This window comes from Sus scrofa, chromosome 8, assembly GCF_000003025.6.
Source record: "Sus scrofa isolate TJ Tabasco breed Duroc chromosome 8, Sscrofa11.1, whole genome shotgun sequence".
Lineage (NCBI taxonomy): Eukaryota > Metazoa > Chordata > Mammalia > Artiodactyla > Suidae > Sus > Sus scrofa.
The window spans coordinates 2,255,451-2,394,032 of record NC_010450.4 but is presented as its reverse complement, the minus strand read 5'-3'; the positions used below and the strand labels follow the sequence as shown (position 1 = coordinate 2,394,032).

The 138,582-nt window shown below is 60.7% G+C and overlaps 2 protein-coding genes and 3 long non-coding RNA genes across 10 annotated transcripts; 2 read left to right on the top strand and 3 right to left on the bottom strand.

Annotated features, from left to right (window-relative positions):
- ADRA2C (adrenoceptor alpha 2C) lies at positions 71,871–73,908 on the bottom strand. The gene has a single exon (XM_005666516.3). The coding sequence runs from the start codon at positions 73,805–73,807 to the stop codon at positions 72,425–72,427; it is 1,383 nt and encodes a 460-aa protein (XP_005666573.2). The 5' UTR covers positions 73,808–73,908; the 3' UTR covers positions 71,871–72,424.
- LOC106504574 lies at positions 74,601–81,760 on the top strand. 4 transcript variants are annotated; one of them, XR_002346544.1, is made up of 3 exons: positions 74,601–75,587; positions 76,126–78,960; positions 80,968–81,760. XR_002346544.1 is itself a non-coding variant. In XM_013978509.2 (2 exons), exon 2 carries the CDS (start codon positions 77,452–77,454, stop codon positions 78,382–78,384), a length of 933 nt encoding a protein of 310 aa, XP_013833963.1. In that variant the 5' UTR covers positions 74,601–75,587; positions 76,126–77,451; the 3' UTR covers positions 78,385–81,760. The 4 variants fall into 4 exon arrangements, 1 of the variants encoding a protein (XP_013833963.1); XR_002346542.1 differs by having other exon boundaries at positions 79,661–81,760; XR_002346543.1 differs by having other exon boundaries at positions 76,126–79,802.
- On the top strand, positions 97,541–111,655 carry LOC110262046. Of its 2 annotated transcripts, XR_002346540.1 has the most exons (4): positions 97,565–98,011; positions 101,437–101,502; positions 103,926–104,121; positions 105,585–111,655. It is a non-coding gene; the product is annotated as an uncharacterized LOC110262046 (long non-coding RNA). The 2 variants fall into 2 exon arrangements; XR_002346541.1 differs by lacking the exon at positions 103,926–104,121 and having other exon boundaries at positions 97,541–98,011.
- Positions 112,522–120,729, bottom strand: LOC110262045. Of its 2 annotated transcripts, none has more exons than XR_002346539.1 (2): positions 117,595–120,729; positions 112,522–115,370 (listed from the first exon to the last, which is right to left on the bottom strand). It is a non-coding gene; the product is annotated as an uncharacterized LOC110262045 (long non-coding RNA). The 2 variants fall into 2 exon arrangements; XR_002346538.1 differs by having other exon boundaries at positions 112,522–115,322.
- Positions 121,671–126,794, bottom strand: LOC110262044. Its single transcript, XR_002346537.1, has 5 exons — positions 126,716–126,794; positions 126,428–126,563; positions 125,600–125,716; positions 123,778–125,014; positions 121,671–123,575 (listed from the first exon to the last, which is right to left on the bottom strand). It is a non-coding gene; the product is annotated as an uncharacterized LOC110262044 (long non-coding RNA).

Sequence of the window (138,582 nt, the reverse complement as noted above, 5' to 3'; positions counted from 1 at the left end):
GGCACTGGGGAGCAGAACCTGACAGAGACGGACTGGGGGTCACAGGTGGATTTGGCTCCATCCCTGTGGAAGTGGGGACAGAGCCCGAGCTGCAACCTGGGACCAAGTCCCACAGACCCCACGGGAGACAAGCTGGTGGTCAGAACAGAACCAGCCAAGCAGGGCCAGCCTCTGGCTCTGGGGCGGGGAGTGACCAGGCACGGCAGTGTCCTTGGACCGCAGAGAAGGTGGACAGCGGAGGCTGTGCGGATGCAGAATGAGTCTCTCATCCGAGGTGTCCCCATTGTCCACGTCCATGGGGACAGAGGGCCGGGAGGCATCCCAGGGATGCATGGGGAAGCGTCCTGGGGGTGGAGGGAGCCCCGGGAGCCCGTGTAGGGGGATGGGGACCCTCCCACCTGAGCCTGGCCTGGGGGTGAAGACAGTGGCCCGGTTCCAACTGTTCTCTGGATGCCCCGTGGCAGGTCGTCATGGGTCTCTAGGTCTCCGCTTGATGACATCTGTTGTTTCAAAACATTTGGTGCCCCTGCCCCCCGTTTTGCCATTTGGGTTTGTTTGTTTGTTTGTTTTTTGGTCTCTTTAGGGCCGCATCTGCAGCATATGGAGGTTCCCAGGCTAGGGGTTGAATCGGAGTTGCATCTGTGACCTCCACCACAGCCACAGCAACCCCGGATCCTTAACCCATTGAGTGAGGCCAGGGGTTGAACCCACATCCTCATGCATACTAGTCAGGTTGGTTACTGCTGAGCCACAACGGGAACTCCGGCATTTGGGTTTTGAAATGTACCTTTTCTTGGCCATATCCACAGCATGTGGAAGTTCCTGAGCCCAGGACCGAACCCGTGCCACAGCAGTGCCAACACCGGATCATTAACCGGCTGAGCCAGCAGGGAGCTCCTGGAAGGTACCTTTGTCTCTTTCCAGTGTGGCTGCCTGATGACTCCACAGAGAGGTGCCGGGCCTCGGTCACATGCCAGGCACTGCAGTCTGAGCCGGGAGCTGGCTGGGATGCCCCAGCCCACCAGGAACTCAGGGGACATACCGGCGTCCAGGGACAGACAGACAGGTGAGCGGTGACCCAGCCCCCAGAACAGGAAGGGGCTGCAGCACCCTGGGTGCCAGTCCCCTTATCTGGAGCTTCTGGAGATGCTGGCCCAGCTGGGGTCCCACTTCCCAGCACCTGAATTCTGCCTGGGGCCACACAGAAGGGGCAGGTCCTGGCTGGGCCCCTGGGGCTCCTCCCCCTCCTCAGCTGCAGGACAGGGTGGACGATGCCACCGCGTGCCACCCCCCACCCTGCCCTTGGAGGGGGGTTCCCCCAGGCAGGGTGGGGCGGCCACACCCTCCCCCCACCACTGGGTTCTCTCAATCACGCTGTCCCCTCCCTGCTGGCGCCTGGGCACTGCTGCCTCCTCACTACACGGACCCCTGGTCCCCTGGCCCCTGAAGTTGAGCTGAGGAAGGCCAGGCAATTGAACAAAACCCTCAAGGACTCAGAAGTAACCCTGAGGGAAGAGAGCCCAGGTGGGGGACCTGGCCAGCAGAGCGGGCTCCCCCCTCGTGGCACCCCTGGCCCATATCCCCCAACAAGCAGGTCCCTGCTCATCTCGGCTGTGTCCTCGGACCCGCCTTTGCCGGGGGCTTCCAGGGCCTTATCCCCCACCCCCCCAGCACGGTTAGGGTGACCCCAGCCTCCTGGGGTAACACAGGGCTTGGGGCAGCATCCCCGCCCTCCCCCATGAAGCCAGCAAAGGACAAAGCGCAGAGACTGTAAACCCGGGCTGGTGATGGGCATCTATGTTGGCCTTGAGCTGGTGAAGGCCAGGGTCAGTGTCTAGGGCCGACCTAGCAAGTCGCACAGACCGGGGGCTGAAAACACAAGGCGGGCAGGACCGCCTCCCTCCGGAGGCTCCAGGGCGGTCCTGCCTGCCTCTCCCAGCGCCCGGCGCCCCGGTGCTCCCGGGCTGTGGCCACCTCACCCACTGTCTCCCCCATGCTCTCATGGCCACCTGTTTATCTGTGTCTCCTCTTCCCGTGAGGACCCCGGTCACTGGATTTAGGGCCGGGTGACCCAGGAGCGTCTCCTCATCTCGGATCCTTAAGCCACACCCGCAGAGATTGCTTCCAAGGGAGGCCACAGTCCCCTGGGGTCAGGATGCGGATGCCCATGTCCCTAACGCACCTGCCTGCTCCTTTCTGCTCTGCCCCTCCCCCCCTCCTTCTCAGGCGTCCTCTGCCACCCCTCCCTCCTCCACTAAAGCGTATTGTGTACCTACTGCGTGCTGAGCCCCAGGCCAGGGGCTGGTCCCAGAAGAAAGAAAACACCCCACCAGCCCCCTCGGGCAACAGCCGCCAGCATGGGATTGGACATCATTTCCTGGGCAGCCCCTGGGGAGGGCAGTCCTACCCTCCTTGGGGGGCACAGGGAGGGGGATGGCAGTAGAGGCTCCGACTCCAGCTCCGGGCCAGGGGGATGGATGGTGGGGTCCTTGAACCCAATGGCAGCCGGAGGAGTCCCGCCCCAAAGGTCCTGCAGGGCAGGGGCTCCAGGTTGCAGCCTCGGGTCCTGCCCTCCCAGCCCTGTGCAGGCTCTCAGCAGGCATCGTGATACTCGAGTTCCTGCCATACAGGAAATGAGGCCCAGAGATGCTGAGTAATCTGCCTGAGGACACACAGCTGGAATCTAAGCCTGGGTCCGTCTGAGTCGTGATCAGCTCTTTCCTTCAAGACCTGCTTCCCGGCCTTCCCTGCCTCCCTCCCTTCCCCGCTCCCTCCCCCCGCCTCTCCCCCTCCCCCTCCTCCCCTCCCCTCAGATGAACGTGGGTCCCACCTCTTTGGCGAATGGCCAGCAGGTGGCAGCAGACCTTTCCTTCCTGGGAGGAGCCACCCCACTTAGAAAAGGGTGCTAACGGCGGGGGCGGGGGGGCCTGGAGCTGCAGATCTGGGGAGGCACCACCTGTGGGTCCTCGGGTCGGGGTCCGGGCAGGGCGGGGGTGCCGTGGGGGCTGGGATGGGGGACTCCTGCAGGCATGTGGTCCACATGCTGAGGCCTGGGTGGGGTGGGGGGCAGCCCGGTCCCTGGGGAACCTCAGCTCCACCTGTCCCTTCCCGTCACAGGGTCCGAGGTTCTGGATCCGTGAAGAGTCCATTCAGTACTGTATCTTTCCTGAGGTTTTGCAGAGGCCTGCCCCAATGCTCGGGGGAGCTTCTGGGGACCCGGCCCTCCCCCCAGGCTCCTGGGCCTTTCCATCTGCCCACTCCCCACAGCCCCGCAGCTGTCCTCGTCCAGTGTGGAGCCGGCCCTGGCCCCTCCTCTACTGCCAGACCCCCGACGACACCTTCCTGCCCTTTTAACAAGGTCAGAACAAAGTTCCTTTAACCCCGTGGCCCCGAGGCCCCGTCCCCATCACCCATGCCTGCATTTTCACCGCTCCGAGTTTCAGTCCCGCCAACAGTTAAGACAAACTACTCCAAGTAAAACAGACAAGCTACAGCGACCCACTCTAACACAGGGAGCTAGAGTCGATATCTCAACCTATAATGGAAAAGAATCTGAAAAATGTATATAAATATATATTATAAATATATTTATGCATTATTATATATTATATAACATATACATATATTTCCATGTTATGTATTATAAATTATAAAGATATATTTATATAAATGTACTATATACCAGTTTATATAATATAATATATAACATATAAATATAATATTATATATATATATAAAAATGAATCACTTTACTGTGTACCTGAAACTAACACAACATTGCAAATAAATTCTACTTCTTATTTATTTATTTTTCTTTGGTCTTTTTGGGGCCGCACCCGTGGCATATGGAGGTTCCCAGGCTAGGGGTCGAATCGGAGCTGTAGCCACCGGCCTACAACACAGCCACAGCAATGCAAGATCTGAGCTGTGTCTGTGACCTACACCACAGCTCACGACAGGCCGGATCCTTAACCCACTGAGCGAGGCCAGCGATTGAACCCACGTCCTCATGGATACTAGTCGGGTTCGTTAACGGCTAAGCCATGATGGGACCTCCTCAACTCTGCTTCTCTGAAACCCTAAAGAGCCAGGAAAGCGTGCCCATGGCCGAGCTGGGCCGGGGGCTCCAAGGCTGCTCAGCCCTCGCTTAACCCCCCCTCCACGCGGGTTCCCCTCGGACACGGGGTTCCTTGGCGATGCGCTGCCTTGGGTTGTCAGTGGCCAATTTTTACGCTCCCCCCCGGGTGGGAGGGAGGAGGAGTCCGGGGGCAGCGGTCAGGCTCCGTCCGGGTCTTGATTCGGGTCTGGTTCCAGGGAAGCGCTCGCTTTGTCACCCTCACCGAGTGGGACCCTCAGGCGGGCCGTCTGTCCAGTTCTGCTGTCCCGCCTAAGAGCCCCTTTCTGCCCCCAGGGCTTCACCAGGTCTGAGCCACCTGCCCAAGGTCGCCCAGCAGGACTTCTCCCAGCGCTCAGCCCAGCGCCCAGTCCGCTGTGGGTCTGGTCTCCACTGAGTGTCTGGTTGTTCGGAAATTTTTTCTTCTCCGTTTTCGACTGCTTGGCCTTCCTGTCTCATCTTCTAAAAATCCCCTCACATTTTCCTTCCAGCTTTTCCACTGACTTAAATTTGCTCATCATAGAGACTTGAACGTTTTCAACAGCTCATGTGTTCCTCTGGCTGTTCCTTTTTTCAGAGCAGCTGTTCTTATTTTATGGAAGCAACACCTTCTCTCTTTCTGAAGCTGTCTTTCCTCCCTGTTTATTCGTCCCTCAAACCCCAACAGTCCCATGGCCGAGAAGCCCTCAGGTGATGTTCCATGGGCCCCCCGAGAGCCCAGGGTCGGCCCCCACAGCCCTGAGCCTCTGCCTGCGCGTCGGGGACCTTCTGAATCTGCACGGCTCCGAGCTGCGGCTCAAGTCTCCTGTCGGTCACCCTTTCTCTGGTTCTCTGCTGGTTCTCTGCCCTCGGGAGACCCGGAGGGCAGCCAGCACGGCTTCACTGCCACTGGGTTGGCACAAGGAAGGCGCCCCGGCCCCAGGTCCTGGCAGGATGCCCTGGGACACATGCGTGCAGAGGTTTTCTGCTCACGCCCGGCAATTCCTGCAGCCGCCTTTGCACTGTAAGCTTGTTTCAGGGCTCCGTCTGCCCTCCCTCTGCATCCACCCCGGCATGGTCTGGGGCCGCCCTCCACCTGTGTGCCCCCTCTCTGCGTCCCTGTCCCCCTCTCTGCCCCTCTCCTGGGCCGTCTTTCCACCTCTGCTTCTCCATCCTCTCCCGCCCACCCCCTGGCCCTCTCTCATCCCATGCTTGGCCCCTCCACCCCCGACCACCCCCAGAGCTGCTTCCTGCCCTGGCCGGGCACTGGGAGAAGCCACTGCTCCTCCTGCCTCACCACCGAGGGTCCCCTGGAACGGGCCCTTCCTCCTCTGGCAGTCAGCAGGGGCAGCAGCCGCCCCCGCCCCCCAGGGCACACAGTTACACAGGGGGCAGGATCGGGGTGGGAGGTGGCTCGTTCTGCTCCGGCCTGGCCTGGCACAGAGCAGGAAGGGGTCTTGGGGAGGGAGGGAGGGAGAGCAGAGGCTCAGGGCCACCCCACGCAGCTCTTACAAGGGGCGACCACCTGTCATCTATAGAAAATGGGTGGAGCCTGGGCTGACTGGGGGCTGTGCCGGAGTGGACCGTCCCCACACTGCCCAGCAGGGCGGCTCTGAGCCCCGGCGCAGCAGCTGGACCGTGAACAGGGCGACGTGAGGCCTCCTCCCCCATCCACTGCCCTGCGGACCCCCTCTTACCCTTGGATTCAGGGTTTGGGCCGCCTCCCCTGGGGGGCGCTCTCGGACAGCCCCGAGCTGGGTCACCGCCTCTTTGGACCTTCTACAAGCTTTGGGGCCATTGTGCAAATTAGGGAACGGTGGCTTTTCCTCCAATCATTCCGGCGCTGTCTGCCGGGGACCCCGCTGTCCCATGGGGGAGGACTGCCCAGGCTCCGAAGCCCACTGCCCGGCACGCTCCACGCTCAGGGTCCCCGCGCAGAGGCCTGGGCCCCTGGGTCTCCTGCCTGCGGTTTACGGGCGTCATTTCTTCACCGCTGCCTCTTGTCCAGCCGGGCAGGCCCTCTTGTCCAGCCGGGCAGGAGCGGGCTTCCTTCCCCGGGACCAAGGGAGAGCCCCCAGCCCCCAGGGCAGGGAAGTCCATCCTCATCCTCCTCGGCGGGGGTGGGTGGGGCTGGGGCACAGTAGGTGCTTACTGAGTAAGCCTGCGGCTGTGCCAGCTGGTTCCAGGGCAGGGAGGGGGGGGACATGTCCCCCTCCCCCATGCCGTCCCCCTGCTCCAGTGGGGAAGGGCAGCTGGCACCCCTGGCTCCGCCTGTGAGGACAGGTGAGGGGCTGCCTGCAGGCGGGCGGGGTGGGGGCCGGGAAGACCCCACCACAGCCCTCAGAAGAGTGTTCAGTGTCAAGGGCAAGGAGGACCCCTCCCCTCAGTGCTGACCCTCCCCCACCCTCTGCAGGCTCATCTGCCTCCCGACGGATGGGACCCCCACTCTCCCCACCCCACCCCAGTTCCAGGAAGCCTGCTTGGCCAGGATTCCCAGGGGCACACCCGCTGTTTTAAGAAGCCAAACTGGTTCCATTGGAAAGTCTTGAGCAGTCAATTTTAATTAAAAAGTTAATGTCGTCAAAACAGGCCAAGAAACCTGCGGTATTTTCCCTCCGTCAATTGTGCTAATGTTTCGCACGCAACCTTTCAGTGCACCGAGGCCGTTCGTCGGGCCACTGTCCAGGCCCACCTCGTCTCCGCACACCCAGAACTCGGCTGTCAAGGCAGACTTTCCCCCGGATGTACTGACTTCCCTGGGGAAGCCCTGGCCTCAAGCCCCGGCCGAAGCCTGGGCCCTTCCTCTCCTCCCTCCACCTCCCGGAGGGAGAGCCCAGCCCTGACGTGCACCGCCCGCCCGCGCAGCCGCAGGGTGAAGTGAAGTCCCCAAGGCCCCACTGCCAGGGCATCTGTGAGCCGTGTCTGTCAGAGTGACACCTTGGCCACCCGGTGGCACAGGCACCGAGGACCCCACGGGCTCAGAGACTGTGCACTGGCTGTTCCCTCTGCCTGGATGGAAGGCTCCTCCCCAGAGGTCCCGGAGCCCCCCTCGATCATGTGGGATCTTGTCCCCTCCCCTTACACCCCATGAGGTAACCCCCAATCTTCCAGGGTTGACAACGTGCCCTCGTGGCTCCTCTGCTTCCCTCCCTCCCCTCCCCCTCCCCATACCAAGGACCCCCTGGAGACAAGGCCCGTCCACTTCACTGTGCTGGACCTGCTGGGGAGCGGGCAGCGAGGTGAGAGAGGCTGTGGACCCCTTGTCTGGCATGTTATTGTCCCAGGGCCCGGCCCAGGTCCTGCAGGGGACGACTTGCAGGGAGCCCCTGGCCAGTCCATGCTGGACACGGCAGTCTAGGGCCCCAGCTCGAGGCTGCTCTGTCCCTGCCCCTCTGGGCTGGGCGTCTGCTCAGGTGGGATGTAGACACCTCAGGGTCCTTTGGGCGCATCTGGGACCCTCAGGAAGCAGCAGGCAGGGCTGTGGGGCCTTGGTCTCATCTGGGGCTGGGACCCTGGCTGGGCAGGGTGGGCAGGACTGAGCCAAGCTCTCTGGGAGGTGCTCAGTGGACATCCGAGCACAATGGCCCTGCCGGGAGCAGACTGGGGCTGAGCCGCCGTCCTTCCCCAAACACAGCTTCCTGGTCCCTGATGCCAACAGCTGTCACCGTCATGGGCGAGAGCAGAGTTGTTATCAATCATATCAAGCAGCAACTAACCCAAGTCAGCTCCATACTTCACCAAAGACAGCTGAATCCCTTCTTTCTTCTTTCTTTCTTTCTTTCTTTCTTTCTTTCTTTCTTTCTTTCTTTCTTTCTTTCTTTCTTTCTTTCTTTCTTTCTTTCTTTCTTTCTCTTTCCTTCTCTCTCTCTCTCTCTCTTTCTTTCCTTCTTTTGTTTTCAACAGAAAACTTCACTTCACTGGGGTCGCAGTAGGGGCACAAATGTGGGGACACTGGAAATGAGAGACAAGTGGGGGGGCACTCCTGGAAGGCGCATCAGCCCCATCATCCCTGCCTGGCACTGGGTGCAGGGCCCTCCGAGCGACATGGGCGGACCCAGGCTGTGTCTCAGCTCACCTGCTGCTGGCTGTGAGACTTGGTTCAGTTTTCTAATGCAGCTTAGCTGAGGTCTCATCAGTATACAGATGACACATACTTAATGTGTACAGTTTGACGAGAGTGGCCGTATACATCCCCTTAACCCATGGAATACGCATATCCAGCACCCCCAGAGCTTTCTCCTGTCCCTCTGTGGCTTTTTAATGGTTTTTGGGGTTTGTCTTGGGTTGGTGTGTGTGTGTGTGTGTGTGTGTGTGTGTGTGTGTGGTAAGATCACCTGACATGAGACCGACCTGATTAAGGAGTTTTGAAGTGCACACGCCATGCTGTTAACACAGCTTTATGTTGTAAGCAGGTCTCCGGAACTTACTCATCTAGCACAACTGAAACTTCATTTTGTTTTGTTTTTTGTCTTTTTTTTTTTTTTTTTTTTTTTTTTTTGCTTTCTTAGGGCCGCTCCCACAGCATATGGAGGTTCCCAGGCTAGGGGTCGAATCGGAGCTGCAGCCCCTGGCCTACGCCAGAGCCACAGCAACATGGGATCCGAGCCCCATCTGCGACCTACACCACAGCTCACAGCAACACAGGATCCTTAACCCACTAAGCAAGGCCAAGGATCGAACCCGCAACCTCGTGGTTCCTAGTCGGATTTGTTAACCACTGAGCCATGACTGGAACTCCCACAACTGAAACTTTAAAAAAAATTAAAGTAAAAGCTCCAGTTTATCAAGCTGTAATTGTCTCAAGTGTGTGTTTATTTAAGTTGCACAACCTGAGATTTGATACCCATCTCCACTGCACAGCAAACACCACAGCAAGAGAGGTAACAAGGTAACAGTCACAACCTTACATAATCACCATGTTTTTTTCTTTTCTTTTTTGGGTGAGAACAGTTAAAATCCACCTCTAGCAAATTTCAAATGCCCAGCATAGGATGGCCAGCTAGAGTTACACTGTGGTACCTTAGGTCCCCAAAATGCATTCATCTTGCAAAACTGAAAACTTGGCTTCCTTTGGTTACTGAGTCCAAGCTCGTACGGCTCACCTCTCAGCAGGCCAATAAACCAAGACTGGAGTTGCTGGGACAAGGAAGAGTGACTTTATTCAGAAAGCCGGCAGACCCAGAAGAAGGTGGACTCGTGTCCTAAAGACCCATCTTGCCTTAGAACTCAGGCTTCTTTTATACTAAAAGGGGCGGGTGGGGGGCAGGAAAGTCAAACATTTCCTGATTCCCATCAGCCCCGGAAGGGGTGTGTTAATGTCTTCCTTCCCGCAGTCACTCACGGTGGGCCCGGTCAGGTGTTTTCTGTCAGCAAAACAAAGGAGTCTCAGCTCAGAGGTCATTGCCGGGAGGCAGGGTTCCCAGAGATGAGGATTATGCATAAGTAAGTTGTAGGCAATATCTTTTTAGTGATTAACTTATAGAGGTCAAAGCTTCTTCCCTATTAAACTCTGGTTACTAATGCGGAGCATCTTTTCATGTACCCGTTGGCCATCTCTATGTCGTCTTTGGAGAAATGTCTGCTCAAGTCCTTTGCACTTTAGTTGGCTTATTTGCTTTGTTGGTGGTGGTGTGTTTGGCTATTGAGTTGTAGGCATTCCCTGTATATTCTGAATACTGACTCCTTATCAGTCGTGTGGTTTGCAAGTGTTTACTTCCCTTCTACAGGCTGCGTTTTGATTCTGTTCGTGGTTTCTTTGCTGTGCAGAAGATTTTTAGTCTGCTATAGTCCTGTTTGTCTCTTTTCGCTTTTATTGTCCATGCTTTTGGTGTAATATCCAAGAAATCATTGCCAAGTCAATTCCTTTCTTTTATGGGTCTCAAGTTCCTCTTTTGTACATTGAACTTGAAACGACTGATCTGTTAAAGTAGGTTTGATGATGACAGAAAGACCCCAAAGCACATAATGGATAGATAGGATAGATGTTTATTCTTGCTCAAAAAACCTTCCTGGGAATGTGGTAGGCGGGCAACGTCCTCCCTGCATTGACTCGTGGACTTCACTCTGTCCCCTCTGACTCTGATTTCCCTGGGTCCCATCATCACCTGCACGCAGCTGGGGGGAGGGGAAAGAGGAGTGCAGGGCAGGTGCACCTGCTCCTTCAAAGCCTTGTCCTGGAAATGGCACCCTTCACGTCCCCTTGCCTGCTTTCGGTCAGAATCCAGTCACGCGGCTAACTGCAAGGGAGGCAGGGAAATGTCACAGAGCTATGTCCCAGGAGGGAAGAGAACGCCGACTCTGACAGGCAGCTCACCAGCCCTGCCACATGCTTGGGATTGCAGAGAGGATCAAGTAAAATAAATGAACTACGTTAGGCAGACACATTTTGTAGTGGGATGCATTGATTTGTATGACTACATGGGTCTCTAATAAACACTTATTTTAAAATGAATGATGAGGCATTCCCGTCATGGCTCAGTGGAAACAAATCTGACTAGGAACCATGAGGTCGCAAGTTCAGTCCCTGGCCTTGCTCAGTGGGTTAAGGATCCGGCGTTGCCGTGAGCTGTGGTGTAGGTTGCAGACGCGGCTCGGATCCTGCGTTGCGGTGGCTGTGGTGTAGGCCGGAGACTACAGCTCTGATTAGACCCCTAGCCTGGGAACCTCCATATGCCACAGGTGTGGCCCTAAAAAGACAAAAATATTTTTAAAAAAATGAATGATGATATATATAAACTGACAAACAAGTATCTACTGTATAGCACAGAGAACTATAGTCAGTATTTTGTAATGACCTATAATGGAAAAGAATCTGAATATATATATATATGAATCACCTTGCTGTACACATGAAATAACAAAATATCTAAATCGACTACATTTCAATTTAAAAAATGAATACTGAATAAAAGAAGCATTTTTATTGGATGGGTGAATACATGAATGATGGAAGGGTGGATGGGTGGATGGGTGGATGGATGGGTGACTGGATGGATGGGTGGGTGGATAAGTGAGTGACTGGTGGGTGGGTGAGTGGGTGGATAAATGGAGAGATGGGGGGAGGAATGGATGAAGGATGACTCAACATCCAGAGAGGGCGACACAGTTTGGCTCCTGAAGAAATGGCTAGACCTGGACAGTCAGAGGACTGCAGAGTCCCAGAGAGAGGAGGGGACGTTGTGAGGGTGAAATATCACCTTTCCCTTCTGGATGGCCAGAAGATGGAAGTCTGGTGTGCAGAGGGAGGCACCTCTGCCTACACCCTGACCTGGATTCCTGGCCCCTGAACTGGAGAGAATGAATTTCTATTGTTTTAAGCCCCTGCCCCCAACCTGTGTGATACCTGTTACGGTGGCCCCAGGCCACTGACACAGCCCCTGTTGGTTGAAGTGACTTTATCTGCACAGACCCCGAGGCCCCTCCACCGCCTTGGCTCATTCCCATGCTCATCCGCCCGTTTCTGCCTCCCTCCTCCGCCCTCTCCTCACACGGGCCTGGCCAGGCTGGACCACTCCACACCCTCCTCCTCCACGTTGGCAGTGATGGAGCCGTGTCCGCGGGCATCAGGCCTTCTGCGCGGGGCCCAAGACTGACCTGCCTCCACAGGCCACCTGCATGCCCTCGGTCAGCTCAGGGCCGTGGTGAGGGGATTTTTCTCTCAGGGTCTCAACCAGCCCTGCAGGCTGCAGTCACCTGCTGCTTCAGGAAAAGGCCCCACGCACCGCTGGTGGCTCTCGGGCAGTGATGGTGGCCTGTCGGGTTAGGGGTATAACAGTCGGTGCTCTGGGGGATGGTGGGCAGGGCTGTCAGCACCCACCAGGGCCAGGGGTCCTTTAGGAGAGGGCAGCCAGGCAGGCCGCCACCTCTGGAACACAGTGCTGGCTCAGGACCGCTCGGAGTGGACACTGGGGACAGTGTCCAAGATGGGGACCCGAAAACTCCAGCCTTGGGGAGAGGGAGGCTCAGGGGACCTTCCCCTCCCTTTTTGGCTGGGGTTGGCCTTGCACGGTGGGCACTCTGGGTGGGGGACTTCCAGAGCTGGGACAGACTTCAGGGAGGGAGGGGGCTGGGTGCAAGCCGAGTCTGTCCCTGCCAGCGGGCAGCTCAGGGCTGTCGGGGGAGCTGAGCGCCTTGAGGGTCCTTCGAGCAGCTGCCTGCTGATGGCAGAGGGGTCCTGACCCATGGCCCAGCCAGCTTCTGTGGTGCTGTGGCTGCCTGGACGGCCAGCCAGGGGAAAGGGCCGGTGGGGGCAAGCCCAGCCCACAGGGCTTCCTGCTGCCCAGCAGACCCACTGGTGGGAGGCCAGGGGGCCTGACACCAGGCTCATCCCCACCCCTGGCGGTGTGGGGGCAAATGAACCCTAAGCGTGGCCCCAAGGAGTGGGGACTAGGACCCCTGTCACCCCCAGGTCCTCTGCACACCGGCCCCTGCCAGGCCTCAGGCAGTAGTCGGGCTGTAAAAGTCCGGCTGCTCCCATTCTGCAGATGGGCAGGCAGAGGCCTCTGGTCTGTTCCCATTTTAGAGACTCAGGGAGGTGGAGTAGTTGGGCAAACGCCTCTGGGAGCGAGGAGAATGGGGACCCCAGCTGGCTGACTCGGGTCAGGAACAAGGTGAAGGGGACCTTCCGGCCACGTGGCTGTCATCCCAGAGGCTTGTCACCCGCTCTGGGAGGTGGGGCAGGTTTTAGCTTCTTTCTGGGGAAGCCACGGGGGCCCAGGGGTACTGAGGGGCCTGCCCAGGGACCCACAGCAAGGGGGGTGGGTGGGACCCGCTGTTCTCCTTCTCAGGTTGGACCCCAGCTTCTGCCTCCTCGGGAGGGTCCCTTCTGCCCCTGCAGGCCAAGTGTGAAGCACCCCATAGCTTGCAGGGCCGATGTGGACGCTGCAGGAGGGGCCGACCCTCTGGGGAGCCAGGAACCGGTCGTTCCAAGGCTGTGGATTAATCACAGAAACGAGAAATCGATCCCAACCCGCTCCGGCCTCATGACTCACGTTGGGCCAGCGAGGGGAAGGCTTCCGGCCCCCTGGACTGCAATCGCCTCGGTCAGGATGGGGCCCGCCCAGAGCCACCCACGCCCAGGGAGGGGTCCCGCGAGTTCACACCAGGAAGGCTGTGGGCCAGGGGTTGAGGGACCCGGGGGCACGGCAGTGTGACTGTCCCCCGCGGAGGAGGTCTGTGCCGTTAAGACTCTGCTTTCCCACCCGGCCCTGGACGGAGCCCCTGCACGTGGCTCTGCTCGGCGGATGTGCTTCCAGAAGACTGTCCGAGTGACAGGGCCCGGGAAGAGGGGGGAGGCTGGAGCTGGGGGATGGGCTACTGCACTGGTCACCGGAAAGCCACGGGGCCCAGCCAGGTGGTGGCCACAGGGACGGCGGGAAGCAGGTGGGCTTCTGACATCCAATGAGGTGGGATCAGGAGCCCGGGAAGATGGGCGGGGTGGTGGGGCGAGGGTGTCCCCCGGGGTGGGGTGTCCCTAGGCAGCAATCTCTCCCTCCTCGGTGCCCCTCCCGCAAGAGCACACACTGAGCCCCCTCTGCAGCCTCTGCGGCTCCTGCAGCCTCCGTCCGCCGGGGTCCCTGCAGGCGATGGTCACATGGGGCTCGGGACTTTGGATGAAGCCACAGCAACCGATGCGTTCCCCTGTGAACTGAGGAAGCTGCCTCTGTCTGCCATGCCAGGGATGCCCTGGGCAAGGCAGGCGGCGGCAGGGAGGCAGGTGGAGGCAGGGAGCCTGGGTGGTGGAGGCTCCCCCAGCCTCTCCCCCAGCCTAGCACACTGAGGGCCCAGCAAGCTCCTGCTGGCGCAGCCTCTCCCCACGGGGCCTCTGATTCCTGCTAATCCCATTAACTACCTCTCTCGGGGCTCGGAGGCGGGGTCATCCGATTACTGGCCTTTTGAAAAGGTCGGCCGGCCTGACAAGTCCTCTGTCTCGTCCAACTGAGGGCCGATCGATGCAGCCTCCTCCCTGGGCAGGGCGTGGCTGCCCTCCGCGGCCTGTGGTCAGAGGGGCATCACCGGGGGTGGGTGGCCAGAGGGCAAGGCTGACCCACCTTGACCCTGGAGAGGGGAGCTGGACACAGGCACAGCCCTGGGAAGCTGTAGGGCTCATCTGATGCCCGGCCCTGCCCCTTCGGGATCCGCCCACGAGAGGAGCAGCATCTGCGCGAAGACTCCGATGCGAGCTTGAATCATGTCCAGAGAGCTGACGGCCTGAGCAAGGAGCGGCCTGTCCTCAGGGGTGACTCAGGGCAAAGCAGGGGCTGCCCCAGGCCTCCTGCCCCCACCCTGCCCCACCCCGGCCTCCACAGTCATGGCCAGCCACGCCCTGACACCTGCCCAGCCGCTAACTTCCAGCAAAGCCCCCACCACCACCAAGGCAGCTACCTGTAGCTCACGGCTTGCCTGGTGCCATCGCAAAGTGCAAACGCTCCCTGGGGCATTTTCATTCTGGAAGATTGGCTGGAAGACCCCAAACTTTCCCGATGTCAAGAGACGGAGCTGCGAAGAGGGATGAAGAGGCGGGCAATCGGGGGCGTGACCCCTACAGTGTCTGCCTGGACCCCTTCAGGGCAGACGGCGCCTACCCCTGCACTCCAGCCCAATTCGGATACTCAGGGGCCTCCAGGCCAGCAGCCGAGAGGTCCCCCTGCACAATTTCCTCCTGGATCAACGTCCTGGGATTGCCTGGCCTGGTACCGCAGCCAGGGGATTCACCTGGCAGGACCCATTCTCTGAGATTCTGGAGGCGGGCCATCCAAAGTCAAGGTGAGGGCTGGGCCCTGCCCCGGAGGGGGCTCCTTCCTGCCCTGCCAGCCGCTGGTGGCTCCAGGCGCTCCTGGGCTTGTGGCCACATGGCTGGGCTTCCTGCCTCCGCCTCCATGGGGCCTCTTCTCTGTGACTTCTCTTCGCTCTTCCAAGGAAGTTGTCGCCGAATTGGGGGCCCACCTGGCTAGCCCAGCGTGAGGGCCTCATCCCCAGATCCTTAATCACGTCTGCAAGGTCCTGTCTCCACTGTAGCGCACGTGCACAGGCTCTGGGTTTAGGAGGCAGATACATCACAGAAGGGCCCTCACTCAGCTGCACTGCCCTCTAGTCTAGACCCCAAGCTCATCCCCTAATGAACGTTCTGCCCCCCCAAACTCGACCTTAGACCAGCAACAACCTGGGACCCCAGAGTTCAGAACCCTGGCCACCACTGGTTGAGGCCAGCGTGACTCAGATCCTCTGGCAGAGCCAAGCCGACTGCCATGCATTTGAAGTGGGTGACCCAGGGGGGTCCTCCCAGCCCCTCCCTGAAAACAGTCTCCCCGCCAATGTCCCAGGAATGGGGGGCTCTGGGTGCTGCTGCTTGGGACCCGGACTGAGGCCGGGAGCCCAGCTAAAAACACAGGGTGCAGAGGGGGCAAGGCAGCAAGCAGGGAGGGGATGGCCAGGGGTGACTGAGTGACACAGGTAGAGAGAGGGCACACGGATGCACAGCTGGTATTTGGATGGTAGGTGGATAGACAGATAGACAGACAGACAGACAGATCATTGATAGGTAATAGATAGTAGATGATAGGTAGATGGATAGACAGACAGATGGATAGATATGCACAGATTCATGGAAGATGGATTGATGATAGACAGACAGCGGGCCTCCTGCCTCTGCCAACCTGGGAAGTTCTGGGTTATTTTATTTAATAAGGGACATTAAAGCAGATTATTGTCCCTTTTTACAGATGAGGATCCTGCAAACATCAGAATACTTTTGGCTACAAATAGAAGAAAATCCCTCTTGAAAGGGTAAATAAGGACTCTTAACTCACTGAGCAGGAAGTTCCGGTGGCGGGGGCTGGCTCCAGAGCTGGAGAATTCAGAGGCACAGAAAGAGCACAAAAGCCCAGGTTCTTCCCATCTCTCTGCTCTGACCTCAGCTGCGTCCTCCTCACGCCTACAGGGTGGCTGCTGCTGCTCCAGAAGTCACAGCAGGTGTGGCCATGCTTAGTGGAAGAAGAGAATGTCTTTTCCTGGGCCTTTTTGAGAAAAAGAAAACGTTTTCCTGGGGTCCCGCAGTAGCTTCCACCCCCGTCTCCGTGGCCAGTACTCGGTGCTCAGGATAGCAGCCACCGTGCGTGTTTCCACCATGTGGGAGTCACCCCTGCAGCTGGGAAGGGGTCATGCATCCGTCCCAAAGTCCCTGGCTGGGAGATGGGAACACCCAACAAACAAGCAGGTGTGGAAGGCTGCAGGGACGCTGACGCTGAGGGGGTTCTGTCCTGTGCCCGGAACTTCCCAGCATCAGAGGCAAAGCCCACTTTCAGACCCAGCAGGCCGACGGCTCTGTGTGTGGGCTGGGGTGCACCCGAGCCTGGCTCGCCCGCTGAGTGGTGTCAAGCGGGGGGCGAGGGGAGGCTGTGCTGCCCCAGGCCTGGGAGGGCTGCTCCCCCACCCTGCGCCCATCCCCTGGGGCTCCACATGGGGTCGAGGTCTGGGCTGCTCTGACGCTGGCTCATTAAAGGAAATGTGCTCATCGGTGTATTTCCAGCCTGGATGGTGGCAGGTTTAACATCCCGAACGACGGCGCGGGGGACGGGGAGGCCCATTCCTGCGGGCCGGCCAAGGGCGTTCGTCCTCCTACAATGGAGAGGAAATGAAACACGAAGATGTGTTCCTCTCCCGAACAATGCTCATCAGCCGTCAGATCAGGGCAGGGGCACAACGGGGCCACGACTCGGCGGGGTGGGGAGCAGGGGCGGACGGCTGGGACGGCAGAGCGCTGCGGGCCGGCTGCCCCAGCCTCGGGTTCCTATTCCGTGGAATGGGGACAATAGCAGCAGCTGCCCGTCGGTGTCCCGTCGTGAACACACCCGTAAGGGGCTCACGGCTCCTGGGATGACTCGCTTCTCTTGGAACACAGCCCGGTCTCTGCCACCCGCCCTTGCGCCCATGGGTGCAGGATAGGTGTGGTCGGGGTGGGTCCCTGTCCTTGCCCAGGTGCGGTTTTGAGCTTAGAGTGGGGGTGGGAGCTGGATGTGTTTTTTTCTGTGGTTTCTGCCTAAAGGACGCAAATGACCATCAGGCTAGTGGCCTGGCTCTGGCCAAGATCCAGGCAGGAGCGGGCAGGGCCAGCCGTCCAGCTGGTCTGTTCTGAGCCATGGGCTCCCATCAACCTGGTCAGAAATAAGGCTTCGGGCCTTGCACCTGTGTCTGATTTCTCCATTGGTCCCCACCCCCGAGGGAGGGAGGGGGTGTTTATGCTCCCTCCGTTCAACAGCCCAGGCCCTGCCCTTCCAGCTGCAGTGACCTGGGCCGGTCCAGCACCCCGTCCAGTTCCCCCGAGCCCAGCAGAGAGGGACTGGCCTGCGCATGGGCCGTCCTGTTCCTGTTGTCGTGTAGTGCCTGTGGATGGCGGATCAGACGGGACGGGCTCACTTGGGCGGGACAGGAGTTAAAGGACCTGCGTGAGCAGGGCCCGAAGTGCAGCCCCGTCTGAGCCCCCCTGGCTGCTCCCGTCCCGGCCCCTCGTCCGGCCTGGACCATCCCTCCGACTGCCCCAGGTCCTCTCTGTTTTCCAAACTTTCCGTCCCACAAGGACCTTCTACAGGACAGCACCGCTCCGCCGGGCCATTCTGTCACCACGAATGCCACCAGCTGGTCTTTGAGAGCAAACCAGCGGAGCTCCTCCTGGCTCCCCTCCCCACGGCCACCCCGCACCTCGCTGCTCCTCTGGGCTGCACATCTCACGGAGAGCACCCTCTGCGTTTGCTCCCATCTTAGACCACGTGGGGCACGCGTGCCCCACCCCTTCACCAAAACCACCTGGCCAAGCTCAGCGGGCAGCTCTGCGGGCACCGGCTCCCACTGCGTCCTGTGGGTGAGTCTCTAGCCCTGGCGCTCTCCTCCTTTGCCTTCCAGGTCCTGGGTCTCTTGCTGCCCCCCGGCCACTCCCTCGCATTCTCCTTTCATTCCCTGACCTCTTACCTTTGACCTTTGGAGGCCGAAGGGATGACCCCCTTTGCGAGTCTCACCCCGCCCTCCCAGCAGCCCTATCACGAGGCTGGTTCTCAGTGGGGCTCAGGCTGTCGCTGGAGGGACGTGCTGGCCTTCGGTGGAGTTTAAGCAGCAGGAAGGCTGGGTTCCGGTGCCCCGCAGGCTGCAGGGTGGCACCCTGCTTCAGCAGAGCCAACACTCACACTGAAGGCCACTTCGGATCAGGGCCAGGCTGGCAGGGCCTGCCCCGGGGGTGGGGGATCAAGACATGCAGTTCCGTGACCCCCAAGGAGCGGAGGGCAGGCCTGGGGGGACTCAGCACCTGGACTTGGAGAGGCCGCTCAAGGTCACACGGCCCAAGGTCACATGGCTCAAGGTCGCACAGTGGGGGACAGGCTGATTCCCACACTGCTCTTCCCACCCGTCCGCTGTCCAGGGAAGAGGCCGTTGGCGCCAGGGCCCCAGTTTCCACATCGGTGTTGGGGGCTGCACCACGTACCCCCTGGCGCTCTTTCTCTCTGACGGCAAGAGCAGGGAAGCTGTAGTCGGAGGGAAGGAATAAAAGCTGGGTGTTCGGTTCCCCGACCACCAGCATGGGGGTGCAGCCAGCCCCCCTGTAATCACACGTGGTTAACCTGAGGTACAGTTCTGAGCCCCAGGAGGCCTGCGCGGGGAGCTCCCGGCCCCAGGGGAAGTCTGTTCCCCTGTTTTCCCGCTGCGCACACGTTTCCTTCCTGGTGTTTATTTTCCTTAGTTTGCGAACTCAGCTCCAACACAGCGTTCGCGGTGACATCGCGTCTCCATGGTGCGTGCGGGCCCCTCTGTCCAGCCCAGCGAGGCGAACCCCAGCACCGGAGATCAGCTTCACTCCCGCACTTGGGCGCCGCAGGTGTGGCGGGACGGTCACACTCCCCACGGACGTGCCTGGACCCCCGGGTCAAAGGGGCGGAGCCGGATCGAGCTCTCCCGGAGCGAAGTCCCACTTCCAGCACCTCTGCGGGTCGCGGCTGCCCCTGGGGTGCAGGGTCGGGTTGCCCTTTGTAGCCAGGACATCCGAGGCCGAAGGTGAGCAGGAACCTGCCCGGGGTCACCCGTCTCAGCTGGATGGGGCCGGGACGACTGAGCGCCCCACCCTCCGCCCTCTTCAAAGCTTTTCCTCTCCCTAAGCTTGGGTGCTGGGTCCAGACACCTGCCTCAAGGGCAGGCCGGCCTGTGCTGACCCCAGCCCCACCCTGCTCAGCAAAGCCAGGTGTTTGTTTCTGACTTTTCAAGCAGCATATTTTAGAGAATATCAGCCCCAGGCAGACACACGGGGAAGAAAATAAAAATCCCCCCCTGCCTTCTGCTGCCAGTTTAGCTCTTACTTTCCGATCCTTGCAGAGGCTCCGCTGCATGAGAGGGTCCACGCACGTGGAAGCAGAGCAGACGAGGGGCGTGAGGGCGGGGATGCTTCGTGCCCAGGGCCTCCACAGGATGGTGCAGAGTGACCTTGAGGGGAAGCTCCCCGAGCTCGGCCCCCCCCGCCACCCCTGTTACACCTGACGCCTCAGCACCTGCTGGGCAGGGGTGGCTCCAAAACCCAGACCAGGGAGAAAGGGAGAACGCCGCCCTGACCCCCAGTTCGCGGCCACCCTGGCTACTGTCACGACGTGACCACCCTGGTCGGGAGGAAGGACGACATTCTGGCCGTGACCTCTGTTTGTGCACCTGTGTCACCTGGAGGGTAAGCCCTCCCGCCCACGACCGCAGCTCCCAGAGCAGGTCGTGCGGAGAAAAGCGCGGGAAACACAGGACCTGTCGAGCGGGCGGGGCTGACGGTGGTGCCTGCCCCTGGGGGGGGCGGGGGAAGGCGTGGCTCGGCCACTGTCCACCTCCAAGGTGGCAGAGGGGACCCTGCCCCAGTTAGCAATGGACGCAAGAATGCTGCCACCAATGGCCCTTCAGGGCACAAGTAGGCGTTGGTGGGCGTCCCCGTGCCTGCAGGGCCCGGCTGCCCCGGGTTGGCGGAGGTTCCGGGGGCACTCACTGCCTCTGTGTCCCTGAGCCAGGCCCCACCCAGCCCAGGTGCACCCCCAGCCCGGGCCGAGCCCCTGCATATCCCTCTCCTGGCACCCACACTCTTCAAGGGAGCTCCCCACACAGGTCCTGGCCGGAGAGAAGGATCAACCAATTCAAAATCTGCGCCCTGTTTCTTTTCATCCAACTTTTTATTTTGCGAACGTGCAAATAACGGGAAGAATAATGTAATAAACACCCACTGTACGCCTTCCCTGCGGTTCACCGGACTAGCAGTCCGTCACATTCTCACCTTCTCTCTGTCTCTCTGTGTCTCTGTCTGTGTCTCTGTCTGTGTCTATGTTTACACACACATATATATTCAGACATATTTGTATATATGTGTTTATATATAATACATTTTTGTTTGCTTTGTGACATTTTTACTGAAGTATAGTTAATTTACAATGTTGTGTTGGTTTCAAGTATACAGCAAATGATTCATGATACACATGCATGTATACCTGTTCTTTTTCAGAGGCTTTTCCTCTATAGGTTATCACACGATATTGGGCTCTGCAATAGGTTTTTGTTGTTTATCGGTTTGATATACCGTAGCGTGTGTCTGCTAACCTCAAATTCCTAATTAACCCCCATCCACTTTGGTAGCCGTAAGGTTTTCTTCTATGTCTGCGAGTCTTTTTCTGTTTGGTAAATACGTTCAGCGTGTCACCTTTTTCGATACCACATGTAAGTGTTATGATATTTGTCTTGTCTGATCCCCCTCACCTGACCTGATCTGTGTGGAAATGCATTTTGAGTTAGTTACCGGTGAACACAGCATCACGGGCCCCCTCAAACCCAGCGCACTCCCCCCCGAAAAATCCCACATCTGAAAACTCCGTGCTGCTACTCTGCAGTGACTGTGAACTGCATGTCCCCCAAATTCATGGTCAAAGCCTGAACCCCCAGGGGATGGTGCTAGGAGGCGGGGCTTCCGGAAGGTGAGGGGGCGAGGTCATGGGACCCCGGTGGTGGATTAGGTCCCAGGAAGAAGAGAAAGAGCGGAGTTCCCTGGTGGCGCAGTGGTTGAGGATCCCACATCGTCGCTGCTGTGGCTCGGGTTTGATCCCTGGCCATGAACTTCTGCGCGTGGCTGGCTTGGCCACTCCCCGCCTCAAACAAAGAAGGAGAAAAAGAGGAAGAAGAGGAAGAGGGACCAGGGAGAGTTTTCTCACCACCTGAGCACAGAGAGGTTGCAGCTGTCACCAGCCTGACGGCGCCTCCCCGGGAGCCCAGCCCGGCCACGCCCTGACCTCAGACTCCCAGGCTCCAGGCTGTGGGCAAGTACGTTCCTGCTGCTGAAGCCCCAGGTCTGCAGGATTTTGTTCGCAGCCTGAGCTAAGACAGTGACCATCTGCTATTAGTCCAAGTCCTAATTTCCCTAATTGTCCTGAATTATACTTTGTATCTGATTTTTTAAATCGAGGATTTAATTGAGACCCACATCTTACCTTTCCTCGTCATTTTCCTTGAGTCCCCCTTATTCTAGAACAGTCTCCACCGTTTTCTGCTCGTCCATCCCCTGTCCACATTCGGAGTGTCCAGGCCAGCAGGGTGCATTCCTGCTTCTAAAGACAAAGCGGAAGGAGCCAAAGGCTAGGCTCCTGTCCCCAGCCCTCCCACCCAGCGAGGAGGTGGCCCAGGCGCTGGAGGTTCGTCTGCAGGGAAGCGGCACCAGGAGCCTGGAGGCTGGCTGCCTGCGGCTCGGAGAAGGCACTGCAAAGACAGCAGTCAATTAGGGGGAAACGCAGGCCAATTGCATCTCCTTTCTCTAAAACGTGCTCAGGGCAATATTATAGCTGGCTCCGCTCCTGCTCCCAGCAACCCAGACACACAAACAAACAGAGGACGAGGCCGGGGAGCAGGACGACAGGCTTCGGGTACCAGCCTCTCTGCAGCCGTCAGCACCTGGGATGGGTTTTAATTGCTTGCGAGGCTCATTATGCAAATGAGCCATTCGTGTTCTAGCCTCTCACAGATGTCCGGGGACAGCTTGGGGTCACCGATGTGCTTGAGTCCTCATCCTTTTGTGAGGTGGGGGGTGTCCACACCCCCATTTTGCAGATGAGGAGACAGCCTCCGAGAGGGGCCGTGACCTGTGAAAGGTCACTGCTGATTGACCCTCAGTGTGTCAAAGGAGGGGAAACCTTGGCCAAGAAGTAGGGATGCCCCGTGGCGGGGGGCGGGGGGGAGACCCCAAGGAGGTGTCTCTGGACGAGGCATTCTTTCCACGCCACGGGGGAGGGGTCTGAGCTTCAGAGAGGTTGTCTTGGGAGAGGAGGAGAGGCCTGTCCCCCCAGGGCTGGGCACAGAGGGGTACAGAGGCTTGAACTGAAACAGAAGGAGCTGCACCGAGTTATGAAAAGGTAGGTTAAACCCATCCTCTGTGCAGGGCTGGCCCTGCCGGGGCTGAGGCCGCTGGTGACGTTTCCCGCCCTGCCGTGAAGGTCCCTCCTCACCTGTGGGGACCAAGGGCTTTCAGGCTCAGACACATTGTCCCCACACCTGGGAGCCCTGCTGAGAGTGAGGGACAGGGTTACAGTGGTGACGGCCATCCTGAGCCCTCCTTGGTTGGCATGGCGGGGGGGCAGCTGCCCCTCATGGGGAGACTGTGGGTGCCATGCAGAAAAATAGCAGTTGAACAGTCAAGACAGGTCTTATTCAGAACTATCTGGCTAAACCCCTGGCGGGATCTCACTGAAGGTAGGCGGGCATCAGGTATCAGCGGAGGGAGAGCCACCCTCCAAGGCTGCTGGGGGTAGACGGGACGCGGCCTGCAGGCCCCCACAGATGGCTGCGCCCGATCTGCGTGTCTGCAGGACCGGCCGGGGCTCTGGGCCAGTGCGGCTCGAACACAGCGGGGCCGTGATTCCAGCTCTGCTCAGAGGGAGCACAGGTGCGAGAGCAGGACGCATGGGGGCGAGGGGTGGGGTGTACCCGCCTCTCTTTAGCCGCCTTCCTGGTCTGGATGCCGTGGCAAGGACATCCCAGGTCTTAAGGTTAAACAGCCCCAGAGGCAGGCTGGGATGCGCAGGGGCCATGGTGACAAATGAGTCTGTCACACGAGGCTGTCAACAACAATTCAAAAGGGGTGACCGGTCCGCCCTGGCGAGAGCGCCTGCTGCCACGTTTACATGCCCGATGCCCGCCAGCTGTTATTCAAGCTGCTTGAGGGTCTCCGCTCCCTTTGCCATCCTGGGTTCTCCTGCTGTTGGTGGCAAGTCACCAGGACATCCTGACCTCCCAGGTTCCAGCACCAAGAGGGACAAAGCGGTGACAGCAGGTGTGATCCGGATGCCTGCGTGGGCACCCTGGAGGGGGCGGGAAAATGGGGCCTCTCCTCTCCCCACACCCCGCACATGAGGGAGGCTGCTGGGCTGGAGGGAGGCATCCCTGGGCAGCTCCTTGAACCTCTCTGTGCCCTTCATTTGTTCACGAGTCCACTCACCCCTTCACCCATCAGCACCCAAAGCTCCACCTCCAAACACCACCCTTCTGGGGGAGAGGGTGCATTTCAGGGGCATGAGCATTCGGCCCACAGCAGAGAGATAATCCCAAGTCCCACAGTCCCCCACCTGTCATCCTCCACGGTCCTTACCTGCCATCCTCCATCGTCCCCACCTGCCATCCCCCAGGCTGTAGCACCTGATCTCAGGGCCATGTCACCATCTCCAGTGACAACCACAGCTCGGCCTGCAGGGATGCCTGGTCGCTGCTGGGGGTTGATGAGAGGCTGAACCTTCCTGCACCCCGCCACCCATTCAGGCCTCTCCCTCCAGAAAGCCTCCCTCACCAGCGAGCCCTGAATCCTGCTGGGCTGCTGGCGTGGCTGTGCCACCGCCCCCCGGCGGCTCACAGGGCACCCTGTGTGTCTGCCCCATCCGGCAGCCAGGGGCCCTCCCGGGTGCTTGAAAGTGTCTTCCTTTGGATTTGGGGGTGGGCCTTTTGCAGGGCCCTACAGAGAGCCTTGGGGGCGCCCGCTGCTTGGGGACTTCTCCAAAGGATTTAGGAAAATCTGATCCGCCTTGAGGACCAGTGAGGGCTCCCCTTAGGTTATGCAGACCTCATCGCAGCCGCCTCCGGCCGCTTCCCCCGCCCGAAGTGTTGAAAGCATGTCCCGCCGCGGCACCGTGTTTTCTTTCCAAGGTAACTCATCGGAGGAGGCCTGCGGGCGTCTCATGAGGGCGGCGCGGGCGCTGACGGCTATCTTCCTCCTCGGTCAACTAAGTTACCAGCGTCCCATTGGATTCTCTGCAGACTTCAAATTGATTTAGGGGTTTCATGGAGTTTGCTGAGCACAGGTTCTGGTAATTGGGCCAATTTCTGAGCATCCCTGGAGCACCTGGCTCCCCAGGAAAGGAGGTCTGAGCAGAAAAGCCAGACGCCCGCCCTACTCGGGCACCTGAGGCCTGGTGCCTCCTGGGGCTTCTTGGGCAGCCGCTTCCTCACTTTGAATTTGCTTGTGGTCGGCAGGTGAGTGCATGTTCCACTCAGGGTCCCTACCTCCTACCGTGACCCCCCCCCCCAATGGCCAGCAGATCAGTGCAGCAGGCAGCCATGAATAGGCAGAGAGATGAACAGATTCTAGCATGTTCTAGCCTTGGAAGGCTTGCAAGAGGCAACTGAGCCACCATTTACGCTGCCCCCAGCCCACCGCCTGGCACATTTTAGGACTCCTGGATGCTGCTAGTCCCCTTGCCTCCCGTGGGGGGCGGGGGGAGGTGGCCTGATTCATTTTTGCAGCATAGGTGCCAGCTGGGCCCTGGCACCTAGCAGGTGCTCAGTCAACACTGATTCCTGTGTGATCTCAGATGGGTGGCTCAGCCTCTCTGAGCTTCAGTTTCCTCTTCTGTAGAATGAGGTTAGCGGTCCACTACCCAGGGCGCTCCATCTCACACAGGAGGCAGCTGACAGCGGCTCCTGTCACATGGGGCCCACTAGGTTTCAGGCTCACAGATATTGAGATGCTTGCATGCCCCCTCCCCTGACGGGGAGGCAAGGGAATGGGGGCGTTGGCCAGGTCGTCCGTGGCACAGCTGCGAGTGGAGCGCAAGCATCCAGCTCCACAAAGCCACGCACTGTCTTTGGGGTGAGGCTCCCCAGGTCAGTGTTCATGACCTTGGCCCAGTGAATAGTCACTGGGCACCTGCCCGGCCAGGCCCTGCTGGGGAAGAACCACGGGGCACTCGGAGCCCGGCCCCCGAGGCTGACTCACGCCCCCGAGGCTCCTCTTTCTCGGGTTCGGTTTTGTTGGTTTCTCCCCATCCGTTCCTGCACTCAGTCCTCTGAGCATTGGCCAAGCGCCTCTTGTATGCAGGGCTTAGGGTCTGCTGGGGTTTTTTCTGCTCTCCTCTCCCTGTTTGGAGCCTGGTGGGGAGAGGACACAGGCAGGTGTGCTGTGATGCGCCAGCCAGGCCGTCTGCTCTGGGGCTTTCCTGTCTGCCTGTCACTGTTCCCAACCTGCACAGCCCCCACAGCTAAGTGTGGAACCATAGCTGGGCCAGAGGGCTGTCCGGGGTGACTCTCAACCTCCAAAATGAAAGGCAGTGGGGCTGCTGCCAGAGCCCTGGTGGGCCTTGCATGTCACGTGTGTCCCCAAGGGCGGGGAGAAGGCAGGTGGCACCGTGGTGAAGGGCACAGAGTCCACGGTCAAAGACATGAACCTGCAGACTCAAGACGAGTGAACCCCAAACAGGATCACCCCAAATAAATCCCAGCCAAGACACATCACAGTCACACGCCGCAATTAAGACAAAGGATAATATCCTGCCAGCAGCCGGAGGAAAGCGATGCCTGCCGGGGGAAACAATTTGAACGAAAGCAGATGTCTCATCACAAACCATGGGAAGCAAAGAATCGTCAGCCCAGAATTCTAAACTCAGAGAAAGTGCTCTTTGGGAATGAGGAGCTACTCGAGACACTGGGACGAAGAAAACTGTGGGCATCTGTCATCCCCGGACCTATCCTAATCGATTGGATAAAGGAACTTCTCGAAACAGAAAGAAAGTGATAGAACAGGGGTCTTGGAATATCAGGAAGAAAGTCAGAACAAGACTAGGAAAAAGTTGTGTAAATGAAACAGGCCTTCCTTCTCCTCTTGAAGTGTGTGTGTGTGTGTGTGTGTGTGTGTGTGTGTGTGTGTGTGTCTTTTCTAGGGCCACACTCACGGCACATGGAGATTCCCAGTCTAGGGGTCGAATCGGAGCCGTAGCCACCGGCCTACACCACAGCCACAGCAACGCGGGATCCGAGCCATATCTGTGACCCACACCACAACCCACGGCAACGCCGGATCCTTAACCCACTGAGCGAGGCCAGGGATCGAACCCGCAACCTCATGGTTCTGAGTCAGATTTAACCACTGAGCCACGACGGGAACTCCTCCTCCTGAATCTTTCTCAATCCCGTTTGACAGTTGAAGCAAAAGTCCTAACGCTGTCGGATGCGATCCCCAATGTGTGTGGACGAGCTCTCCGAGGCGCTTATGTCACAGGGGTGGGGGAGCAGAAGGACCTGAAGGACGTGAAGTTTCCATACGTCATTAAACCCATCATTAAGCACGACGTCTGTGGCCTGTGATCAGTTCTGTGTGTAACGTAACAACTGCAGGAACCGTCAAAATCCTGGGCCCCAAGCACCCTCCGCACCTCGAGAGACACAGCCAAGCGGAATTCTGAAACCATTCCAGTCCCCGAAGGAAAGTAGGAGAACAAAGCAGAGACGGGAAAACTGAGAAAAACCAAGAACAAAAAAAACTAATATGGCCCCGTAGGTCCTAACGTCTTTGCAACTACATTGAAAGCCAATGGTCTCAAAACGCCCATTAAAAGCCGGTTTGGCAGAGTGGACAAAAAGGCACGACTCCAGGGTGTGCGTGTTCAAGAAACTCACTTCGGATATAGTGAAAAGTTATGTGAAAGTAAGCAGGTGGGAAAAAAATACATCATGTAGACAACCAGAAAAAGCATGAGCGGCCAAGTTAATATTCGCCCGTGCCGTGCAAGCAATATTAATGCCAGATAAGGCGGACTTCAGAGTACCAGGGACAGGGCCGACATCCACGATGGTGCAATGATGCGAAGATCACGGATTTCCCGTTGCGGCTGAACAGGCTAAGAAGCCGACATAGTCTCCACGAGGACGTGGGTTTGATCCCTGGTCTCGCTCGGTGGGTCCAGGATCTGGTGCCGCCTGAGCTTCAGTGTAGCTCATAGACGCTGCTCAGATCCCGTGTGGCTGTGCCTGTGCCTGTGGCGCAGGCTGGCAGCTGCAGCTCCAATTCAACCCCTAGCCCAGGAACTTCATTTGCTGCAGGTGCAGCCATGAAAAGGAAAGGAAGAAAAAGAAAAGCCCACTCCCTCCAGAAGACAGGGCACTCTCAGCTGCGCGTGCTCCAAAACCAGGGCTGCGGCTGCAACCCGCAGGGCTGCGCGATGCAGCCGCAGAGAGACCCACGAACAGGGGCGGCCCCGGGTGGTTTCCGGCTCACATACGTCCCCAAGGACCCTTTTAACGAGTCCCCCCAACAGAGGAGTTTTATCCTTCCCTTGCGAACCAAGACGATCTATTTTTACAAGACAGATACTGTTTGAGGAAAAATAGCAAAGCGTTTGCTGCAATTCATTTCAGGATGATTCATTATCCCTGAATTTTTTTCTGCTGGGTTCTATTGTCAGTTGCTCCCAAATGATTTTGTTAGATGGCATAATAAATGGGTGATATTTAAAAAGAAGCAAAAGGATACAAGGACTCTCGTGGGAAACGACGATTGTCTCAAAGAGCTGGCTTGGGACACCTGGGGCTCAGGGGGCTCGTGCGGGCACTGATCTGTCTGCAGAGGGGCTAGGGGGGCTGGCACGCTGACTGCCCACAGCTGCCAGGGAAGACGGTAGTGGGAGAGAGTCAGGTGGCGTTTAATCGGCTGGAAAGGATGGTGGAGCCTTTAGGGGTGAGGCGCCCCAACAGGGGACTTCATTTTCGAGGGCTGCGAGATCGAGGGGCCCAGGCGAGTCTCAGTGGCGGAACTTCCCGCAGGAGGGTTATTACCCTTCCTGCCTCGGTGTTAGCCTGGCCGCCAGGTACTCTCACCCAACAGAGGGAGCCGGCGGTCAGGGAGGGAGGGGGCCCGCTCCGGGCCGTCCTAATCAAACCTCCTCGGGCTGGTTTCCGCCCTGCGTGGGGCGAAGGCAAATCTGTCGCTGCCCTCAGTAAACAAAGGATGCTGCAGCCGTCCTGCGCACCTGCCCTGAAGGTGAGCCTGCAGGGACTCGGGCAGAAACGGGGCGCCCGCCACCAGGCTGTCGACCCCTGCAGCCACCCCGACAGTGCATCCCGAGGGGACTCAGGATGAAAAGCACAGGACACTGACCCCAGAGAGCTGAGGTGCACATCGAAGGAATGACTTATATGAGCCCAGCCTTTGCATCTTCCTGTACAGAGCAAAGCGCTAAACTCCTGAACCTGAGCTGTGCGGCTATTTTAACAGCAATCTTTTCATCTTCCAACTACCTGGTCTTTGTTGCAAAACCTCCAGCGTATCCTGGCTCCTCCCCGACCTCTTCAGGGCTGTCTCCCAGAGTCACCCGAGACGCCGTGTCCCTGGCTTAAATCCTCAGAATGTCCACTGAATAAGACAACTCTCAGCTTTGCGGTGGTGATTTTTTTGTTTGTTTTTTTTGTTTTTTCCATCGACAGCAGATGTATCTTCTGCTGTTGCATCACATGTGAGTGTGTCTGGAGGGCTGGCCCGTGGGCTCCCGGCTTCCCCACCGACCAGGCTTGGCTCTCTGGGTCTCAGCGGCCCATCTGTGCACCAAGCGGCCAGCCGCCTCTTTGCAGGGACGTACGAGATGCTACCACCTGCCACGGTCCTTGGCACATGGCAGGTACTCAGAAAATGGTACTTTATTGGGTGTTATGAATACTGCTTTAAAAAATATTTTTAGGAGTTTCCACTGTGGCTCAGCTGGTTAAGAACCTGACGTAGCATCTGTGAGGATGTGGGTTTGATCGCTGGTCTTGCTCACTGGGTTAAGGATCCAGCCTTGCTGCAAACTGCAGCGTAGGCCAAAGATGTGACATGGATCCGGTGTTGCCGTGGCTGTGGTGTAGACTGGCAGCTGCAGCTCTGATTTGACCTCTAGCCTGGGAACCTCCGTATGTCGCTGGTGCAGCCCTAAAACGACAAAGAAAAAACAAGAAAAATTATTTTCATACATTCTTTTTTTCTATATTAGATTAGAATCCTGAAGTGAAACAAATGCTTTAAGCTGTCACACAAATAAATTGTGGTAAATGACATAATGCCTACCTCGGACGTACAGAAGAGATCAAAAGAAAGAGTGTGGGTGGACTCTGGTGGCTGCAGTGTGGACAGCACAGGTGCAGGTGCATCTGGGACTTGAGCACCCGTAGTGGGGTGGAGGTTGGTGACATATTTTCATTTGCGAAGGGAGCGGGCCCAGATAAGGAAGTTTCAGCTTTTCCCCAGTTTACGTGACAGGCGCTTTCCTGGAAAATTCAGCTTATATTAAAACAATTTTAAAAATGATCTCAGTGTTTGTAAAATAGAGTTAGATTCTGGGGTCAGACATCCACCAACAGGATTTTCACCCAAAATAACTCCCCCACCGGTATGTGGGGAGTTTGGGGGAGTGGAGGCCCCCGCTTTGTCGGGGGGCTCGTCCCACATGTTACGGGATCCCCAGCTTCCCTGGAACCTGGTCTGTGCGTGTCAGCTAAAGCCCGGCTCGGGACCACCAAGAACACCCCGAAATCCCCCCGGGGCAGCAGGCCTGCTGACCTAGCGGGTAACCCGTCGCATGGCCCCAAGCCCAGCTCTGCTCTTGTGAAGGGGCCACGAGCCCCCTGAGGCGCCCCTGCGGGCCCTTCCCGCCTGAGTGCATCTGGGAAATGGGAAGAGACCACAGCTGCACAGAGGCTGACCGGCTTTCCCCAGACCCCAGCCCTGCAGTCTGCGCCCACAGAAAGTCCCGCAGAGGCCACCACAGTCTGAGCGAAACCGCAGAGCCCGCCAGAGCCTCAAAGGCCCAAGGTGGGGACAGTCAGCTGCCCTGAGCTGGTCCCAGCCCGACCCAAGGTGTCTGGGAGTTGCCTTTGCCGCGCTATGACCCAGGGTCCCCGCCCCAAGGGGGTCTGTATGCTTGGCTCCGCACAGCGGCTGGAAGGACGGCACCTGTCTGGCTATTTCTGGAAATCGCAGCCGCTTCCCCTGAATTCTGGTGGCACACGCTCCTTTTACCCCTTAAACCGCCCCCCAGGAGGAACTCTGCGTTGCTCCACTGGCACAAGCGGCCCCGGCCCGGAAGGACCTCCTGCGGTTCCATCTGACCCACGAGGGCCGCAGCCCCTCTGTTCCCGGAGACCTGCCAGCTGGGCAGGGGTGAAGCCTCCTGGACCCCCGGGTGCTGGAAACAGCTCCCTCCTCACATGTCATCAGCCAGAGGGACTCCAGGGGCAAGTGATGGAGAACGACAGGTGAGCCGTCTGTGAAAATGCAGAGTCACTGAGCCGTACCCATAACACCAACGTGATGTGGCAAGGCAAGACGGCTCCATAAAAATGGAAACAGGTCACTCGCGAAGTCTCTTCACAGACGGCGAGAAACGGTCCTTCCTTTCTTTGCTCTGCCACTTCAGAGTCCCCTGGAGGCCCCGGCAGGGGAGGAGGCGCGTCTGTGAACAGTTAAACCCCCCAACCCCCCCAGCCCAGCCCACGAGGGGCCGCATGTGATGCATGTGATTCTGATGGCGCGGTTTTATCCGAGACGAGAGGGGCCAGGGGCACAGCAGCCCAACTCCCCAGCCTGGCTCAGAACCCACTCTCTCGGGCCTCTGACTCTTCGTGGGGGGGACACTGCTGGCCACACCGCCCCTGGGACCCTGCCCAGGCCGTCGCGAGGCTGGGGTAAATGCACCATCCCACCCCCTCCGGGAGACCTGTCTCTCCCCACCTCCACGGCTGAACTGGGGTGACAAGCTCTCTCTGGGGAGCTTGGAGGGCGCGTAGGGGGCCCTGGGGAGGTGTGGGGCAGGGAGCACTGCTGGCAGGAGTCTCCCCAGGAGAGGCTGAGGCAGGCGGCATGGCGCTGGCACATCGTAGGCCTTCAGCCGAGCCGCCAGGGTCAGCGGGGGGCAGGTCACGGGGACACAGAGCAGGGAGCATTCAGGCCACCTCTCTGCCCTCCTGCTGCTCCTGCAGACGCCCTCCAGATCTTGGGCTGTGGGTGTCGGTCCTCACCCCCTGAGTCTGGGCCTTCGTGGCTTCTGTGTTTCCCGAACCTCGTGCCCTGCCTCCACGCAAGGATTGGGGACTGAAATGCCTGGCCCCAGCGCCACCTGCCATCTGCCTCGTGCGTCCTCATCCAGGTACAGAGCGGCCTGGGGAGGCGGTACCTGCGGAGGCAGAAACAACACAGATGCTGTTAGTGGGTCTGGGCACCGCTGTCACCAGCCCTGATCCCTCTCCCTCTCCCCCAGCTCCTCCCCTGCTCCCCCCATCTCCACCGGGGAGCCCTGCACCCCCGGGCAGCCAGGCTCTCTCTCCATGTGGCGGGGAGCACCTGGCGCTCAGCTTCCACGGGAGCAAGAGCATCCTTCCCCGGCCACCTGGAATCTTCTGAGGAAAGACTGAACTCTGTCCACTTGGGCCACCGCCTGCCTGTGGCCCCTGCGTGTGGCCCCACAGAGGCACGGTCACGGGCTCACCTTTGCCAAGCAGGGACCCGGGACTGACGGCCACACAAAGTCTCCAGGGCATCAGGATGCCAGTGAGGGAAGGGTGGACGAGGGCAGAGAGCATGCTGGGAAGTAAAGGGAGAGGCCACCATCCCTGGGGCCCTCACTGGACACCCACTCTCCGGGCTGCTTCCCGTTTTGGTGGCGGTGGAGGTGGCGAGGGGGCGTGAGGTGCCTGAGCGTTCACGGCTAGGGTTAGGGTTAGGGTTAACCCCAAGCCTGCGTGGGAGGGGGGTCAACATGGCCTTGGGACTGGGCGGAGCCTTCGGTCGTGACGTCACTGATCCAAGAGCCACCAACGGACCCCTGCTTCCTGCTTCAGCTCAGCAAATGTGCGCCGAGCAGTTTCTGGGCTCTGGAGCTGAGGTGCAGCCTCCATCAGCCCAGCCCAGGAGCTGGGGTGCCACTGGGGCGGGGGAGCCAGAGAGGACCCTCAAGCAGGGCAGCCACCCAACTGGGAGCCTTTGGAAGGAGCTCCTTGGCCGGAGAAGGCACGTGGGTGGGACAGAGAGGAGCCGTGGGTGGGGCGGGGGCAGAGCCAAGGACCCCCCAGGGGCAGGACTCAGACGCTGAGACGGCGGGTGGCGGGGACAGGGGACTTTGCCAAGAGATCAGTGAGGGAAGAGCCGGTTGGAGTAGCTCAGAGGCGGTGGGTGGGCGGTAAGAGGCCTGTTGAACATTCTTCGATGCTAATCGGGCTGGAGAAGGATCCAGAGCAGCATGGAGGCTGTTCCTCCGTGGGGCACCGGCACCAAATCCCACTGGTTCCTGGAGCTCCGTCAATTGGCCAGGAGGACACGCCCGGGCCACGAGCCCCTTCACCCACCGGCTTTCATGTCCGGGACCTGTGATCACCTGCCAGCGGGTCAGGTCGCCTCCCAGAGCCCTTCCCTCATCTGTGGAAGGTGCACGCTCGTCTCTTCACGGGTGGCTTCGATGGTCTCCAGCATCGTGCCAGCTTCCCTGGGCACCTACCCCTGCAGACCCAGGCTGCCCTGCGGACACTCAGGGCCCACCTCGGACCACGTGGAGTGGGATAATGCAGATGGCAGAGTTGGAGGGGGCCTGGGAAGGCTTCCCGGAGGAGGTGGCATTCGTATGGAGTTAAAGAGGAGCAAAAAGCCTGCCTACTTCTGAGCAGTCATTGCACATGGGCGTGTACACACACACATGCATGCACACACACACACCCAAGTGAGGCATCTGCCCCGCTCTGCAGAAGCTGTGCTCCGCCCCTGCCCCGGGCAGCCCCACTCCCCACTGTCCCCACCGAGCACCGAAGACCCAGGCCGGGGCCCAGGGCAAGGGAGGACGTGCCCCGGGAAGGGCTGCGTGGTCCGCTCAAGTCCTTGGGTGCAGAACGCAGCACAGGCGACAAGCGCTCTGTCGCCCCGACCCTCGTAAAACCTGGGGACGACCGTCCTCCTCCTGAACCATCTCCTCATTTGCTGTGGTCCTGACTTTGTGTTCAGCAGCGCAGCAGACAAATCGGGCTAATCGTCAGAATGGCCCTTCTGGAACAGCATCCGCTGGGCCCCTCCGAGCCCCGGGCGGGCAGGAGTCTCAGGGCGGGCTGCGGTCAGGGCCTGGGCTGCACCCCCCGGTCCTCCTGCCTCCCCACCCCTGCCCAGCACTCCGGGGACTCGCAGGGGCCCGGGTCCCAGACCTGTGTGCCCTTGGGCATGTTGCCTGCCCTCTCTGTGCCCCAGATTCCCCTCCCTGAGAACAAGGGACCAGCTCTCCTCACCGGGCTCTTCTTGCAAGTAAATACTCTGCCACCTGGGGACGCGTGGCATAGATCTTGGCCCAGCAGGTGCCCGACAAATACTGGCCACCTTTCTCCCCAACTTCCTAAGGGGGGGTGACCCTTCTGCCTCACGCCCTGCGTGCCAGGTCCTGGCCTAGCACTTCCCACGTTGGCGGCTCCTTAGTTCTTACAGGCACGGGGACCAAGGCACAGCAAGCCTGTCGGCTAGAGGGGGTCGGGCCAGGCTCCAGCAGGGGCCTGCTGCGTCAGCACCGGGCCGCGCTCCGAGCCTGGGCCACCTCCGAGGACCCAGAGGCAGGCTGGTGGGTCTCTGCTGGACGTCCGCGGTGGTGGGGGGAGTGGGCACAGGTGTGACCCACACGTGCTCACCCCGCCCCTAGGCACGTGCGATTTCAACACCCTGGGTGGGAGAGGTTCTCGTGGCCGAGAGGGTGCTTAACTAGATTTTGAAGCTGGGACAAAGTTCTGAAGCCAGGAGGGGGAAAGGGCATCCGGCAGAGGGCATGGGCTGTGCACAGGCCCAGCCCCTGGAATGTGCCCTTGCCTTGGGCACAGCTGAAGGGGGTGCCAGGGGCAGCCACGTGTCGGGAAAGGTGGCCTGGGGCCTGGTGGCAGAGGGCTTGCCTATCAGCGTCAGAATCTGGAGGACATGGGAACAGTCCAAGGTGCTGTGACCAGGGATTAGGGGGGAGTCCCCAGGACTGCGGTGGGCGAGCTTGGGGCTTCAGGTCAGAGGGGCCGCTGGCCGGCCTCTCTGAGATGCTGGCCCTGCATTCTGCCACCCTCTGCCATTGCGTCACGGACCCCAGTGCCCAGCCCGTCTCTCCCTGCCCACCCCGATGCCCCCTGTCCTGCGAGTGTCTGGGGCCCTCCCCACGGCCCTGCCCCACTTCCCTCCCCCACGGCCCTCCCCATGGCCACCCAGGCCCCTCTCCTGAGGACAGGATGGAGGCCCAGCAACCCATGAAGGTGGGAGTTGCTGGAAACCTCTGTGTGCCCCCAGGCCCCACCCCCAAGCACGGCCCCAGGCACAGCCCCCAGGCCTGGGGGTCACAGCGGGATAGAGCCCCCTTCGCGGGCAGCATCGCCAGCTCACAGCACACACCTGGAGTGACAGGACCCCTCCTGGCCTTACTCCCCACCCCCTCCTGAGGTCACCACCGGAAGAGCTACTTGCCTGGGCCATCTTGCCTCAGGGTCTGCTTCTCTGGATCCCTCATCCCCCCACCCCCCGCCCCGCTGGCAAGAGCCACTCCCAGCAGGGGACAAGGACGGTGCTCCCGGCTGGGTTGAGGCAACGGTACAGAGGCTGGAGGCCTGGAGAGCTGGGGCCTCAGGACTCAAAGGCCTCTGTCCTCAGGGCCTGACCAGCTCCCAAAGGGCCTCTGGTCCCCCTGCCAGGTGGGCCTCTCCTGGCTGCACCTCCTATCGCATCAGGGCCCAGATGATGCCTCCTCCTAGAAGCCCACCCGGATTGCAATGTCCACACCTCGAGCTTCCCCAGCGAGGTGTCTGTGTTTCTGTCTTCCTTCCAAGGGCTGAGGTTTGTGTGTCGTGTTGAGCGTCCCCAGCAGCCTCCCCGGCCACCTCATCGCCCTGGCCTCTCCTTCGTCCCCCGTCCCTCCTCTCCTTCCTGGAGAACACCTGTTTGTTTGTCACACCTGGTGGCGCGCCATCTGTTCCTGGGGAATCCCACAGAAGTGGCCTCCTCCTCGGGGCTCCTGCAGGTGTCTGTGCCTCCTGCCAGTGAAAGGACACATCCTTGTGGCTGGTCCCTTGGTATCCTGGGGGCCGGGTCCGCTCGGACCCCTAAGAGACATGGGGTCAGGCACGATCGGGAGGGACATGGGATGCCGGCAAATAGGAGGTGACTGTGCTCGGCTGACGAGCCAGAGTCCTGAGGAGGCAGGTGGGGGAGGTGGCCGTGGCTCCGCTGACCCGTGGCCACACGCTGCCCTCTCTCCCCGGTTGGCGGGTCGCTGCGCTGCTGGGGCGGTCTGGCAGGTGGCCTGTCCTTTCTCCGAGGATTAGGATGCGATGGGCCGTCCCTGCCTCTGGGAGGAGAGGAGGATACGCTGGGAGCAGGGCCCGAGGGAGAAGGAGGAGGAAAAGGAGAGGGGTTGCCCGGGGCTGAGCAGAAGTCCTAATTAGCCACAGTCTCTTCTGAGGCTCCACCTGAGGGACTCAAGGACAAAGGAGGCCAGGGGGAGGTGTCCGGGACAGCAAGAGCGAGCTTTGTGCAGCCAGTGGGGAGGGGACAGCCTCCCCCCGCCCCGGGGCGCCCTCCTGGCTCCGGATCGGCGATAACCCAGCTTCACATGCACCTGCTCTTCCTGCACTGCGGACTGGCTCACCTGGTCTCTGTCCCGCCTCGGGTGACACCTGTGCCCGTCAGGGGCAGGTCTTCAGCCCTCTAGTCTCATGTCCTGCTCCCTCCACCTACCCCCACCTCGGGTACCCCCACACCTCTCTGCTCACCCTGGCTGCCCCAGACCCCTGCCTCCTCACCTGTCTGATTCCCTCGTAGATCACGAGCTTGGCCTTGGCAGAAGCTGTGTCCGCTGGTGTCCGGGCAGGCCCTCCACAGCCCCCAGGCCAGGGCCTGGCATGGAGCTTGCAGGAAGCACCTACCTTCTGAAGGAGCTGAGACCGACCAAGTTGAAGGCGGTTCATCTTGTCTTTGCGGACACTCCCCGGTGACTAAGAGAAGCGTGGTGGATCCCGCATCAGCACAGACCAGGCCGGTGTTTGGTGAGATGTGCGGTACCCGCATGCATGCCCTGTCCAGTGCCTGGATGTACGGGCATGCTGTGAGGTACGGGTGGCCACACGTGTGTATGGGGCACACCCCAGTGGCTGCAGGTGCAGTGCATATCGTAGGTAGGCACGCAGGTTCCAGTGGCACAAGCAGCCCCAGCTCTGCTCCCATTTCCCTCAATGGGCAGAGGGCTGGGGTGGCCTGAGGGCCCATTAAGGCTAATACTCTCCTCCCAGAAGGTTCTGGGAGTCCCAGATTCCTCAGAGGGTGGTCCTGGGCCCTCTCACATCCAAATTCCTTGGACCCTGGTTAAAGTGCCGATTCCAGAGTTCCTGTGGAGGTGCAGTGGTTTAAAAACATGGCAGAGTGTCCGTGAGGACGTGGGTTCGATCCCTGGCCTCGCTCAGTGGGTTAAGGATCCCGCGCTGCTGCGAGCTGAGGTGTAAGTCACAGCTGTAACTTGGATCCGGTGTCGCTGTGGCTGGGGTGCAGGCCAGCAGCTGCAGCTCCAATTCGACCCCTAGCCTGGGACCTCCATATGCCTCAGATGCAGCCCTAAAAAGACAAAAAAAAAAAAAAAGGCAGATTCCTGCACCTGCCCAGAATCTCCTGGGTCAGAGCTTGTGGGAGCAGAGCCCCAGAATCTGCGTTTAGCAAGCGACCCTGGGTGACTCTGGACCTCGCAGGGGCTACAAATGTCCTGCCTTTTCTGCCCTCGATTACCGGTCATTCCCAGGCCCCCCCCACTGACCACATCGGATGGGAGTGTCATATGGTCTCCAGGACGCCAGAGACCTGTCCCCACCGCGGGCTTTGACTGGTTGGTCCCTTGATGCCCCCAAAGCACGAAGGTCCTCCCAACAAGGGCTGGACTTTCTCTCCTCCTGGCACCGATGAGGAAGCTGAGTCTGGAAGAAGCGGGGTGCAGGCTGGGAAGAGGCTGCCCCTGCAGGCTCCATGCTGATGACTGGCTCGAGTGGTAATGAGCTCCCCGTCACTGGAAGTATTCACGAAGGGCCTGGACAGCCCACCTGTCCTTGGAGCACTTTCAGCAGTGGGTGAGAAGGCGCTTTGGAAGCTGGGCTTCTGGCCCTAAGTGGCTGGTGGCTGGGTTACTCCAAGTTGGGGTGAAGTGGGACCGTGGAGAGCTGGGTGGCTCAGGCCTGGAGGCAGCACAGGACCCCTGGGCACCTCGCTGACCCGCAGTGTCCCACGCAGGGGTCGGGGTGCCCGGGAGTCTGAATTTCCAGCTCACGTGCGGAGGACGCCCACGCAGCAGGTGCATGGGGCACATGGGGGCCGGGGGCGGGGAGCAGCCCTGGAGGCCTTCTCTGGGGTCTCCCACGGCCCGTCACTGTCGCTGCAGCACCCCCTCCTCAGGTCGAGCGTGCCTCTCCCTGCCAGAGGTGCAGCTGCTCCAGGTGGGGCCGGGCCTGGGGGCGGGGCCTAGTGACCCTGAGCCCCAGCCCCTCCCCATCGCCCCTGAGCTGCCCTTGGTGGCTCTGTGGTGCCCGCCCGCCCGGGGACAGGGTTCCGCCTCCTGCAAAACACCCAGGTGGTTCACTGCAGGCACCCGCGCTTGGCGCCCGGCCTGACCGCCTTCCAGAACAGCCTCCCGGGTCAGCAGGGCAGCGTCCCCATGGAACAAGGGCTGGGCCTGCAGCCAGTTCCCGGAGCGGCCCTGCACTCGGCGTCCCTTCCTGGTGGCACTTTGCCTGGAGGCTCAGCTTGCACGACCTTTCTAGAGCTGGAGAATGGAGAATGGGCCGGGGCCCACCTGCCCGAGGGCCTGGGCTGCCTGGCACTGCCTTCCGCATCTCAGCCCTGCAGCTGAGCTGGGCTCCAGGCAGCCTTGACTGGCCCCTGCTGGGCCCCTGGCTGCCATGGGCTTCTTGTACGTGTCCTGCTGAGCCAGGGCTTCCGCGTCATAGTGGAACACTTCCGCGAGGGCTGCCAGGCCCCGGAGTAGGAGCAAAGTGGAGCAGAGGCTGGCAGCTTGGCACCCCGGAGCCCAGACCACAGGGGGCGGGCCGACCTGACCTGGCTTCCCTGGATCCCTCTGGGAGCTAGCTTATCATGCAGGCACGTTGTACAACAGTGGGGAAAGGCGCCCTGCCCGCCCAGACTTGCGCCCACTGCTCACCCCCGACATGCACCTGGCACCTCCCGTCGTCTCGCATAGATGGGAGGCAGGTGGGTGGGACGGGGCTGGGGGGCACTGGGGGTGATCCCTTAGGGCCCTCCCCCCCAAGAACGTGTAGCCCAGGAAAGGGGGTCCCACCAGCCCTCCCAGACACATGGGTTGGGGGCTCCATGATGGAGCCCGTGGGGAACTGTCCCCAAATTCATGTCCACCTGGAACCTCGGAATGCCGCCTCACCTGGAAATAGGGCCTTTGCAGGTGTAATTAGGATGAAGGCGGCCTGGCTCTGGGTGGGCCCTTGTGCCCCCCACCAGTGACTTAGAAGAAGAGGAGAGAGAGGCCCAGGAGCTGCCCCATGGAGACAGAGGCAGAGGTTAGAGCGATGTGGCCCCCACCCAGGGTCTCTGAGGCCAGAGAGGCAGCGGGGGGCAGGGGTGCTTCTTCAGGGCCCACAGGGAGGCGGCCCCGTGGTCCCCTGGCTTCCAGAGCTGTGAGAACCGCTTCTGCTGCTTGAAGCCCCAGTTCGTGGCACTTTGTTAGAATAGCCACAGAGGACGTGACCCGCCCAAGACACCCCGTCAGGAGTCCCACGGCCTTTATGTCACATCAAACCAGACCCTGGACGATCTGGTTGGGTTTCCCAAGACCCGGTTTCAGCCGGCGAAGATGGAGGCGTGTGGTCTCCGCCTTCAGATGTCAGCGCGGCTGCAAAGACCTCCTGAGAGGCCTGGGCCCAGCAGGGCAGCATGCGGGTGTCTGGACCCCGGCTTGGCCTCTCTGGGTCTCAGGGGCTTCCCCTATTAAACCGGGCTGTGGCGTTTCCGTCATGGCTCAGCGGGTTACAAACCCAAGTAGGAACCATGAGGTTGCGGGTTCAATCCCTGTCCTTGCTCAGTGGGTTAAGGATCCTGTGTTGCCATGAACTGCGGTGTAGGATGCAGACGCGGCTCGGATCTGGCGTGGCTGTGGCTGTGGAGAAAGCCGGCAGCTACAGCTCCAATTGGACCCCTAGCCTGGGAACCTGCATACGCCTTAAAAAGACAAAAAATAAAATAAAGAAATGCGTAAATAAATAAGTAAGCGAATACACAAGGCTGTCACGAGAGAGGCAGGCAGGCAAGCGTGGTGCACGAGGCCACCACTCCGTAAACGTTTGTCACTGGTTTTGCTGTTCTCAGCCAAGGATGTGTCTGCCAAGCCCTCGAGTCGGGGCCCGGCTAAGAGCCCTCTGTGACGAACAGCACTGTTGTGGCTCCTGCCGTGGCGCGGGCACTGCATTCGGGTGTTGGATGCCACTTTCCTGTCTTGCCAACATGTCAGCCCAGGACCCAGGGGTTGACTCCAAACATCGGGGGCCACACTCTCGCCTCCTGAAGGGGGTGGGGCCCACCTGCACAGGTCTTGTTGGGGTGGGGCCCGAAGCTGGTTCTGCAGCATCACCCAGCCCCCCATCCCTGCCGCCGACACGGGGTGTACAAATCAAGAGCCATTTCACGTTCACTCATGGCTTCGAGCGTCAGGATCGCAGACGGGGCTCTGCCAGTGGCCTTCCTGAGGTCACTCACTGGCACTCTGCAGGTGGACAGTCTGAGCTGCAAAGTCTAAGATGGTGGTACCCACGTCTGGCTCCTTGGCTGGGATGCCAGGCAGGCTGGGCTCCGCTGGGCTATGGGCCAGAGCATCCGTGCATGGCCCGACCAGCGTGTCAAGACTCAGGAGATCAGACTCCAGCTGGGAGATTAGGACACATGCACTATCTCACTTATTCACTCACTCATTTGTAGACATTTATTGTACAGCCTGTGCCAGGCCCCGAACGGGGGGCTGGGGTACCTCAGTGATCAGCGAACATTCCTGCCTGCCCGCTGCTTTCATTCCACGAGAGACACTGATAACAACGAGACTGAGAAACGGACGATGAATTAGACAGCATGACATGTGGGAGAGGAAAGCCTAGGAAGAGGAAGTGAGATGCCATGAGGAGTGGCTGCCGAAATGTTAGATCCCACGCCTTTTTTTAAAAAAAAAAAGTTATTGGAATACAGTTGACTCACAAAGTTGTGTTAGTTCCAGGGGTAGAGCAAGGTACATAGACATACTCTTACGCATGTCTTTTCAGATTTTCCCCAAACAAGCTACCGCGTAGCACTGGGTAAGTTTCCCTGGTCTGCTTATTCCGCGTATAACAGTGCATATGTATTTATACCCCCCACAGATTCCGCATCTTAAAGGTGGCATTTGGATAAAACCTGGAGTAAGTGAGGGGCCAGGTGTGCGCTCTGGAGGAGGAGCGTGGCAGGCAAAAGGCACAGCAGGTGCAAAGGCCCTGAGGCAGAGGTGGGGCTGGCAGGTGGACCGAGCTGGTGTGGGAGGAGCAGCGTGAGATGGAAGAGGCTACAGGGAGCTGGGGAGCTCAGAGGTCATGGGGTCAGATCTGGTCCAGCCCTGGAAGCCAAAGGAGCGGCTGAGTGGGTGGCAGGGCTGGAGGGCCTGGGCGGAGCTGCGACACGTCCAATTCAGAATTCGCCAGGATCATTCTGGAGGCTCAGCTGGAAGGGACTTAAAGGCCAGGCTGATGGGACAGGTGGCAGGGAGGGCGCTTCAGTTATCTGGGCAGGACCACGGTGGCTGCCGCAGGGGAGCGGGAGCCAGCAGGCTCTGCTCTGTCCGGACATGGGGGGAGAAGACAGAGCCTACACCCTCCAAGGCTGGCAGAACAGAGCCCCCGCTGGTGATGGGAGGGAGACAGAGCAGCAGGAAGATGGGGACACAGGCGGATGTCGGGTTCGGAAGCCTGTGTGTCTGATCCCAGCGAGGATGCTGCCGGGGTGTAGGATCCAGGCTCAGGGGCCCAGGAGGGGGATCCAGGCTGGAGAGACAGTTCAAGGTGGGCTGCAGAGGCGTTCCCGTTGTGCCTCGGTGGGTTAAGAAACCGACCAGTATCCATGAGGATGCGGGTTTGATCCCTGGTCTGGCTCAGTGGGTTAAGGATCCCGCATTGCTGTGGCTGTGGGGCAGGCCGGCAGCTGCGGCTCCTATTCGACCCCTGGCCCGGGAACTTCCATATGTTGCAGGTGTGGCCTTAAAGAGAGAAAAAAGAAGATGGACTGCAGAGCCCTGAATCCGAGTGAGGCCACCAGGGGGTGGGGAGGGCACCAAGGCAAGAACTTGGGGTGCCTCGACCCTGAGAGGAGGAGGGCAAGGCGCCGGAAACAGAGTCAGCAGGGGGGGGGGGGGGGCGCCAGGGGGTCCCTGAAGCCAGGTGGGAAAGAAGTCAGGGAGCAGGGCCATCAGCCCCAAGAGCAGCTGATGGAGAATGTGGGACGGGGCTCCCCGGCCGCACATGGGCCCCAAGGAAGTGGCCAGACGGGGCTCCTCTTAGAAGGCTCCCCTGTGAGGAGGTACCTGGAAGGCGAGGCAACGCCCGCCAAGGTTGGACCGCCGGCAAGGGTGCTGCGGGGAGCAAGGACCCGCTGGGGCTGGTGAGGGGCAGCTCTGGGTACCACCCCAGGACCTCACGGCCAGATGCCCTCCGCCCTCCGGGGGCAGGCGGGGGCCTAGGGAGCAGTGAGAGGGTGCAGCAGAGGAGGCAGTCGCTGACCTGACCCCTCCCTTGTGGGTGTCTCACTTCAGGGTTGCGGGCGGGGGGGGGGACCCTTCAGGCTCCGGCTGGGGAGGGGATGCTTCACACAAGCCAAGGTCTGCTGTCTTTAGACGCACCTGGACTTGTTACCCAGCACCGAGGGGGATGAGCCAGGGAGCCCCTCAGCTGGAAGGACCGCCTCCAGGCAGCCGTGAGCGTGTGCGCGGGTGTGGGCCCGCGTGGGTGCACCTGTACACGTGTGCACCTGTGCTTGTGTGCCTTCGGCAGGGGCGGTGTGGCAATAATGGTATTTCCCACCTGCCTCCGACTCGTCCAGCTTTTCCACAAGCAGTGACCTCCTCATGGAGGCAAAATCTGACTCTGACATGGGCACTGGGGTTGGGCTGCAGGGCAGGGAGCTTCTTGGCAAGTGAGCACTGGAGCTGAGCCCTGGACAATGGCCGGGATTTGCAGAGCTGAGGTGGGGAGGGGAGCAGAGAGCTGGGCAGGGGCACAGGGAAGGGGCTGGGGGTGTGGGCACAGACAGCGCTCCTGCCCTGGAGCCGTGAGGCTGAGAAAGCTGGTAGGAGCCAGATCCTGGGGCTGGTGGGGGTGCAGAGGGCCGCCAGCTGGGCACGAGCTGCCTTCCCTGGCTCTCAGCCTTGGGGGGCATTGCTGCGCCCAGCCACTGGGTTCTGCTCCTTTGCCTGCAGAGTTGCAGGCGGACAAAGAGGGTACCTCTCAAACCCTGCGGCCTGCTCCGTGGTGCAGGAGGCGGTAATTACTGCCGCTGTCAGGCAGCTTCCTCACCAGCCTTCATTTAAAAATAACTTCTCAAAATGAGTCACCTGATCTGACTCTCAGGAACAGGCTGGTCTGACTTCCTGCGGCCGAGGCGGGTGGGGTCTCCACGGACGGGGCCTCTCAGGCCTGATGCTCACACTCTGGGGCCAGTGCCGGGACCCTGCTTCTGCCCACACCCAGCCCTTCACCCAGCACCACGAGGGGTCACAAGTGCCCCCCTGCCCACAGCAAGCGCCTTCTGCGGTCAGCCGATAGGCAGCCTCCCCGGCTTTCATCCGCAGCCTGGTCACTGTCTCTCTCTTGCAGAAGAGGTCTCAGAACCAGGGGCGGGAGCTTCAAGTCTGATTCCAAAGTGGGACACTTGGTGACAAAGTCAGGGGTTTGGCTGGGCAGAAGGACACAAGTACCCCCTGCACCCACGTGACACCAAAGTGACACAACACAGCACTTGTGCTGGGTCTGCAGTGACTCTCCAGAACTCATTTGCTGAAACCCGCCCCCTAGTGACGGTGTTAGGAGAGGGCTTTGGGGAGGAGAATGGCCCTGAGGCTGAAGTCCCATGAATGGGCTTAGTGCCCTTAGAAACGCAGCTGCTGGGGGCTCCCTGGCCCTTCCTCCGGGGGGACGCAGTGGTTCGCCGCCGTCTGGCCCAGAGGGGACCCTCAGTGGGCCAGGACCACAGGCACCCTCACTCCCAGCCCCAGAGCTGTGACAATCAGTGTCTGCTGTGGACGAGCCACCAGTGGGCGTGTTTTGTCACAGCGGCATGGAGGGACTTGCACACCTGAAGACTCTAGCGCAGTGACAGCAAGGGGCAGTAAGCTCCCCAGCCTCAGAGGAAAGAAACTGCCAAGGGTATTTTAAAACCTTCGATTTCTATTCCTTTTAACTTGGAAATTCCACGTGGCAGGTTTCACCTGCGAGAGCAGGTCGTGGATGGATGTCAATTTAGCTGCGAGCTCTGCTTCCTCACTCAAGCCTTCCAGGTGACAGTGACAGGTTGGAAACCACATAAGTGTGTCCAACAACACGGGGTCAGCCAGTGACTTACAGCCCTTGTGTAGGATGAATGGCGGTCCCCAAAGCCACCCGCGTCCCACTCTCCGGATTCTGTGTGTGTTGCTGTGCCGATGTGCCGGGGTAAGGACCTGGAGGCGGGGGTGTAATTCTGGATTATCCTGGGGGGTCCGGGGTCCTTGGAAGAGGGAAGGAGGAGGAACAGACGATTCGAGGACAGAGAGAGAGATTTGAGGACGTGGCTCTGCCGGCTTTGGAGAGGGAGGAGGAGCCACAAGCCAAGGAAGGAGGGCATGTCCTGAAGCCAGAGAGGCTCTCCCGGGGCCCTTCAGGGGCCCTGGCCTCCAGGCTCTGGGATCACACTTGTGTCGCTTTAAGCCTCTGGGTTACAACAGCCGCAGGAAGCTGGGGCCACAGAAGGGGCTGGGGGTGCAGGAACAGGGTGGGCCCAGCTCCTTGTACCAGGGGGCTGGGGCTGCCTTTCCCTGAAATGCCCGAGCCAGGGAAGCCCCTACGTGTCCCCCCCACGTCAGAAAATCCATCGCAGCACCAACCAGCTGAGTGTCTGGGAAGGACACAGAGCAGCCTCACAGCCTGAGACTCTGCGCGTCCCAGGCTCCTGCCCTGAGGGGGAAGCCGTCGGGGCAGGGGTGGGCCCGACGTGGGACCTGGCTCAGGCAGGGGCATGTGGCCAGTCTGGCCAACCTGGTGTTTCCACCAGAGAGGGTCTGGGCTCAAACTCCAAGCAAGTAATCAGACCTTTACTGCAGAGCACACCTGACGTTGCCGCTTCTCCACGCACCTCCAAGCGTCACTCAGAAAGGAACTCCAAACGTCTTGGCAGGAGCCATGTGGTCCACCTGCGTGTCCTGCCTCTGCCTCCTGCACCACGTGACCATCCCTGCGGGGCCACTAGCTTCTGGAAACGCTCTCCTTGTGGCCTGCACTGACCCTCTGCCCACTCCCCAGGCATCCTCCAGGCCACCTCCGACTTGTAAACCCTGCGCCCCCAGCCCCGAATAAGCCTCAAGGGAGGCGGTGCCAGGACACTTGAGGTTATGCACCTGTCCTTCTCCAACACACCCTGAGCCTCTCGGCTGTGGGCCCCAGATACGCGGCCACCAGTACCCCAGAAATATACCCTTAAAAACCCCCATGCCACGGACTCGAGCGTCCCCGGGCTCTCAGCCCTCGGCTCCTGGAGCTGCGGGCTCCCCCATGGCACTAACTTCCCCACCCCACAGATGGGGAGGCCGAGGCTCAGAGGGGTCCTGCCCGGGCCGCAGCAGCAAAGCCACAAGCCAGGCCCTCTGCCCCCGGGTCTGGCTCTGGTCACAGCCGTGCCAGACCTGCGTCGGGTCGATGGGCCTGGCAGGGCAGCCATGGCGCTGAGCACGCCCTGCAGGTGGGGGCTGGGAAGGGAGCGAGCTCTGAGGACGCCCACCCCACGGGCGAGGGGGAGTCCCCATCTCCAGGAGCCCAGGGCTGGGAGTCCACGGTCCATGGGCAGAGTGACGTGTGAAGGCTTCTGTCTGTGACTCCCACCAGGCCGAGCATACAGGAGGCGCTCAATGGCTGGGGGCTGCTCTCCTCTCCCAGGTGGGCTCCCCCCAGGCCCTGTGCTCCCTCCTGGGAGGTGCTGACCTGCCTTCATACCCTGCCGCGTTGTTTGTTCACCGTGTGACCTTGGGAAAGTCATTCAGCCTTTCCGAGCCTCCATTCTAAGAGCTGTTCAGAGCCGTCCAGTGTCCCATCTCTGCTTCACGACCCTCACCACGAGGGTCACGTGGGATGAAAATGCCCCAAATCCCTTGTGAACGGAGCCACGCGAGAGATGACGGCTGTCAGGACAAAGGCTCAAGGGCCGACAGGCAATGAGCCCATTACCCTGATTGAGCCGTGGAGGCAGCAGCAGGAATTGGACCCTTAGCCCAGGCCAGGTTTGCAGAGAGCCGTCCGCCGGCCTCATCACTCCCATGGCAGACCACCAAGCCCACCGTACCAGTTTAGAGACGGGGAAGGAGAGGCTGAGCGGGGCCGAGTCTCTCGCCCCATCTCAGGTAGGAGGTGGGAGCTGGTGCAAACCCAGGCTTGCTAATTCCAGCTCTTGGCCCCTCGGCTCTGAGCGGGCTCATCTCCCACGAACCCGGCTGCCCTGGCACAGGGCTTGTGCACTCCAGCCGCCCTGAACTGCCCTCCAGCCTGGACCTCGCCTGGGAACGCCTGGCCTGTGCAGCTGGCTGTCTCCCCTTGGTGGTCTAAGAAGCACTGTTTAAAATAGTCAGACCTGGGCCTTCCTGTCAGGGCACAGCAGAAATGAATCCGACTAGGAGCTATGAGGTTGTGGGTTCGATCCGTGGCCCCGCTCAGTGGGTGAAGGATCTGGCGTTCCATGAGCTGTGGGGTAGGTTGCAGATGCGGCTCGGATCTGGAGTTGCTGTGGCTGTGGTGTAGGCTGGCAGCTGTAGCTCCGATTAGACCTAGCCGGGGAACCTCCGTATGCCGCAGGGGCAGCCCTAAAAAAAAAAGCAAAAATAAAAATAAATAAATCAAGAAAATAGCCAAACCTTTTCTTTCCCACCTCAAGCCGGTTGGGTCCAGTCCACCCTGTCTCGGCCTGTGACATCCCCGTTCTTCTGTGCCCCTCTCTCACCCGCTTCCAAGCTGTCGACAAATCCTACTGGCTCTGTGTTCAATACACACAGAGGACCAACCACCTCTGCTTCCCCCCACCCGGTCCCAGCCGCCACCGTCAATGCTCCCCCTTCTCCTCACCTCTGCCCTGATCAGCCCTTCATGCTTCACTGGAGGGAGACAGAGACAGAACCCCCAGGGAGCTCCTGATCCCCTCAGGGTCAAACCCTGAGTCCCCAGCACAGCCTCCAGGTCCTGCAGGACCTGGCCCTGCCCCCTTCCTCTCCTCCCCACTTCACTCACTCCTGCTGTTCCGACTGCACCAGCTTCTGCCCCAGGGCCTTTGCACCTGCTCTCCCTCTCCCATGATGTCACCCTAGCTCACCATCGCTTCCTTTAATTCTCGGCTCCAGTGACCTTCCGGGGGAAGGGGTCGTCCGGGACCCTGCTTTTCTGGTGCTAGTTTCCCTCTTAGCCCGCAGCTCCTCCTGGCACACGCATTTGCAGGCTTACTGTCGTCTCTGAAACGGGGGCTCCGGGGTGCAGGTATGTGGCTCTTTGTTTCCTGCTGTACAGGACGTTCAGCACACCATCCGTGCTCACAACACCTCTGCGGAGCGAATGCTCCAGCCCAAGCCTCTCTCGAACGCTTCCCGCGGGTCTTGCCAGACCCTCATGTACTTGGTGACATTTCGTCTCGCGTTTGAAATCTGCATCAAGGATAAATCTCCAGGGCTACAAAATGATCCGTAAAATTCATTCTCAAGGACCCAGATTAAATTTAACTAGAAAAGCACTATTTATCCAACCCAGGAAAACATTTATATAAACGTGCTTATATAATGCATTAAAACGCCCAGAAAAGCTGCTTGTGTGACTCCGTTCACATTTCTCACGCGGAAAGTGGCATATGCTAAAACCACTTAAATCCGCTCTGAACCTCTGCCTTACAGCTCTGAGATTAAACCGACCTGCTTCTCCCCTTCAAAACGTGTCCTCTCTTTGTTGTCCTAAGTGGCTAGAGGTTTAGCAATTCCAGAATGCAATGGAGCCGCCGCAGGGGGTGGTGGGCCCAGACCTTTAAGATAAACACCCTCCGTCGGGGGGGGGGGGGGGGCGGTTCTCAAACTTGAGAAGAGCTTGTTGGGCTCCCCAGAGGCCAGTGCGATCAGTGGGTAATCTCTGTGCCCACAGCCCGGGAGGGGGGCCTCCCCTGCTCGCATCAGCGCTGTTGGCAGGGACGAGCTTCTGTCCCTGCCAAGGATGCTCAGGGCTTCCTCGGCACCTTCCATAGGCGCTCCGGTTCTCGAAACAGCACGTGACTGGCAATGCATCCTCCAGGCTGAAAAAGAGTTAAATGAACCAGACATTCTCCGAAAACCCACATTTGCGTTGGGGAGTGGTGATTCAACCCCTGGGAGAGAAAGTATTTTGATTTCTTAAATGACAGAATATGTAGCTTCTTTCTTTTTCTCTGGCATTTTTGAGACGGGTGACGGAAAATCAGTGAATTCTTTTTAAATCTGAAATTGTTTTAAAACTGTACACCACTCTGTGTGACAAATTGCTTTGTCTCTGGTGGTATCAGGTTTTATTGGGGGGGGGGTCGGAAGCAGAGATCCCCTTCCTTCCTTCTCGCTCCCTAGCGCCTCCCTGCTGGCAGTGGGAGCCGTTCGCCCCTGGATCTTCAGGGCAGATCCCCCTGGGCCCCTGGAAGTCTTTGCTGCCGAGAGCTGCGTGGAAGTCTACTGGTCTCCCAGTGCTCCCAGGAAAAGTGTGGACACTGCCTTGGCGCCCGCTTGGTTAAAAAGGGTCCAGAGGATGAAACTAACCCAGCTCCGTAGAAGCGGATGATGGAGCGGGGTTTATCAGAAAGGAAACGTAGGAGTTCCCTTGGGGCCCCCTGGGTTAAGGATCCAGCATGGTCGCTACTGTGGCACGGGTTCGATCCCTGGCCAGGGAACTTCCACATGTCGTGGGTGCAGCCAGAAAGAAAAAAAGAAAGAAAATTTAACCTCAGGTTCTAATAATAGGAGCAGAGTGTCTGGAATAGAGGAGGTGATGGCTCTGCTGCATCCTGGGTTGATCAGACATTCTCACTGTAGCTGGTTGTGGGGCTCTTTGGGTAACCTGGCCCTTGGTAGATTAGAGTGGGTTTATCTGCCGTGAGCAGGCTGGGGAGGGGTCCTGAGGCTTGGTCCTTAGAGGAGTGGGGGCGGTTTCACCAGGAGAAAGGAGTGGGGATCAGGCCCCTAAAGGGCTCTCAGGGCCACAGGATGGGTTCTGTGTGGCCCGAAGGCAGAGTCAGGGCCACTGAGGTGTTTTGGTCATTTGCTGCTATGTAGCCACCTGCGCCCAAAGTCACTGGCTCCAAACCCCAACCTACCCTCACCTCCCATGGGTCTGGGGTTAAGTGGGGTCAGCCACAAGGCTCTCGCGAGGGTGTTCATGTGGTTGCTGTGGGACATGGAGGGGCTGCCTCATCTGAAGGCCTGACTGGGCTGGAGGTCCACAGTGGTGGCACGCGTGGCTGGCAGCTGATGCCGGCTGTGGGTGAGGCCTCAGCTGGGGCCGTTGACCACAGGGCCTCCACATGGCCTCTCCACGTGGCTGGGGCTTCTCTCGGATGGTGCCTGGGTTCCAAGAGCAAGTGCTCCAAGGAGCCGGCTGGTGGGGTGCATGGCTTCTTATGACTCAGCTTGGGGACCCCCTCCTTCCACAGGCAGCTTGGATGGAAAGGAGGGGCGCCAAGATGGGAGAATGGCATGCAGGTGCCAGCCACAGTCCCAAGGTCCCCCGAGGAGGACCCTTCACTCAGGCCTGAGGCCAAGCTGCCAAGCTGCCCAGGGCCCTGGCCTGTCCACTGCCAGCCTCAGAGCAAAGCTCCAGACCAGCAGCTTCACCAGCAGAAACTTATTTCCTCGCAGCCCTGGGGGCGGGACGGCCAAGGTCAAGGTGAGGACTGGGCTGCTCCTCCCGAGGCCTCTGTCCTTGGCGGCAGGCGGCTGCCCCTTCTCTGTGTCCTCAGGTCCTTTCCCTGGGCGTGTCTGTGTCCCCACCTCCTGGATGAGAACGTCAGCCGGGTGGGATCAGGGCCACCCCTGTTTTGCCTTCGTCCCCTCTGCCAGGCCCTGTGCGCAAGTACAGCCTTATGGGGGGGGCTCAGGGCTCCAACATCAGATTTGGGGGGGCACAGGTCAGCCCACACCCCAGGGAGCAAGCTTCTTGGGGACAGGAAGAGGAGGCCACATCTCAGAGGCCAGGAGCACATCAACCAGGAAGGTGTGAGGCAGAGGCTGGACCAGGATCTCTTCTGGAAGGCTTCCCAGGAGGTGTCCGCCTGGCAGAGCCCTGGAGGGTGAGCTGGGGCCAGCTGGCCGGGGGAGTGGAAGGAGCCCAGGAACGGGTCCCACCCCAGCTCCATGGGGCAGGCCGGCTGCGGACTGGGTGGCCCAGCGGCAGTGAGCAGGCACACCCCCCCCACCCCCGCGCGCGCTTAAAGGCAGGAAGATGGGGGCCTCAGGGCATTTCGCTCAGTGAGATGAAGTCAGATGGAGAAAGAAAAATACCATTTGGTTTCACCAGCAAGTGGAATATAAAAAATAAAATTAAAAAATAATAAATAAACGTGGAGACGGGTGGAAACCGGATTTTGTATACACGCTGCCGTGCATACAGAAGTAGAAATGCAGTGTGGTGCCCAAACATATGACGTTATAAATCAACATTATTTCAATTAAAAGAGAAAAAGGCGGAAGAAACCTGTCCCCTTCTCCCTCCCGGGTTGCAGCGTGCAGACCCCAGAGCCCCACCCGGCGACCGGGACGACCAATCCGGAGCCTCGGCCCCGCCCCAGGCCCCGCCCCAGGCCCCGCCCAGAGAGAGGGAGGGGCACTGGCGGGGCAGAGGGCGGGCGGCACGTCCATCCCTGCCAGTCCGGGTCTGGAGGTGACAGGACCCCTTGAGCCCGGCCACACGTGCTCTGCGTCCCATGAGATGTCACTTACAAAACGCAAAGGCAAAGATGAAACTGTCAGGAGCGCGGAGCAGGGAGCCCCCGTGTCGGGGAGGGCTGGGTCCCGCGGAGCTCCTGCCAGGGCGCCGGCCCAGAAGCCACAGGGCCTACTCCTCAGTCAGTCCTGGAGGCGGGCACCTGGGTGGATGGGCTGGGGGAGCTCGCCGGACTTCCTGGGCACTGCCTTCTCTCCTCAATGGCCAAGCAGACTTTGGCAGCCTGAGGGCCACCTTCCAACCAGGGGACAGAGCTTCTGGCACTTGAGAGGACCAGCAGGCCTGAAAGTCAAGGTGGTGAAGGATCGGTGGGCGGGGGAGGGCCGAGAGCATCTGCCTTGTGGCCCATGGAAAGCTCTGGCACTCAAGGGAGCCTCGTCAGGGGACCACTCCTATTTTTTTCATAATCATGGTCATCACCAGCCTGGCAGAAGCCCTGATCAGCCCTAACCTGATCCCAGATCTTCCCGCCCCACTGCACCTCCCCAACTCAGCTGGGGCCTGGGAGGAGACCCTTGCCCTAGCCTCAGAATCAGCCCCTGACCCTGTGTCGTCATTGGCCCTCCCATGCCTGCTCCCCAGCAGCCTGGGCACACTAGCCCCTGTGCCCAGCTCTGTCCAGCCAGGTCCTGGGTCAGCGCTGCCAGGATTCTCTGTGTGTGTGTGGGGGGGGGTTCCGCCCGGGCTCGGCTTCCTCAGCCAAGGTGTGGGAAGCACACAGAAGGTCCGGGACCCCGCCCAGATGGTCCTGGGCAGGTGGGCCTCAGAACTCAGTCTTTACCAAAGCTATTGTGCACACTGGGCTGGTTTCCCAGCACCCTGGGGCAGGGACCCTCGTAACCAAACGCATCACAGCCCCTCAGCAGCGCAGGGACACAGCAAGCAGAAGACACAGACCACGGATGTTTACATGGCAGCCTGGGACAGGTTCTGCCACCAAATGTATTAAGAAAAATGACAAAAAGGAGACAGGATGGTCAGAGTCGGGGTGGGGGCCTGCAGTGCCTCCGTCACGGGGCGGCGGGGACCTCGTCTGCCTGGCTCTGAGCACACAGTTGGCGCCCACTACCTGCTCTTTCCCCACAAGGACGTAGACCTCGAGGAGGAACAGCTCTCCTGGGTTGCAGCTCTCCAGGAGGAGGGGAGAGGGATGCTGGCTGCCCCCGGGGGGACCCCGCCTCCCTGCTCTAGCCCCGACAGAGGGGCTGCTCCTATTCCATCCCTGCCCGCGGGCGGCTACTTGGTAGAATTAGGTGCTGGAGCAGCCCTTGAAGCTCGGTTTCCACTTGTTTCTCTGGCTGCGGAGTCAGCAACCTTCCCCCCCACAGCCTCGGTTTATTTCGAAACACAAAGCAGCCCAGGTGTGCCTCCCAGGAGCCCCCCCCCCCACCCCCCACCCCCTCACCTGTCAGCAGGCAGGGAGGGGAGTTTCCCCAGGACCCCAGAAAACGGCTCCAGGAGCGGGCAGCCAACCAGCCCCCTCCCGGCCAGGGTGCCCGTCCTGAGGCCTCAGCTCTGGGGACACAGCCAGGTGCCCCTTCCTGCTGTGGGATGTCGCAGGAGCCACGCCCCTCCCCTCTGAGCTCTGGTGTCCTGTCTGTAGAAAAGGAAGATGAGAAGAGCAGTGACAATAAAAACTGCCCTCCCGGGGTTGTCCTGGGCTAAAAGCCGCGACACGGAAACAAGGCCATTCTGACACGCCAGGGGCCGGGGGGCTGCAAGGGGAGGGGCTCTTCCTCCCCATCCCGGCCCGTTGACTGGGTTGGACCAGCAGCCCAGAGCCGCCGGAGCAGTGGGACAAAGTGTGCCCTACACACAGCCCTGCAGCTGCCCGGAGAATTTCAAGCCACCCTGAAAGCTCTCATAGGTGAACACTCCGGCCTCAGTCCTAACAGAGTCACCAGATAAAAAGGAACATCCAGATTGATACTGATTTCAAATAAACAATGAATATACTTTTAGTGTATTTCCTAATGTTGCATAGGGTTATACTTAAGGGTCAGTCATGGTTTATCTGAAAATGAAATTTGACTGAGCTCTTCACCTTCATCTGATTGATCTGGCCCATTCCACTATCCAGTTGGAAACTCAGGGGGCTGGTGGGCTCGGCCTCTGGCTTCCAGGGCCCCAGTGCTGAGCAGCGTCTCCATCTGGCGGAGGCAGTGTTATTTTGGACACCCCCAAGTCTGACTTGGCTGAGCACAGGTTTGGGGATGAGACAGTCTCAGGATTGAATCTTGGGTTGGCCATTTTTACTGTGCGTCTTTGGGACGGTGACTCAACCTCTCTGGGCCTCAGTTTCCTCATCTCTAAAAAGGAGCATTGTGGGGACGAGCAGTGATTCAAGGATTGTTGGTGGAACCAGCACTTGGCACTTGACCCATCTCAGGTGGACCCTAGGCCAGTCCCATTCCGGACTTTTCCTTGTCCCTCTGAAAATCCAACACGTTGATGGGAGCTCTCTGTAGGACCCTTTTAAGGATTAAACAAAGACATGTGGTAATTACTCAATCACAGCTTTGAGTTGTCACCTCCAGAAAAAGAATGGCATTTATTATTCATCACTCATGCCGGGTTCCAGGTGGCAGCATCTTTGATTCCTGATCATTTTTTTTTTTAAATCAGCTCCTCCCCTGGCAATGAATTTCTGGTCTTTCCCTGGGAGCCTAATACCCTGCGTCTCCCGTCCCTGTCATTCCCACCATCCCGGGACACCTGCCCCCTCGCAGCCCCCAGCAGGCAGGTCTTCCCACCCCAGGAATGCCCTCACCTCCTGAGTCTGCAGCTCAACTGGGGCAGCTCTGCAATGACGCTTCCCGTCCCTCCTGCAGAAACACCCCCAACCACCCCCTCCCCACCACCTGCCACTGCTGCCCTTACTGGGGGAGAAGATGCAGGGGCCAGGGCGAAGTGAGAAAGAAGGTGCCTGTGGTCTCAGCAGCCCAGCTCAGCTTGGCAAAACCTCGCTTTCTCATCTTTGCTGTGCGTGTGCATTTCTGCAAGTTTCTCCTCTTAGCAGCTACGTTTCTGTTTTTTTCTGGACTGGTGTCTTAGGGCTTCTCCGTGGCTGTGGTTATGGATACCCTGTCTCTCCTCGTGGCAGCCCCATCATTTCCTAGGCTGATCTGCTGGAACAGAGGCGCGGGGGCGGGGGGACCTGTGGGCGAGGGCGGGGCTCCACTCAGCAGGGGCAGCGTGGGGGATCCAAGGATGAGGAGCTCTCTAAAGCCTCTCGCTCCACTGCTCCCAGCTCACTGACACCTCAGTAGGGGAGGGACCACCCATCTCACCCCTCATCTGCGCCCTCTCACCCGGAGGCTGAATGTGAGCCTGGCATCTAGGCAGGCAGTTCTCTGGTGCCCTCACCGATGCCCTGTGGCCCTAGGAGATCTTGATTGCTGCTGAGGACACCCCCTGCTCCTGGCTCCGGGTGATCCCTGGGTGAACAGAAGGTGCCTAGCAGGTGGCATTCCTGTGTCCTTCCTCAGAAACTTGCTCCTACCGTGAGCCTCGTGGCATCGAGGCTTGGTCCTCAGAGAAGACTGCAGTCAGGGAGGTTAAAGCAACTTGCCCCCACATTCGATGATTTGAAGCTCTGCTCGCAAAGCAAAACGATCACATTAATAGTGCCGCTGCACACTTGTCCCCTGAGCTGTGTCACTGTGTTTACATCTGGGGGGCGGGGCCCCAGGGACGGGCCTCTGCACAAAGGCACCCCGTGGGCGGGAGCAGGGGCTGGCCCAGCAGGGGGGAGCTGGGATCCGGGAGGCCCCCGGGGTGGGGAGTCTGTCCTGCTGCTGCACGGTGGCCTCGGCCAAACCGCCTTCCTCCCTCCGGGGCCTCAGGTTTCTCCCCTTCCAAACAGTCCTAGGGCACACCTTTCTGGAAGATTCTCGCGGAAGCTGGAGACAGAGTGCCAAGGCCTGGCCCTCCAGGCAGGTGGTGGAGTCCAGCTCTGCCCAGTCCACTCAAGCCCCTCTTCTCCCTGGAGACCCCTTCTCTGCCTCTCTGGGCTCAGGAGGATTTCCAGGGGCGGATCTCCAGGGGAAAGAGGGTCCCAACGACCCTCAGGAGACCCTCACCTTTGAGAAGAGAAAGGCATCCCGGGGTGGCCTGTGACTGAGCAGTGAGCATTTCCAACTGTGACGGGTCAGAGAAGAGAGAAAACTCCCCGAGGGCTTCCTGAAGGAGGCAGCTTCTCACCTTGAAATGGGAAAGCGGAGGCTGGACGCACAGTCAGAGTCCAAGAGTCTCGCGTAGAGTTTGAAGGTCACCGGAACTTCAGCTGGCACGTTGAAAGCGTCTTTGCCAAGGTCAGCTGCCCAGGACCGTTGGGCACTTCCATCCTTCCTCCCAGGATCCCCTGCAGTAGCTTGGTCCACAGAGGTCTGCCCCGTGGGGTCCCCGTGTATACAACCCAAGCCAGTGCTCCTAGCGGGGAAACTTCCGGTGACCGCCAGACTCGGGCCAGCCTGAGCCCCATGGCTCCTATGAGCAAGATGGATTTGTTTAGAGATGAGAGATGCTGGACAGCTTGAGCCCCTGGCATCGATCTGGCCTGAGCTGGGTATTAAGTGGCTGCATAATTTATAATCTGCCCCGGACAGAGGAAGCTGTCCGAGCCCCGACACACAGGCAGGCTGGGAGTCAGGAATCAGAGCATCTTTAAGCCAGGAGCCTGAAATCCAATTTCCACCCAGTCCTGGGGACTAAAAGCTCTCTGTAAACCGCCGCGCCAAATTCACAGATCCAATTAGCCACTGCCTGAGCCACTTGCCAAGCACAAGGGAACAAGCCAGGCTTTGCAAGTGTGGGCCCTCAGGCTCTGGGCAGCAGAAGTTGGACCAGAACCCAGAGGCGGGAAGCAGCCCTGCTCCGCCCCCTGCAGCCACTAGCGAGCATCTGGCAGGTCTAAGCCCCCCGGGCCCCTCCCCATCCTGCCTCCCAGACACCCAAGACCGCCCCCCCCAGCACCCTGGCACTCCTTCAATCACCTTTGCCTTCAATCGTCCCCTCCTTCTTAAACACAGAGGCTCGGGTCTCCTCCGAAATAGCCTCTCCCGCCCCCGACCACCCCCTCAAACTGCCCCTTCTGTCCTCCCTCCCCAGCTCTACCTCCTCCTCTTCATTCTGCAGCTGGGTCAGAGTTTGAAGGCGCACCCACTCCCCCAGGCCCTGAATCCTCCTCAGACGGCCACACCCTCCCTGCCTGGCTCCCAGGACCCCGCCCGCCCGCCCTTCCCCCTCCAGGGCTGCTGCAGCTCTGACTGGTCCTGACCTCGGGGAGGGGGTCAGCTGGGCTCTCACGCAGCTCCTGCCCCTGTGGCCTTTCTCCCCCTTCAAAGGCTACGTACCTCAGAGCACACACGTGCGTGCACATGCACACACGAGCACACCCACCTGCCCAATGCACGAGTACACGTGTGCACACAGCACGCAATGCACACATCCACAAGTATGCGTACGCACACATGCTCACACACAGATACGCACACATCATGACCACGCACGGGAACGAGGCTCTCGGGAAGCCGAAGGCGCATTAGCACATGAAAGACTCGAAGCCTGGCAATTAGAATCGACTAATTGAGTGTAACTCGGAATTTTCCAACTTATTGTGCACAGGTACATCTTTCAGGGCACACGCTCAGATTAGCATCCTAAAGAGGGTTCGGCCGGACTCCAGGCTGGGGAGTTACTGTGCGAACGGGCTCTGGACCGAGGACCCAAACCGAGGCTGATCTCTTGACAGGAAAGAGCAGGTTCTCCTATTTCCGACTAAGAGCGTGGGCTTCATGCTAAGCGCTTTACACAAAAGCCGTTGTTCGCCCGGAGGTGGGTCTGTCTCTACCCCATTTTCCTGTTGGGGAAGCTGAGGCCAGACGGCTTACATAACAGCGACCACGGTGTCTCGGGCAGCATAGACGAAGTCCCCTGAAGTGACAAACATTCACCATCCCGGTGGCCCCGGCAATAAAAGTCTATCTCTTGCTCAGACTGCATTTTTTTCCCCATGCAGCCTGGAGCAGTTTGCCCACGGGCTCCCGCAAAATCATAATGACCGGCCCCTCCTTGCCCCAAACTCCAGTGAAAATACTTACAGCCTCGCTGAAGAGTGAACCTCAAATCTCTACACATGATGGACCAGTCTAGAGACCTGGAGAGGTGAGTCGAGGCTCTGGAGAGCCAAGGACATTTGCCCGCCCGGAGGCAGATAGACGGCAAGGCCAGTGGCAGAAGGGCGGCACCCCTGCTTGGTGCCAGACTCCTTGGAGGGCACTGGACACCAGAACATACCATGAGGACCCCTGTCCAGCAGGGATGTGGGGCAGACACGGTGGAGACAGAGCACTGGGGGTCCAGGAGCCTGGCATCTGCCTGAGACGGGGAGGGAGAGGGGCTTGAGGCAGTGGCAGGTGGGAGGACCCCTTGGGCTGGAAGGAGAGTGGAGTGGCGTCAGCAGAGCGAGGGGCGGCGTCCCGGGGGGAGGGGCGGCACGTGAAAGGCACCCAGGCCCGGGGTGCTGGAGGGGCTCTGGTGACACTGAGAATGTGGGGCCAGACCCCGGGCTCCTGCACTGCTTCCAGCCGCTCCCGTGACACCAAGTCCACCTTGCTCAGCCCGCAGCACCTGTGCCGCCACTTCCTTCCCGTGCCCTTGGCAGACATCACTAGTCGATGTGGTCCTCTTCCCCACGGCCTCAAGTGCAGCCTCAGATTCCCAGCCACAGAGTTCCCTCGGCCAAAGTCCTCTCCCATCCTGGGCCCGTGACGTTAATTTTAACCTGGTTGAACTGCCGTGAAAAGTCAGGGGCAAAAGGGGAACCATTTTCTCTGCGTCTTGTGTTGCCTCCCAGAGGAGGCTCTGGCCCAGCTGGTCCCGGGAGAGCGGCTGATCTGTCAACCAAATGGCAATTCATGGGTGTGCAGAGAAAAGGAGGGGGTGCAGGGGGCGAGGAGGCAAGACTGGGGAGCCCCATGGTGCCTGCCGCTTTTTGGAAGAATCGGGAGAACCCTCGTTAGCCGGCCGAGGCCCAGCAAGCGCTGCGGTGCTGGGCAGTTAATAGGAATCTGTAGCCACCGGCTTGGTTTTGCCAATGCCAGCCTGATGCCAGCACTCACTCCGCAGTTGCCGGGAGAAGTGTTCGCTTTGGTCTCTTTGAGAGAAAGGAAACTTAAAATGCTGCCTGCATCTTGCCTCTGGATATGTAACCTAAGAAAAGGCTTTATTTATATGAGTATATCAAAATAGATGCCTGCAGCCATGTGCAGGCCCACCAGGACACCGCCTGGGCACATACGCACACACATACACACACACGCACACACACACGACAGGCCCACAGGCACGCACTCTCCACGGGTGCCATCCTGTATGACCTGAAACCATCTCATTTCAGGTTGAAATTGGAGAGACCACAGCCCTAAGGAAGAGCCAGGGCGCTCTTCAGAAAGGCTTTCTCTGAGACCTCGGGATCAGAAGGGCTGGGGACTCGGCCGCGGGGGACAGCGCCTGCCCACTGCTCCGCCCCCTCACACCTGCTTTTCCGGGGGGCTTCTCCTTTCATCCTAGTTAATAGGCCAACATGTTTGGGGTCGTCTCCGCACACAGGCATCTCCCGTGGTAGTGGGACTGTCTGGGACCCCTCCCTCGGTGACAAGGAGCAGGCATGTCCCATCTTCCTGCCTCGGTGTCCACACTGGCCGACAGTACTGACCTCATCGCATGACCAGCCCTCCGTGTCTCCGTGTGGCTGAGCCTTGAGATGCAGCGCCTGGCACTGCCCCGTCTGCCACAGGACCCTTGCTCCTGGGGCCCCCTATCCCCGCCGGGCCTGGTGATTCCTGTGCACAAACCTGGCACGTATGCCAGGCACCTCCTGCTCAGCCTGGCACATGAGCCTGGCCTTGCCTGACTGTGTCCCTCCTGCGGCCCCGCCCTCGTCCCCACCTGCCAGCATTCCCTGTAGAGGACTCGTCTCTGCAAGTCTCAACCCACTTCTGACCCACTGGGAGAGCCCTGTGCTGTCCCTTCAATCGCTGTTAGAAGGGCGAATTAGACCCCAGGGCTGTGGGAAGAAAGGGAGCCCAGACGAGGAGAATTGGGGCCAAAGACACCACGTGCTGGGGCTGCAGTTTCGGGGGAGAACTAGCCCATAGGGATGCCGGCTTGACCCCCAGGAGAGATGCCCAGGAGGTGGGGCTGGGGTGTGTGTTGTTGGGGAGAGGATGAGGGGCTCCTGGTGTGGGGAGGGTCTCAGAGGAGCCGGACTCATCACCGGGAGAGCCAGCCAGTGGGTGGAGGAGGGCTGGGGGTGGAGCACCACTGGGGTGCAGGGGGCTAGCCTGCTTCGGGTGGGGGGGGGTGAGCACCCTTGTTCCCCTGGTGCAGCTCCCCCTCCCTGCCCCCAGGGCTGACCTGGCGTGTCCAGCACTGCAGGTCCACCTCGGATGTGCTCCACGTGGCCGGAGGCTGCAGGGTGCCGCCTGCGGGCTCTCCAGGGCTCCCCGGAGACCATTCCCGGGCGACCCAGCAGCCCGCAGACCAGTGTGGCCCAGAGATGACTGACGCATTTTCCAAACCTCAGGCCCAGTGTCCCACGCACAGGAAGGCTCGGCAGACCCCCGACATGCCTGCCGCTCCCAGCGGCCGGCGGAGGTGGGATGTCCAGGGCTGGGGCAGAGACGCGTGGTTTCCTGCTGGTCCTTTCACCCCCCGCCGCCGGGCTTCCTGCCCCCCAGTCCCCATGCCCAGGGCTTCCCAGCACCTCCAGACCCGGCCCCAGCCCTGAGCTGGAGCCCCAGCGAAACCCCGAAGTTTTGTTAGAAAATCTCAAAGGTCAGCTGTTCTCAGGTTCCCAGAATTTATTGATTTTGTCTGGGCTGAAAGGCCACAAAAAGGCTTTTATTGTTCACTTCCGAGCTGCCTCCAGGGAGCTGGGAGAGGCCATGCTGCCTCCCAGGCCCACCCCCCAGGGGCCCACGGGCCAACATCCAGCCAGGGCCACCCCAAGGGCCCACCTGCCCCAGACTGTCCCTCACCCTGTCCTGGGCACAGCCCGTGTCCCCACGTGCCTGCTGCCCCCCACGTCTGTGAGCCAAAGAGATGGGCTCCCCCATGTGTACCGAGCGGGGGCCTCAGTCTCTCTGCCCGACTCCCCTTGAGCCACCGGGTGGGCACAGCAAATCCACACAGAACAGGCTCGGCCCTGGTCCCCACTGCCGCATCTCGCCTCTCCACACTCCCTCGGGCCACCTCCCTGGAGTGAGGGAGGCTCAGGGCCCCCCGTCCCACTGAGAAGGGATCAGAGACATGAGGAGCGGGGGGAGGGAGAGAGGCGGGAGACCGGCCGGAGGCTGAGGGGCCCGAAGCCCCCATCACTCATCCACTGCCTCACTCGTTTATTCACTCGCTCACCCATCCCCTCCCTCCCTCCTTCCCTCCCTCATTCATCACTCACTCAGTCTTTCACGCATTTATTCCCCGGCTCTCTTTCTTGCTCATTCATTCAATCATTCCTTCATTCACTTCCCCATTCCCTCTATTCCTCCCCCTTTCATTTGTCTACTCATTCATTCATTTCCTCGCCTCTTATTCCTTGGGCTCCCCCTGCCCCAGCTCCCATCCTGCATCCAGCCCTGTGCTGTGCTCCCTGAGATCCATCAGACCAGGGAAGCTGTCCTCCAGCCTCTGGTCCATCAGGTCAGGTCCTCAGGCAGCAGCATCCTTCCCGGGTGGGCAGAGCTGGGCAGAGGAGCTGCACCAGAGCTGTATTGGCTGTGTTTATTTAATGAGGCATTTTCTCATCAAACCCAGAGCTGGGTGGTCTTGGAGGGGCCCAGGGCACACACTTAGTCAGCCAGTGCATGGTGCTGCCACGGACACGTGGCATGAGAGAGGGTTGCCACTCCTGTGCCACATCCCCACTGCAGCAGGGCTGCCTCTTGAACCCCACTCTTCTTCTGTAATGTGGAGACCCCACTCCCGCTCTCAGCCAGGGTTCCCCTAGGTCAATTTGGGTCCCGGAGACACTGACTCTTTTGAGACACCAGGTCTGAAGCCCTGACCCAAAGCCTGGTGTCCTGCGGAGGGGTCCCAAGCCAGCATCACCCAGTGCGCATCCCCTGTCATCAGCCTTGGCTCGAGCCTCCCATCAGCTGCGCTGGCCTGCTCCCCCCGCTGCCCGCCCCATCTCTCGCTCTTTGAATGCCCCCTTGCATGTGCTTCTTGGAGGGCCAGAATTGACAAGGGGGCCGCGGGAAGGTGCCCACAGGGGACACATCAGAGCCCAGCAGCCCCGGCCCCTGAGTGGGTTCTGTCCGATAGCTGCAGCCGGCCAGACCCTTCCCCACAAGCAGCTGCCTTAAGCTCTCGTCCCCAGCCCTGGCACAGGGCCTGGCACGTCCTAGGTGCTCAGCAGCGCTTCTTGGATCTGTGAAGAGAAAGGAGGGAGGTGGCTGACATGACCCCCCGAGTCTCCCGTCCTTCAGAGTCTCAGCCATGGGCCGTACCAAGAGGTAGTGACCCCCTCGTCATTGGGGGTGTGCAAGGGGACCTGGAAACCATCCCAGCGGGGACATTACCAGAACAGCTATGACATACGAATCTGCCAATTTGGGCTTCCTGGACTCAAAAAACCAAACCCTACGCTTGCTTAGATGGTCAGAATCATAAAGACAGCAACTGGCAGGTGGCAGGGGCTCGGGGCGGGCTAAGGAGTGGGAGCTGGACGGGGACAGAGTTTCAGCTTCACAAGATGAAAAGCACTCAGGGCACGGGGGCGGTGACCGCTGCACAGCAAAGTGAGTGTGTTTAACGCCACTGGACGCTCACTTAGGAAGGAAGATGATGGTCAAGTCTCCGTGTATTTCACCATGATTTAAAAAAAGTTGAAAAAGGCATAAGCTGGGCGCCCGAGGTTCAGCCCAGAGGGAATGCGCCATCGCCTGCCGCCTTCCCAGAGTTCAAATGAAAGCTATTCGTTGGGCGAGCGCGGCCCATTCCACCCTGCAGTGCCCTGGTGACCACTTGGGCATCTGTCCCCTGAGACGGAGGAGCCGCATGTCTGGGCGGGAGGCCCTTGCAGGGGGCAGGTTTCCTCCATCAGAAGCAGGGAGTCCGCTGCTCGGGCCCTGCCAGGACGCGGCCGCTCAGAGTTGTCCCTGGGAACAGGGCTAGCAGCCCAGCACGGGGCTCATGTCTGGGTGGCCCAGAGCTTCCCAGACTGGGAGAGAAACCGGGGGCGGGGGGGGGGCGCTAGGGCCCCAGCCCTGAGGCAGGGTCACTCCAGGAGAGGCCCCGGGGGTGATCCGGGGCAGAGGACAGGCCTGCCACCCAGGACCTACGGTGCAGTCTAGGGAAGAACTTTCTCCAGCCACGGCAGGTGCAAAGACAGACCCGAGGCTGACTGGGCCTTTTGTCACCCCAGGAAGAGATCAATGCTCCCGGGGCGCCAACCCCTGCCCTCGGGGAGTGCCCAGGCTGGAGGCGGGGAAGGGGGCTCTGCGTGGCAGGGACATCTGAGGCCAGTGGTGGTGCCTGCAGCTGCCCGGAGGCCAGAGGGACAGAGCAGGGGCCCTCGTGGGGCTGCCTCTCACCCATGCTGCCCGTCGTCCTCCTGGTCAGAGTGCCTGACTCTCCCTAGCAGAATCCTCCCCACTCCCACCTTCAGTCCACGTGGTCGTGTGGGGCTGATGCTCTCCCGGCTTCTGGGACTTGATCTAGGACCCGTCTTCCTGGGGCCACTGGGCTGGGAGGCCATCCCGCCCCCTGCAGGGTCTGTGGGGCCGGGGGGGCGGGGAGGGTAGGCAGGCAAGCAGAGGGGGATGGGAAGAGACAGACCTGAGCTTTCTCCCCCAAGCTGATGTGAATGGGTTTCCCCCCGCTAGCTGAGCAGGGCGGGAGCTGGTTTATCTGGTCGGTGTCCCGGGCGACCCCCCACTGCTTACCCTCCAGTGCTCTCTGCTCCCCCAGCCCGGTGCTGATCCGAGGCTGCAGACAACGTCACTGAGCCCTGGCTCACGCTGATATCTTGCTTCGCAGCTGGCGGTCCCAGGGCACTAGAAGCCCTGCGTTGTGGTGTCCTTGTTCCCGGGCTCTTCCTGAGAAACCCCCTTGCGGAGGTGCCACCTCTGAGCTGTGGGTGCACCTTGGGGATTCCCGCCTTCCTGCAGCATCCTCCCCGGGCCCCCAGGTCAGCAATGCCTCTGGGAGCTGGGAAACCAGAGGAGCCAGCGCAAGGGATGCCTCCTGTTTCCTGAGCACCTCTTCCCAAGCGGCAGGGATCCTGGTGCCCCTTACACAGGAGCACTGGCCTGAGATCAAGGCTCAAACCCCAGCTTCAGGGTCCAGCAGCCCTGGGCGACCCGTTTGCCCAAGTCTCAGCCTCCCTGGTACCCTAGGGGGTGGTGGGTTCCTGTGCCACCAGCAGGTGGTAGGCACTGGAGAAATGGCCCCAACGGAGTGCTTCGCTCAGAGAGGGCGAGGAGGATACCGAGGTCACACAGCAAGGAGGCAACAGCCAGGATGGCTCCAGGCTCCTGCCATCTGCCCAGGGCCAGCCAGATGGGGACCCGACTAGAGTCCAGTTCTTATGGATGGTGGCTGCCACTGGGGGTCGCGTGCAGCCTGGCTGCCCTGGTTCTCCAGGAGCAGAAAGTGCCCCCGCTTCCCGCCAGCCCCAGAGTCTCCCAGTTGCTGATGGGAGATAAGAACCTGGCTCCCGCTAGAGCCTTGAGGGCAAGCTGGTAGTTTTCCGTCTTCACAGCAAGTGATGACCCTCGCAGGAGGCCAGGACGGCTGGCGGATCCCTCCTCCTCAGTTCTGAGCAGCCTGGCTGGGGGGCACCTTTCCAGAACCCTGGGGAGCCTGCCTCCCCCACCCTCAGCAAGCCCTGGGGGCCGGCAGCCCACCAGCCACCTCCACCAGAAGTGTACTGAGCTTCGAGAAGCACCCTTGCCCTGGGTGTGGCCGCTGACACCCCACTACGTGGTGGAGTTCCCTGCCCCTCCTGCCAGATCCGGGCCTGGGTCTGTACCTCCTTTTACAGATGGAAAACCGACACATCGCCACCTTAGCGGCCGCCCAAGGGAAGCGTGGGAGCTCGCGGTGCTTTCTGCCCGATGGTGCCGTGACCCTAAAGCTGCTCTCACATGTAAGGCCTATTTTAAAAACTCATGGGACTGGAACCCTAGGGTGTGTGGCTTTTTGAGTCTGGCTCCCTCCGCTTACGGAGGGCGTTTGAAAGCGTGTTTGCCGCGTCTATATCTCGCCCGTCCCCTTATACAGCTGAACGGTCCGCGCTGCCCGGATGCACCGCGGTCTATTTTTCCACTTACCGGCTGATGACACTCGAATCGTTTCCAGGTTTTTGGCTGTGATGAATAAACCCGTTACAAACATTCTTTGTTTAAACAGCCCAGGGTCAAAGGGGTGGTGGGCAGCAGAGCCCAGCTCCACACGGAACGAGGCGCTTCCACTTGGTAGGGATGGCTGAGGCCCAGCGGGGTCCTGCCAGCCAGGGACCTGAGCCTGGGACCTCCCAGCCCTGCCTCACACCACCTGCAGGTCCCTGGGGAGTTGCCTGAGGGCCCCCAGGTCCCCCCACCCCCTCAGGGTAGGTGTGTGGACTAGAGAAGCTCCCAGGGAGCCTGCCTGACCTCCCAGGGGCTGACCGGGCTCTGGGCACCCTTCCTGGGGGCTTTCTGTGACCCCGTGAGACAGGTGCTCAACCACCCTCTGCCACAAGTGGGAAGGCAAGGCAGGAGGGCAAGGGAAGTGGACGCAGGAGGTGTTACGGGCTGAGCTGTGTCCCCCAAATTCACAGGTTGAAGCCCCCGGCACCTCGGGATATGGCTGCGCTTGGCGATGGGCCTTTACAGAGCTAACAAAGGTCAAATGAGGTCACTAGGGTGGGCCTTGTCCAAGCTGACCGGTGTCCTTATAAGAAGAGGCAGTTAGGACACGGAGGGACGCCCATGCATGGACACAGGGAGGGGACAGCCATCTGCACATCAAGGAGAGAGGCCTCAGGAGGCACCCGTCCCGCGGACACCTTGAGCTTGGCCTTCCAGTCTCAGCGGGGGGGTGGGGGGGGAGGTCCCATCTCTGCTATCCCCCCTCCCCGTCTGGGCGACCGCACTGTGGCAGCCCAGGACACTCCAGCAGGGCTGACCCCAGAGCACGTGCTCCGGGACTCCACCTACAGGGGAGGCCGTGTCCCAACCCGCCAGGAGGAGGCGCTCCCCGGCCGCTGGCCCCCCAGCCCCACCCCTCACCCCAGGGTCAGGCCACCTGCACCCAGCACAGCACAGTTTGTGACGTTAGGTTTGCTTGTGTGGTTTTGTGGCCACTGCCTGTCCCCTCAAAGGCGGCACACTCTCCGGGGGTGGCGGATGTTTATCTTGCTAAGCGGGTACGGGGCTGGGGGGCTGGGGGCTCTCTGCAGAGGTCTTTGAAGGAATGAGCATATGTGCTGTCGCCACAATGACATAGCCATTCGAGGGGGACCTGGGTTCCGGCAGGACGTCGCTGGGATTGTTCCCCCAGGTGGCCATGTGCAGCTGGGGTCGCATGAATGCTCCCTAAACGAGGCACGTGGACGACTGGCTGGACCAATGAATGAATTCACGAATGTCCCCTCGGCGACCTCGGCCAGGGCGCCAGAGCCAGAGGCAGATACCAACCAGTGCAGGCGCCTCACAGATCTGGGTCATTCGAGGCAAAATCCTGTTGGAATTAGTGTCAGATCTAGATATTCTGCTGCTTTCAGAGAAAAGCGCTGTTCTGCTCCTGCTGTGTGACCAGCACGTCCCACTGGGCCCTGAGCTGGGAGGGCCCCAAAGGGCCAAGCTGGGAGGTCAGTGCCTGGCGGTCACCGCCTTGGACTTCTTAACAACTGCCTTTGACGCTGCGTTTGTGTAAAGCCCCCTGGGAGAGTGGAGGCTCCGGGCTGCATGCACCCTCCCTTCCCCAGTGTCCCAGGACAGTTGCCAGGCTGCCCGCTCCCCGCCCAAACCCGCCACCCTCCAGCCCTGGGCTCCCGGAGACCATGCACCCTGGCGGCTCCGTGCGGGGTGGCCCCGTGAACTCTGGTCCCCCTTCCTTCCCAGACAGCTCTGGCCACAGCATGGCACAAACACGGGTTTAAAGAGAGCCCGTGGGAAGAGGGGAAAGACATGTTTGCCGCGTTGGCTGACTTCCTGCCAGCCCCCAAAATTTCCTCGGAGGTTCGTCCCAGGGTCTAGGGCTGGACGTTCAGGCGGGCAGACCCCTCTTCATTAAATGGAAAACTCCCCCAAGCCAGGACCATGCTTGTAAGGCGTGGCCTGTCGCAGGGCCGAGCTGCGGGCTCCAGCACTGGGGGTGCGGAGGGGGGAGGGCACTGTCAGGGGCTGGGATGTGGGACCCGTGGTTCCCGTGGTTCCATCCTGAAGCCTGAGCTCTTCCACCCTGTCTTCTTGCTGAGGCCTCAGGCCCCCAGCCGGAGGGCACAGGGCGAGGTCAGGCAGGCTGCCCCTCCAAGCCCATGTCTGGTCCTCCCTCAGTAGCTTTCTGGTTATTTAGGGGCACAACAGGGAGAACGATGACCTGCGGCCTTGACTCTGCCCCTGAGACCAGTGCTTGATCCTCTCTGAGCCTCAGTTTCCCCATCAGTAAAATGGGTCCGGGTGGTCTCTGATTGCTTTTATTTTATTTTATTTTTTGCTTTTTGGGCCCGTACCTGCAGCATATGGAGTTCCCAGGCTACGGGTCCATTTGGAGCTGCAGCTGCCAGCCTACACCACAGCCACAGCAGCTCAGGATCTGAGCCACGTCTGCAACGTACACCACAGCTCACGGCAACGCCAGATCCTTAACCCGCTGAGCGAGGCCAGGGATCGAACCCACAACCTCATCGATGCCAGTCGGATTCACTTCCTCTGAGCCACAATAGGAACTCCTCTGGGTGCTTTTAGTCCCACTACCCACAGGCCATGGAGGAGGCTGGTGGTCTGGCCTGAACACCCCCTCCTGTCCTGGGACAGGGCTGTGCAGGGGTCCCTCCCTGCCACTGAGGGCTGGTCCCGGGACAGGAGAGGGGGCCGGGGATGCTGCCAATCCTAGCCCCATGCCCAGGGCTTCAGAAGTCCCTGGCCTCCCCCGGTGGCCAGCCCCTAGAGGCCAGTGGGAAGAGCCTTGTGGGCCTGAGCCAGGGCAGGCCTGCCCACAGAAATCCCAGGCCAGCTCAGGGCTGCTGGGCCCTGGGGCTCACTGAGCGAAGCCGGAAGCCAAGGAACCACTCCGTTGTTTGGCCTCGTGCTGAATCCTCGCGGAAGCAACAGCAGCGATCCGATTCTGAATAACAGCTTCATTTGAACCAATTAAAAGAGGACTGATGTGGCTTTCAATTCAATTTGCGATGGCAGCACACTCTAGAAAACGGGTAACTGAATTATTGTTCACCACAAACATTGTGGCATTTTATGTCCCGGGTGGGGCGATCTTCAAAAGTGGTTTCATTATGCGGAATCGTTTCTGAAATGACAGAATAAAAGCAGAGCCAGCCTCTTCTTCCCATCAAGACGCGACGAAGATGCCATGGTTTGTTCGTAGCCGCTGAGGTTTGAGAGGGCGGATTACATCAGAAATAAGGAAGCGATCCCAGAGATGTGTAATTCCTGGGCCCTGTTGGATCCTGTTAGTTTAACGTTTAATCGGAGGGTTGTTCCCGGTGGAAGAAGGGTGGAGACGAGCTCAAAGGCAGGCAAGCCGATGCGGGCACAGACCACGCAAGCCTTGGCTTTCTCGTCCCCGAGATGAGGCTCGTTCATATCTACACCGAGGGCTTGGTGGGGATTCAGCGAGGTGGGGGGCGTAGCGCCAACAGCCCGACGTCTGGCTTCGAGGCAGCCTCTCCTCCCAGCATGCCCCCTCTGAAGCTCAGTTTACTTGTCTGTAAAATGGGACCATCCACCTGCACCTGGCAAACAGCCCTGAGTGCCGGGCCCAAAGCTGGCAGGCAGAGGGCACGCAGCAAGCCCTGGCTGCCGGGCTCACAGTCACGTCTATTCTGTGATGATTCTCCTTAATGACTCCCCGCTCAGGGCCCCTCTATGAAGTGGGGAGGGGGCAACTGAACTGGACCCCTCCCCCCCCGCCCCCGGGTAACTTCCACGACGAGCTCTTCAAGGGCCCAGCCCCACTTCGGAAGCCCGCCTGGAGGTTCTTCTGTTTTCCTGGCTGCTGCAGAGTCAGTTAAGAGCTAATTAAATGGGGGGAGAAACCCGCCCACCGATATGTGAACAGCCGGCTCCCACAGCTGGGCCTGCACGTGCCGCCGAAGAGCCCCCGCAGCCCCCGAGCCCAGCCCGGGAACCGGCAGCCTGCCTCTGCTGCGCCAAGCCTCCCCCAAGGGCCATAGAGTAGACTGTGGGGTGTCCCCTTCCGCGCCCCTGCACGGCCTGGCCCGGGGGACTTGCCCTGGGCAGCTCTTGGGGCTGGCATCCAGGGATACGGTCCTTGGGATCTTTTTTGTGGACGAAGGACAGGCCTGCATCCCCAAGGGGGGTCTGCGCAGCCAGTCACCTGGCCGGTGCCACACGGTCCCAGTGTCCAGTCTCTCCCCCCACCGACCCCATGCTGGGCTCCCCGCACTGGGAGGGGCAGTGCCTGGCCAGCCTTGGGGACCTGCAGCTGGGGAGCAGGGGGGGGAGGAGGCCCTAAAGCCTTTCTCGAGATGAAGCCTGGTCTGAGTCTTACAGGGCCAGTGGGAGGTGCTCAGGTAGCTATGGGAAAGGTGCTCCCGGCAGAAGGCGGAACATGAATAAAGGAAGCAGGACAAGGGACGGCGATCGCCAGCCTGAGAGCCGTGGAGTCCGAGCTTGACGGGCCAGGGCTGGGAGGGGCTGGAGGGGCTGGTACCAGTTCGGCTTTGCAGGGCCCTAAGGTGTTATCTGGCACCAGGGTGTGGAGGCCGCAGAGCACAGGGCCACTGTCTCAGACACCAGAGAGGCCCCCCGGGACAGCCCTGCTCCTCAGCCCCGCAGCTCAGAGCCAGGGCCGCCTGCTGGGTGTGGGCTCGGGGTTGGTGAAGGAATAAGAAACGGCCTTGTCTGTGCAACTGGTGATGGAGGCTGGATCCAGGGGGCTGAGATTTGGCCGTTGCTCCACCCAGACAGGACTATGGCATGAACGCCATTCCAGGGTTCAGCCTGGTCCCCAAAATCCCCACCCCCAGAGGAGCACTCCCCAGGTCACAGAGGCCTGCAGATGGCACATGGCCTGGGCAGTCTTACAGGTGGTTTTCCAGCCACTACCCCCCTGGGCGCAGCTTTTCCTACCACCTTGGCCGCAGAACAGCAGCTATGTGCCGGGTTTCCTTTCTCTCCGTTGCTGCCAGGCAGCTCGGGGCACATTTTGGGCTCAGCCATGAGAGCAGATCCCCTGGGCGGGCACTCCCACTCCACCCTGCCAGGGGATCCCTTATCTTAATGGTCCCATTGTGCCCGAGGTTTGCTGGGAAAGGCGTTGGTCCCTAGGGCTTCCCTTCGGCTCAGGGCTGGCAGGAGACTCTGCTCCCTCGGCAGATTTCAGAGTCATTGTGCCCTGCCAGGAGGTCACGTACCCTCTCGGGGCATCCCCACCCAGCCAGGAGAGGACGTGGACCCTGTTCCCAGATAGGGGGACATAGGGTTGGGGTCACGCAGAGAGCAGACTCAAAGGGTCCCTCTCAGGTAAAGCGATGCTTCTACCACCCAAACCCCTCACCCTCCTGCTCCCTCCCAACCAGCTGCATTTGATGCTTTCAACAGTCTAACTGGTCAAACGGGAGGCCGATCTTCGTAAGCGGGGCAGGGTGGGGGGTGCACACTGAGTCCCCTGGGGTGCTCATGGCCCACCCAGGGCAGGCACTCGGGGTCCTCAGGGCGGGAGACCCTCACCTGGGTCCCCCAATTCTCTACTTCTCAGCTCCAGAGAGCTGGGCTTCTGCTAACACAGACCCCACACCCTCCTCGCCTGCTGGGCGCAGCATCCTCAGCTGCGCCGCCTCCCCCTTGCACGTGGGGGGCTGCGGGGGCTGCTCGGGTTCGGCTCGCAGAGCACCGCAGCTGCCCAACCAGACTCAAGATGGGCCTGCAGGCGCAGAGTGTTTTGATCCGAGGCTGCACTGGAATATTTGAGCCCTGCCGACGGATGTGATATAAAAATACAGCCGGCTGCCAGCACAGCCGGGAAAGGCCCGCTTCCTCGCCAGCAAGTGCCTCGGCGATGAGTTTTCTCCCATCTCTCAGCCCCCACCCCCGGAGTCGGGGGCAGGATTCAAAGACTGGAGCTGCTCTTCTAAAGTATTAACAATGCTGCTGGATTTTTTTTTTGAATTCCATGCTGAGCTATAACGGAATCCTTGGGCGATTCGGCTCCCCCTTTTCTACAAACTCACCAATTAAAATATAGGAGTTAATTTAGATGAATGTACATCGAGGCATGTCTATAAGAGCCACATCAGCCGTGGGCTCGAGCCAGTCCAGTGTCGAAGCTGCTCCCTGCTCCAGGGCCCTGCCCTCCTGGTCTCCTTGTGGGTGTTACATTTGGCCAGAAATCTCCCGAGAGCCCAAGGGGAGGCTGGGGCAGCACGGTGGCCGAGTGAAATGCTTCGAGGCCCAGAGATGGCTCACGAGACACTGGGGCTGGGGTGCTTGGGGCAGAGCTAGCCTAACCCGGACGTTCCTGGGCTCACGTCGGCTCTACCCTCTCACGCCTGTGGGTCCTGGGCCAGAGGGTCGGCTCTGAGCCTCAGTTTCCTCGGCCACAGATGGGGGCTGACGATGAGCTGGTGCTGTGGAGTCGACACCAAGATGCCCTAAGAAGGGGGAGCCCTGGGTGAGGGACCGTGAGCTACTGGCAGAGGCCTGGACCCCTTCTCTGTGCCCCAGAGAAATCCCCCAGCACGGGGCTCCCAGATCCAGCTGGGAGCAGTCAGTGCTCCCGGGCACCCTTGGGGGGGCATCAGCGCCCCCACTTCATCCGTGGAGCTGGAGGCTCGGGCAAGGCGGCTGGCGTGTTTCCCTGGCAGGCGGGGTGAGAAGCCAGGTTCTGTCTGTTTATCCAGCTGAAAAGAAAGTCTCTCCGGGCAGCGATTACAATCAAGGGGTAAACATCTGTTGGCTGAATGGGGTTGGAGCGCCCAGCCCCCCAGCCCTGGAAGGTGCAAGTCTCGGGGTCATGGAAGAGAAAGGAGTGGGGGTTGCTGGCATTCTTCCATGGGCCGTGTTCCAGGCTACGGGCTCCTGCGGGAGACTCAGGATCCATGGCCCAAGAGCCAGGATGGGGACAGTGTGCCAGGCTCTCTCTGGGGGAAGGTCCCTGCTGGGCCCCCCTTTGGTTGGCATTGGGACCACAGATGACGGGCCTCAGGACGGGTACTGAGGTCCAGAGAGGGCAGGCGTTTGCCTGAGCTAGCCCAGCAAGCCTGCCACAGGGCTGGCCGACAATGTGGACACCCCGTCCAGGCCCCTGCCGGCTGGTAGGAGGTCAGAACGATCTCAGTGGCATTGACCGGCCAGTGCCTCCACCCCTGTCCCCACCATGGCTGCCATCTGGGAGAGGTCTTCCTGGTTGGGGCATCCGGAGGACCCTAACTTGGAGCGATGAGGCCAGGCACCTGCAGAGGAGGGCTTCTGCCAGGGACAGGCCTGGTACGTCACTCCAGGAAAGGGGCAGGACCCAGGGCGGAGCCCTTCCGGAGACAGACCTTCCCCCCCCACCCCGCCGGCCAAAGGCAGATGGGTGGTGACCTGGGAGAGAGCTGGGCAGGGGCTGGCACCTACAGGATGGCCAAGAGAGGCACAGAGAGGGACAGGAGGCTCTGAGGGTCACGGCAGGGATCCCAGCATGAGCCCCTCCAGCCCAGTAAGCACGTGTGTATGTGTGTGTGTGGGGGCGTGAGGGCTGAGCAAAGGGGCAAGGCCGGGCAGCTCTGGGGGAAGCCGAGAGCCAGATGGGGGTGGGGGCAGTTAGGAAGAGAGGACAGTCCTTCAGGAGCTCAAGTGGGAGTTAATTAGGGGGTCTCTTGATTTCCTTTGGCGCTTGGCCAGTTACAACACAAGAACTTAAGGACAAATTTTGTCTGTAACAGTAGCTTTAAACAGAGACCCCCCCCGCCCATCCCCCCATGCGAGGAGAGGATGGACTCTGGCCTGGGGCACCCTCCTTCCACCCTTGACTCGAGGTCAGGGGGGAGGGTCTGGAAGGTGCCCCACCCTCACGCTGAAGGACTGACCATCGCACTCAGCGCTTAGATTACAAAGGTTTATTTAGAAAAGAGTTTGGTTGTTTTGGCTGTCAGTCATTTTTGGCAAACATTTAAATACTTTCAGTAACCAAAGCTTGTCAGTGGCCTCCTTCCTCCCCTGGGACAGCCACCCCCCCGGTCCTGGGGAGTCAGCCCTTGCTCAGAAGTGACGGGGGCGGGGCGGGAGGGGGGGCGTGTGCTGGGGCAGGGGGCTGGCTCCTTTCTCACCAACTTGGGAGGATGCGAATGCGGTCTGTGCCTCTGACCTCTCAGCTGCACCTTGGCAGACCCCTGGAGCTGGAACCAGGCCTGGAGCCCTAGAGGCAGCCCCTTGCTGAGATGGGAGGGCAGAGGGGTCTCCCCTCTCTCCTTCCCCCTCCCTGGGGGCCCCCGTGAGCTCCCAGCCCTCGCTCCAGCCCCGCCGCGCGCCCCGGAGGCCAATCCTTGGTCTCTGGGAAGGCTGCTCCCACTCTCTCCCGCGAGGCCACGCCTGCCGCCCCCCAGCCCCGCTCCGCCGGGAGCTGTCCAGGGTCTCGGCACCCGGGAGGGTGTGCGGATCACTGCCTGAAGCCCCTTCTCCTCCGTCGGAAGAGGATGTGCTTGAAAGAGCGCCGGAAGTCCTGATTGAAGACGGTGTAGATGACGGGGTTGAGCGAGCTGTTGCAGTAGCCGATCCAGAAGAAGAATTTGAAGAGCGGGTCGGGCACCTGGCAGGCCTCGCGGCAGATGCCGTACAGGCTGTAGCTGAAGAAGAACGGGAACCAGCAGAGCACGAACACGCCCATGACCACCGCCAGCACGAAGGTGAAGCGCTTCTCGCGCGCCTGGGCCACCTTGCGGCGGCACACGCTGCTGCGCGCCCGGCGCCGGCGCGACAGGAAGAACTCGACGGAGCGCGAGCTGGCGCGCGACAGGCGCCCGCTGGGACCCGGGGATCTCGCGGCGGTCAGCGTGCCCGGCTCCGCCGTCCCCGTCTCAGTCCCCGTGCCCTCGGCGCCTGCGGCCCCTTCCGCGCCCGCGCGCCGCCGCCCGCCCCGCCGCAGCGCGCCCCGGCGCCGCCGCCTCTCGGCCGCTGCGCTGCTGTCTTCTGGCTCCACGTCGGCGCGCGGGCGGCGCGGGGGCGCGCAGTGCCCGTTCTCCCCCGCGCCCAGCCCGTTCTCCGTGGTCGGGGACGCGCCGTCGGGGCCTGCGGGCTCGCGCTTCTCGCTCAGCGTGCGCGTGCGCAGCTTGGCCACGCGGTAGATGCGCGCGTAGACCAGGCCCATGATGAGGCAGGGCGCGAAGAATGAGCCGATGCAGGAAGACAGGATGTACCAGGTCTCGTCGTTGAGGCCACACTGCGGGTAGGCGGCGCCGTCGGGCTGGCGGTAGAGCGAGACCAGCGGCGGGAAGGAGATGACGGCCGAGATGAGCCACACGGCCACGATGGTGGCCTTGACGCGGCGCGGCGTGCGCTTCAGGTTGTACTCGACGGCCTGCGTCACGGACCAGTAGCGGTCCAGGCTGATGGCGCACAGGTGCACGATGGACGAGGTGCAGAAGAGCACATCGAGCGCCAGGTACACGCCGCACCACACCTGCCCGAAGTACCAGTAGGCCATGAGCTCGTTGGCCAGGGAGAAGGGCATGACCAGAGTGGCCACCAGGATGTCAGCCGAGGCCAGCGACACCAGGAAGAGGTTCTGCGGCGCACGCAGCGCGCGACTGGTCAGCACGGCGATCACCACCAGCACGTTGCCCACCACGGTGAAGACGATGAGGAAGCCCACTACAGCCGCCAGCCCCGCCACGGCGCCCGCCGAGTACTGGCCCGGGGGCGGACCCCAGGCAGACCCCGAGGCGTTGGCAGCCCCGCCGCTACCCGCCTCGCCGGCGCCGCTCGCGTTGGGGCCCGCCGCCGCCGCCGCCGCCAGCGCCGCCGCCAGCGCCGGGGACGCCATGGTCCTCCCGTAAGCTACGCGGTCCCGCCTGGAGCCGGGGCGCAGCCGCGGCAGCTTGGGCGCCCCGCAGCCCGGGTCGGCGCCCGCATCGCCGCCTGCTCCTCGGGCGCGCCCGCCGGGGACCGCGGCGCCCCGCAGCCGGCCCTCGGCCGTGGTGGCTCGGCGGGCGAGCGGCGCGCCGGAGAGCGTGGCTGCCGGGCTCCCCGCCGCTGCCACACGCGTAAGTGCAGAGCAGGAGGCGCCCGGAGCGAGCGGCGACGCGGCGGCGGGGGGAGGGGGCAGGTCCCAGGGTCCTCGCGCGGCCCCGCCCTCGTCCCGGCTCACGGAGAGCGCCCCGGCCGCGAGCCCACGGCGACTCGGCGCCCCAGCGGGCGTGCCCGAGCGGCCCCGCGGCCCCGGCGCCCGGCCGGGGCGCAGGCTGCAGGCGGCGGCGGCCCAGGCGCTCCGCCTCCCATCCGGCCGGCTAGGGCTCGGCGCGCCGGGGCGCGGGCCGCCGCTCCTTTGGGCCCCCGCGCCCGCGCGCCGCCTCCGGCTCCAACTTTACTTTCCCGGGCAGGGCGCCGGCGCCGCCGCGCGTCCTCCTCCTGCTCCTCCTCCTGCTGCTCCCGGCGCGGGCGCCCCCCGCGGTCCGCGCTCGGCCGTGCGGGCGCCGCCTCGCCTGCCTCGGCTCGCCGGAGCTGCGCCGCCTCTGCCTTCGCCTCCGCCGCCGCCGCCGTGCGCTCGGCGCGAGTGTCGCCGCCCGGACTCGGCTTCCAACTTGGGTAGAGTTGCGCAGCGGGGCGGGGCGCGGGCGGGCGGGGCGGCCTGGCGGGCAGGCCAGCGCCGCCGGCCCGGGGGGAGCGGGCCCGAGAGCCGGAGCCCGCGGCCGCCTCGGCGAACCTGCCCGCGCGGCGCCGGGGAGGAGCCCGGGGCGGTGGCGCGGGGCGCGCGCGCTTGGCGAAGGCGCCCCCTCCAGGGCCGTCTGCAGCCTGCGGGACGGGGCTGAGTGCCGGCTGGCCTGGGCGGTGAGTTCCAGAAGCTTGCTCTTTCTAAGACGGGAGCCTCTTCACCTCCCCCGGACACACGCACACGCAGACGCGGGCGCGCACACTGGCGCGCAGCACCGGCCGGCTCCGGGTCCGCGGCCTGATTGGAGAGCCAGCCACTCGCAGCCTGGCGGAGGACGCGATGCTGCTTGGGTGCGCACCGGTGCTGCCGAGTGCCGGTCCGGCTCCCATCTCTGGTCCGTGCTCTGGGGCAGAGCCACCTCCCCACCCCCAGGCTCGGTTCCCTCCTCTGCCCGCTTCCAAGCGCTGCTGGAGCATGAATCATGACGGCGGTGCCAGTGGAAGCCCTGGGCGGGCTCCCAGGCTCTACACCCATGTTGGCAATTATTGAAGTTTAATTCTTATGCTTCATGGCCCCGCTTTTAAAGGCTGGGGGATGTGCAACATCTTGCCTCAGACAAACACCCAACACTGGATTGCCCGGAGGAGGGGCGGTTTTGCGTGGGTACCTCTTTCCGGCTTAGGGACGAGCTGCTGGGGTTACCCCCCGCAGAGCCCCCCGGTCCCACATCCCCGTGCGTTCCGCAGATGCGCACTGTAGATCCTGGCCCATGTCAGGTGCTGCTCCCGCCTCCGGGCCACCTGAGGTCTGGGAGACAGACCCCACCCCACCCCCGGAAGGAGTTTGCAGTTCCCAGGCCCCCGATTTCTCACCAGGAGGAACCGGAGGACCTTTCCTCCCAGCAGAGCAGAAAGGCACCCAAGCCCGCTGACAGCTCTCTCTGCGTCTTCAGGTGGGGGGAGGGGGTGTGGCTGGGGCAGGGGGCTGGATGCTTCTGGGTGCTGGGAGGGAGTCTCTGGGAGGGACTGGACCCGCCCCACTCCCCAGCGATGCCTAGAAAGGCGCCGGGCTTCGGCGCAGCTTCTTTGCCCGCTGAACTCCAGAAGGGCTCAGAGGCCTTAGAAGGAGAGCAGGCGGGCTCAGCAGAGTTGCCCACGTGGTGCTCCGCATCCTTGTTAACCACCGTGGGGTGGGGGGTGGGGGTGGGGTCAGGCCAGGGCAAGGCTGGAAATCAAACACTCCAGATGGCACACCTGCCCCAGAAGGTTAAGCCTCCCAGGCCAGTCCTTGGCATTTATGCAATTTTGGGAGCAAAGCCAGGACCACGCGCGACCCAGGGAAGGTAGAGGCACCATGCTTGTGAAAGGTCCTGTGGTCCTGGAGGCCTAAAAGGTGCCACCAGTCAGGGTACTTAGGGGTACACCTTGCTGGGAAGACCCCTGCACACCTGATCCTCCGTCGCTGGCACGGGCCGGCCCTGTCTGTTTTAGGCCTTCCGCCTCGACTGCTTTCCGTCTGGGGCAGAGGGAGCCTCACAGAGGTGGGTGCAGTGTATGCGGTCAATGCTCTGGGGCACAGCCCCTGGCCTGGACATGAGGCTGTCAAGGAAGGCTTCCTGGAGGAGGTGACCTGTGCGCTGTGTTTGAAGAGTGACCGGAGTTATTCGGGAGGGAGCGCCCCCTCTTGGTTGTGCGCCCTGCGGTGGGGGTGGGGTTTGGGATCCCAGAAGGGACGGGGCGGTGGTTGGATGTGGCTTTGGAGAGCCGGCCTTCTCCGAGCAGCGGGACCTCCCCGTGGGCCTCCTCCTGCCCACGAGGCTCCGTCTCTGGAGGAGCACTTTCAGGGCTGCGTCCAGAGTCCCAGCTCCACTCGATACCTCGCGTGCGTGAGGAATTTGGAGGGAAAGGACACCAAGCCCCCGTGGGGCCCAAAGCAGACAGGACATCCCACTGCCCCGGCAGTGGCTCTCCGGCCAGGCCAGACTGGGGACACCTGGAGTGCCTGGCTGGCCAAGCAACCCAGGCCCCTGGGGATGCCTGGCCGGGCTTTTGACCTCAGGCAGCAGACATGGCACTGCTGGCATAGCCTGGGAAGGGGCAGGAGGAGGCGCCTCTCCTGGGGGCCCAGCCCCAGAGCTGCGGGGACGGAGGGCTGAGTCCCTGAGGAGTCCTTGCGTAGAGGGCTTTGTCTGGGCTTCAGGGCCGCACCGAATGCAGGTCTGCTTGCAGGCACCGGAGGCCCCAGGGACCGAGCTGTTCGCAGAGGAACGGGAGAGGCATCTTAGCCCAGGCACTGAGACTGGGGTTTGACGAGCTGCCCCCCACTGCCCTGGAACAGGCCCGACAGTGTGCGCCCAGAAAGACTGCCTGCCTGGCGAGTCGTGGTGGCCTGGCCCGGGCTTGGCTGGACCAGGACGGGTGTGGGAGCCAGGCCGCACTGGTGGGCGGTGGGCACGTTGGGGAGGGGGTGTGGGGCATCTCAGAAGGAAAACCGCAGGGAAGTGGAGCATCCTGGGGCTGCCACCGTGGACTTGCCACCATCCCACCCGTGACCCATGGCCGTGGCACCTTGTGTCCGGGGCCCGCTGCTGTGGGCGGAATCGGGGCACGCAACTGCTGGGCGCGGTGCTCTGCTCTGCGAAGGGCCTCCACTCAGGTGGAGGGGGCCTTGTCTCCTCGAACCAGCTCCCTGCGCACACGGGTGTACTGCACACATGTGTGATGCACGCACACACACGTATGCATGTGTGCCCATGCTGCATCCTCACCAGCCACACACCAGACCATGCAGATGCACACCTGCTTCCATGAGTGTGCATGCACGCATATCCATGTGTGCATGTAGCGCACATACACATGTACCTGCCCCTGCAGGCAGCATGCACGCATACCCACCCACGTGTGCACACACACATCTCCATGCACACGCACGTCTCCATGCACACACATATGCTGCATACACACATGTCCACACATGCACATACAGTCACACGCACGCCATGTGCACACATGCATGAATTGGGGTGCCTGCCTCAGTTGTGCAAGTGCACATATCCGTATGCACCAGGGCATGCACATTGCTGCACACACCCACTCTGTGCCAGCACACACCCGCACACCCACACATGTGCACGTGCCTGTAGCCTCGCTCGCCTTCCTAGGCTGCAGGGAGATTGTATTTCCATCACCCCGTGGCAGGTGGCTCCTCCCAGGTTTCGTCGGCCTGCCCCGTGTGAAGCGTCCTCCAGCTCGCTCCCTCTAGCCTGGGGCCCCTTTGTCACCGCCTTCATCACCGCCTGCCATGGTTCCGGGCCTTGGCACGTGCCCTCCTCCAGGCTGGCCACGCTGTCCTGTCTGTCCCTTGGACTCTTCTGTCCCTTCAAAACATGTTGCCCCAGATGCCTCCCTCGGAGGCCCCGGGCTTCCAGGCCGCAGTGGGGCCCTTCACTGGCCTGGGTGCCACCACCAGACCGCGTCTCTCTGCCGTGGGCACTTGAGGGGAGAGGCCGTATCTCTGCGGAGCCGGGCTCGCAGCTCATAGTGGGAACTCAGTCACAGCGTGGCAGAGGGATGGATGGTACGAAGGGCCTGGGGTCCTGCATACGCCCCAGCCGCCCCAGCTGCCTGCAGTGTAGGCGGTGCAGGTGGAGCCCAGCAGAGCGCAGTGCTGCCTCGCACAGAGCCGCCCATGCCGGACCCAGCGTCCCCCGCCAGCGGGCCCTTTCTGCCCCCTTCCTGTGGAAGTTATGAGCTTAAGCCTCCTCTCACCCCCTTGCTTGCTGTCTGGCAGCCTGGACCCCCGCTGCCTCCCGGGACTCAGTGTTCCCATCTGTAAAGTGGGGGTATTGGCTGGATGGAAGCTCCGTGCCTGCCTCGAGCTCCTGGGGCTGGTGTTTCGTCTGCCTGCGCCCCTGCCCTCGGTGGCTGCCTGCAGGGACGAGGAGAGCCCTTCCAGCAGGGTGGCTGGTGCAGCAGCGGAGGGGAGGCCTGGCCCACTAGACTCCAGACCAAACAGCTTGTGTCTCCATTTTTCCCCACTTTTATTCGAAATTTCATTTTCAGAGATGAGGCGGGGAAAAATGAGGCTGGCTTCTCTCCCTGCCCCTCCCTAAAGAATTCCAGAACCACTTTGTCTTGTCAGAGGGCGGCTGGGATCCGCCGGCCGGGCCTGGCCCTCCGCGCAGACCGAATCCATTGCCGTATCGATCACTTTGATGGATTTGGCACAGCTGAGTTCTTCCAGAGCTGGCGGAAGTCCCTCTGGGGAAAGAACTGCTTTGGGAACCGGCTTTGATTTGCAGTGGGTGTAACAGAGGAAGGCAGCAGGTCAGTTCCTCTGATTGAGCACCAGCTGTGTACCCCACCCAGCCTGGGACCCACTGGGGTTCAAGCTTGCTCCCCGCCCCCACCGCCCATCCTGGCTCTCCCCTCTGCGGCCGGTTCCAGGCTTGAGCGGTGCCCCTTCCAGGGCCTCGCTGCTGCCCAGATGCCTAAGCCTGGCATTCCAGGCCCTCCTGGCCTGGCCTCCTCTGGGCTCGGGCTGACTAGCTGTTCCCTTGGGACCTACCCTGCGGGTGCTCGTGAATGGCAGTCTGAGAGCCCCCCACCACCTGGCCCCGGTCAGCGGCTGACCTGCCAGGTCTCCACGATGAGGTGCCCAGAGCTCTCAGCCCAGGGTGCCCAGGCGCGGCCCCACCCCTGTTGCCTCGCCCTGGGCCTGGAACACCTGCTTCTGACTTGGCTGCTCACCTGCCTGAGCAGGTGGGAGGCACGGCTCCACGCTCCCTCCGCACCAGGCTCCCTGGAATCCCCCGCAAGGTTCCGTGGCCGGTGGTAGCACCCGGGTCCCTGGGCCTCTCCTGGAGTCACTGCCCCAGGAAGCGTCCTAATGCAGCCTCCGCCCCTACTCCCATCTGTCCCTTGGCCCTGCCCATCCGCCGTGCTCCCGGTAGCCACCCTTAGGCCAGGGCCTGTCCTGAGCCGTCTGTAGGCGATGGGCCAGTTCACCCTCTTTGTGTCCCTTCAGGGCGTGTGCTGCATGGCCGTCCCTTTCTGCAGGTGAAGGTAGGGGCCCAGGTTGCCCCAGGTCATGTGTGGTCCCCTGTCTGGCTGTCACGTGCCTGCTGTCCACTCACCTTTGCCTCGCCCGTCCCCAGCCGCTGGCTTCGGTCAGTGGGGGCGCTTTGGAAGGGCTCTCTGGGGAAGGGGCAGTTAAGCAGAGTCCCAGAGGGAGGGCACCTGAGGGCCTGAAGTGACCCCGCCCACAAGTCTGCCCACCCCTCCGGGGGCCCTCCCTGCCCTCCTGGGGCTGGAGCTCTAGGCCTGGCCCCTCATCGCCTTTCCAAGCATCAGAGTTCTCCTGGGAACACGAGACCTTGGTGCCGGCCTGGCAGGTGTCCCCTGGGCACAGCAGCTCAGGGCTGGGCGTGGACGGTGGCCATTGTCTGTGGAGGGCTCAGCACCACTCAGGCCCAGCCCAGGGCACCAGGCACAGGCCTGACCTCCAGGGAGAGGCCAGGAGGCCAAAGGAGCACCTGCTGGGCCCGAGGGGACTTCTTCCCTGCCTGGGGCTCAGGGAGGACTTTCTGGAAGGTGTTGGGGCTCAGCTCAGACCAGAGGGTGAGGAGGCAGCAGCCTGTCCAAAAGGTGGCACAAGCTGTGGGCCCGGCGGCTGGCGCTTCCCCCCTCACCCCAAGGAGAAGGATTCTCAGACGGCCCCCAACGACCCGGCCCTGGGACAGCCCCTCCCAAGCGTGAACGTTGGGGACATCACTGCCCTGGCTCGGCCCCTAACCAGGTGCCTTCGTGTTAACAAAGCAGATTATCCCGGCGGGCCTGACCTGATCAGGCGAGCCCTTTAAAACGTGCTCTCCCGCTGGCCACAAAGAGGAAGCAGTGCTGTGAGAGGCAGCCCCATGGGGCTCTGGGGAGCTGAGTGAGCCCCTGAGCAAGAAAGGCCACCTCGGCCACCCAGCCTCAGGGGACGGAATTCTGCCAACAGCCTTGTGAGCCTGGACAGGATCTCTGGGCCTCAGATGAGCATGTGGCCTCAGCTGACACCTGATTTCAGCCTCCAGGCCATGAGCAGAGGAGTCAGCTAGCCTGTGCTGGACTCCTGGCCCATGGAAACTGTGAGATACAAATGTGTGTTGTTTTAAGCTGGTCAATTTTGAGTACTTTGTTACACAGCCCAGGTGACGAATACACCTGCATACCTGGTTTGTTCTGGTGGGGGAGCAGGGATGTGCCAGGAAAGGAGAGCCCCTTCCCAGCCCTGGGGGGAGATGGTGACACTGCTCAGCCTATTGTAATGGACCCCTTTCCCTTCCCCAGTGGCTGGAGGGGAAAGGTCGCATGACCCAGTCCCGGCCAGTAAGAGCTCCCTGAGGACAAGCAAGAGAGGTACGAGAAGACTCACTGCCTTCCCACCTGTTTGGTCATGTGTGAGGATGTGATGCCTGGAGCCGCAGCAGCTCTCTTGGGACCAGGAGGAGCTGACTCCAAAGATGACAACCCTCAGAGGACAAAGTCTGTGTCCCTAATGCTGTTGGTCTTGAGCCTCTAAAGGAACTCACCCTGCCGCCAGCCTTTGGCCAGATTTCTTGCCAAGGGAGGCACTGAGTGGCCTCATTATTCAAGGGCTTTGGGGAGGAGGGTTCCGCTGCCGTTGAATGTACCCTCGTGGATTTGCTGTCCCCAGCTCGATCCTGCCTCCTTTGAGAATCACTGTGCCAGGCTGTGGTAGACAAAATAACACACCCGAAGACATCCATGCCCTAATCTGGAAAACGTGGGCCTGTGTGACCTTACATGGCAGAAGGGACTCTGCTGATGAGATTAAGCTCAGGCCTCTGGGATGCGGGTTACTCTGGATTATCCAAGTCAACCCCACGTATAATCCCGAGGTCCTTCCGAGTGAATGAGGCAAGCGGGTTGGCATTGGAGGAGATGTGGCAGCAGAAGCAGAGGGCGGAGTGATGGAAGGAGGGCCACGAGCCCAGGAGTGCGGGCTCCTCTAGACGGGAAAGACGAGGAGACGGATCCTTGAGAATCTAGAGACCAGCCCTGCCAGGCCATTTGTGCTTCTGGACTCTAGAACCATGAGATAATAAATCTGTTGTTAGAAGCTGCTGAGTCTGTGATGGTTTGTTACAGTGGCAATGGGAAGCGAACTCAGACCTTGTGTTTGGGGATGAACAGCTGCATGAGCGCATGAGTGCAGTAGGTAGGGTGGACCTTCACAAACCATGGAATTAAACACAAGGGATTGCCATCACCGACCGCAGTCCTGTCTCAGCCATCGAGTTGCTGAGTGACATTGGACAGGTCACCTGCCCTGAGCCTCAGTTTCCTCGCCTGCAAGCGGAGGCACAAGACTCAGTGGTCTTCCTGGGCGCTGAGTCTCGGGGGCCGCTGTTGGCTCTGGGGAGTCCAGCAGAAGGAGATGAAAATGCCAGCCTGGCCAAGGCCCAGCAAGGTGGGGGTAGGGGCCCAGGGCTGCTCAGTCCTGCCTTGGTGGACTGATGCTGGAGGCCGGGGCCGTTTCAGCAGGGGGATGAGTGGATCCTGCAGGACAGCAGGTGCCACCAGGAGAGGAGAGGGGAGCCAGGCTGAGCCGGGGGACTCGAGGCTCCTAGAAGAGCTTGGAGATGCAGCGTTAACCTGCTTGGTCACACTCTCTAGCCAGCTGAGGGGCCTTGGGGGGGACGGCTTGGCCTCTCAGAGCATCTGAAGAATGAAGTGGGAGCCTGTGTGTTGGGTGCCTGGAAAGATAACACCTTCGCCTGTCAGCCCTGGGTACCTGGCCTGTGGGAGGGAAGGAGGCCTTGGAGGAGGCTGATGTTAGATTTTTCTTTATATATCTCTGTATTGTTTAACTTGTTCCGAGAGCTTGAGTTCCTTTGCCAAAAGAAAAAAAAAATTCTAACAAAAGAGAACTAAGATCTTACCGTTGCTGGCACTTGGCAAAAAGCTCCCAGTGCCTTCTAATTGACACTGTCAGCGTGCTGATCACTCTTACCTCAAATCCCAGCAGAAGGAGTCCGCGGGGCAATGTCCCTGCAGGCCGGTGTCCAGCCTCTGCTTCACAGCCAGCCAGCGGGGAGCTCCCTGCTCTCTGGACAGCCAGTCCATCCTAGGAAAGCTTGGATGACTTTTCGCATCAAGCACACAGTTCCGGGGTGACCCTCTCTGCTGGGCTCTGTGCTGGCCTTGGGGACACAGGGAAATTCAGTCTCGTGCCTGCTGTTGAGTCCCACCTGCCTTCCTGGGCAAGTGCGTGGTGACTGGAGAACCGAGCGGTGGGAGGGGCTCCCTGGCAAGGGGGTTTCCGTACCTGGCCTTGACCATTGGAGGGAGACTTCCCTGGAGAAGCCCACCGCTTCCCGGCAGCTTCCCTCCAGCCCCCCAGCATGACCTTGGCGTTGGCTGCAGGGCCTCCCGCAGGGGTGGGCCCTCCAGGTTCCCCCTCCCCGGGAGATGCCAGGATGTCCAGCAGACTTGAAAGCTTCACATTTCATTTTGCTCTCGGGGGACTTCTGAGAGTTGGGTGCTGTCCACACCCTCACTTTGCCACTTGATAAGAAGAGGGATACTTCTGGGGCGGAATGTCCCCAGGGAGCATTCTGGAAGGTGGGGGCTCAGGCCCAGACCCACATTCCATCAGCTTCACTGCCCACAGTGGACATCTCCATGGTAACCACCCACTCCAGCAGAGACACCCCCCCACACACCAGGGACCTGGCTCCATGCAGGACGCGCCTCCCCAGAGTGGTCTCCCTGGGGACTCCCGGTGTAACCACATCTGTCCCACCGCTGGGGGCTGCTGTTCAGGACGGGCGCTCCAGGACCATTCAGCCCTTCATCCCAGCACCCAGCACGGCGAACAAGCGAATGGAGGAAGGGATGGCTGTAGACCCTGCGCCAGGAAGCCTCTCCTGCCCTCACGTCCCGGCTGAGGCGGTCCAGACCCAGGGGCGGCCAAGCCGACTTCTCGCCTGAAGCCAGGTTGCTTTGCCTCTGCCCCGCTGCCTCTGCTTTGCTGAGCGCCAACTGTGTGCCGCGTTCAAAAGGGGAGAGGGTGACGCGGATCCTGTCTCTAACTGTGACCAGAAGCTCCCGGAGCCTGGGCTGCCCCCACTCTTGTGCGGAGGGTTGCGCAGCCGGGTGCCCGGAGCGGCCAGGTCCCGTGTGCAGCCGTGTGCATGTTAGGGGCCGCCCTCTCCAGCCTGAGGCCTGGTGCCTCTCGTGGCATTGTCCCCTCCTAGAACCTGGGGACCAGGCCTGGCAGCAACGGCTGAACAAATGAAAGCAATTTCCTGCCCACGGGTTGGGAATCTGACCATATCAGACACGTGCTCCAGAGCTGGAGGGGGTTCAGAGAGTGTTTGGGTTTGTTTGGCTTTGATTTTTTTTCAGATAGGGACATGCAGAAGAACCCTTGACGAGTTTGGGAAAACAAGCTAAGAATGCGCACATCCACCCCAACTCCGCTCCTATGTTGACCCTCATTCCCATGTATTTCTGGAAGGCGGCGGGGGCAGGCTCTGCAGCCCTCGCCACCGCCCCGGGGAACTGGAATGTTTGTGTTGGACCCTGGGCTCGAACTCAGCAAGATCTGCTGTTTTCTTCCCGAGTTTTTCCTTCCCAGAAAGGTTCTGATTTAAACCAGAAATTCGTCAAGGGAGGGAACAGGACTGGCCTGGGATTTAGGATTGTGAGTAAGTCGGGGTACAGGTGATGCTGCTGTAACAACGTGACCCCCAAACAGGGGTGGATTCTCTCCACACAGAGGTCTGGGCGGGGCCCGCACGGCAGCCTGGCAGGGCGTAGGCTCTTGGTGCTTTTCCCACATTTCCTGGGCCGTCCCCAGCAGGCAGCTCCCGCCTCGAGATCTCAGTTAGCTGCTCTAGCTCCGTCCACTGCCAGCACATCCACAGTCCACTCAGCGGAGTGGGAGGACGTGATCTGCCAATCACAGGGCATCCTCGACTGGAGGGGGCCCAAGACCCTTATGCTGACATCCCATTGGTTAGAATGTGGTCACATGGTCATCCTGCAAGGGAAGCTGGGAAACGTAGTCTTTAACAGGGCAGCCGTGTGCCGAGATGAACGTATTTCCCAACCTGGGCATCACTGACCTGTGGGGCTGGGCACTTCTTTGTCACAGGGCCCGTCCTATGAATTACGGGATGTTTTGCAGCCTCCCTGGCCTCTACCCACCCATACCAGTTGCATCCCCCGGTTGTGACAACCAAAAACATCCACAGACGTTGCCAGACGTCCCTGGGGGCAGAATCCCTCCTAGGTGAAAACTATGGGGTCAGATCAAGTGGCCCAGTCGCCAGGGTCCGCAGGGCCCAGGCAGGAGGAGGGCCGGGTTGGGATGCGGGGAGCCCAGGGAGCGGCCCCCTCAGGTTGGGGTTCTACTCTTGCCAGTTCTTGTGCTGTAGGAGGACAGAGGTCCAGACCCTAATGTGAAGCACGCTGTTGCTTATGGATGACGCCTAATGAAAACACCAAATAAGCTGTGTGTGTGGTCACTACGGGCTGAGTTTGTTTCCCCAGGACTGCCCCCACCCCCCGCCAAACACATATACACACACAACATGCTCAAGTCCTAAGCCCTGGAACCTGTGAACGTGACCTTGTTTGGACATGGGGCCTTTGCAGATGAGATGGAGGTCAGTGACGTCCTACTGAAATGGGGCGGGCCCTGATTCAGCCGGGCCCTGTCCTCACGGGAGGAGACAGAAGAAGAAGCCACCTGAAGACGGAGGCAGGGGTGAGGGTGATGCGGCCACAGCCCGGGAATGCCTGGAGCCCCCGAGCTGGAAGAGGCAGGAAGGACCCTCCCCCAGAGCCCTCCAATGGGAGGTGGCACTGCCAGCACCTTGATTTCAGACACCTCCACCCGGGCCTCCGGAGCTGCAAGATTACACTTCTCTTGCTCTGCGGCATTGGTGCGGCAGCCTCGGGGAACGAAGGCAGTGGTCCCACGCTGCTCCGTGCCTCTGAGCCGGAGGGTCCCTGGAGTCCCTCGTCCACACCCCAGCTGGACGAGCTGCTCTGGCTTCAGCGTGTCACCTGAGCCCAGCTGTACAAAGTGGACGCAAGGCTGTCAGACCCTTACCTCAGGGGTCCCTGACACGGCGAGACACGCCAGACCACAGGGGCCGTCCCAAACCACCCCAGTCTGAGCCTGTCGTCCCCCGCAGAACCTGGCCTGGAGCAGGACTGGCGCTGCGCACATGGAGGAGGAGGCCCCTCCCACCTTGTGGCCGCCTGTGTGCCAGGTCCTCTCAGACCCTCGGTTTCCTCCTCTTGCAAAAGGGGAGACTCCGTTCTTCTGGGGACAGCACAAGGCCTGCCTGAACGGGCGCTGCTGGGCAGATGTGCCCGTCAAGTGGCCGTGGATGTCGTGCTTGTTCACTCGGATGACCTGGCAAACACCCGTGAAGGGACCACTGTGTGGCCAGGGACGCAGGGACGCAAAAAACACAAAGGACGTGAGGGACTTGGGGGAACGCAGAGCTCCTCCGTGGGGGGCCGACGGGGTGTGAGCTCCTCTGGTTAGAAGGTGGCTGGGCTCTCGGAGCTGGGGGCGGGGGTGGGATTAAGGTTGGAGTTAGGATTTGGTTGCGTTTGGGGTTAGTACGGAGGTGAGAGTTTAGACTGGAGTTTAGCTGGGATTCTGTTGGTGTTGGGGTGAAGTTTATTCATAGAATGTGTGTTGGGCGGGTTATGGTTCATTTTGAGGTTGGATGCGGTATTTAAAGATGTGGCTTAGTGAGAGATTAGGCTTAGAGTCTGGTGGGGGTCAGGGTTGCGGTAGGGATGGGGGTTAAGGCACAGTGGGATTTGAACCCAGTCCCATCACAGGGGCTGCTCCAGCTCGCAGAGGCCAGCTTGTGTTTCTCCGTTGCTCCCTTCGTCCTGCCACCGAGGGCCCAGGGGTTACCTTAATCGAACGCTCTGGAAACTCTGGCACCTCTCCACACCCTGGGGCTCGGCTGACCCCCTTGGCTCTGATTTTTCTCAAGGCCCTCCCAGCTCTAAAAATGCTAATTAGGTAGGCTCCTCTCCAGGCAAGCTCCAATTATGAGCTATTGTTATGCAGGAACACACGAGAACAAAGTTACTTTCAAAAATGGAGCAGAACAAAAGATGAAGTTGATAGCATCAGGATCTGGTATTATACTTAGAGAAACTATTTAAAACCCAGATACTTTTTACTGCAAGTTCATAGGAATTGCCCCGGGAAGCGTGTGTGACTTCCGCAAAGGCTTTGTATCGACAGGACACGTTATCGTTCAATTTCTAGGAAAGAAGGGAACTTAGATGCCTCCTTCCAGATATTGTTTCAATTATAGCAGAAAAATATACGAATCCTGTGCGGAAGCAAGCATGTCCTTTTCAATCCCGAGGAGGCGCCCTTCCTGGTATCAGAACAGCCCCACAATAACAGGAAGCCCGCGGGCGGCCCTGGGGGGCGGCGGCCCTGACCTTGACTCTGGTGGGGATGAAAGACAGCAGGTACCTTTTGGAAGCTGAGCGCCTCACCCTTTGCTGTGGGTGCAAGGTGGGTTGGTGTCCAGGAGGGGGCGACATTCGAGGCCCCGCCCCCCCCGACGGGTCTCAACCCTTGAAGCTTGGGGGGAACGGAGAATTCCTGGGTCCCAAGCTGTAGGCTGGGGCGCCGTCCTCAACCCCCAGGGACCGCCTGGCCGTCCGTCCTCCTCCCCGACCTCCCTCGGCCGCTCCAGGGAGCCGCCCTGAGCCCAGACTGGGGCGGGTTCTCCAGTCTCCCTGCTGCTGGAGAGGGATCCTTTCAGATGGGACTCTGAGCACACCTCGTGGTGCCTTGTGGGCAGGAGGAAGCCCAAGCAGTGTGCTTGGGCCCTGGTGCCTCCCTTGTTCCTGCTGGCCTCGCACACTTCACCCCAGGGGCGCCGACGGCTCTGCCCTCCCCTGACGGCCCCAGTGTCTCCCCACCTCTACGTCTCGGGGAGTGTGACCCCAAGGCCACAGCACCCCTTCCAGCACGACCTTCCCAGCTCTGTCACCGTCAAAATCAGCTCAGCCACCTCCTCCACGAAGCCCTCCTGGGGCCCCTCCGGATACGCGAGGGCTGCCAAGGTCAGGCACTCAGGCTCCTTGGGCAGGAACCCGGTGCTTCACCTGCAGCACCCAGGTCCGCCACAGGGCAGAATTCTTCCGAACCACTGCTGGGAGGACGCAAGAGTGAGTGAGCAGGCGGCGGAGGAACTCTGGAAAAGCCCCCCTCAGTGTCTCCAGACCTGGCACTGCCCCAGCACTCCAGGCTCAGGCCGGGTGCCGCTCCGCCCTCCCGACCTCCCTGTGGTCCCTCCGCGCCCTCTGCGCCGTCGCCTTGGCCCCGGGACCCCTCTGAATGTGCCATCTCCGTGCTGACTCCGCGCCGCCCAGCTAGGAAAACCCGGTTAGGTCTGACGCAGCCGCTCAGGATCTTCCGGGCCTCCTGTGGACACAGGGCAGCGACGCCCACTCCCCAGGGGTGAGCACGTGACCTGGAACTTGAGGCTCGGAGGCTCCTGCGAGACTGAGAGGAGACACGCGTGGCGGCCCGCAGCCCCTGCAGCCCCTTGCATTTATGCAAGGTGACCGCAACAGCCATTCTCCACGGTCACTTGAACTTGGCCTAAATCCTACTGCCAAACGCCCTGGTGGACGGCCCGCGGGGACCGTCCTGGACCGGCCCGTGCTCTTAAGTGAAAACAGCACATGTGCTTGGATGCACCCGCGGAGGCCGGCGCTCCCCAGCCGGGTCGTGGGCAGAGGTCAAGGACCAGGGTACTGCCTCCCCCATCTGCCATCACCCACTCGCGGGACCTGCACGGCCCGGCCACTGCCCACAGGCCTCACCAGCGGCGGAGCCAAGCTCCTGGCCAGCACACCGGCCTGCTCCAGGCAAAGAGACACACTCGGCCCGGGGGCTGTCCACACCGCAGGGCCCTCGTGTGCCCACCCTCATTCCCTGAGGGGCAAACCAGAAGGCCCGTGGGCCCCGTTCTTTCTTCTCCCCCACAGCCGCCCAGGCCCACACCTCTCCCAGCCGAGGGCAGGGGCCCGGGTGGGGCCGGGCGCATGGGGGGCGTGGCTCACCCTGCTCCCTGGGCAGAGGTGGACAGATGGAGGTTTGTTTGGCCCAGACACTTCCCGGGGTCCACCTTCCTGGTGATGCCCCCACCCCCGACATTGCCAGAGCATTCCTGACCATGTTCATCAAATTCACCCAGCGTGCTCTGGTGGCGACTCGGAGACGGGCAGAGTCCGAGACCAGCTAGCGTGAGAAGCCAGGGCAGCCGAGGAAGCAGGTCCACATGGAGCTGGACGGCATGTGGCAATGACCCCTCCGATAGTCCTTGAGCGCTAAGCTCCCCCTCACCGTGGCTCTGGGGGCAGCTGGGGCAGTGGCAGCAGGAAGCCTGGGCTCTGGACCCACCATCCCAGCAGGTGCCACTCTGGGCTCACAGTGGAAACCAGCCACGGGGGGACAGGAGGCGGGACGGCGGCATCCACAGGCGCTGGTTCCCAGTGATGCCACGCTGGGGATTGGGTTCAATGCAAACCTGGCCAAAGTGGCACACTGTGGCAGCCGATTTCTCTGTGCTCCATCTCCTCTCGGGGCTCGCAGCGCCCCCTCGGCCCCCTGCCCTCTCTAGTGTTTCCAGAGAGAAGTCAGCGGGGGCTGGCCCCATGGGACAGGGATGCTCCCATCAGGCCTTGGAAAACCCGTGCCCTTGTCTAATTAAGCCATTAGGAGTGGGTCTCCATGGAAACCACTGTACTTGGTACTCAACACAGATGAATATTTATTCAATTATCAGGGCGCGGGGTGCTGGGGAAACCTTGGCTTCCCGCCGTGACTACTGTGGGGACTTTTGGGGGAGTGAGTCACTTCTTGGAGGACACATCGCCGGGGCCTGGACGTTTCACCTACATGACCTGGTCCCCGCCGCCCCCAATGTATGGTGGAAAGGAAGGCTCGGGGCGGTGGTGCCACCCCAGCAAGCCCTGGGCAGAACGTGAACCCCAGAAGGTCTGGCTGGACCGCAGGAGGCAGGGAAACCCTTTCCACAGCCTGACGTGTCGGCCGAGCGGCCTCGAGTGTGACCTGCCCGCACGCTGTCCCGCAGACCCACTGGCTTATGAACAGCAGCCGTGAGGCCGGAAGCCCCGGAGCACTTCCGGCACGGGAGGGCCCATGCTGGTGAGAACCCTCCCTTGGTTCATAGCCCGAGCTCTCTGCCCAGGTCCTTGAGGGAGGGCGGGCACGAGGGGCTCTGTGGGGACACTCATCCCAGCCACAACTAGTGAATCAGAGACCCTCCCAGGCCCGCCCACAGATACCATCACATGGGGGCTAGGCTTTCAACATGGGAGTTTTGGGGGGACAAGCATTCAGACCGTGGCAGGACCTCCCTAAGCTGCTGGGGACCCAATGGGGCCTGGCCCAGCCCAGCACAGCTGGCACAGAAGGAGCTCCGCCCCACTGGTGAATAAGACCAGCCACAGCCCCGGGACACTGGCTCCTCCCAGGGCTGCGGAGGCGAGGGCATGGTCACCCCAACGGGCTCTCTGGACTTCACACACTCCGCCTGCAAGTGTGCACGTGTGCCTGCGTTTTGAACAGGACGTCCTGAGGGATCCCAGCCTGGGCTCCAGGTGGTGGCCAGGGGGCCAGGACCTGTCATCAGAAGTGCCAGTGAATGGGAGTTCCCGTCGTGGCGCAGTGGTTAACGAATCCAACTAGGAACCATGAGGTTGTGGGTTCGGTCCCTGCCCTTGCTCAGTGGGTTAACGATCCGGCGTTGCCGTGAGCTGTGGTGTAGGTTGCAGACGCAGCTCGGATCTCACGTTGCTGTAGCTCTGGTGTAGGCCGGTGGCTACAGCTCTGATTCGACCCCTAGCCTGGGGACCTCCATATGCCGCAGGAGCGGCCCAAGAAATGGCAAAAAGACAAAAAAAAAAAAAAAAAAAAAAAGAAGTGCCAGTGAAAATCCCATATCTTAATAGCAGGGAGTGCAAGGCCCGCTGGAGGGGCCAGGCTGTGCAGGGGGCCAGGCTGTGTGCCCAGGAGACCTGGCTTCTGGGGTGTGAGTCTGTGTCTATCTGTGCGTGCACATGGCTGTCTGTGTCTGTGCGTGTGAGTGATGCATGTATGTTTGTGTATATCTGTGTATGTGAGGGGGTGTGTGTGTGTCTATCTGTGTCTGCATCCATCTGTGCGTGCATGTGCATGTGTGCCGTGCCCCAGGGCTGGCTCGCTCCCATCCCTGGCGAGGGAACCCGCTCCTTCCTAGGAAGCAGGTCGTCCACCAATGGTTTGGCTCCAGGTCCCCTCAAGGGCACCTTGCGTGACCGCTTAGGGGTGACCCCCTTTCCAGCTGTGCCCCATTTCCAGTAACAGGGGGTTCTCTGCCCTGGACCTTCGTCCAGGACTACAATTTGCAAAAGGAAGGGCATCATTGCAACTGTTGTGCTTACCAACTAGAAAGCAGGGTTTTGTACATAGAGTCTCCCGAACTGGTGGGAAGCCATCTCTGACAAGGGAAGGGTCTGGGCCGTGGGTATGGCCCTTGGCTTATTTGAGGGCGGCCTGGGTGGCTCTCTGAGCAGGACTTGGGGTCACAGGGCGGAGACTGTCTCCCGTTGTGTGGGGACACGCCCATCACGGAGCAGAGGGCCCGTCACACGAAGGTCTGAGCAGGATGTGGGATTTCAGGGAAAGGGGTACCCCCACGTGCACGGTGCTGTGCCTCTCTGCGCCCACGGGAGCCGTGCCCACAGCAGCAGCGGCGGGGGGCTCCTGGTTCGACCCCTGCTTCCCCCGACAGGGTCCTGACACGGCGGCGGCTGCTCTGAGCCTGTGTGAAGAGCTGGCACTCAGCTTGGGGTGAGATCAGCTGAGGCTCCTTATTCACTCACCTCCTGTTCTTTCGTCACCAGTGCTGTTGGCTGGCACACAAGCAAGTCCCCGGGACAGACAGGAGGAGAGAGGGGTGGGCGTAACCCTCCCGTCCCATCGGCACAGCCAGGGCCTGCTCTCCTGCCCCTGGGGTCTGAGCGTCCCCTGTGCGTCCCGTTCTCAGCTGTCCTTTCCAGGGACGGTTCAAAGGCAGCTGGCTGGAGGAACAGCGAATCAGGTCACAAGGGTGGGCTCGGGCGACCCCGGGGGACAGCAGAGAGGTGCAGAGGCCCTGAGCTGCCAGACGCAGGCCCGCGTCCGCGCACCCTCAGCCCAGCCCTCTGGCCTGGGAGGGGCCGCCGGGGCCCAGAACCCAGCCTCCTACCCAGGCACCAACTCCCCGGCCCAGCCGTGTCCAGCCTGCGCTCACCTGCCTTCGGTGACAGCGCCCAAAGTGGACCAGGACAGACGTGCTGGTCCAGTGAAGAGGGCTGACTTGACGTGATCCGGGCTGCGACAGCCCCCGAGGCCACGCAGACTGGACCACGCGCTGGGGCCCAGACGGCATCCGGTCATGCGCTGAGACCAGGTTCTAGTCCTGACGCTGCCCTGTGGGAACGGGCTCTCCCCCACTGTGTCATCGTGGGCCTCGTGGGAATCAAAACACCGACCTCTTAGGACAGCTGTGTAGACACCCGTTGGGGGTTTTTCTCTTAAGAAGCCCAGGGCCAGAGCAGAATGACCCACACAAAGGTATTCCTGCTCTGATTCCTCCCGTAGGCATCCAGGGACTTCTGCTTCAAGGCACAGCCTGTGTGCACACACACGCACACACCACCGCCTCCCTGCTCCGAATCCCACAGATAAGGACAGTGCTCTCTCAGCCAAGTGCATACATCCTGCGCCCCATGGCCAGGACCAGAACTCTGCGGTGGAAGGGACAGGATGAATGGAGGAGGGGCCAGCGCCTGGCTCTTTGGGGGGTTTTGCCACAAAGGACAGGGAAGTCCCTGACCTGCCAGGTGTGGGAGGCCAGGAGCTGGGGGCTGCCCCCCCCCCACCACAGTGCTCATGGGGCATTTCAGGAAGAGCAGGTACCCTGTCCATCCACCTACCCCCTCCCCCACCTCCTCCCACCTGCAGCAGAGAGGGCGGGGCTGGCCGCCAGGTGGGCGGTGGCCAGACCGAGTGGGGACCCTGAGGCAGAGGAGGCTCTGGGGAGGATACGGACACACGTTCAGGAGACCAGCCTCTGCCCCGGAGCCCTGGGCACTGGGACACCCAGTCCGCCCTCCATCTCACCAGAACCCCAAGGGGCACAGCCCCAGTTACGGCCCCCAACCCTCCACGGGGCGGGCAGTGAGGGTGCAGCCTGTGTGTCACCATCAGAGAGAGACGCAGCGGGGCCAAGAGTCGGGAATCTCTTTTTTTTTATTTCTTTCATCCGTTTGTTTCATGTTGGAATACAGTTGATTTACAAAGCTTGTTGGTTTCAGGGGTCCAGCAGAGTGATGCCGTTATATGTAAACATACATTTATTCCTGTTCCGCTGCTTTTCCCATGTAGGTTATTTCAGAGTGCTGAGTCCAGCTCCCTGGGCTACACAGCAGGTGCCTGCGGATTAGCTATTTCACGAACAGCAGCCTGTATAATCCCAAAGTTCAGCAGCCTTTTGAGGAAAGGCAATGCCGTGAACTAGAGGTAACACACTCGCTCTGAGAACAGAACAGTCGGAACAGACCTAACAAGACAGATGTTCTCAGCCACATGGGAGAGGGTGCCGCAGCCACAGCACAGAAACAGGTCGTGATGGGAGAGGGACAGAATTAGGAAGGAGAGCTGTGCAAAGGCCTTTGGAAGGAATGCGATGACGGACAAAATTAAAGTGCAGTCCATGTTGAGAAGCGCTCATGGGCGAGCTGCCAAAGGGGCGACACGGGACATCCCCGCGGTGCTGGGGTCCATCCTGGAGTAAGGAGGACACAGACGCAGCCCGGGGAAAGGAACGCTTTCCCTCCAAAAGGCCAGGGCCGCTCTCTCCAATGACAGGCTAAGGGCGCTGGGATGCTTTTTCCCCTCGGTCCCAGCCGCCAGAGCTGGCGTGGCTGATCTTTCTCCCTCCTTGAGGGTTCGGGTTCGCTGGCCCTGCCTGGGCAAACCCCCCCCCCCGGCCACCTCCCCACCCATCCTCTCACTCCCCAGGCACGCAGGCCACTTGGCGCTCCCACGCCCCCTCGTTCCTTGGTGCCCATGGACCCCGCTTCGTACAGCGCTATGCCGGCTTGCTGGGGCCCCGGGGCAAAACCCCACAGCCTGGGAGGGGGGCAAATCTTGCTCTTTGAGCAAGACGAACGTGCCTAAAGCCACTGCACTGTACCCTTGGCATGGCTAAAATGCACTTTTTCATTAATGATTTTTATTTTTTCCATCATCGCCGGTTTACACAGAACGCATTTTAAAAGAATGAAATAAGGCCATTCGCGGCAACATGGATGAGCCTAGAGCTGATCATACTAAGTGAAGTGAGTCAGACGGAGAAAGATAAACATATGATATCACGTATTTGTGGAATCTAAACTATGATACAAAGGACCTTATCTGCCAAACAGACTCTCAGAGAGAACAGACTTGTGGTTGCCAAAGGGGGAGGGGGAGCAGGGAGGGAGGGGCAGGGAGTTGGGATTTAGCCGATGCAAATTTTTAGACACAGGATGGAAAAACAGCAAAGTCCTACTGTACAGCACAGGGAATTATGCTATGCCGTATCCTGGGATGACCCGTAGTGAAAAGTATGTGAAAAATACTTATGTATATATAACTGAGTCACTTTGCTGTACAGCAGAAATTAACACATTGTAATTCAGCTATAGGTCAATAAAGCAAATTTTTAAAACATGGCTAAAAATGGTAAATCGTATATGTATTTTACCACAATTAAAAATAATAAAATAAAAGAGCAGGGCCTTCTGTGTTTCAGGGGAGGACGCTGTGTTCCAGGCATGGACACACGCTCTGACAGCTGGCACCCCCCCGGGACGCCAAGGGCAGAACCCTGCTAATAAGGGATGAGGCAGTGCCCGGCCCTCGCCGGAGAGGAAGGCAGAGCTTGGCTGCAGGCATCTGGAGGGCTGGCCCGGCTCCTGTCCAGGGAGCAGCCCCGTCTCTGCCCGCCTTTCCCACAGCTCGGCTCTGGCCCAGCCTCCCCAGGGAGGACGGCCAACGTGGAGGCTCCAGCCCCCGAATCGACATCTGAGGGCGGGAGCCCAGAATCGGCATTTCACAAGCCCCTCGCTGACCCCGCGGACTGAGGGACCCCGGCTGTCCCTGAGCGCCTCCGAATTCCCAAAGCCCATGCCTGTCCGATTCCACCCCTCCTCATCACAGCCCAGCGAAATAAATGCTACGACCCCCCCTTTTCAAAACCGTTTACGATTTATTGAGCCATAATTTATATAACACGGATCCCACTGAGTCTAAGTGCACCTCAGAACGGCTGTGACGGTCACCCAGGGCTGGTGGGTGCTCTGTAGACGGGTAAGGGCTGCACACGCAGCGCGGTTGTGGCTGCAGTAACCTATTGCTCTTGTCACCCTGCACGTGCTGTCCTCTGACTACCGCGGGCGCATGGCATCGTCTGTCCCAAGGGTTCCGGAACGGCCGGCTGGGTGGGAGCACGGGTGGCTGCAAACATCAACCATTTACATCTAAGCCGTGTCTGGGAGCCTCACCTGGACCCTGTGGTGGTTGTTTGAATTGGAAATAATCTCAAACTGCAGAAAAGTTGGGGAAGTAAAAACAGCACAAAGAACAACACACACCATTTACCTGGATTCCACTGCTGCTAACGTCCTACCCGGTTTATGTCATCACTGGTTTCCTCGCTCCCTCCCCTCCCCCTCCCCCTCCTCCCCTTCCGCCTCCCCCTCCTCCTTCCTGTCCCCCCCCTCCGCCTCCCCCTTCTCCCTCTTCCCCCCCCCACCCGCTTCTTTCTCCCCCTATGATCGTGTGGTTTTCTCTGAACTGTTTGAGCTGCAGGTATCATGGCCCTTCACTCTTGAGGAGCAGAGACGTTCTCATATAGCATCCGTGCCGTTATCAACACTGCCCTGATACCTTTATCAAATCTGCCACTCAAATTCCCATTTTGCCGATTGACCTGATGCCGTCTTTCTCGCCCTCTCTCTCTAGCCCAGGCTCGGGAGCGTGTTTATCCGTCTGCCTCTTTAGTTTCCTTCTCATCTGGTACATTTCCATAGTCTTTCTTTGTCGTTTATGTCACTGACATTTTTGAAGACTACAGTGGAGGGTTTTAATAGAGTGGTGCTCCTTGGGGTTTGTCTGATGTTTCCACGTGTCTCGATTCTGGCTGCGGTGCCGCATAGAGGGTGCGTCCTCCCAGCTTCCACCTCCAGAGCCCACGGCATCCACCTGCCTCCCACCAGTGATGCGAGTATGGATGAGCTGGTCGAGGAATTGTCGATTTACCTGCCGTGTAAATACTGTCTATCTCCTTGCAACTAATAAACGGTCTGGGAAGGACACTGCGGAAAGAGTCTGCTGCTCATCGAGCCTCCCCCCAGGTTTAGCATCCATTAATGACTTGCTGATCCACTCGTAAGTTGCCAAATGTTGATTTTCCAACCCAGTACTTCATGCACATTTACAGCTGGCACCCAGCGACCTAGTAAAGCCACAGCTCTTCTGTCTCTTCCATCATCCCTCCGTCTGCCACCTGTCCGTCCATCTATATATCAGCTATCGTGCAGGTTTGCCAGTGTGTAGGATGTAGGGACAGACGGATGGATGGAGCGCTCTCTTTCTTGAGTATGAACAGCTATACTTCATTGGGGTTCTTCATTACTTTGATGCTCAAATCACTCCAGACGTTGGCCACTGCACTCCTGGGGCTTCGTGACATCCTACCATGTGTTTTCAGTACCTCCTTGCTTTCTGGCGGAGCAGATGTTCCAGTCTCACTGTATGTTTTCCCTGCTGCCCCAGCCCTAAAACCAGCCATGTCTTGAGAAGCCTGGGTCCTTTCAGTGGAAGACGTCTTGGAAACGAAGGTCTGGGTGCTGGGCGCCACAGGCGAGGGCTCTCAGACCTGTCGCGGACAGATTCGGGAACTGTGTACGCACGTGCAGGCGTGTACGTGCACTGCAGACGAGTTTGCACACGCGTACGAGCACATGCACTGCAGAGGCACGTTTAGAGACGGCGAGCTCACACTGATAACCCAGACTCGCTCCCTCCCACCAGCGCCTGCCGGGTCCTCCCTGTTCCCCTGGTCCTCTGTTCTCTTCTTCCCCCAGGGCCACGGGGATGTGCCCTCGGCCTCTCCAGGGCTGCCTGGACCCCTGCATGATGGCCGCGCAGGGGGCTGTTCCGACGTTCCTGATTTTCCCCGGCCGCCCCTGGCCCAGCGAGACCACAGAGTCACCTGGATTCGGTCTGGTTTCCTTTTCTGTTTATAAAGTGCCTGCATCCTTTGAACGACAGTGTAGTTTGGTTCTATCCAGGTTGCTTTCAATTTCATTGTCCCCTTTCCCTCCCATTAACTGAGGGGCCTTGAATGTGCCCAACACGAATCTGCTTCCAAAGACCAACTGCTCGGAAAGGGTCCCCAGAGGAGCGGAACCCCCTCCTCGCCGCCGCTTCCTGCTTGCTCCCCCCTCCCCCAACACCCCCTCCCCGCACCTGCCGGGCGGCTTCTCATTGGCTCCTTATTTGCCTGAGTAGCTTCCCACCCGCAGGCAGTCCTGTGTACGTTTGGCTGTGCCCTTTATTACACACAGGGCAGCACACATGTGTGCTGTTTTGTACTTGGAGTATTTCACTCCATAATGTGCCCTAGAAATCTCCCCGCAGTGCCCGGCGGAGACCGTGCGCCTTGGCCTCCCGGCCCCGCCCCCGCGGTGAGCTGAAGCTTGGTCCCCGCCCCGCGCACCTGCCGCTGTCACTCTTTTCCACACAGCGCAGGAATGACTGTGTTGTTCTCTGCATTTTGTGTCCTTGGAGCCGTATCTTGCGGTACCTCCTAGAGGTGGGGTTGTGGGGTCCAAGGGTAAATGCACCCGTAGATTTTGTGGGGTGTTGTTCACCCATAAGGGACACCAATCTGCATTGCCACCAGGGGTGCCTGAGCCTGTCTGTTTGTCCACAGCTTCGCCGCAGAGCACGGTGTCAAACTTCTGAATTTTTGCCAGTCGGATGGAGGAGAAATGGCACCTCAGCCTGGCCTCCCTCAGCATCTCTCTTATACGAGCAAAGTTAATGCCTTCTCATGTATCCAAGGACCATTTTTGCAACCTTTTGGGGAAACTGTTTTTCTTGCCCTTTGCTCATTTTTCTCCATGATTTTTGCGCTTTTGTTTCTCGACTTTTAAAAAGTTCCTTGTATATGAAAGCCATTCACCTTTTATCAGTGAAGTAAGTGCTTTTTCTTAGTTTGTCGTTTACTTTGCTTATTTTTTCATGCAAATTGTGGTGTGTGTGTGTGCGTGTGTGTGTGTGTGTGTGTGTGTGGACAATTCATCAGTATTTTCTTTATCAGCTCAGGGTTTTTACCCGCAGCTCGAAAGCCTCTCTCTACACGCTGCTTCTAGAAGGATTCACCTGCGTTTGCTTCTGGGGTTTGGATATTTCAGCTTCGTATGTTTAGATCTCTGGTCTCGTGAGTTTAGTCTTGCGCCTGGCTTGAGAAATGGATCTAATTTTATCTTTTTTTCCAAACAATGATGGACTTGTCCCAGCGCCGTTTTACTTGGCAGATCATATGATCGCTGCGGGGAATTGAACTACATCCTCCACCACACGCCAGCTCCTCTCCCCGCTGGCTCTGTGTCTTCGTGGCTCCGTGGCTGGTAGGTCGGCGCTCGCCGCGTTGTCCCGGCGCGGTCGTCAGGAGGGGTCTGTACGGCTGTTGTAATGCCCGCCCATCAGCCCTTCCCCCTCGCCGCTCCCCTAGCTATTCTGGCCTGTTTATTTTTCCATAGGAACTTTAATATCAACTCCAGCTTCGTGAAAAAATGCTCATTGGAATTTTTATTAGGATCCCATTAAATTTATACCCTAAATTAGGGAGAACTGACATCTTGAAGCTGTTGGAACGTCCTAACCTTTCTATTCTGGGCTTTTCTCGTGTCTTGCAGGAGAGCTGTGCGGTTTCCTTCGCAGGGGCTGGGCACATTTCTCGTCGAGTTGACTGCTGCGGCCCGGGGAGCAGGGCTCCAGCTGCAGCTGGTTGTACCCCCCGGCACGCCGACTCCCTCCCGCCTGTGCCCTCTGACCCGTGTGGCCATATCTAGGGACCCCTTGCCTCCAGCTCCTCTCTGTGTTTGTCCCATAGAAGCCACCCTGCTCCCCAGAGAGGCTAGGACAGGATGAGAAAGATGGGGTGTCGTTCCCTGCTCACTGCTGCCCGCGGGGTTGACCAGGACGCAGCTTCTCTGGGGCAGTCCTGACCCTCAGCTAGAGCCACGGCCATCCCTCTGGGATCTGGCCACGCTCCTGTCTCGGCTCTCAGGCCTGGGTGGTCCTGGCTCCCTGGCTGCCAGCCCCGGGGGCCTCCCTGTCCGCGGCTAGTTTCCTTTGCCTCCCTGCAGACACCCCCTTCTTCACGCTCGCCATCACCTGCTGGGGCGGCCCTGCCCTGCTCCTGGCTGTCCATGTCCCCTCCCCTGAGGGTCCACGTGGAGCCTCTGGCTGGGAACACCTGCCACCTTCATCCTCCGCTGTCTTCTCTGCCTGTTTACGCCCAGGCTCACCCGCCCCGGGCAGCAGAAAGTGAGGCTGGTCAGCCTCGTCCTCGGGCCCTGGACACCGGAGAAGCCCATTTCCACGTTCCCCGGAGAGTCGCCTTATCCAGACTCTTCTCTGGGGGCCTCCACGGGGCTTTGCCACCCCCTCCAGGGCCAGCCTCCTCAGGCCTCCCCCTGCTCATCAAGCCTCGGGGGTGTCCTGCTCCAGAGGGCAGGGCAGGCTCGGGGCTTGCCTCCCGCATCCCTGCCTGGGGCCCCTCGGACCTACAGTGACACGACAAGCCCTCGGGAGGAAAGAGCTTAGGAGGGACTCAGCTCAGCCAGCAAAGGGAGGTTTCAACAAACGTCAGGACCATGAAAGGGATGCGAGCGGGTGGATGGATGAGACAGAGGGGGCTCCGGAGCCTGAAATCTGCAAGGGGGGCCGCAGTGCAGGGAGGAGCCCACCTGCCCAGCAGAGTGCCCAGGGGCCCAGTGTCCATGGCCACACCCAGGCCCTCCCTTACACGCCGCTGCCACCTCACCCCCAGGTAATAAAACACTGCCTCGGGGAGAGGTCCCACCACAAAAATGAACTTCCTGTGGACACGGTCTTCCCCCCAAAAGCCTTTCAGGCTCCAGCTCTTGGAAAGCCAGTCCCGAAAGGGTGTCCTGCTCGTCCCCCAAAGCTAGTTGTCCGGGGGACCGTGGCTCCTCTGCTCCAGATGACAGCAGAGGAAGCTCACGGCGGCCACTCAGGGGCTCGCTCCTAAACGGGAAGCCGTTGCCAGGATCCCCAGGCACCTGACCAACAGCCTGCGAGGGAAACCAGACCCTGGAGGAAACAGAGGCTGTTGAAGGAGCTCGGACCCTTTCCCGGGTGCAAGGGCGGGGGTTCTTTTTCATGCATCTGCTATGAGAGAGTTACTCAAGGCTGTGCTCCAGCAAAAGCAGGGAGCTCGACCAAACAGAGGAGGCCATGGAAGCTGAGAATCGGGGAGCATGGCTCTGCGAGGGGACGGGAGGCCCAGGGCAGCTGGGAGCAGGCCAGGCGGCCGCCGTCCCCATGGCAGCCGTCAAGACAGGGCGGGGGGTGTCTCCAGAAAAGGCAGGATGCTCATTAACACAGAGGCAGCCATTCCGAGGGAGGAAGTGATGATATATCGAAGCTCGTATCTAAAGAGAAATGTCGGAACTCCCGCTGTGGCTCAGGGGCGTGGCCAGCATTCAGCAGGACTGGGGTTCAATCCCAGGTCCCGCCCGGTGGGTTAAAACTCCGGCGTTGCCACAAGCTGTGGTGTAGGTCACAGCCACGGCTCGGGTCTGGCGTGGCTGTGGCTGTGGCTGCAGTGTAGGCTGGCAGCTGGAGCTCGAATACGCCCCCTGGCCTGGAACTTCCATATGCCGCTGATGCACCCTAAAAAGCAATACATAAATAAATGAATTTTAAGAAAATAAAAATAAATATCATCAAAAGCTCCAGGAAAACAAAAGGCTCTACGAGAGGGTTGGAACAACTGCTGCATAAAGTGACCTTGAGCAGGTAGCGGCTGTGACTGGAAGGGCGGGTTTGTCGAGTGCACTTGCCCTGAGGTTCCAGAAGTCTCCTTGGAAACACGGGGACTGTGACAAAGGGCCTGTGGAAGGGCTGTCGTCTCAGCGCAGGCCTAGGTCAGCCCTGAATGTTGTTCACACCGTGGGAACAATCTACACGCTCTTCTCTGACACTGACTTATTTTATTTCTAATTAATGTATTCATTTAACAACAGCTTTGACCGTGTAAATATAAACAGGCCGCTGGCAGAAGCAGAAGCGGGGTTCACAGAACGGGGCACCAATTTGCTTTTGTTGCTGCTGTTGTTGTTTCTGCTTTTTGGGGGCCACCCCCGAGGCACAGGGGTCGAATCGGAGCTATGACTGCCAGCCTGCAGCAGAGCTGCAGCAACGCCGGATCCTTAACCTGCTGAGTGAGGCCAGGATCGAACCTGCGACCCCACGGCTCCGCGTCGGATTCGTTTCCGCTGCGCACGACGGCACCTCCAGGGCACCAACCTGTCATGATCTTGTTCATTCTGTTGACTTGGTTCTTTGGCTTCTGTCTGTCTCGCCCCCAGAGCACGGGCTCATCAAGAAGCTCTGGTTTTCTCCTGCCCGGACCCTCCCACGGAGCCTGCGGCCAGGTGGGTGCTGACCACGTCTCAGCTGACTGGACCGGCCAAGCACAACGGGGGCTGGGGGTGGGGGGAGCCGGTCACAACCACACCCCAGATCCCAAGTCAAACCCAATGCCTAGGCCGACCGCTGGCTCCCCCACTTAAGAGGCACCTGCCATGTCTCCCCTCCTGAGCCTGCCCTGGTCCCGCCTCCAGCTGCCTCGTCTTTGCTATCTGCCCACGGCTGGACCTTCCCCTCCAGGGGGACGGGGGACTCCCCAGGGGCACTTGCCCCCCCCCCCGGCTTCTAAGAGCTCAGGGCGGTGCTCAAAAGCCATGTGCCCGCTGGTTAGCCATGTGCCAGCCGATTAATTTCTAGGGAATTGAGCTTGTGCCCTGGGCACCTGGTCTTTCCAAGGCCCACCCTTCACTTCAGCCAAGGGGGGAGTCGGGGCCATGTGTCATGGAAACCTAAGGGCGGGACCCCCACATCTCTACTCGAGAATGGGGTGAATGTTTATTCTGTCCTTTCCCGCCCCCGACACAGCTGAGCTTCCAGAAGTGGCCCAAGTTCCAGTGGGGGAACCTTGAGTGGACATTATGTTTGCGGCCCTTGCTCTCTTTTCTGGTCACCAGCCTCTGCTTTCCTGGTTTTGGGGGTGACTAATCCCCTGGCCCCCATCTCTGGGTGGACACATGGCCCAGCCTTTACCCCCAACCCCCAAAGGTGATTGGCCCAAGCGGAGCCAATCGGAATTTTCCTGGGATGTCTTTCAGAGCCTCAGGGCTGCTGACTACAGTGACAGGGTGACTGTCACATGTGCCCTACCTGGACAGCAGCCTGTATGGATAGAAAGTACTGGACCCTGCTGAGCCTGTCTCCAGATCCTCAGCAGTGACACAGGCCAGAAAATCCCAGGCTTTTTTTTGGCCTCAGCGTTGGTAGCCAAGAGGCCCTGGTGGGCCTGTCCTTGGCGCCCCCGTCCCTGTGGGGTCACAGCCTCTCCCCATCTTTCCTGTGACCACCCAGGTCTCCAGGGCCCTGCCTGTGGTGGGCACCAAGCAGAGCCTGGCACACAACACGTAAATGATGGGCATGGTTCCCCCAACCCCCCCCATGCCCACTCAGGGGTCTGTGCCATGGAAACAGGCCCCCTGCCCACAGGAGGTCTCGGGTGTGGCTGCAAGCTGGGACAGCGGTCATCTCATGGCCAGTGCCCCAAACACCTCATCTCATCTGATTTCTAAAGCCCCTTGGGGTGTGCACGGCCCCTCCCGTCCGCCTTCGGGCAGGGAAGGAACCCACTTTGCAGGCACTGCTTGCAGTGGACTTGAACCCACTGGATTGGAACCCAGATCCCTGTTCCACCAGCGTCTCTACCAGCAGGTTTGTCTTAAATCTGCCCGGGGGGCCAAGGATGGGGGTGATTTTCATCTGGAGACTTGGGGTCCTGAAGACCCCACTGGCCCCAGTTAGAGCGGATGCTGCTCCGCCCTGGGCGGCTTTCAGGTAGGTTGCATTCCCGCCACCTCCCTCTGGCGTCTGGATCGGGAGCCCACTCCCCCCGCCCCGAGACAGCCCTCCCGCTCCGGGCTGTTCACAACCAGGTGAGATCTCCGCGGAGCCACCGAAGTACTTAACTGGCAGATTCCTTCCACGAAGTTATACTTTTGCAGCTTTTAGGAAGAGCAAACATTTTACTCTTCAAATTGTGCTTGTCTTTATTTTCTTCAGTGAAGGGGAGCGCCCCGGGGAGGAAACAGAAGTCCTTCTCGTGGGCCCGGGGGCTCCCCTGCACAGAGCCGCCCCGAGCCTGGGGTCACTCGTCCACCCCGAGTCTGAAGCATGACTCAAGACAAGGGAAAGGAGGCAGAGTGAGGCTCGAGGGACCCCTGGCCCGCCTCCACTGCTAACCCTGGGGCTCTGGTTGTCGTGGTCCCTGTGGTCCCCAGGCCCCGCCGAGCCCGACTCGATCGAACGCGGCCTTGTGTACCCAGAGATCCGCCCCCCAGGCGGGTGGGGGTCGCAGGTGTCAGAAGCCCTGGCCCCGGCTTCAGCCGGGCCCTCCCCAGAACCAGCCTCGCCCGAGGGGGGACCCTGATCCTTCGAGCTCCATTCCGGACCGGGAACCCCAGCCTGCCTCCCCATCTCTGCCCAGAGACCCTGCCTAGGGACCCTCCCAGGGGAGCAGCTATCTCCTGGGGTGGGTGGGGGTCCCCCGCGGAGGCAGGTGAACACCAAACAAATCCTGAACACCTACTGTGCACCCTGCCCCAGGCGGGCTCTTGACAAGCCTCCCCACAGTAAACCACAGGCGGCGCTGTCTTTGAGACCCCGGTTAACCTCCGTGGAGAATTCACTCTAAACCAGGGCTGCTTGACATCGGTAACTAAAATGGCCTTCAAACCACCCCTCTGGGCTAGATTCTGTGACCTTCCTGATTTCACAGGAGCAGAGGCCCAGAGAGGTTCAAAAGCTGGCCCGAGACGCACAGCAAGGAAGCGTAAGGAGGTGTTGGAGCCGAACGAACTTCTCGCTCTCTGCTGCGCTGGGTCAGCTGGGAATTGCACTCAGCCAGGGCCCTGGGTCCTTTGGAGGGGACCCCGGCTCCCATGGCTCTGAGCACTGCTGCTCCTTCGGACCAGGTGTGTCCCCCCGCCCCCAGCAGGTGGCCCCGCCCAGCCCTGCCTTTGTGTCCACTGGCACCCGCTCTGACAGTTGGTCAGCACAGTCTCCCGGTGGGGCCCCTCTCATGGGGCGGCCGGTCCAGCCTCCAGAAACACGCTCTCCTTGTTTCCATCCCGCTGCAGCCCAGGGGACACAGGATGGTGTCGCCCGGGTGGCACCCGCCTCTGAATAGAGAACTGGCTTCTTGCAGGGCCTGCTCTGCTGACCCCAGATCCTCTGAAAGCCCCCATCCCCGTCCCTGTCAGTGCCAGGTGGTCACAGGGACAGGCCAGTGCCAGCCATGCTGTGATGGGGGTGGGCCAGGGCAGCAGCCATGCACGAGAAAGCCATGCCACGCGAGGATTTGGTTTCTGACTGGTGATGGCCTCCTCCCCCAAGTGGAAGGCGGGAGTTTGGCTGGGCGAGCTGGCGGTGAGCCGGACCTCGTTACAGAGGGCGGAGAAGGCACGGGAGCTGCCGGAGGAGGCCAGTGACCGCGTGACCTTGTCCCTGACCGAGTGCAGCTGCCTGGGAAGAGCTGGTCCAGGGACAGCCGGCTCTGTCATGCTCCTGGCCCGCCCACAGGCCCCCAGGGCTCCCTTCTTCTGGGTGAAGGGGTTGTGGGCCCCCTGGGTGTTCTGTCTCGGGACCCCAGCCCTCACCCCTCCCCTGCCCCAGCCTGGACTGTGGACGGTCTCGGGTGGGGTCACAGGGGCGGCCCCGGGGTCCTGCTGCAGGTGGGCTGTGGCCCAGAGCTTGTGACCTCCTCTCTGCTGCGTGGCTGGGGGAGGGGAGGCGGGTGAGAACCCAGGGCTGAGGCTGGTGTGACAGAGATCTCCCCCCCCCACCGCCTTCAGCACCTGTGGGGGGTACACTTTCAAACGCCCCGCCCTGCCCGGAACTCCAGCATCAGCCCAGATGAAGATGAAAAAGCCACTGAGCATGTCTCAAACCCCAGGAAGCCGAGCTAGAGGGAGATGGAGGGTCTTGGGTTCACGGGAGCAGCGGTGAGGGGGGCATGAAGCCCCAGACACACTGGAGGGTCTGGGCTGAGGCTGCTGTCGTGTGAGTGTCCCACCCCGCCTTGGGAATGCAGACCTCTGGTACCCAGGACCAAGCCAGGGTCAGGGAGCAGAGGGTTGGGGGTGCCAAGGGCCCACAGGACCAGGTCCCCGACCTCCCCCCTGTTTCCTGCTGGGAGGAGGGGCTGTGTGCCTTCTGGTCTTTGGGGTCCACCCCAGCGGCGGGTGGGGGGACTCCCAGCACCCGATGTGGAGGGAGGGAAAGAACCCCAGCATTTAGCAGGGTTGGCAGTGTGCAAGGAGGTGGGCGCAGGGGGACAGCACATGGCCTTGGGGGCTGTGTCGAGGCCCCAGGCTGCCCCCCGCCCCGGACCCAAGCTTTCAGGGCATATCCGTAATTGAGCCTTTTGCTTTACAAGGAGGAAGCCAGCAGGAAGCATGTTGGCACAGCCTCGGTGGAAGCGAAAGACCACACGCTGGAATCCCAAAGCTTCAACTATTCATCAGCTGCCCAGTGCGCCAGTGGCGGTTCGGAGTGGCTGTTAACCTGGCGTTGACGCTAAACCTGGAGCAACAAGGACCGAAATTCAGCCCAAACGACTGTTGGCACCTCCACCTCTGAGGTCTCGTGGAAATTGGATGATCAATTTTTAAGTGGCTTTAATGAAATATTAGTTCCTTCTCCTTTGAAATCGATTTCACCAAAGCCAAAGCTTTAGATCAGGTGAAATCGCTCTTGGAATATGCCAGAGACAGGATCCACCAACAGGCAGGTCTTCTCCGCCACTGACTGCCGGGAAGTGTCAAAGAACTGGGAGCCAGAGATGGTTCTATGGTCTCGGGAGGGAGCAGGGCCCATGCTTTCCTCACCAGTCCCTGACTCAGGGGGTGGCAGTGAGTGCCAGGGAGTGACTGGCAGCGTCCCGACAGAGTGAAAGAATGAGCGAATGAATACGCACGAAGCCAGCCTGTTAGGCTCCATCACGGAAATGCTTGCTTTGCCTCCAGGGAGTCAGCTGAAGACCCAGTGAAACAAAAGCTTTCCCAGGTGACCCTGGGAACCCCTGCGTCTCCTCCGGGGGTCCCGGACCTGGTGGGGGAAGCACACCAACGCTCCACCTGCTGGCCCCCACCCCGACCCAGGCCCCCGGGGCAATGACGATGGCAAGAACATCCGCCTCTGTCTACACAGCAGAGACCGACACGGTCCTGTCCCCCGGAAGCGCAGGCGAAGAAGGAAGCAGGCGGCGCCCTGCCAGGAGAGGCAGAGCAGGGAGGGGCTTCTGCCCAGAGGAGTTCTTTTTTGGGGCGGGGGGGGTGTCACAAAACTTCTCCCGTGAAGTTTTCCCGAGTTCTAACCTTCTGCCGGGGGGCAGGAATACCAGGTAAGGTGTGCGCCAAGTGCCAAGGCTGGAGCGGAGGCAGGGAGAGGGAGGGCACCCATTTCCAAGGACACTGGGACTGTGACCTTGAAGCCAGTCCGGTGTGGGGCCTCAGGTGATTCAGGCCCGCACCCCCCCCCGCCCCCGCCGTGGGAAGTGAGGGGACCCCTGCCAGAGGCAGGATGCTACATCTGGGCTAATTCAGAAGAAGGATGCAGGTTCACCGGGCAGGGCAGGCTGGGGGTGGGGGCAAGGCCAGCATGCACTGCGTATGTCCCAGGCATCAGGGCGGTACTAGGGGGTCGACCAGACTTGTGCCATAAGCTCACTGGAGAGAAGCAGCCTCGACTGCCCCACCTCCCTGGGGATGGAGAGGCAGCTGCCACTGGGTGCAGGTGTTAGCTGGGTTGCAGGTGTCCCCACACCCACCGGGGGAGCCCGGCTGTCCGGTTGCAGCTGGGAGTGGTGGGCCAAGTGGGAGGGCTGCTCCCCCCACCGACTTGCTGACCAGCCACAGGCCAGGGGGCTGGAGCCGGGGGGAGGAGAGGAGAGGCTGCTGTGCCTGGGCTGGGGGTCAACCCCACACAGGGGCTGGGCCCTGAGAGCCCCGGTCAGCGAGCGGAGCCCTGGGAACTGTGCTCAGGGCTGCGGGAGACGTGCACAGACCCCCATCAGCCTCCTCGGGACCCGCTGCCAGCGGAAGGCAGCGTCTGGTTTTTCCTTTTCTCTTTACAAAGATAAACCGCTCCCGCTGCCGAAATGTGGGAAAACGAAAGAAGACAACGGACACGAGAATCACCTTCACGGCACCCAGCTGCACGGCCGCGGCCGTGGACGTGGCAGAGGCGGGGTCCCTCACAGCCGTGACTGGGGTGGGAGGGGACGAGACTCCAGTGACTGGAGTCAGGTCCTCTTGTCTTCAGGTCACAAATGATTGGCAAAAAGCCATATCGGGGCTCGACTCATACGGTCAGAAGTGCAAATGCAGGGAAGGCGAGGTCGCTGAGGCCGGCTGAGACCCCAGCTAGCTCGGAGGCCACCAGTGGCTTGACGACAGGGGCGCGGGGACCCTGTAGGGTGAGTCTGGAGAGCGGGCGGCGGTGGCCCCACTGCAGACAAGCCATGGGCACCCTGGCTCAAGGCTCCCCCCAGACCCGAGTGCAGCCCATCCCCGGAGACCCTCCTCTGGCTTGACGGGGGAAGGTGGGGGTCTGAGGCCCTGGACCAGCGGGGGATGGCAGCAGGAGCGGTTCTGAGCGGCCTCCGGAGGCCTGGGTGGGGGCTCGCGGGGGAGAAGTCGCCCCCGCGTCACGTGCTATGGGAGCCTCCCCGCTTGGCATCGTTATAACCTTTTTAATTCCCTGGGAAAAAAGACGTGAAAGCCACATCAGCTGGGCCGTGGGCTGAGGTTTAAATGTGATTGAAACTGCGGCGTGACTGGGGAGAAGGTTGACTGGTCTGCACAGCCTGCCTGGCTGGGTTTTATGCCCACTGGACTCTGCCCTCGGAGGGAGTCAGGTGAGCGAGGCCGTGGTGAGGAAGTGGAGGCTGTGCGCCCAGACTAGGTCCGCCCTCTCTGGTCCTCGTTGAATCCGGGGGTCCAGGAGCTAAGGAAAGGCGTGTCTTCACTTCTCCGGGTCCCGCAGGGGCGGCGTCGGGGGATCGGGGGGCTGCCCCAGGCCTGCGGGCTGTTCAGACACAGCCCTGAGACCCACCTTCCCCCACGGCCGCCCCCCATGGCCATGTCCACCTGGACGGGGAGATCTGGCCTGGATGGGGCGGGGGCAAGGGTGCCACTTTCAGCCGAGTAGGACGACTGATGGTTACACTGTGGGCCTGGCACTTGCTTCCCCAGCCGGAAGCATGTCTGTGCCGCTTACCGCTCGGCCGCGACGAGCCTCAGCTTCCCCTCTGTAGAGTGGGAGTGGGGGCCCGGCTCAGCTCTGAGCTTGGATGTGCTAGCCCTGGGGCCCCGCCCGCCTCGTCTCCCTTAGTCACTGTGGTCCTTGCTGAGGGCCTGGCGGGTGGGGAGAGAAGATGGGGTGCTGGGCGGGGGCCCCTGGATGTGCCGACTGAGGCCGGGGCCCCCAGTGCACAGTCCCGCCTTCCAGGCCCCCAGCAGGACCAGCAGCCAGGCGTCCACTCACACAGCCCCAGGCAGACGGCTGGACCCAGAGCCGTCATTTTTCTTCAAAACGCCTTTTCCAGCAAGAAGTCCAAACACGAGGACGCCAGCCTGAGCTGACACATTGTGGTTGTGACACGTTTTAAATAGCTTTCACTAATTGTGCTCATTGCTCATCTCTTCCTACCATTTCATAAATTGCATTTAATTGTTTTGGGGTTGCTTCTTTAAAAATAAATTGTTACCTAGAAGCCTTCTTGGAGCGTCTGCCCACACGCGTCGGCTGACGCATCCTGAGGTGGCCGTGCTGGCTCACGTGTGCCTCTTTGCCCTGATGGCACCTCCGCGGATGTGGCCACTTCCTCCGGTCGGAAGAGGAGCCATCCCAGGCCAGCGAGCGCGCGGGGATCCTGCAGGGGAGCCTGGCGCCGGTCCTGTGTCGGGCGTTTCTCGTGCGTTCTCTTATGTCATCCCCGCAAGAACCCAGTGAGGAAGGGCCTTTCCCCGCCTAATCGATGAGGAAATGGGGGCTCAGAAAAGCGCCAGATAAGAGACGACCGCCGCCGCCGACCCCCGCCTCTCCTTCATCCCACCAGCTCTGCGCCCTCAGCTACCCCATCCTGCCGGGAGGGGCCCAGCTTCCTCTCCAAGTGCAAAGGAGGCCGTTTCCTTGGTAACAAAGGCCTCTGCCTCCCTGGGCAGGGCTGGCTTCATTGCCATAAGCCCCTCCTGAGACCCCCTGGTGGGGCGCGGCTGGGCTGAGTGTGCACAGACCCTGGAGGGACCCAGGCCCCCAGGCACCACTCAGGGCCCCCGCTCCTGGGGTCCGTGGGCAGAATTTCAAGCTCAAGAGGTATTCTTAAAAAGCACCCATGCGGCTTAGTTAAACCTCCTAAAATAATTTCAGGCAAGCAATTACTCCCTTTAAAGGCGTTTGGAGGTGTTGCAATCCAGGCCCCCACTTCTCGTGATGAAAGCCGGTCCCTTTGTGCTGCGGAGCTGGGTGGGGGCAGCTTGGCATTCGAGGCCACTCCTTCCGCAGGTGCTCCGGTGCCTGGTTGCGCCCTGGGTACCTCCCTGCCCCCTTCCCCACTGCTGCCTGCGCCTCTGGGCTTGTCAGGGAGCCTGAGGGCTAGAGGCAGCACAGAACGAGGAGGGGTCTGCCAGGCATTTCCCCACGTGACCGCCCCCCGAAGCTGGGCCTGGCTCCATCCGGCTCTGGGGGCAGGTCCTCGCCAGCCCCGACTCTCTCCCTCTTTCCTCAGGCCTCACGAGGGGCGTCCCCTGCGCTGACATTCAGAGTCAACGGGAATCAAGGCTGCCCTGCCCTCGGGAGCCCCCGCACCTAGACAGACAGACGGCCGTGACGCACCATGTGGGGCTGTGATGGGGTGGGGCGCAGGATCGGAGGGGGTGCCTGCCAGCATCTTGGGGACCCAGGGAGCCTTTCTAGAGGAGGCGGGTGGAACACAGATGACTGTGTGGCCAGGTCCCCTCCCCCACTGCCCGGCAGATGGAAGGAGCCGGAGGGGACCGTGCCTGTGTCCAGAGCCTGAGCCCTGTGAGGCCACCACACTGCTGCTCGTCGTCCACCCGGAGCTCCCCACCTCCCCCTGTGAGGAGGGCACCCTGGGCCGATGGGGATGCGGGGCAGAGCTGATGTGAGCCCACGGCCTGGCGCTCCAGTGGCGTCAGCTCAGAGCAGCCACTCCCAAGCTTAGCGGGGCCCGTGAGCCGGAGGTGAAGGCTGTGTGTTGTAAGCCCGCGGGTTCCTTACGCGGCATTTCCATGACTGGCGCTAACCTCTGCAAAGGGATGCTTGCTCTGGACCCTTAAAGCCCGCAGGGGTGGCCGGGTGAGAGGGCACCCCAGGCAGAGGAAAGCTGTGAGCAGCCGGGGAGCGGGCTGGCCCTCCACCCGGGCTCTGGTCCCACCAGCGTCTACCCGCTGCACGCAGCTCCCTCCCTGGCGACCCCCGAGGGCTGCTCACAACTTACCTGTGATCCAGGTGGGGCAAGGCGCATCCTCAGGATCTGCCAGCGGGGGGGACGATGCACCAAACCAGAGCGTCCTTCCATCCGCCGCCCCCACCCCCACCAGCGGGCTCTGCTGAGCCTCGTCCCTCGGGGCCCACGGCCCCCTAACGACTTCTCTTCAGGAGGCCTCAGGTCCAGCCGTCCGCCCATGAGGAGCATGCGCTGCAGCCTACACAGGCGCACCCCGATTCTCCACCCAGCTCCTCGCCCCCGGGCCTTTGCCTGTGCTGCTCCCGCCACCTGGAAGCTGGTCCTTGCCTTGCCTTCTCACAGCCCTCGGCCCATGACGCTTCCCACCCTTCAAAGTCTCGTTCACAGGACACCCCCTGTCGCACGGTCCCCAGACTAGCCAGTAGTGGCCTTCCCTCCCGTAGGCAGCACGACACCTCGGACCCCAAGGTCTTTCTGCCCCATGACCAAAGCTGGCCCTGGTCAAAGAGGGACATGGCAGCCGTGGGGTGGCTGACACTGCAGGTGCCTGGCCTTGGTGTGCACCTGCTCACCAGGCCACTGCAGGAGCAGGTTCCCAGGTCACACCTCCAGAGAACCGAAGGGGCCCTGGAGTCTGTATTCCTTCAGCTCCACCCTTTGAGAAGCAGCATCCAGGCGACCAGAAGGGCCTGTATCGGCCTCCCCCCCAGGGCCCCCTCCCCACACCCACGGGGCGCAGCAGGCCGATTGTCCACTGACGCTGCCTCCCTGGCATCAGAGCTCTATGCCCAGAGGACATTCCAGGCTGTCAGCCGTGGTGATGAAGAAAAATGGGCTATTTCACCCTTTAGAAGAAACACTCCATTTTGGCTCCATTACTTGGCTAGCTGGCTCCACTGTGCTTGGAGCCCTGCCTGAGACACAGGAGGATGGGGGACCACAGACCAGGCGCGCGCAGGCCCGCAGGCCGTCCTCGGGGATCTCAGCTGACCTCCCCGACCCCGCCCCACAGTCTGCCCGGACCACCCCCACCCCCACCCTGGAATCCTGGGCTCCGTCCCAGGAGGAGGACCTCGATGGACCAGGAAGCCTCAGAGACCTAAGGGGCCCTCCACCCTCTGCCAGCCCAGAAGGAGACCCCCCCTCCCCCCCCCCCTGCAGGTCCCGGCCTCCAGGGGCTTCCTCCTCCTGGGCCTTGGGCCTCCAGCAAGAGCCTCCTGCACACTCTGCTGCTGGAGCCACCACGTCTCTCCCAGCACGCGGTGCCCTGTACTTAACACCACCCCCTTCCCGTCCCCCACCCCACCCAGAGGCCGGGAGCCAGGTGTGCCCCATGCAGCTATGCCCCACCCAAAACGGGGAGCTGGCCTGGCCCCAGGCTGCCTGCACCGCCCCGAGGCTGCTCCGCGGGGTGCCGGAGGCCATGGCTGCAAGTAGGGTCCAAGTTCCTCTCCCCGTTTTAAAGGCCTGGAGCAGACCTCGGGTACCGAAATCGGGGAAGCAAAAATCATTGAAGTTCAAGTCTGATAGCATTTGTCATTCAACCATCCTGCGTTTCTCAGGCTGAGAGTGGAAATTTTATGCCTTGGAAGCAAGACCTTTTAGTCCCGGGCCTCAAACAGAAAAGCCCAATCATTCCAAAACAAATTAACTCCCAATTAACCAGCTTATCTCAAAAGGGGGAGAAAGAGGAAAGGAAACACTGCATTGATTCCGCCCATGGGTTTAACACGACTGTGAACAATGGAGCGGGTATTTATACGCAGACAGGCTTTTAACACCCACGAGCAGCAAGGAGCCCGGCCCCAGGGCGGCCACTGACTGCCTCGGGAAGGAAAACACCAACTTCTCAGATAAATACACCACTCTTCGCGCTGCAAAGCGACTTTTTTTTTTAACATTTACTTAAATTGGACCATGTTGACTCCAGGACCTTCTTATTTGGTCTCTTACAGAAAAGAGAAACACAAATTTTAGCTCTCAAAGTTGCTTTTCCTGCCCTGCCTGAGAGCAAACTCTGTCCTCATTCTTAGCCCCCTCCCGGGTCTGCTGTGTCCTGCGCTGCGTCCTGGGCCTGGGGACGCACACGGCGCCTCAGTCACCCACGGCCTCCCTCCCGGACCATCCTGCTTCCTGCCCACGGAGAAGACCAGCGACAGCGACATCTGAATCTGCTGGAATCCAAATCCGTCACGAGGCTGGACAGCTAAGGATGTGTGTTCTGAGGTCCCCCAGCGGCGCAGGACGTGTGGGCTCATCCGAGGAAACCGGTGCCCAACACGGGCAAAGCCAGAAAGGGGACGGGACCGCCACTGCGAGGACACAGGGGTTGGAGAGGCCCGGGGAGGGTGGCGGGGGTGGGGACGAAGGCCCAGGGCCAGGCCAGATGATCAGACCAAGAGTCACGGAACCTGAGCCACGAGCACAAGACAGCCACAGAGCCCGGGTCCCCAACGCCAGAGGACGCCTCCAGCGCAAGAGACAGAAACGCAGACCCCAACTGAAAAGGGAACGGAGAGTAAACGGAGGGGAAAACCCCCCAGAAAAGGAGAAAGCGACTCAGAGATGAGAGGAGATAATGCCTTCACAAAATAAGAACACGGCCCGTGAAAATGAGCATTCAGCAAAAAAGACAAATTCTTGCACATTAATTAGATGATGGTGGAAGATTGAGGAGGCAGCTCTGAGGACACGGGCTGGAGAGAGGACACGGATTCAAAGAGAGAAAATGGGGCAGGAATGGGGACGGGCGTGGGGGAGGACCGGCCCCGCAGGCGCCGAGGCGGGAGAGGGAGGGGCAGGAGGCAGGGGAGGGACCACCCGTCCGGGCCTCGGGGTCTCCAGGGCCCCCCCCCCCACGATGTGGAGCCACCGCCTTCACCCCAGCAAAGCTCCACTGCGTTTTGAACCGTTGAAAGGACAGTTTTCAGGGGCAGGTCACAGAGGCGACCAGGAGCCATGGTAGACTTGAACTTCTCAGCTGCATCCTGGAGGCTGGGAGAGGGTGGGGCATGCATGCTGAGATAGTTCCCACACACTGAATTCCAAGGCCAGCCCTGCCGCCACCCAGGGACAAATGGGACTCTCCTTACTCAGAAAATGCACAGCCCCCCCACCCCCACCGCTGACTTCCCGGAGGCCAAACAGCAAAGGAGAGCACACAGCTGACAGGCATGGAGCAGGACAGTCGCACGGGCAGTTGTGCAAGTCCCAGGAGGGGACCACAGAGAGACAGGGAAACCTAGGGGGCTTCGGGAGACCATGGAGGTTAATGGTCGCTCCAGAAAGTCATCAGAAAGAAGCCGGCTTGCTTAACAAAACCACAAATAAAAGCACCAGCTATGCCTCAGGTCATTAAAATGAGGCCTGCGTTCAAGTTCAGCCCCCGAAGATCCTTAGCACCAAGGGCAGGCGTTGAAGGACCGCCCTCTGCGGAAGGGAAAAAGCACTTTGACGAAGGAGGAAGCGGGGGTCCTTCCCCAGCCCCACTCCGGGTGGATTAGAAACAGAGCCCACCCGACCCTCGGGGCAGAGGCCCCCTGCCTGCCCGCTGGCGTCTCTCACGAGCGTCCTGTCTTCATAAATCTATTTCTTGCTTATCACTTGATTTCCTTCTGTGCTGGGACACAAAGAAGCTGACCCTCCGTAAGTCCGGACACCGGTGAGGGATTCTACGTTAACAACCGTGGGTTCAACTCCCGAACGGGGTTTAGGCTGGGTTTGAGTCCTTAGTGCTGTCAGTTTCAAAACCACAAGCCGGAAGATGTGGGACCAGGATCGGGGCCATCAAAGGGGAAGAGACAACGCCGTCCAGACGGATGTATCCAGAGAGAAAACTGGGCTGGACCAGCCACCGTCCCCCCCGCCCCATGAAACACAGGAGGGTGGGTTCTCCCAGCTTTGCGGAAAAGCTCAGGGGAGGAACTGGTGGTGGAGACACAAGAGACTGGAGAACGTACCCCGGGGGCTGCCCTGGGGGTGAGGAGAGAGTAGGACGGAGACACAGCGGGGAGCTGATGTACCTGTGAGCCTCATTCAGAACTTTTAGTCCATACGTTAACTAATGGATTAACGTTGGGTCAGGTTGAATGGAAAGTGGGGCTTCCCTCTATGGGGGACGGGGCGCTGGGCGCGCTCGATGCGTCTCTGCCACCTGGAGGGAAGGATGACGAGATGAGGGGCACAGCACAACGGCAGGTCCTTTGGAAGCGGGAGCCAAGTGCCAAACCCGCAAAACCAAAGCAAGGCCAAGACAGGCGAAAAGTGAACGTGGCCAACCTTCGCTTCCGGGGCGGGGGTGGGAATCCAGGCGGGGGTGGCTTTTGCGATAAACGCTGAGGACTGACGGGCGTTTCGAATGACATTCGTCACATGATGAGGCGACAAAAGGAAACGCTGGATCTCGAAGGGCGGGGACGTGCCGACTGAGCCGTTGGGCAGGAGCTTCGGGTTCCTCGGTCCCCTGGCTTCTGTTGGAAGACGGTCCAAGCGCCGGGTCCTCCCCAGACCCCCCAAGCTCGGGCGGCTCATCGTTGGAGGCCAGCGACCTCCACGCCGACTTCAGTGGGAAGGAGGCCGGGGGCCCTGCCAGACCAGGGGCTGGTCTCCGGGGAGGCCTTTCGCAGGTGCAAACAGCCCGATCAGAGATGCCGTCCAGGTGGGAAGACGGAGGCCGGCGAGGGCCTGCAGGTGGAAAGGAGGCCAAAGTATTGATGGGACATCTGAGGCCACCTGACGGGAACAGAGGGACCCAGATTGCAGATAATTTGCTTAACTGACTCCCTGACGAGGCCGCAACCTCACTCAACGCCTGTGGCATCCTCCCCAAATTTGGGACTAGAAAGCAATTGTGTAAATTGCTGTAAAAACAGACTTTCAGAAATGTTTCCTGGTGCCTGCCCTGAAGAGGGAGAAACGCTGACTCAGGGGTCCCCAAGGCCCTCAGCTAGTCACGTGCAGAGGGTGGAAACGGTCCTGCCCAACCGTCAGCCAGTGGCCACTGGGCACCCCGGCCTCTGCTGGTGCTCTTCTGAGCCCTGAGCTCCTATGCGGCCCAGGCCAGGCAGCCACCCTACCCCAGTGGCCTCAGCTGTGCCACCAGCTCTCTGAGTGGGTCGCCCAGACTCCCCGGCTGTGTAATCAGAGGGCCCAGCCCCGGCAGAACCCTCCCCGGCAGATCCCTCCCCAGCAGCGGGGCTCCTCCTGGGCTGTGGAAGCAGGCAACCTGATGTCACATCACCTCCCAAGGGCCCCCGAACCCCCAGGCTGAGTCAGGAGTCCCCGCGGAGCCCCAGACCGTGAGGCCTCCCTGGAGAGTGAGTTTAAGGTCTGGGGGAAGGAGGAAGATGCCTGGGTCTCGGGGACTGTGGCCAGCACCTGGCTGGACCCTCCCCTCTGCCGGCTGCATCGCCACATCCTCAAGAGGCGCCACGCGGAAAGGGTGGGGCCCTGCCACTGCCCACGGTCGGGGGGGCTGCTGACCCCAGTCCAAGAAGGGGCCCAGAGTGGAGAGCGGGGCTGCCTCGTCCAGGCCAGCGCCCCCGGGCAGTGTCTCCTGAGCGGCAGAGGCTGGCCCTGAGCACAGGGCCCTTCTGAGCGTCACCTTTCACAGAGGACAGGACGCTGACTGACTCCACATGCAGAGGGGACTCCCAGGCACATGCTCCAGGTCACAGAAAACCGGGCTGGCGGGTCTGCTCTGGGCACTCGGGCCACCCCCTTGGGGCTGTTGCATGTGGCGCAGAAGAGGGAGAAGGCATGGTGCCCGTGTGCCAGGCCCTCCCCAGGCCTCCGATGTTAACAGGTGCCAGGGGTGGGGGTGCTGGTGAGCAGCGGGCACACCTGAGGCTCCGTGAGAGCTCAGGCCACTTGGGAACACTGCGGCAGGGCGGGCAGGGCTCAGAAGGCAGGGTGAGCTTCTGTGACAGTCTAGTTCTTGCAGTCACGCCAGTGAGAACCTGCATGGTTTACTGAAATGCAGATTCCCAGGCCCAGCTCCAGCAACTCCGATCCGGGGGCCTGGAGTGGTCTCAGGGATCTGGGGTAATGACATCCATTTGCAGCGTCACCGTGGATCAGGGGACGCTCTAAGCTGCCGTGTGTGCCCCTCCTCCCCCGTAGCCCCTCCCCCTCCTTAGAGGTCAAAGGTCAAGTGCCTTCAAGACAGAGTTTCGACGCGGCCTTGGGTGGGCCCGCGGGGCTCCCTTGTTGAGAACAGTGACCCCTCAGCCTGGTCCCTGGGTCAGGCTCCCTGCACACAGTAGGCACTCAGCAGAAGTATGGTTGAAGCAGCAGTGGGAACGCCCCACCACTGCCCTCCCTGCAAAGCCCCAAGGCCCAGGCTGGGGGCCCAGCAGGTGCTCCTCTGAGGTTGGGGACACACCCATGGCCGCTCCCTCCCATGTCCCCATGACGACAGCTTGGGGGAGCTGGGCCAGCAGAGGCCAGGCTTGGCTGGGAACTGAGCTTGGAGGCCCCGTCCATGCGCGCCACCGCGTGCCACCCCGGGGTCCGCAGACCCCGTGCCTGGAATGGGAGCCAGGAGGGTCCCTGGAGGCCCTGCCGGGAGAGAGGAAGCGACAGTAAACATGCCTGAGCAGCCCATGGAGGGCGGACTCCACGGAGATGCTGGAAAATTCCGCTCCCTGAGTTCTGAGTCTAAGGCCGCTCCCACCAGTTCAGGCTGATCCCAAAGCCAGGCGCAGACGCCTCAGTGGCCGCGACCTCACTCTCCCCCTGCGTGCGGGGAACCCCAGGCAGGCAGCGGGGCCCAGTGGCTCCCTGTGTGGCCCTCACTCTGCGCCGGCCTGTGTTCACATGGGGACCTGTCACAGGGCCCCACGAGCCGGTCGCCAGCCCCCGCTCCCCCCAGCCCCGTCGTGGGGGCCCAGGCTGCAGCCCCAGTCGCGGGCGCTGGCTCCCTCCGGCCCTCCCGACAGTCCCGGCCCCCACCGACCTGGAACGACATTTCCTCCTGGAGGTGGGGTGACGAGGGTGGAGCTGGGCGCCCGGCCTTCATCCAGGCCTCCAGCCCTCGGGAGGTGGAAGAGGCGCCTGCAGGCCAGCGGCTGAGAATTTGGGCGAGGCCGGGGGAGAGGAGGCAGCCCTGCAAAGACGCCCTAACCCACCATTTGGGGTCCACACCGCCTGAAGCACCCTGGAGCCCCTCGGTCAGCTCACTGGGGCCAGCCCTCCTCCCGTATGCTGGTGGCCTCACTCAGGGCAGGGCGGGGCCAGGGCAGGGCTTGGGCATGGTGCCCTGGGGCCCGGCCGGAAGGCGGGGGCAGCCCTCCCCAGGCCCCCACGGGGCTGTGCAGTGCAGCAGGGGAGGTGAGGCCTGGGTGCAGGACCTCAGATCTGTCACCAGGGGCCTGTGATCCATGTGCTTCGGAGCCTGTAATTTCCTGAGTTAAACCCTTTCGTTTTGGTGCCGCCGGTCAGTTAAATCTGAGGCCAGGCTGCCTGCAGGGCCCAGGGCGTGGCCTCTGGGCTGTCAGTCATTCACTCGTTCACTCAGCCACACCCCTTGCCCTGCCCCCACCACAGGGGCTGAGGGGAGGACCCCAGGGGGTGCAGAGGGTCGGCCTGGGGGCTCAGGTGCCACGCACATTGCCTGGTGCCTCCCCCGCCCCCACCTCGGCTGCCCAGCCGCACTGCAAGGGACCGATGGGCACACATTTTGCAGGAAAGGAAGCTTCCCTGGGCTTTGAATTGTTAAAGTCACAAGAAGCAATCATCTCAATAACGTCAGTAACTTGAGCCCTGTTTGCAAGGCTTCCCGAGGCGCAAGGGAATGAATGAGGCTAGGTTCTTCCGAGTTTTGCCTGTGCTACCAGGGCTGCTGGGCTTGGCGGCCTGGACCCAGCCCCCAGAGGGCCACCCAGCCAGGACTGCCTTCCAGCAAGGCAGGCCCCGGGGGCAGCCGGGTTGAGTGGCGGTGAGCGGTGAGCCCTGGCGTTAGCCTCTCTGCCTGGGCTGCTCCCAACAAGACAGCGACCGTCTCGCAGGCCGGAGGCTCCAAGTTCAGAATCAAGGTGTCGGCAGGGCTGGCTCCTTGGGCTCTAGGGGAGGGTCCTTCCTTGTCTCTTCCAGCTTCTGGGGGCTGCCGGCATCCCTGCTGCTTCCTGGCTCGTGGCCGCATGGCTCTGATCTCTCCTAAGTGGCCCCGTGGCCGCCTCGCTCTGTGTCCCCTCCACGTCTCAGAAGGACACCGGTCATTGGACGTAGGGCCCACTCTGCTCAGACTCTGTCTTCTAGGAGGCCAACGGAGAAGGGAGGATGGGGAGGGGTCCCAGTCGGGGCAACAGGAGGGACCCTGGCAGCCCAGGACTTGTGGGCGTCCAGGGGGCCCGAGCAGTGGGGGCGGCCGACTCGGGGCCTCGTGGGAGCCGGGAACTGGCTCGGCCTCGGGGTTGGCCATCCTACGTCTAACCCCAGCCGTGCCATTTACAAGTTCACGGTGGCAGCTGCTTCCTCTCCTGAGCGGCAGCCTCTGGGAGCAGGAGGACAGGACCCCACCTCTCAGGGCTGCTGGTGGTCAGAGGGGTGAGTCAGCTCCCGGGGAGCCCAGCTTCCTGGCTCTGGCTTCTCCAAATGGTCCAGGACCCAGGTTCCGCAGCTGAGAGGCCCTCACCCCCAGAGAGGGGGACCCCAAGGGAGGAGGAGACAGGTGCAGGTGCAGGTCCGCGGCAGCCCCGCCTCCCAGACTGCGTCCAGCTCCATCTGCGTCCCGTGTGCAGCTCCAAACACTCGGACCATCTGCTTCTGATTTTCCAGCGGCCCTGTGCCGGCCCAGGCTGCCCTGAGCCTTTTCTCTGTCCTTTCAAGTTTGTTCTCGGCTTGTTTTTGTTCAGTCAGGAAATTTTTTTTGTAAACCAAGGCCAGTGAACCGTGGCATGGAGTTCAGGCGTGGAGTTCAGGTTTGGGTCAAAATAACCAACTATGGATTCAGGGTGGGCTCGCAGCTCAAAGAGTAGTTCCCGATCACGCAGGTGTGCACACGCGCACACACACACACACACACAGGCCGTTTGAGTGGAGGAGCCCAGACCCCCTTCCTTCCCACAGGAACAGGGGTGGAGGGGGAAGAGGCTGATCAGAGGCCCCCCCAGGGGGGAGGCAGAAAATGTGACTGATTCTGACTCCATCGAGGCTGGGTCAGAACCCATGGGTTGCTGGGACCCTGGGTGAACCCAGCCACTCTCTGCAGCTCAATCTCCCCAACTGCGAAATGAGACCGTCCCTGCCCACAGGCTGTTGGGAGAGGCAGCTGAGAAGATACAAGAAAATGCTTCTCCAGGTGCTGAGTGTGATGCTGCTGAGGTCAAGACCTGTGGCCCCGGTGATGACAATGCAGCCACCCCACGCTGAGGCCGCAGAGACCAGGAGCGAGGCTGTGGGCTAGGGACTGGCCCAGCCCAGCGGATGAGTGGGAGCCCAGCACCGTCAGGACCTGCTGTGTGATCCTGCCGGAGCACCTGCCCTCTCTGAGCTTCAGCATCTCTTCACCGTCAGAGCAGCGGCTGCCGTCTCCCCAGAGAGGACACACAGCCCTTCCTCTCTGTGCAGCGAGGTGAAGAGACTCGTGGGGGCGACAAGAGAGTGAAGCCCCAAACCGGGGCAGAGGCTCTCAACCCACCCTGGGAAGTGTGTGGTTCGTGCTCTGTGCCCACAAACAGGGGCCCAGATGTGGGGTCGACAAGACTGCGTGTGTCTGCGAGGGGGTTTCTGGCTGAGATGAGCACGGGGACCAGCAGACTGGGTAAAGCGGCCGGCCCTCCCCAGCGCGGAGGGCCCATCTGATCTCTTGAGTCTCATGGAGGTGAGGTGTGCACAAAAGACCCTCCCGCAACCCAGCAGGGTAATGGCACCAGTGGGAATGATAGCCTGGCCGAGCCGACGCGTGAGACAGACCACCGCGGTCGGGCAGAGACCACAGCAGGCTTGGGGTCAGGGGCCCACGTTCCAGGACCAGCTGCCGGGGCTGCTGCAGCCTGGAGCCTGGCGCTCTGGGCCTGGCCTCAGTTTCCTCCTCTGTCCCTAGGGGTTGCTTTCTGCCCTGTGTGGGGACAGTTGGGGAAAAAAGACTTCATCTCCCCTGCGGGAGGGCCTTCTGCGTTTCTGTGCAGGCGTCTGCTGGGCAGCCCAGATGGTCAAGCTGGGATGGAGCACTGGGAGTGAGGGAGGGGCAGCAGGCTGAGTGCACCCCCACGCAGCCTCCTCTGTTCCGGTGTGGGCCGCTCTCATCCCTCCCCCCTCTCCCCTCCGCCCAGGTTTGGGGTGAGGGTGGGGAGGGATGCCCAAAGCCCAGGGCTTGATGGCTTCCAGGCGGAACTGTGAGCACTCCAGCCCAAAGCGCGCCAGGGACTGGGAAGGGTGTGCCAGCAAGTCAGGCATGGCTGGGGCCTCAGACACTGGCCAGAGGTCTGCCCTTGGCATCGGCGCTCTCCTGGTGATGCCAGAACCCCATGAGGAGTGGGTACGTTCTGGGGCATCCCTGAAAGCAGCAGCCTCGCTGCTCAGAGCAAGCCAGGGGTCAGCCAGGCAGTACGTCCCTTCACACACCGCGGGCAGTGGGTGACCAAGCCAAGCCCCCACCTGCTCCAGCTGGGCAAGGCCGGGGAAGGAACGGTCCGACGTCAGGGCACTTGGGTGAGCAGGACCGCCGCCCGTCCACTCCCCCCGTCCCTGCTCATCCACTCACCCCTCTACCGTTAATCCAGCCACCCCCTCGTCCGCTCACCTTCATCGGCCCATCATCCGCCCACCCAGCCATCTACCGCCGCCCCCCCACTGCCCGGCCGGCCACCAGCCGGCCAGCATCAGCGCCCCCACTGCCCAGCCGCCGCCTCTCCAGTATCCGTCCCACCGTCCACCCACCTATCCGTCCATTTGTTGAACAGATCTCGAGTCTCTGCCATGGCCCAGGGCCTGGCCAGGTCTTGGGAAGATGGGAACAAGCTGGCCTGACAGGTCCCCGCCCCAGGGAGCCGACCTGGGGAGGTGGAGGAGGAGCCAACCGTGATCCGACAAATGAATTTATTACGAAAGCGCGCGAGGGACAGATGGCGAGGACAGCCGTTGCCCTGCTCCTGGCTGCGGTCTCTGTTCCGGCCTCTTCCTCTCCATCCCCAACGGTGTGCAGGCCCGACGGGCTCAGGCCTGTGCCTGATCCAGGGGAGGGCCTGGCTCTCCGCAGGGCCCAGAGCTCGCTGGGGGACACGGCCTCCCGCAGGCCGATTGCACTCCCCCGGGCCCCGCACGGCAGCACTTGCGGGAAGATGGCCGTTTCCACGGCCAAGCGTTTCGCCAACATTCGTCTTAATTCTTCTCGCAAAGTGTCAGCTCGCCCTGAAGCAGGCTCCAACACGTGACGGGACTGTTGGGGCAGCAGGGGGGCTGGAGAAGGGGCCACAGCTGAGGCCAGACCCCGACGGGAGCCCCAGATGCAGAGCAATGCCGCGCAGCGCTGGGAAGGTCGGGAAGCTTCGCCCCAGCGCCCCCTGCACTGGGGCACCCAGCCACAGATGCCGAGCAGACGCTGGGCGGGCCGGCCAGACCCCACGTGCGACCCCAGACACAGCCCTCTGCAAGCCTCAGGTCCCCCAGTGTCCACCTGGGCGTGGGGCTGCCGTCGTGGTCCTCATTCACCCCAATATCCCAGCTGCCAACTCCAGCCTCAAGTCCCACCAGTGGGGAGGACCGGAGCCTTCCCCGTGCCTCCTGCTCGCATTTTGCCAGTGGGAGCTCAGCTGGAAGGGGACCCGGTGCCCCGTGACCTCCCCCACCACCTCAGTGTGGCAGGAAACGGAGCCTCCCAGTGGGGGCCACTGGGTGCTGAATAAGGAATAAGCAGATCCTGGGCAGAGGAGAGGCTGGTGGCCATGGAAACCCCAGCCTCTGCGAGCTCCCCAAGGACCACGCAGGCCCTGAGGCGGGGGAAGGGGCCCCACCGGGCATCGGGGGCAGCTGGGCTCCTCAGAGGAGGGACAGGATTCCCACAGGCCCCCTGGGAGCCAGAAGGTCCCAGAATCTGGGTGGGAGGCCTCCTCGGCCTGTGCTTCCTGGTGTTATGGGGCTGGTCCCTGAGTGGGCTCTGTCCCCTGGGCACCCGCTCTGGACTAGGCGTGGGCCCGAAGCCCCTGGGTGCCTCTCAAGCTGGGCACACAGCAGGTCCATGCTCACAGGCAGTGATGGAGGGGACACTCAGCTCTCCCTCAGGGGCCCACCTGCACAGGGCACCAGCCTTGGCGCCTGCAAGACATGCTCCGTTTCTGAGCTAAGGCCGCGCACAGCCCCAGCGGCTGGGACGGTGGGTGGGTGTGGCCGGGGACAGGGGTCACCCTCTCTGACCCACGCAGGCTTCTCCGCGGCAGCCTTTCCCCTGGGAGCAGCTGGGGGCCACTCACAAAAATGTCTCCACCAAAGTAACGTCACCTCTCCGCTCTGCAAGGGTGGGGGGGGGCACCACAGAGCCCCGTACAGGGTGTACGAGGGTCCCCAGCTGCCGTCACATACGACAAGGTGTTGGCTTATAACGACAAATTATTTTCTCACATTTCTGGGAACGAAAGCCCCAAATCCAGGCGTCACGCCCCTTCTAGAAGCTCTAGGGGCGGACCCTCCGGCTCCGGGGTGTCCAGGTTTCTGGGGCGTGTGGCCCCGTGGCCCCAGCCTCTGCTCCGCCATCACGTGGCCTCCTCCACCTTCCCGCCGTGTGTCTCCGATGGGACATCTGTCCTTGGATTTAGGGGCACCAGGTGAGGGGCACGATCTCGTCTTGGGATCTGTAACCAGGACCCTCTATTCAAATGAGGCCACATTTAAGGCGCCGGGGCTCAGGACGTGGCCCCACCCTGGGGGTCCCCATCCAACCCACTGCAGCAGGTGAGTGATCACGGACAGGAAAGACCTTGGACGCAGGAGAGCACACGGGCCCTGCAGGATGACAGCTAGTCATGTCTCTGGGTGAAAGGCCAGGAGCGGGGGGGACAGGGGGTGACATCCCTGCCACCGGGCAGATCCCTGGGGGTGGGGCCACCGAGCCTGGATGAGGAGGGGGGCTGGGAGAGCAGGGACCCCCCCCCGCCCCCGCCAGGTCCCTGCTCTCGCCAGCCTGGCTGGCAGAGGACAGACTCACAGAGATGCTGCAGGGGGCTCCGCCTCCCGGCTCAGGGCCCCGGGGCTCCTGTCCCTCCCTTGGGGCCTCGCTTCCACACCTCGGCTCCTCGCCTATAAAACGGGGTCATCGGGGTCCCATCTGTTCGACTCTCCGAGGAGTGAGTGAGCTAATACACATGGAAACGTCTAGAACAGCGTCCGGCACGGGGCAGGCCCCACGGGGGTTGGCCGTGGAACCCTGTGTACACCTATGCAGACCCTGGGGGCCTGGCAGCACCTGTGGGAGACACACCTGGCGCAGGGCAGCCTCACGTCTCCGGGTGGGGCTGTCAGGGCCCCACACACAGTCCCATGGGGGAGGCAAGGGGTGAGGCCCCCAGTGTCCTGGCCCCTGCTGCGTGCCATCGGGGGCCTGAAGGGGTCCGGCCATAGGCCCCCCAGGACGCAACGGACCCACTGGCAGGAAGGCAGCGCCACGGTGCGGGTGACGCCCTGATGCTGAGGCCAGAGGACAGGGGAGCAGGAGGGCCCACGGCCCCCAGACCCTCCACGGTCCCCAGGGGAGCCGGCAGGCGCTCAGGGCCTCCGTTCTCCCCTTGCACCAGGGCCACCGCTGTGCAGGGCTTCCTGGGCGCGGAGGTTTGCTCCGTAAATAAGGAAGAAAATCATCCCCACGCTGCCTTGTTTCCTCCGGGAAACGGGTCCCTGGGCCGGCGGCTCGCTGCCTTTGCCTCTTCTGCTGCCAGACTCATTTCCAAAACTCATCCGCAGGGTTATCCGAATTGTTTAAGTCCACGCTGAAGACATTCACACGAAAACGTAAGAGTCCAAGGCCTTGCCCACCTGCCAGGGCTCTGGGAGGGCGGCCCTGTGCTGCCTTCGCCAGCCACGGTGGGGCAGGGGCTGCGGGAGGGGGAGCGAGGGGAGGGGGGAGGAGGAAAGGAGGGAGGCCCCCCTCCAGGGAGCCTTTCCCCCACCCACCGATGCCAGGGGGCACCAGACATACCCTGTCCCTCACCCAGTCTGCTACATCCTGTGGGATAGGTGCTGTTATCAACTCCATTTTCCAGTCCATGAAATGAGACTCAGAGAGGTAAAGCCACACCCCCAAGGTCACACAGTTGGGAAGCAGCAGACCCGAAGATTTAAAACAGGCCAGACTGACTTCTGAGCAATTCCCTGGGTCTCTTGGCCGGCTCATTCTCCTGCATTCACAGGAAGCAGGGGCTGCAGACAGCCCTCAAGAATCCTGGGAACTGGCACAAAGTTCCGTAATTAGGTTAGGAAATAATAGTTACGCAAGCCCTGGGCTGGGGGCTTGGTTAAATGAAATTCAGGTCAAGATGGCTGGGGCTGGAGTTCCCGATGTGGCTCAGCATGTTGAGCCAACAGCTAGTATCCATGAGGAATCGGGTCCAACCCCCGGCTTTGCTCAGTGGGTGAAGGATCCGGGGTTGCCGTGAGCTGCAGTCGAGGCTGCAGAGGCAGCTCGGATCCAGCGTGGCCGTGGCTGTGGCGTCGCACAGGACCCCTAGCCTGGAAACTTCCATATGCCCCAGGTGGCCCCCACAAAGAAAAGTAAAGGGGCTAGAGGTGCACCCGGGCCTCTTCCCCCAGAGGGGCCATTGCACCATCAGGGGGAGGCTCGGCCTCCTCCGGTCCTTGAAACAGGACTCCAGCTGCTCTTAGGGACGGCAGGTCTGCTCCTTCCCAACTGCCAGGGACTCACTGCGGTGCTGGGGGTGGGGTGCACAGGCTTCAGCCCCCACCCCTGCCCACCCCAGCAGGGCTCGGCTGCCCTTCCTGTCCTAGAACCCTCGTCAATACAAGCCCCCTCTCACCTCCTGCTCCCCCGAAGTGCCTCCAAAACTGGGGAGATGGTGGCAGGGGCTCCTCCTTTACAAGGCTCTGGGTCCCTCTTGGCACAAAGCAGCATTGTTGGGGCACAGCCGGGCCTCCTAGACGGCAGTGTGGTCAGCTGGTGGGGAGGAGGCAGGCCAGCCAGAGGGCTGCCACCAGCCAGCGAGGTTCCCTCCACCAGAGTCAAGGCCGTGGCTCCCACTTCTTCGCCCCTCCCTCCAGAGCACATAGAAAGCTCCGCTGGGGCCTGGGTTCGAGACCCTGGGCCAGAGGCTCCAGGGCAGCACCCGCAGCATCATGAACTGGGTCTCCGCAGGATGCGGGGAGCAGGGACAGCAAAGGATGGCGGCTGGGCCAATCCCAGGACCCCGGAGGAATGGTGGGGGTGGGGCTGTGCCCAGGAGGGGCTGGCAGGTGTCCCTCCCAAGAGGAGGCCTAGGAACTTCAGCGCCTTTGGTGTGGCTTGGTCCACTGTCCCCCTGACCGTGTAGACACCAGATGTCATAATTCCCATTTTAAAGGAGGGAAACCTGAGTCCCGGGAGGGGGACAGACTCGTCCTAGGGCCTGTCTGGTCCTGGCAGGGGGCCACCCCAGCTCGGCCTTCTCCCACTTTCTCCACGGCAACAACCGGGGAAGCGATGAGCTCTGGGCAGGAGCTAGCCACCCCCAGCCCCCAGCCCCCAGCCCCCTGCCCCCTGCCCCCTGCCCCCTGCCCCCAGCCCCCTGCCCCCTGGGATCGGGCTCTATTTGAAGATGAGGGAGAGGAGGGTGGGGGCACCCCGGATTCCCGAGGGCCTGCCGCCTCACCTGAAAGCCCCCCGCCCGCGGCACAGGGCAGGTGGATGGGCGCTCAGCCAGCCACGTGGGTGGTGGAAGGGGCTGGGAGGTGGAGCCCGAACTCAGAGCCAGGGCCCCCGGGGCAAAGGGCCCCGCTCAGCAGGCTCTGAGAAAATAACATTGATGTTAAGAACAGCGCCTCTGTGGTAAGTGCCCCCTCCCCTGGGCTCGCGACATCTCAGCTCGGGCTGCTCACAGCTCACAGTGCGCCAGAACTGCCCCCGTCAGGCCTGGACCCGCAACACCCGACGTTCTCACCTCTCAGCCGCAGGCTTGCCCTGCCCTGGCTCTCTGCCCTGAATCGCCCCAGTAACCTGCTGAGCCCACGGCCCTGAATCACCCCAGGAACCCGCCAACGGCCACGCCACGCCTCCCTCCTCCGCCTGGCCTCTTCCAACCACACCGTGGGAAGGTTCCAGAGCTTGGGTCCTGCAGCCTTTGGACCCCCGGCTGCGTGAAGAGTGAGGAGGACGGGGGGGCAGGTCCGGGTCTCAGCTGGGCCTCCGGGGAACATCCCAGAGGCAGGTGCTGGATCCAAGGCTCCAGGCCGCAGTCGGCGCTGGGGGCGGAGGGGCAGGTCCTTGGCGTGTCCAGGGAGATGGCGAAAGGAGGCCAGAGGTACCCCAGGGACAGGGTGGGCAGAGGAGGAGGAGCTGGGAAGGAGACAGAGGGGGGTCGGAGAGGCAGGGACGGGAGACCCCACAGCAGCACAGAGGCCAGGGGATGAGCCACGCTCAGGAGGCGAGAAAGATGCCCCCAGAAATAGAGGCAGGAAGGATGAGCGTGAGGTCCCCAGTCCCCATGAATGCTGGGGGTCGTGTCCCCACACAGGGACAGGGGTGCCACCCAGGCTGGAATGTGTCACACCCTTCGTGGCACGGACACCCTGGTTCTTGGACCATGTTCACCGCACCCCAGGCAGGCGGGAGCCTCCATGTGCCCGGGGCGGGCCTGAGCCCATTGTGGGTGGCAGGACCCAGAAAGCCAGCTCACTGCACCCGGAGACGAGACCCAGCGCCGCCCTCCTCGGAATGGGAACGCGCCTCCACCCGGACCCTGTGCCTGTGCCCACCGCCCCCCCAGCCGGCGCTGCCCCGGGATGGTTCCCACGTGCCCCGCTTTCTCCCCAAACAGGCTGGAATCCGCCTCCGGGGAGTTTCCATCCCTGGCTCAGGCCTCTTCCTGACACCGGGTGGTTCAATTTACGCCTCCTGCTGGGTCAGCAGATTTGCAAACCGCACAGGTTTCTTCCATTTCTTTGAGGGGAAAAAAAAAAGAAGAAGAAGAAAGAAAAAAATCATTTTCCAAAGCATTATCTTTCTTCCCATCCATCGTGGCCGCCGGGCCGGTGGCAGCCCAGGGCCCAAGGGACAGGAGATCGCGGTGACTCAGCCCCTGGATGGGGCCCAGGGGTCCCGCATGGGGAGCAGCCCCTGCCCGGGGTCACCTGCTGCCTCCTGCCAGGACCAGAGGCAGCATTGTCAGAAGCGGCCCGGAGGTGGGCTGGTAGAGCTGGGTGGGCCAGGACTCCAATCTCCATCCCCCACCCCCCACCCAGCAGGTCACCCTGGATGGCAGGGTCCCTGTGCTCAAAGAGCAGGGATGGCACTGATTCAGGGGCTGGAGTCGGGGTCCACCGGCCTCTCCAGACTAGCTCAGCTCCCCCCATCAAACCTCCTCCCTTGACCGGAAGGTCCAGGGCCCAGCAGGAGACACGGCCCCTGGACCGGCCGTCCTGACTCTCCGGGGGGCCGCCAGAGCTGGAGTGGAGCGGAGGGCCCCTCAGGTGTGCACCTGCCTTTTCCTCCTGTCGCGTGGCCCCCACCAGCCCCTGCGCTGCTCTGTCCATCTGGGCGAGGTACAAGGTCAGATCCATGGGCTTTGGAGTGAAGAAAAAGACGCAGGAAAAAGTCATGCCGGGCTCAGGGGCAGGACGTGGGGCTGCCCAGCCCAGCTCGGCGCACACGGGGGCCTTTGCCGAGGACCAGATGGGAGCCTCTGCCGGCAGGTGGGGGAGACCCAGAAGTGGCCACTGGGTGAAGCCATGGGGGTCCCTGGGGACATGGTCGGGGTGGCTCAGGGGCAGCAGAGAGAGGAGACCCTGCCTGGAGCAGGTGGGGGAGGAGGGGCTGAGGAACGGGGTCTAGAAGGGCCCTTGCGAGCACGGGGAGTGGACGGCATGGCGGCCACGGGGGCCAGGGGAGGAGGACATCAATCCAGGGGCGTTTTGGACAACCACAGTGTAGTGCTGCCCCCACCTCTAGTTCCAGAACATTCTCACCCCCCCACAGCAGGTACACCCGCGCCCCCTGTCCCCCAGCCCCTGGCACCACCAGTCCCGCTGTCTCTGCTCCATAAGTGGAATCAGAGGGCATGGCCTTTGTGTCTGCTGGCCGAGCATCGTGTTGCTGAGGTCCACGCTGCAGCGAGGGTCAGCTCTCTCTTCCTTTGCTGGCCGAATGGTCTCCACGGCACCTGCACAGGTGTGCCAGGCCGTACTTCTCCATCCGTCCACGGAAGCCCAGGTGGGTTGTTTTTGTTTCACTGTTTGGCCGTTGAGAGCAATGTTGCTGCATCCTGGGTGTGCAGACACCCGTTTCAGGGCTGCTGAATTCGTTTGCTGAGGCTGCTGTAAGAACCGATCAGGGCACTTAGGATAATTTAACTCCTTCCCAGTCCTGGCGCCTGGACGATCTTGGACAGGTGGGCACGGCTGTTCCTCTCTAGGCCTCTGTCCAGGGCAGGTGGACGGCCGGCTCCTCCCTGTGTCCTCACCGGGTCGACCCTCTGTGTGTCTGTGTCCTGATCTCTTTTCTCACAAGGACACTGGTCGGTTTGGATTAGGGTCCCACCCAATGACCTCATTTTGCCTTAATCACCTCTTTAACCCCCCCCTCAACACTGTCCCTTTCCGAGATGCTAAGGGGGTGGCTAGGGCTTCAGGATATGAACTGGGGGGACCTCTGTCTTCGGTTCTGTTATCTACACGCTGGGATAAGAGGGTTTTTAAGACAAGAGACCAACAGCCTGTGAGGTGGCAGGGGGGGACGAGGAGGGGCAGGAGGAGAAGGCAGAGCCGGCTGGGCTGTGCGCCGGAGGTGAGGGGCCGGGCTGGGCTGGGAGGGTGGAGGGGCCGGTGGGGGGCCTGCTCCCAGCACCCCAGTTCCCAGCGAGAGGCAGGAGTTGTGTTTTATAAAGTCGCCGCCAACCCTGAACTACGGCGTCCAGGGACAATTGGGTGAGATTCCTGCCGCCTCTGGTCACAACGCTGTCATCAGCCAATCGACTGGGGACCCTGTTCTGGGCGTGCTTCTGCCTCACGACTGCTCAGCCGTCTATGGCTGATCCAGGCACTGGACAGGGGCAAGCTCACCTGTGCACGTGACTCCCGGCCCGCAACCCCAGCCCCTCACTCGCAGAACACTGGGCAGCCCCTCACCACGGTCAACTCACCCACCCAAAGCTCAAAAAGGTAGAAAACATGGCACTAAGCTGGCCATGAAAGGGATGCTTGTTTACGGCAGGAGCTGGCAGAGGCAGGGGTCCCTAGGTCACCATCGGCTGGGCTGTGTCCCCGGACCGCTCTGTACTTGTCGGGCTGCTGACCATGAAGAAGCCGGGCTGTTGTCTGCAAATGCACTTTAGCAATTAGGCGAATTCACAAACAGCGCATCCGGGAAGAGCGAGGATGGCTGGGGATGAGCTGAGAGTGAGGTGGGGGTGGGGAGTCCTCGCTCACCCCCGCCTTCTGGTCCTGCCTCCTGACCCGGGGGGCTCCCTGCCTCTGGCCTCGGACTGGACGTAGCCAAAGGGAGCCCTGTCCAACTAGGGATGTGCACACAACCCCTTCCCGCCTCCAGAGATGCGACAACCAGAAATGTCAGCAGACACAGCCAAAGGTCCCCACGCGAGGAGGAAGGGAAACGCACCCCAGCTGAGAACCCCATTAGCCCCGAAAACTTGCCACAGAGTCTCCCAAGGGGGGGGGGCTCTCCACCAGGCCCCCCGGAAGCAAGAGAAGAGGCTTCACCGCTCTGCTGGGGGTTGCCCTCTGGGAGCAGAGACAGTGTGACCAGGCCACCAAGGCAGGTCCAGTCGGGAAACGGGGAAGAGAGCACTTTCCCCAAAGCGAGTTCCCCGTTTCGAGCCAACGCGTGCGCAGCGCCCCGTCCACCTGAGCCTCCTCTCCGGCTGCCCGGCCTCCTCTTTCCTGAGCTCGGTTGGGAGAGGTGCTGAGAGCTTAAATGCCGGATCGTGCTGGGTTCTTAGTTTGCCCAGAACGCTGATCCAGGACAACTCCACGAGGCCACGGGCAGGCGGGCGGCCGGTGGCAGAGGGCGCGTGGCCTTGCAGTCCCGCTGGGGCCCGACCGGCCGGGTCCTTCCGGGACGTGGCCTTTATTTCCCCGAGCATCAGGCTGCAAAGCGCGGACTCCGGCAATCTGCGTGGATTCTGGGGCTGTCACAGAGTTCAGTGACCGGGGCCCAGCCAAGACGGTGAGGGGGTATCTGTGGCCACCTGGGTGGACACAAGCACCGGATCTCAGCACCTTAGGTTTATTCCTCGCTGCTGCCCTTGCAACACCCATGGGTAGATGTCATAGGATCCCGCTTTTCAGGGGGACCCTAAGGCCGGGAGCGTAACTCACATGCTGTCCAGGCAGCCTGACTGTTTGGCCTGGAGCTCTGTGGGGAAGGCCTGCATGGAACTGGGGGCTGGATCCCGGTGGGCTTCCCGAGGGAGGAGGCGGAGGAGGGAAAGCAGGTCCCATGAGGTGGGGGCGGGGTCCCAGGAGGAGCCGACCTCGGGCAGGGGGTCCCCAGGAGGCCCGGAGACCGTGGGAGGCTTTGCAGAGGGCGTCCATCTGCCCCGTTCGCCTGGGACCAGGGTTCCTGGGACACGGGACTTTCTGCACTAAAGCAGGGACCGTCCCCGGAAAACAGGACAATGGGGACCCTGCAGGTGCCTGCGAGCCCCCGAGGGGGGAGGAAGCCGAGGGAGAGGACGGAAGCCCCCCCCTGCCCACCTCCCAGCCCCGACATCGCGCCCCCTTGCTGAGGTGTCTTTTCATCCACCGATGGGATAATTACAGGGAAGAGTGAAAAAAATGGAGTGGAAAGAGCTGCCGATCAGAGCAGAATGTAGTTCACTTCCTCCGAGGCCCTCGCGCATTTAAAGAAAGCCGAACCGTCTCGGCGCCTTCCCAGCCCCGCAAGGGGCCCGTTAACTGCTCTGGGCCGCTGGCTCCTTTCCTCCGCCTGGTCCAGAGGCGCTGGAGATTTCCAGGAGCTTCGACCGAGGAGGTGGAGTCCCGCTGGCGGTCAGGGTGCCCAGCCTGATGACCCCAGGGCAGCCCAGGTTCCGAGGTTCAGAGCACACGCTGGCCCATCTCGCTGGGCTGGCACATGGCCTCCTCCCCGGGTATTGGTGGGAGGAACAGGCTGGCACGATGACAACCAGGCAAGGTCCCCGACATCCGCTACCCCTTCCGCTCACTGCTGCAGAAGCCCCCACCCCATGAGCTGAACCCTGCGCGCCCCCACGGGGGAGCCAGACTGGGCCTCTGGAAGCCTGGGTCCAAGCTCTGCCCAGAATGTTCTGGAAGGCAGCTGTGCCCACCTGGCCACCTGCTGCAGTGCTGTCCTCAGAGGACTGGGGTCACAAGCCAGCCGCAGGGGGCCTTGGGGTGGGGACAGACTCCAGGATTAACACGCTCCGCTGAACCACTGCCTCCCTCCTTCCGTGCTGCTTCCCCATTTTTTTTTTTTTTTTTAACTAATAAACTTTAAGGTTGAGAGCAGGTTTATGTTTATAGAAAAACTGGGCGAAAAGTCCAGAGTCCCCTTGTAGCCCTCCCACCAGCTCCCCGATTGTCCCCGTCTGGCAGTGGCCCAGCCCGCTGTGACCCTTGACGGCCAACGTGGATACCTCGTCATTAGCCAGCCCCTCGGTTTACCGCTGTTCCCTGCTGAGGCTTCACGTCTGAGGTTTTGATAGATGTCCTGTATCCATCCACTGTCACAGTGTCACATGGAAAGGCTTCTCCGCCCTAAACCTCTGTGCCTCCTATTCGCCCCTCTTCCCGCTTTGGGGGGGCCCTGCCGCCAAGCACAGGCCGAGGGGGACTTTGGCCAGGATTCAGGGCTGAGAGGAGGGAGAGAGGGATTTGAGCAGCGAGAATCGGGGGCGCATCTTCTCAATGGGGAGCTTCGCCCAGCGTCACACAGCGGGGCAGGGGCTCCTGCTGGCAGTGACTCATCTCCTCCATCCCAAACACCAAGCATCCTGGGCCTTTGGGCAGAAGGGAGCCCCTGACCCCTAGGAAGCCCCTGCATCTTGGCCTTGGGGGACCCAGGCCAGCCTGTAGAGTCTGCTCTGGAACCAGACACCACCCTGCCCTTTGGGAGCTGTGTGGCCTCGAGCCAACAGCTTTCCCTCTCTGGGCCTGCTTCTTCATCCGAAGAGGACTTCCTGGCAACGCTGGGTGCTCATCCGTGTGACTTGAAAGGGGGTACGACTACCATGTGGGCCATGTTGCTCCCTCCCCCCATCAGGGGTTGGGGGACCCACCTGGAACTTCGCAGGGAGAGGAGGAGCCTGGATCACCAAGGCTGCGAACGGCAGAGGCTTTCTGTCTCCATGGCAACCTGGAGCTGCACTCAGCACAGGCTTTGTAGAGGACCGTGGGGTTCCGGGCTGTCCTGGCCGTGGGGGCCGGGCTCGGGGAGGGGCATGGCCAGGACCCAGGGCTGGCTGAGCCCTGATTCACCTGTGCCCTGGGTGCTGGAAGGACAGGCTCTGGGCACAGAGCGGCTGGCCCTGTCAGGAGGCTGGGCCTTCCCTGCCATCTGAGGGAGGGGAGGCCTGGAAGGGGGGACCCCCTGCAACAACAGGAAGGCTTCCCTTCCTCTGGGGTCGCCTCCCTGCCTGGTCTGCTCCCTCCCCAGGATCCCCCCATTGCCACCCCCCACCCACCCTGATTTTTCAAGGAGGAAATGCACTGGGTGAGACCCAGCTGGGGGCAGGGCAGCCAGGACGCCTGCCCTGAGCCACTGCCAGAACCATGGGCACAACCCTGGAGAGAGCTGGCAGGTCTGGCATCTCCTGGGCCCCCACTCTCCCGGGGGCAGAGGCTCATCGCACACAGGACGAGCAGCATGCGAGAGAATTCTGCGGGCGCCCAGAAGCTGAGCTAGAACCAGTGCAGGGAAGTGACAGGGTCAGATTTTACTCTGAGAAGCAGTGAGCTCCCCGTCCATGAGCCCTCATGATGCTTCTAGAGATCAAGCCTTTAAAGGGTTCACTGAAGGAGCCCGAGCCCTAGGTAAACAGGGTGCTCTGATGCCTGCAACCCTCCGGAAGAGAAGGGGCCCCGCCCTGCTTGCATGCAGATGGGTGCATGGCACACACCCCTTTCCCATCGCACACCCCCACAGACGCACAGGCCCCACGGCCCCACATACACTCTTCCAGGCAGTTGCCTGTGGTGGGGGTGCGGGTGTCGCTGACTCCCAAGTCACCCTGAAGACCAGGTGGCAGAGAACAGACATCACCAATTTTGAAATGCCCCAGGGCCACCAAGTCAGGATGGACAGAGCCTCATACTGCTGAGGGAAACTTAAGACTGGAAGGTTCTTAGACTCCAAATTCCAATCTCAGCAACCCAACTGAGGCCAAATCTACCCAAATTTAATTTCATGCAGTTCATTTCCTTTCAGTTCAGTCCAAATCCAACTCAATAGAAATCCAAATTTACTTCATTTTAACTCAACCCAATCAAAATTCAGTTCACCCCTAACTAATCTACCTGGTATCAAAGGAGCAGCACCTCCTATAAGGAACCTTCAGAACTGGCTCCCCCCAAACCTATGACAGACCACCCACCTGTCTGCCCACTTGGGTGGTGCACACACTCTGGGTCACTTGGCATCTCCCCTGGGGTCTTGCTCATTGCTGCCCATCATTGTCTCCTTCCCTTTCCCCTCCTCCTCCTCACCATCACCTTCACCATCATCTCCATCACCATCATTCAACATCATCATCACCACCATCATCTCCATCACCACCTTCATCTTCACCATCATCTCCATCACCATTGTCTCCGTCACCATTGTCACCATCTCCATCACCATCATCTCCGTCATCATCATCTCCGTCACCATCACCACCTTCATCTTCACCATCATCTCCGTCACCATCATCTCCATCACCATTGTCACCATCATTTCACCATCATCTCCATCATCATCGTCTCCATTACCATTGTCTCCATCACCATCATCTCCGTCACCATCATCTCCATCATCTTCACCATCACCATCTTCATCATGTTCTATCCTCAATATCATCTTCATTTCCTTTTGCTTCTTCATTACCTGCTTCCCCGTTCGTTCTCCTCCTTCATCTGTGTTTCATCTTCATTGTCAGCATCATCATAATTTTCACTGTCATGGTCTTTTTTACTGTCATGGTTTTTTTCACTGTCATCTTTGTCTTGCTTGAGCTCTTACGGTCAGCCCTTCATATCCACAGTTTCCCTGTGTGGTGGGTTCAACCAACCACAGATCAAAATATTTGGTTTTAATTCCAGAAAGTTCCCCAAAAGAAAAACTGAATTTACTGCACACAGGCAGCTATTTACATAGCATTTACATTGTCTTGGGTATTTTCAGTAATCTAGAGATGATATAAGGTCTCTGGGAGGATTGCTAGGTTATATGCAAATACCACCCTATTGTCCCTAAAGTTGAGCATCCACGGATTTTGATGTCAGCGGGAGTCCTGGAAGCCATCCCCATAGATACCGGGGCGGGGGCGGGGGTGGGGGGGCAGCTGTATCTGCAGCAGGGTTGTGAGCACTTTTCAAACACAGCTCTTTCATCTGTACAGCAACAGAGATGGGCCATTGTCCCCATTTCACAGAAGGGAAAACTGAGCTGCTGGGGAGATGAAAGGTGCCCCCAGCCATCACTAGCTCACCTCATCTGGGAACAAGATCCAGGCTGGCTGATTCCAGCCCTGTCTCTAACCACTGAGCACCCCTGCCAGCCTCCAGGAGTGAGCACCTGCTGCACACCATGGGGGCCGCTCTCTGCAGCTTTCCGTTGGGCTGCAGCTCCCTGGCCTCAAGCCCAGTGCTGTTTGGTGGTCCCCAGGCCTCTCCCCTTTCTCCCTCCCAGTGCCCCAGCCACCCCTCAGACCCCTCACCTTCCTTCCTGTGGAGGGAGAGCTCTCCAGACTGTCTGCTGCTCTCACAGCTCCTAGTTTGGCCTGAATCTCCCTTCTTGATTAAGGAGCCCTGGTCCCCTGGCCTCACTATCCTCCTTGTAGGTTGACGGCCTGAGGGTTGGTTTTTAGCAAGATCGTTAATAATGGAGTTCCCATAGTGGCGCAGTGGTTAAGGAGTCCGACTAGGAACCATGAGGTTGCGGGTTCGGTCCCTGCCCTTGCTCAGTGGGTTAAGGATCCGACGTTGCCATGAGCTGGTGTAGGTTGCAGACGCGGCTCGGATCTCGCGCTGCTGTGGCTCTGGTGTAGGCTGGTGGCTACAGCTCTGATTCAACCCCTAGCCTGGGAAGCTCCATATGCCACGGAAGCGGCCCAAGAAATAGCAAAAAAGACAAAAAATAATAATAATAATAATAATTTCAAACATTCTGAAGAGGCCTCTGTCTCCCCAGCCTCTGCTGCAGTAGCTGGGCCCTCTGTGATGCGCTGAGTTTTGGCACAGTCTTGGGGTATCATCGCCCAGGAACAGCTGGGTCCCCAGCTGGGACTTTGGGCTTCCCGGGACAGGAGCTGCATTTGGAGCCACAGCAGGGACTCGCCCTGGCAGCACCAGGGGCAGGGCTCCAGAAAGGTCTGTTCGTTGAATGGATATGTGAACAGATGGGTGGAGGGCTGGCTTGATTTGTTAGAATAAAATTATTTTCTGATTATACAAATGATCTATGCTCAGTGTGGGAATTTTGGAAAATACAGGAAAAAAAAAAACAAGTTAAAAAAGAAAAAGGGAAAGGAAAGCACAAGCTCCCATACTCCCCAGAGAAAACTGCCTTGAACGTTCTGGAATCAGTTCTCCAGTACAGGCTTCTATTATATGTCTAGGTTTGTATATTATCTATCTAGTTTATTAAATATTCATGGAATGCATGATTTTTTTAAAAAAAAATCCTTATTATGGAATTTTTCAAACAAACACACAAAAAAAAGAGACTTTTGTAATGAACCCCCAGGGAGCCACCCTCGGCATCACCAATAACCAAGTTTTTGCCAGTCATCTACTTGCATCTCCCTTGTAGTCTGCGCTTATTTTGATGGAATACGATTATGGTCAAATTGCGTCCCAGCACTGCCTCCCCCCCAAAAAAGACAGACCCAAGTCCTAACCCCTTGTGCCTGTGAATGTGACCTTATTTGGAATGAGTTCAGTTCAGGTGAGGTCAGGCTGGGGTGGAGCGGGGCCTCACCGCGCATGACTGCTTTCCTTAGAGGAAGAGGGGACCAGGGCACAGAGGCGGAGACTCGAGCGATGCAGCTGCAGCCACGGACGGCAAGGAGCCAGAAGAGGCCGCAGTCATCCTCTCCCGTCTCAGCAGGAGCCCAGGCCCGCTGACACTTTGACTTCAGCCTTCCGGCCTCCAGACCGTGAGATAGTCAACCACGGTCATTTTATCAGCCCTGTTTGTGGTACTTTGTTATGGCAGCCTCAAGAAACTCAGGCAGACTCTTTGAAGCAAAATCCCAAACATCCGAAAGCGTGAGTTTGTCTTTTGTCTTTTTGTTGTTGTTGTTGTTGTTGCTATTTCTTGGGCCGCTCCCGCGGCATATGGAGGTTCCCAGGCTAGGGGTTGAATCGGAGCTATAGCCCCCGGTCTACGCCAGAGCCACAGCAACGCGGGATCCGAGCCGCGTCTGCAAACTACACCACAGCTCACGGCAATGCCGGATCGTTAACCCACTGAGCAAGGGCAGGGACCGAACCCGCAACCTCATGGTTCCTAGTCAGATTCGTTAACCACTGCGCCACGACGGGAACTCCCGAAAGCGTGAGTTTGAATGACTGTGTAATACCTGCGGGAAGATGCTGCAAAATGATGCACAGAACCCTGGTTTAACCACACATAAATTAGAAAAGTTTTCCAACTGGCGTCAAAAGAAGACAGAAAGGAAGGACAGAAAACAGCTTTTAAATGACAGTTAATGGGGATGCGTATCTGTTGAGTTCTTACTCTGTGTCAGGCGCCCCTTGAGGTATTTCACCTCATTTGATGGGTCCAACAACCCAATGAGGTGGACATTATTGTTCCCATTTAAAGATGGAGAAGAAGCTCCCATACGTTACAGGACTTGTTCAAGGTCACCCTGCTGGTATGCAGCCAAGTGAAGTCCATGCCTTCCCAGGCCAGCACTTCCCACATCCCCGTGGGAATGGGGGGCCAACCTCTGTGCTTCTGTGGACGGAGCCCAGAGCAGAGATATCGGCTCAGGCCCAGACAGACTAATTCCTTAACCGCCTCTTCTCCTGATGCGGCCGTCCACCCCTCGAGCATCTCCTCCACAGATACCCTGGTCTTGTCATTACCATTTCATCATGCCCTCCGGTCTCCCCGCCTCCCGTCTTACCCTCTCACACAGGCTAGGGGGTCCGTGACCACCCTGGGGCTCACCATCCATCTTCAGCCCTTCATGGGTCTAGACCCCTTCGGCCCCCTCTTCCTTCATTGCTCAGCTTAGTTTCCGAGGACATCACTATCTCTCTATCCCCCTATAACTCTCTCATCCCCTCTCATTTTACTGCACTCAGCTACCGAAACCCCAGCCTGGTGAACTCCAGCTCTCCACGTAACCTGCACTTGCACTCGATCCAGAAAAAAGAGAAGACACAAGTTACCAATATCGTGAGTCAAAGAGGAGACTTACTACAGACCCTACAGACTGTAAGAGTGTAACAAGGGACCACAACGAATAACTTTATGCCAATGGATTCAACAGCTTTGACGGAGTGGACGCGAGGTGAGAGACGAAGATTACCAACACTAAAGCCTGTGGACTGGAACTGAGCAGTGAAGGAGATGGATGGTGGAGAGCGGGAGCCAGGTTGCTCTCTGTTGGTGTGGAAAGTT

Excerpts from the sequence above, each read along its gene's own strand:
- ADRA2C (XM_005666516.3), bottom strand. The coding sequence starts at position 73,807 with ATGGCGTCCCCGGCGCTGGCGGCGGCGCTGGCGGCGGCGGCGGCGGCG.
- LOC106504574 (XM_013978509.2), top strand. The coding sequence starts at position 77,452 with ATGCACGCATATCCATGTGTGCATGTAGCGCACATACACATGTACCTG.